At 42.5% G+C, this 122,539-nt stretch overlaps 1 protein-coding gene across 1 annotated transcript; it reads left to right on the top strand.

Annotated features, from left to right (window-relative positions):
• The first annotated feature begins 637 nt into the window (after nt 1-637).
• tmprss7 (transmembrane serine protease 7) lies at nt 638-117,628 on the top strand. Its single transcript, XM_068039982.1, has 20 exons — nt 638-872; nt 26,692-26,814; nt 30,072-30,241; nt 31,711-31,927; nt 35,434-35,564; nt 37,060-37,127; nt 43,016-43,209; nt 48,326-48,364; nt 57,471-57,699; nt 66,346-66,479; nt 69,461-69,573; nt 72,099-72,205; nt 72,892-73,028; nt 89,867-89,974; nt 99,505-99,609; nt 99,689-99,805; nt 101,372-101,543; nt 103,222-103,490; nt 114,003-114,139; nt 117,379-117,628. The coding sequence occupies exons 1-20, from the start codon at nt 638-640 to the stop codon at nt 117,565-117,567; spliced, it is 2,994 nt and encodes a 997-aa protein (XP_067896083.1). The 3' UTR covers nt 117,568-117,628.
• The last annotated feature ends 4,911 nt before the right edge of the window (nt 117,629-122,539 follow it).

Here is a 122,539-nt window from a genome sequence, read left to right on the forward strand (position 1 = left end):
CACTATTGCACTTTCCGAAGTGTCAAATTTGAAACGTTGTGAACTGTTTTGTTATGTATTTTTTGCAAATTTTTATGAATAAAGAATATTTTTAGGGAAAAAACAGACAAACTTTAACCATTTGCTCTATTCTTTTCAGAATACTGAATGATGTGGGGAAATTAGTTTCATTCTGTTGGTTGATTGCCTATAAGAGTGATATCCCTTTAAGATCTTAGTATGCAAGGAGAGCATAAATGCAAGCCGATACACCAAGTCCACAGCGAAACAGACCAGAGACAAGACTCAGAGAGAAGTAATTCTCAGTCAGAAGATGATTAGGCATTCCACATTGTGAACCTGGCACATCATGCTGATGAAGTCAAACAACTGGAAGTGTTCACCGCTATTACCATCACATGCCCAAAGACAGCTGGCAAACATACACTCAGGGTCAAGATTGACACTGGTGCTAGTGCAAATATCCTACCAGTCCAAATCCTGAAGGATATGTACCAGAGCTGTTGGAAGTCAATGATACAAGCAACAAATGCAAAGTTATCTGCATATAATGGGTCACCCATTCCTTGCAGTGGTGCACTAACAATGCAGCTATGGAAAGTTGGCATGGAAACCACAAATATTCTACCTGGTAGACATGAGCGGACCAGCAGTGGCAGGACTACCAGCATGTAAGGACTTCAGCATCATCACCATCCACGAGGTCACCAAGGCACCCACTACAGCAGAAGGGACCAATGGTACCTGCATTGAGTCACAATTCCTCCAGGATCTCAGTAGTTCTGGTTTGGAAAGCATCAGCCCCTTCTCAGAGACACCACACCAAGAGAATGAAGATCCAAATTCAGATGGTGAAAATTCTCTGTCAACAGGTAGTGTCTCTTTGCGCTCCAACGACTCAGAAGAAGGAATGTTGTCACTACTGAGAAGCAAAGGCTGGCAGTGGGGATAATTCCCAATGGGAAATCTCCAAGGACTAGAACCCGCTCGCAGAATCTGGCCAGCATCAAACAGTGCAGTCTGGAAACCCAGCAACAGCATAACTATGCCGCGCCTTCACTTCTACTCTCCAGAGAACCGCCAGCACCACAACGCGCCAGAATGGGCAGGTACCCCCACACGGCCAAGTACTCCTTCCCCAACAAGTCCTCAGCCTCAAGCCCCAGGCCTTCAGACGCAGAGGATGAGGAGAGGTGAAGGACATGCAATGTCCTGAAGAGGCAGAGGCAGAATGTTCAAGATGAGGTGCTGGAATTTTCCAAGAATGACAAGACCTCAAAAGCGGTTATCCTGAGAAAAGCAACAGAGTATGTTAGCAGGCTGAAGGCAGAGAAACAGAAACTGAATACAGAGAGGTAGAAACTTCAGAAAAAACAGCAACAGATAGACGCAGATTCCCTGAGCAAGAGTTGTCAAACCACCAAAGCGATCTATGGACTTTTAAGCCTCTGCACTTGTAAAGTTTATAGTCTTTATACCTGTGTAAATAACTTTGATGTTATCTAATGTTGTTTGTTTTTTTAATTGTAGCATATGAGACTCATCTTTGGAAAGAAGGGGGATGTTGTATGATTGCCTTTAAGAGTGATATACCTTAAGATCTTAGTATGCTAATGAGCTAAGTACCAGGACATAGTCATGTGGATTGAAGTCAGAGTCACTCTGAACCTGTTAGAGATTTTCAACCAACTGAACTCCACGCATCTCATTTATGTTGCATCAGACATCATAAAGAACTCATTGCACATTCTTTTGCAATTTTCTTACACTAAATTACTTCCTTTACTATCTTTTGCTGTTTTTTTTGTAAGAAAATAAATATACATGAATTAAAAATGCATTTGGTGTCAGCTTGCTTATTTCTTCTTCTCAGGCCATTGGTTCTTATTCCATTTTGCCAGCTCCTCTGAAGATTTTAGATCTGACATCCCTCATTGCCTCAGGTCTTTGTCTGTCTTGTGCCTTTAAATCTTCTTATGCTTCTTCCCAACATCTCATGCTAATATTCCTTTAGACATTTAGTCATTTTTTTTTCTTTTAATCAATTTAGAGGTCATCCTTCCTCTCATGTTCTTGTTTTATTCCAACCCATTCTCTTTTCCTTTTTAAAATTTTCAATTTTTTCCCATTTGGGGGATTTAGTTACAGGTGAAAATTAACCTACCTTATTTTCTAAAATGTGTAGTAACTTGGGTGTTTCCAGCATTTTCTGTTTTTATTTCAGATTTCCAGCAATTGTAGTTTTTAGCTTTTTTATTTGAAAGAGATATGGTGGAATGAAGGTAGAAAACACATACCCATAATGTTCTCACCATTTGTACTATACAATTTGATGAACATTGAAAAATGAGGGGAAAAAAGATTTTGTGCATGTTCAGGTTTTTTTAGGTTGTTAATGAGGAACTCAAATCATTTGAACTAAACAGAGAAAATTATTGGTCCTTCAGCCTGTAGGCATCATACTGTAATTCCCTCCCTAAACTCCTCCAAGGTGATAAGAGCCACATTACCACTGTGACGCTCTGGGTGAGACAAGTGGTGGAAGGTATAGCCAGGCCTGGAGGCTTCAGTTTGGGGGAAGGTGTCATGCCCCACAACCAGGTTTCTGTCAAGGCCTTGATGTCGATGCAATCATCCACAATAAGCTCATGGATTACAAGGGCATTGTTCATGAGTGAATGGACATTCTGGATGGAGGTATGGCAAGGAGCAGTTACAGCTGATCTGCTGGCAGAGTCTACAGGGTCAACATTGGGTTGGACAGGGAGGAGATTGGCAAGATTAGCCCCCAGCCAGCTCATTGGTTGCTACTTAGAAGAGGCAGTGACAAATGCCTTGATGGGCACTTCAGAGGATGCCAAGAGAGGCACAGAGGGAAGCTGTAGGCTTATCTAAGAGGGGTAGGGATGTGGGAGGGCTGAGTTTCTGAGAAATGACAGGAGTCATGACAACGGGAGAGGAGATCGAGGAGGAGTAAAGAGAAAATTAAAAACAGGGAGTAAAAAGTGTTAATGGAAGCGATGGACTTGGGTACAGAACAGGTGCCAAAATATGCACGTGAATATATATGGGGAAAGCTCAAGTTACATATGTTATACTCTTTGTAAACTTGACATCATCCAAAATTCCCCTGCTTGTGTCCTAACTCACATCAAGTCCCGTTCATCCATCACCCCTGTTCTCACTGACCTACATTGGCTCCTGGTTAAGCAACACCTCAATTTTAAATTCTCATCCATGTTTTCAAATCCCTCCATGGACTCTCCCTCCCTATTTCTAATCTGCTCCAACCCTACAAATCTCAGATGTCTGTACTCTTCTAATTCTGGCCTTTTGAGCATTCCCAATGCTAACCACTAAACCACTGATAGCCTTGCCTTCAGCTACTTGGGTCCTAAGCTCGGGAATTCCATCCCTAAACCTCTCCGCCTTTTTACCTCTCTTTCCTCCTTCAAGACACTCCTTAAAACCTACGCCTTTGACCAAGCTTTTCGCCATCTGCCCTAATATCTCCTTATGTAGCTCTGTCATTTTTTATGATGTTCCTTTGAAGGGATGGTTTATTACATTAAGGGTGCTATATAAATACAGGTTGTTAAATTATTTCATCTTTCCACCACCTTTTCCTCCTTTAAAACCAACCTCTTTGACCATGGTTTTCATCACCCTTGCTAATATCCATTTATTTATTCTCTGTGTCCAATTTATTTGATCACTCCTCTGTGAAGTGGTTTAGGACATTTTCCTACATTAAAGGTGCTATATTAATGCAAATAATTGTTGTAATGTGCACACTCGTGTTTTGTTGCTCTAGCTGTGGTGGAATCTGCCCTAAAGTATAAATCGGGGAGATCCCGCAGTACCTAAATCCTGAGGCAAGATTGCAGAAACATATCGTGAAGCAATTCTGAAATGTGAAAGCATCATCCATTACAGCTGGATGGTTACAAAAGCTCTCCCCTCTGACCTGTACATGGTCTCAAACTTAGTTTTATTTCATGGGATGTGGCATCACTGGCAAGACCAGCATTTGTTGTCCATCCCTAATTGCCCTTGAGTGGCTTGCTAGGACATTTCAGAGGGCAGTTAAAAGTCAACCACATTGGTCTGAGTCACATGTTGGCCAGACCATGTAAGGATGGCAGATTTCCTTCCCTAAAGGGTACTAGTGAACCAGATGGGTTTTTACAACAATCAATAGTTTCAAGGCTAACTTTTAATTTCACATTTTATTAATTGAATTAATTAATTGAATTTTAATTCCACCGGCTGCCTTGGTGGGGTTTGAACCCATATCCCTCATGACATTAGCATAGGCCTCTGGATTTCTAGTTCAGTGACATTACCACTACCCACCATAGCAATGGGTGAATGCAGAACTCTTTATTTTAAAAAAGTACCAGCGTGATAGATTACAAGAAAGGGAAATCTGAAAAAAATAATAACATGAACATTGGGGATATTGGGAACAAACACTGTACTCAATTATAAGCTTTTAATGGTAATTTGTAAAATAGGAATTTTTGAATTTATATGTAAAATAAGCTGATTTGGGACACATTTTTTATTATGAAATTTGGCTCCTGGGTGAATTAAACATTTCAAAATCTGCATTTCTTTGAAAGGGCAGTGATATGATTTGGTAAGGCAGAAGTAAAAATTCAAACATTTTCAGAGTGAGACCATTTCTAACTTATGTTATGCATTGCATTTTTATTCACTTATAAATGAGCTTTCATTGCATTTATTACATCTGTGAAAATTGGCTTCTTATCTATGTGCATTTGTGATTTTAACATTCAGACCATCTATGTGACCTTCGAACTACAATTCCTTTCACAGCATCCAACCAGCAATTTAAATTTTGGTCTCCAGTAACCTGCCCAGGATGTCATTTCAGGTGTTAAACATTCTGACATCAGTCTTGAACGTTTAATATTTTATGCTTGTGTTCTCTTGTCCATACATGTAAATTGACATTTTCTATTCCACTTTGTATCTTGTATACCTGTAAAAGTTCTTCTCTCATTTGTGTCATTTCCTCATAACCTTATGGTTCTTCTCTGCACTACTCCTAGAATTCAATATTTCTCTTCTGCTTCAGTGACCAAAAATGCACAGAGTATTCAAGGTGCAATGACTGGACTGATGTACAATTTTAGCTTGACTTTTGTATTCTACAGTTTTCATAGCTCCTACCTCTGGCCTTGGGAGTGTAGGATCAGTGAATTTATTCCAGATGTCTTTCATCCCCAATCACTTCAAACTCATTTATTGAGTAAATATATCTCATTTTTCATCCAGTGTATAATGCCTTGCATTTACCTCTATTAGATTCCATCTGCCATAATTTTGTCCACTTGCAATTTCCAAATAGGTCCTCCTTTGTTCCTTGGCTGCTCCACAAAATTTATTTAGATTAACTTCCTGATATATTAAATTGATATGTTGGCTATCAACCACTGAATACCACAGACTCAATTTACTGAGATTAAATACCATGTATACAATAGAGTCTGTCTCCGAGGATTCAACAGCTAATAGCTTGGATTAAAAATTCAATAACACAGAGTCTTTAAGTTGGTTTAAACATCCAGTACACCAGAGTTTGCCTGCAGAGTGAACCTTTGTTTTATAGGATGAAACACTGATCACCTCCACTTCTGTGAAATGATAATCACATAATTATTGTACACAGGAACAGCTGTAGTTTCAGGCAAGGGAACTTTAGTCCACACTATCCAGATGACTCTGGGGGAATTTTCCCCCACAATTCTGCCTGAAGGGACTGCTTGCTCTTTTCCTAACTGATGCATAAAAATGGTGACAGGCAAAGTGGATTTTCTATCTTTCCATCTGTGTTCCCTGGGCTGCTATGGGAAAATTGTTGTGGGTGGTAACTGCCCCTATGGTGGAAAAGGCCCATGTAACAATGTCCTCTCCCTGAACTCTGCCCCGAAGAGCAGAGTCCCCCTCTAATGTCCTCTGAAGTGGTGTGGCAAGCTAATCAGTCGGAATAAATAGCTACAAAATACAAAAATAGCTGTCGGTCCTATCAGAAAGAGCTGAACTCAAGAGGTGAGGTGAGAGTGACTGCCCTTGACATCAAGGCAGCATTTAATCGAGTATGGCATCAAGGAGCCCTGGCAAAACTGAGGTCAATGGGAATCAGGGGGAAAACCCTCCGCTGGCTGGAGTCATACCTAGCGCAAAGAAAGATGGTTGTAGTTGTTGGAGGTCAATCATCTGAGCTCCAGGACATCACTGCAGGAGTTCCTCAGGGTAGTGTCCTCGGCCCAACCATCTTCAGTTGCTTCATCAATGACCTTCCCTCAATCATAAGGTCAGAAGATGTTCGCTGATGATTGCACAATGTTCAGCACCATTCGTGACTCCTCAGATACTGAAGCAGTCCGTGTAGAAATGCAGCAAGACAATATCCAGGCTTGGGCTGATAAGTGGCAAGTAACATTCGCGCCACACAAGTGCCAGGCAATGACCATCTCCAACAAGAGAGAATCTAACCATCTCCCCTTGACATTCAATGGCATTACCATCGCTGAAGCCCCCACTATCAACATCCTAGGGGCTACTATTGACCAGAAATTGAACTGGAGTAGCCATATAAATACCGTGGCTACAAGAGCAGGCTAGAGGCTAGGAATCCTGAGGCGTGTAACTCACCTCCTGACTCCCCAAAGCCTGTCCACCATCTACAAGGCACAAGTCAGGAGTGTGATGGAATACTATCCACTTGCCTGGATGGGTGCAGCTCCAACAACACTCAAGAAGCTCGACACCATCCAGGACAAAGCAGCCCGCTTGATTGGCACACCATCTACAAACATTCACTCCCTCCACCACCGACGCACAGTGGCAGTAGTGTGTACCATCTACAAGATGCACTGCAGCAATGCACCAAGGCTCCTCAGACAGCACCTTCCAAACCCGCGACCTCTACCAACTAGAAGGACAAGGTCAGCAAATACATGGGAATACCACCACCTGCAAGTTCCCCTCCAAGTCACACACCATCCTGACTTGGAACTATATCACTGTTCCTTCACTGTCGCTGGGTCAAAATCCCGGAGCTAAAATTTGAAAATTCCTAACAGCACTGTGGGTTTACTTACCCCAAATGGACTGCAGTGGTTCAAGAAGGCAGCTCACCACCACCTTCTTAAGGGCAATTAGGGATGGGCAATAAATGTTGGCCTAGCCAGTGACGCCCACATCCCATGAATGAATGAAAAAAAAATTAAAACCCAATTAAACAACAGCCTTACATCGTAATTTCATATCTACTACCCAACAGCCCAGAGTCCTCCATCGTTATCACTGAGTATGTGCTGTCCCACTGCATTTCAGGTCAATGATCCTTTTGTCAGAACCTGAAATATTGACTCTGTTTCTCTCTTCACAGATGCTACCAGACCTGCTGAGCATTTCCAGCATTTTCTGTTTTTACTGGAGCTTATTTACCGTAGTTACACTGACAACGTGGTGGTGGGCCTTCCCCTTGAATTGATCCAGTCTTTGTGGTGATAGAGCTCCCATAATGGTGTTAGGTTGGGAATTCCAAAATTTTGATGCACCACCAATGAAGGAATGATGATATATGCCCATGGTAGGATGTTGTGTGACATGAAGGGGAGCACTGAGGTGGTGTTCCTGTGATGTTGCTGCTTTTGTCTTTCAGCATAGTGCTGGGAGATTCTGTCAAAATAAGCTTAGTGAGTTACTGTAATGTATTGTGTAGACAGTACCTACTGCAGCTACAGCATGCCAGTCGTAGAGAGGATGAATGTTACATCCAATACCGGGATGGCAATTAAATGGGCTTTGCTGCCCTGGATAGTGTTCAGCTTTGAGTGTTGCTACAGCTACACACATCCAGGAAGGTATTGATATTCCATCACGCTCATGACCATTTTAGATGGTGGAGTCTTTCAGCAGTTAGGAGGTGTGCCACTCTTTAGCAGAATACCCAGCTATTGTCCTGCTCTTCAAGCCCTTGAAATGGTCTTAAATATTGGTCCAGTTAAGCTTCTGGTCAGTGGTGGTCCCCAGAATATTAATGATGGAGTCTCAGAAATAGTGTTGCTATTAAAAGTCAGGGACAGATGGCAGGGCTTTCTCTTGTTCAAGATAGTCATTAGTGGTATTTATTGGTGCAAATTTTACTTGTCCAAGCCTGAGGCTGCTTCATTATCAGAAGAATAGAGCTGAACACTGTGGAGCTGTCACCAAACAGCCCCAGTCTGACTTTGTGATGGAAGGAATTATTAAAGCAGCTGTAGATGATTGGGCTCAGGATGCATCCTTGAGGACCTGCCAGATGAGTCCTGTGGCTGTGATAATTGACCTCTGACAACCAGAACCATCTTCCTTTGTACCAAGTATAACTTCGCTCACAAGAGGGCTTTCCTTTTGAGTCCCATTGATCTCAGTTTTGCTGAGGGTTCTTGGTGCCACACTCAGTCAAACACTGTCCTGATGGTTAATGTAGATACTGCCATCTGTCCTCTAGGACGGCCTCTCCCTGTCACTTAAGAGAATATAAAAACTTAAGAGCAGTAGGACAAAATAGACCAAACAAATGCATCTCATCCATTATATAAAAAAGTAAAGACAAATATTTATAATCTAGGATTTAATAGGGTATTGAAAATTTAACTATTTTGTATTATAAAATTTTGATTTTTCTTTTGGCTTGATTTTTTTTGTCCTGATGTATAGATCCTAAAATTGGAGTGTGTTTGACAATGATTAGTGTCATTCTAGCATTGGTTTCTATGCTGCTCCTGTCATGTGGTACATGGTTACTAACAAGGTAACACAATACCTCTTCTAACAGAAAGAGTCGAGCATTACTCATAGACCTCCATTCGGAAACTATTCAACAAAAGATTTCGCAGAAATTAATGATGTGTCGTAGAGTCACTAGGAGTCAGTGAACTGTAACGTGCCTTAAAAAAAGCTGTAGGTTCCATTGTCCTACACTTCTGTTTATGCAAGGAAGCAAGACAAGTTTGAAAATTTTGTGATGGCAGAAAATAACAGCCGTAAGGAATCTACTAAACTAGAGGATGATCGAGGTGTAAGTGTAAGTGCACGAGATTCTTGTTAAGTAAAGAACTTATTTTAATACTTTCCTTATTTATTTGGGTTTCAATAACTGACTATGAAATGCTAATATATTGGATACATATTTAATAAGAGTGAAAAGTAATTTTATGGGTTTAAGAGTGGCTGATTTAAGCACAGAAACCAATATTAAATATGTAATTTGGTGCATGATATTTGTGCATAAAGTCCGATATTCATTTAAAGAAGTGATTCTTGGTCAGCCTGTTTCACTGCAAAGGATATAATAGATTTAAAATTATTGAAAGACCATTTTAAAATCTTCCATTATTACAGCTATTTTTTTCCTTTATTGCTTATTTCTTTTTATTTGTTCATGGGATATGGACATTGCTGGCATGGCCAGCATCTATTGTCCATCCCTAATTAGACTGGTAAGCCACCTTCTTGAACTGCTGAAGTCCATCTGGTGCAGGTACACCCACAGTGCTGTTCGGAAAGGAGTTCCAGGATTTTGACCCAGCAGTAGTGAAGCAACACTGATGTAGTGCCCAGTCAGAATGGTGTGTGACTTGGAGGGGAACTTGCAGATTGTAGTGTTCCCATGTGTCTGCTGCCATTGTTCTTCTAGGTGGTAGAGGTCGCAGGTTTGGAAGGCAGTGGAAGAAACTTTGGTGAGTGGCTGCAGTGCATCTGGTAGATGGTACGCACTGCAGCCACAATGCATGGGTGATGGAGGGAGTGAATGTTTACAGTGGTGGATGAGGTGCCAATCAAGTGGGCTGCTTTGTTCTGGATGGTGTTGAGCTTCTTGAGTGTTGTTGGAGCTGCACCCATGCAGGCAAGTGGAGAGTATTCCATCACACTCCTGACTTATGCCTTGTAGATGGTGGACAGACTTTGGGGAGTCAGGAGGTGAGTTACTTTAGAACATTACAGCGCAGTACAGGCCCTTCGGCCCTCGATGTTGCGCCAACCTGTGAAACCATCTGACCTACACTATTCCATTTTCATCCATATGTCTATCCAATGACCACTTAAATGCCCTTAAAGTTGGCGAGTCTACTACTGCTGCAGGCAGGGAGTTCCACGCCCCTACTACTCTCTGAGTAAAGAAACTACCTCTAACATCTGTCCTATATCTATCACCCCTCAACTTAAAGCTATGTCCCCTCGTGTTTGCCATCACCATCCGAGGAAAAAGACTCTCACTATCCACCCTATCTAACCCTCTGATTATCTTATATGTCTCTATTAAGTCACCTCTCCTCCTCCTTCTCTCCAACGAAAACAACCTCAAGTCCCTCAGCCTTTCCTTGTAAGACCTTCCCTCCATACCAGGCAACATCCTAGTAAATCTCCTCTGCACCCTTTCCAAAGCTTCCACATCCTTCCTATAATGTGGTGACCAGAACTGCACGCAATACTCCAGGTGCGGTCTCACCAGAGTTTTGTGCAGTTGCAGCATGACCTCGTGGCTCCGAAACTCGATCCCCCTACTAATAAAAGCTAACACACCATATGCCTTCTTAACAGCCCTATTAACCTGGGTAGCAACCTTCAGGGATTTATGTACCTGGACACCAAGATCTCTCTGTTCATCTACACTACCAAGAATCTTCCCATTAGCCCAGTACTCTGCATTCCTGTTACTCCTTCCAAAGTGAATCACCTCGCACTTTTCCGCATTAAACTCCATTTGCCATCTCTCAGCCCAGCTCTGCAGCCTATCTATGTCCCTCTGTACCCTACAACATCCTTCGGCACTATCCACAACTCCACCGACCTTAGTGTCATCCGCAAATTTACTAACCCGCCCTTCTACACCCTCTTCCAGGTCATTTATAAAAATGACAAACAGCAGTGGCCCCAAAACAGATCCTTGCTGTACACCACTAGTAACTAAACTCCAGGATGAACATTTGCCATCAACCACCACCCTCTGTCTTCTTTCAGCTAGCCAATTTCTGATCCAAAGCTCTAAATCACCTTCAAACCCATACTTACATATTTTCTGCAATAGCCTACCGTGGGGAACCTTATCAAACGCCTTACTGAAATCCATATACACCACATCCACTGCTTTACCTTCATCCACCTGTTTGGTCACCTTCTTGAAAAACTCAATAAGGTTTGTGAGGCACGACCTACCCGTCACAAAACCGTGCTGACTATCGCTAATGAACTTATTCTTTTCAAGATGATTATAAATCCTGTCTCTTATAACCTTTTCCAACATTTTACCCACAACCAAAGTAAGGCTCACAGGTCTATAATTACCAGGGCTGTCTCTACTCCCCTTCTTGAACAAGGGGACAACATTTGCTATCCTCCAGTCTTCCGGCACTATTCCTGTCGACAATGACGACATAAAGATCAAGGACAAAGGCTCTGCAATCTCCTCCCTAGCTTCCCAGAGAATCCTAGGATAAATCCCATCTGGCCCAGGGGACTTATCTATTTTCACACTTTCCAAAATTGATACCACCTCCTCCTTGTGAACCTCAATCCCATCTAGCCTAGTAGTCTCAATCTCAGTATTCTCCTCGACAACATTTTCTTTCTCTACTGTAAATACTGATGAAAAATATTCATTTAACGCTTCCCCTATCTCCTCTGATTCCACACACAACTTCCCACTACTATCCTTGATTGGCCCTAATCTAACTCTAGTCATTCTTTTATTCCTGATATACCTATAGAAAGCCTTAGGGTTTTCCCTGATCCTATCCGCCAATGACTTCTCGTGTCTTCTCCTTGCTCTTCTTAGCTCTCCCTTTAGATCCTTCCTGGCTAGCTTGTAACTCTCAAGCGCCCTAACTGAGCCTTCACGTCTCATCCTAACATAAGCCTTCTTCTTCCTCTTGACAAATGCTTCAACTTCTTTAGTAAACCACGGCTCCCTCGCTCGACAACTTCCTCCCTACCTGACAGGTACATACTTATCAAGGACACGCAGTAGCTGCTCCTTGAATAAGCTCCACATTTCGATTGTTCCCATCCCCTGCAGTTTCCTTCCCCACCCTACGCATCCTAAATCTTGCCTAATCGCATCATAATTTCCTTTCCCCCAGCTATAATTTTTGCCCTGCGGTATATACCTGTCCCTGCCCATCGCTAAGGTAAACCTAACCGAATTGTGCCGCAGAATTCCCAGCCTCTTACCTACTCTTGCAGCCACAGTATTTATACAGCTAGTCCAGTTCAGTCTCTGGTCAGTCATGACCCCAGGATGTTAATGGTGGGGATGCAACGATGGTAATGCCATTGAATTGTCAAGAGGAGATGGTTAGATTCTCTCATGTTTGAGATGGCCATTACCTGGCACTTGTATGGCTCGAACGTTACTTGTCACTTATCCTCTCCCCTGAATGTTGTCATTGATGAAGCAGCTGAAGATGGTTGGAATAAAAACAGAAAATGCTGGAAACACTCAGCAGGCTGGCAGTTTATGTGGAGAGAGAAACAGAGTTAACGGATGGAGTTTTTCAGACTTAGTCCCTGCTGGAACGGCAGGACCATTTGTGGGTCAGGAACCCGAATGGTGAAGGAGTGGACTTTGCTGAGACTCTTTCACTGAGCCATGGCGTTTGCATCCCACCTGCGGGTTCCCCTGCCGACCAGGGAGGGTGGGCGCAGTGATTCATTCACTCTGTCAATAAAGGATGTCTAATTAAAGGGACCACGACATGGGTTACAATGGCTCACCGGTACTCGTATTTTTGAGACTGCAACAACCACAGGAATGGAGAGGAGACCTGGGGATGCTCCTCTGTGGGTTTCTCAATCTTACCTGGAGGTCCTGCTGAGGGGTCTGAGGGGCAGTAAGGTGAGCATTCCTAAAGACAGGAGGAAAAGTACAACCTCTCCAATCAAGCAGGTATGCATGGAAGTCAACAGCAGATGTGTGGTCCCTCCAACCTGGAGACAGTACACCAAGAGGATCCAGGACCTCAAGGTGGAATGACAGGTGGGTGGCATAACACTTCCAGGTGCCAAGCCCCACACTCTGACTTTCGCAACAATTTTCTGCATGGCACTTCTCCAGACAACACACCTTGCAGATCCACTCATTCCTCTCTCTCCAGGCACCTCATGTCCCCATCTGAGCAGCCAACACTCACATTCACCCTCATTCTAATGCCCTCTCACACCTATGCCTCACAGTCACCCTCCACAAATGCTGTCCCTCCCTCCTCTCCACACAAGCCATTGTGGGAACACTCACATCTCTCTGCTTTCTCTCCTTGCAGGAGCTTGCAACTAAGGGAGGAGGCCCTCCAGTGACAGGCAGCATATCACCACTGCCAATATGTACCCACTTACTCTGCTGGGAAAGTGATCTATTCCAGGAGGTTGCAGATGTCAGCAGTGACCTACCATGAGAACTGGAGCTTCCTGAGTCACTGGTGTTCAGACATGTTAGGAGAGCTGAACCTCTGCTTGTAGACCCTGTGTTGGGGGTGTTGCCTCCTTCCAGCTGGATCTTGATATCTTGATGTCCATCCCCTCAGCCCTGTGGAGCGGAAGGCAACTGGTGCTGCTGCTGGCATGGCTCCTGCTGCTGCTGCTGGTGCTGTTGGCAGTGGTGCTGCTTCTTCTCTTGTTTCTCATCAGAATTGCAAGGTGCAGCTGCATAAGCTGCTCTCCTGCCGTGATGAAGGCTGGCAGCTGGGAAATGCAGTTGAAGATGAGTGAAGTGCTAGTCAAGTAAAGTGCCTTCCAAGAAGTTGGAAATCACTTTGTCAAGCAGTGAAAACACTCTCTGAGAGAAGAAGTGCTTTGAAAAGCAGCCTCTCACCTGACCATGGCTGGAGCTCTTCAGTTTCACTGATCAAAGACTTTCCAGCTTGTCAGTTTCACTGAAGAAACTTCTTACTATGCACTCACCTTGGTGACTTTGGCAAGTTGCTGACTGATCAGCAGACAGGTGCCCTGGCTGAGAACTGCAGAATTTAGGGTAAAAACAGTTTATAATTGACTTTTTAAGTACCTTATTTGCTTATCCAGCAGCTCCAAGGGGGTTCCCTGCTCGCCTTCCATCCTGGCCCAGTGAAACCTGGAAGAGGGCGGGATGAAGTCAGGAACCCAACCCCACACCAATTTTAGAGGATTGAACTCCATTAATGCACACAAACCCACCTCCTCTGGCCTGGGAAAATTTCCCCCAATGTTTCAGGTCGATAAGCTTTCGTCAGAACATTTCTGCTGTAAGATGATCAAGCTGAAATGTTAACTCTATTTCTCTCTCCACAGATGCTGCCTGACCTGCTAAATATTTGCATAATTTCCTGTTCTTATTTCAGATTTCCAGCATCTGCATTATTTTGCTTTTGTTTGGCTGATAACGATTAGGCCTAGGACAAAACCTGAGAAGTTTCTGCAGCAATGTCCCGGGACTGAGATGATTGGCCTTCAATAACCATAACCGTCTTCCTTTGTGCTAGGTATGACTCTAACCAATGGAGAGTTTTTAACTAGAGCTCCTTGATGCCATACTTGGTCAAATGCTGCCATGATGTCAAGGGCAGTCACTCTTGCCTAACTTCTGGAGTTCAGCTCTTTAGTCCATGTTTGGACCAAGGCTGTAGTGAGCTCTTGTGCCAAGTGGCCCTGGCAGAACCAAACTGAGCATTGGTGAGCAGGTTATTAGTGAGTAAGTATCACTTGATAACACTATCAGCGACACCTTCTATCACTTTGTCGATGATTGTGAATCATCAGCATGTAAATTTACTGCTTTACCTGATAGATGCTTGGTAAGCAAGGGGGTGAAAGTTTATCGGGGATAGGTGGGAATGTGAAGTTGAGGTTACAATCAGATCAGCCATGATCTCGTTGAATGGTGGAGCAGGCTCCAGGGGCCGAGTGGCCTACTCCTACTCCTAATTCGTGTGTTCATATGTTTATGTTGTACTTATTTTAAATAAAATTAGACTTAAAATATTGACTGACTGGTGCTGTCCAGTGATTTTGTTCACAGGTAGTTTTGAGATGTAATGCATGGTTGTGATGTTTAAAATTGTTCCATTTTGAGCTTGAAAATGTAATACAGCAGATTGCAAGGAAGCTAGGAAGTGTTACACAGTGAGCTCAGAATGGTGAATAATCATGTGGGCTGGCAAGTACAGAAGGGCAAGGGGAGCAGGGAGTGGATTGTGGAGGATGGAGAATAGGGGGCAAAGAGGGATGGAGAGCAGAACACAGTATATGTTGTGTGGGATGGAGCATGTCGGGGGAGCAAAGGGAGAAGAGCATAAAATTTTAAAATTAATTCTGGTCTTCAAGAGAACTTGACTTGTCTTTTAATAATGGGAAGGGCAAGGTGAACTGCGATGGCAGCTGTTCTGAGAGAATTGTTCCCTTGGATTTGAATTTTAACCAGAAGGAGGGGGAAAAAATGGCACCAGTAGAAAGTGGAAGATTTAAGCTGAAATCCTTTGAAGGGACAGCCACATTAACAGAGCTACATCCGAGAAGCTTTATTTCACCAGTGTCATGCAGAATGACACTGGTGAATTCTGAATGTATGCTACTTTTTTTCATTCATCCAAAGCCCAGATGAAGCCAGAGAACACAATGGAACTCAATCCCAGATTTCAAAAAAGGAGAAGGGAAACCTCCTCATTTCTAACATGCCAGTTTCAAAAATAAACTGAGTAAAGCAATTGATGGAAAAAACAGAAAATACTGAAAATACACAGCAGGTCAGTAGCATCAGTAAAGAGAAAAGGCAAATCATGACATTTCGAATGTGTAGCCTTCATCATATTAATTCCTTTTACGATAGCTGTGCTATCAAACAGATACTCTAGGGAAGAAATATTGAATTATTTAATTGGCTAATTTTATGCAGGTTCCTTGTTCTCAATTGGGTAGCTTTTAATACTTGTCTTATTAATCAACATAACTAACTTTACAGATCATAGTGTTTTAAGCCTGCAAGAATTTTCTCCTGATTGTTCCTTATAACGTCAGTGGAAGATCCTTGGATACCTGGACAAATGGTGTTAGCATCATTTTTGCTGTTGCTCCAGGGTATCAGCAGCTCTTCCACAGAGATAATCAGGATAAACCAACCCACAAATAGAAATTAATGGTGATGGACTATTTTCCTTGCTGTGAATACATTTAAATTGTTACAGATTTCAAGTGGGCTGTGCATCATGCACAACACTGATTATAAAGGGACCTCCACAAGGATCTTTCCCTCTGCGACACCCTGGTCCAGTCCTCCATTACCCTCGACACCTTGTCCCCTTCCCGCAGCATCTTCCCATGCAATCGCAGGAGATGTAATACCTGCCCATTTACCTCCTCTCTCCTCACTATCCAAAGCCCCAAACACTCCTTTCAGGTGAAGCAGCAATTTACTTGTACTTCTTTCAATTTAATAGACTATGTTCACTGCTCACAATGTGGTCTCCTCTACACTGGGGAGACCAAATGCAGATTGGATGATCGCTTTGCGGAACACCTCTGCTCAGTCCGAAAACATGACACCCAGCTTCCTGTCGCTTGCCATTTCAACACCCACCCCACCCCCCCCCCCCCACTGCTCTCATGCCCACATCTCTGGCCTGGGCTTGCTGCAGTGTTCCAATGAATATCAACGCAAGCTCGAGGAACAGCACCTCATTTACCGAATAGGCATGCTACAGCCTACTGGACTGAACATTGAGTTCAATAATTTCAGAACATGACTGGCCCCTCTTTTTTATTTTTATTTTTATTTTTTGTTTTTATTTTATTTTAGTTTGTTTCATCATTCATTTTTTTAAATCACTTTTTCATGTTTATGCTTTTGGTTAGGGCTGTTCATTATTATGTCATTTAACACCCTCTCTGCACTAACGCTTTGTCTTTCACCACACTATTAACACACTCTTTGCCTTTGTCCCATGACCTCCTTGTCAGTTATTCTCTGTGACCCTCTGTCCTATCAACACCTTCCCTTTTGTTCTATTTTTCCCCACCCCCACATTATTTGCTTAAAACCTATTACATTTCTAACCTTTGCCAGTTCTGATGAAAGGTCACTGACCTGAAACATTAACTCTGCTTCTCTCTCCACAAATGCGTCCAGACTTGCTGAGTATTCACAGCACTTTTTGCTTTTATTTCTGATTATTATTAAGGTTTGGTCCCTGCCACAATATACTATAAAAACTACTGTTCTACTTAGCATCCTTTAAAAGAGGCTTATTGTGTTATATAGGATGATCGACTGTATGTGGGTGCTGGTGCAATCTTGTTAAAGGTTATGGGTGCAAAGTTATCCACTTTATATTATACACTTTTTTAAGTGCAGTAATTTTTTTGTTTAACTGAATAGCAAACAGCTTTTCTTACAATAGTGAGTCGAGTGTGAAGCATAAGAACATAAAACATGAAAAAAGACCATTGAACCAATCCATCTCAGTCCATTATTCAAGCCCTTTTCTGGGTCCATTCTAATTGTTTTTCATTTCAATGGCAGTGGAAACATAACATTCTGAAGGGAGAACAGCATGAATTTTTCTGGTGGGAACATAAAGGGGGAGAAATTTGTCATCGTTGCTTTCATTTACCAGGTGAAAAGTGGAGGCAGAAATGTTAAATTTCGCAGAGCCAAACCCTGTGTACCAAGGATACCTAAAAAAAAGTCTGAAGCCAAGTTGACCTCAGACAATTTTCAGGCATTGGGGCGGCCACCTAGAACAGTGTAGGCCCCTTGCCTTTGCTAATATTTTAGGACACCCAGAGACATTGGCTTGCTGCTGGGCTTGCTCCGCTTAGCTTGTGCTGGTCTAGATGTGGCCTAGAAAGCAGCTGTCCCCAAAATTGTTAAAAATATGAATATGGAGCCAGGAGATGCATGTGCTCCTCCTGTCTCCACAGCACTCCTGCTGGTCAGGGTTGGCTGTCCTCCCCCCACCCCATCCTCCCTTCCCCTGCCCCACCAATCCTCCCTACTCTCCCAGGACTCGCCTGAGTTGGTAAAGTTATCAGTTCAAAATTCGATCCGCCCGAAGAGCGTGCTGCCTGTGGAGGTACAACAGGGATCGGCTCCTCACTATAAAGAGCATGCTTGGTATCCTGACAGTTTTAAAGCAGGATCAGGCACATCAGCCATGAGATACTCATTCAGAATAGTAATGGCTATAATTTCCTCTGAAATTGTTATTAACATAATTATCCTCTTAAAGCTGATAATAGGGTTAAAAACACAAGATAATTTTTATGACTCAAACATACACACTATGAAGTCACTTTTTGGAACACACTCAATACATTCACAAATTATCTGAAATTCTCCCCTGTGTAATGGGCAGATGCTGGTGAACAAATGCAATGTCCAGACATGATGCGTGGATGGTTCACCACTACTTGAGTGGAGTGGTTTATACAGCATGACAGTTTTGGGAAATCTGCTTTTAATTTTCATTACTTGCCTGATGAAGGGGCTGATGTGGTCCTGAAAGGCATTGTCTGCACCTTCTAATCTAAATTAATCTTCGTACAGTGTTTTCTTTGATACCTTTTTAAAATCATATTAATGGATCCAAACATACTTTGGATTAATGGGTAATGTCAGTTCCACTGCTTCGGTCTGTGACGCTTCCTTGTGTGTGGTGTTATATTTCCTTAATAAATAATAGCATCAGGAAGGAAGGACATACTATACTATATGGTTACCTGGATAATGTGGCTCTGTTTATCTTAAATGATGGAATGATACAGCATCTATTATTTAAGGCTTTTACACTGACATATAAGACTATTAGCTGTTCAGAGTGTCGTGACCATTTGAAGATGAGATTGCATTAAGGTTTATATTCTCCTAGACTTTATCAGTTGTTTATTATACCAGAATGTAAGGGTCTGTATTACTGTAAAAGGTATAACATTATGTAGATACATTAATAAAGAAAAGTCCAATTAGCTAGGATAGTCAGTATTAAAATTATAGATATTTAGATTAAAGCCAGTTCTTAAAAGATCCCAAATATCATTTTATTCCAAGAACATATTAACATTTCCTATAATTTCTAATACCAAAGTCCCATCTATCTACAAGTAGCTTTAAATGATGATATTGACTGAGGACATTTTTTGCTTTTGCAGAGAGTGAACTATGTTGTCATTAGTTCAGTTAGTGTGCAGATGTGTGAACAGTCCTGATCACTATGAGATTTCAACTCTTTCTTCCTCCTTCTTTTACATAATTGTAATGCAATTCATGTACAAACTCAGATGGGTCAAAATCCTTATGCACTATAAATGATCAGAACTCTAACCTCCAAAATGATCTTAATTCCCACTGCAGTCTCAGGTTTGAAGGCAAGTGGATGAAATGGTAATTACAGCATTCACACCTGAATCCCACGCTTCAAATTACTGCTGCTTCCTTGACTAATTCAACTCCCTCACGTAACGGTTTCCCTTAATTGTCTGTTGTAGAGTTATTGGTTGAAAAAAATTCAAAAGGCCTTGGCTGAATAGTAGCACTCCTGCCTCTGAATCAGAAGGTTGTGGTTTCCCCACTTCAGAGACTTGAGCACATAATTGAGATTCATACTTCAGTGCAATACTGAGGGAGTGCTACACCTTCGAAGATGTTGTCTTTCACATGAGATATGAACACAAGGATTCATCTGCCTTCTCAGGTGGATGTAAAAGATCCCATGTAACAATTTGAAGATGATCAGGGGACTTATCTTGGTCTGCTGGTCATTATTTATTCTTCAGCCAACTTTTCATTATCTCATTGCTGTTTGTGGGAGCTTGTTGTGTGCAAATTGGCTGCACATTTCTTGCACTACAACAGCGACAACACTTCAGAAGTGCTTCATTGCTCAGGAAGCAGTTTGGGACATATTGAAGTCATGAAATCTGCTGTATAAATGCAAGTTTGTTCTTTCTTGCTTTATGATAATTCTGTGCATGTTTTTTTTAAAATCTCTGTATATATGGTGGGTAAAAGTTTGTTACTTAGCTCCAAATGCTTGAAAACTAGCTCACCCAAAACTCTGCAGTCTGTATCCTATCCAAGTCCAACTCACCCATCACCCTTTGTGCTGACCTACAATGGATCCCAATTTTTTTATCCTTATATACCCTTCCTAAAACTCTCTGTTCCTCAGACTCTAGCCTCTTATGTAACACCTTTTACCATCTAGGCCCTCTGCTGGGAATTCCTTGCCTAAGCCTCCCTTCCTCCCTACCTTGCTGTTCTTTAAAATATTCCTTAAAACTCACTTCTTTGACAAAGCTGATGGTCACCCCTCCTAATAAATCCTCCTTTGGCTTGGAATCCATTTCTGTTCAATTATGTCTGTGTGATTCACTTTGAAATGTAGTCATAATCAGGGATAGTATAGTTAGGGGCATAAACACTGTTCTCTGTGGCCAGGATCGAGAATCCCGAAGGCTCTGTTGTCTACCTGGTGCCAGGGAGTGAGATATCTCATCTGGGCTGCAGAGGAACTTGGAGTGGGAGGCGAAAGATCCAGTTGTCGTGGTCCACGTAGGTACCAACGATGTAGGTAGGTTAGAGGTTCTGCTGAGGGAATATGGGCAGCTAGGGGCTAAATTAAAAAGCAGAACCAAAAAGGTAATAATCTCCAGATTACTACCTGAGCCATGAGCAAATTGGCAAAGGGTAAATAAGATTAAAGAGGTAAACGTGTGGCTCAAAGATTGGTGTGGGAGAAATGGGTTAGAATTCGTGGAACATTGGCACCAGTACTGGGGAAGGAGGGAGCTGTTCCGATGGGAAGGGGTCCACCTAAATCATGCTGGGACCAGAGTCCTGGCGAATCGCATAACTAGGGCCATAGATAGGGCTTTAAACTAAATAGTGGGGAGAGGGTTCAGTTGCATGGAAAAACAAAAAGTTAAAGGAGAAGGTAGGAGTGCAGGTTAGTGGTGAGCTGATTGTAACCAAACTGCAAGAAGTATACTGGTTAAACCAGAAGAGAGAAATAATAAACAGGTGAATAAAGCATCAGTGCTGAGGGACAGGTTAGGGGGTATAGCCCAAATAAGAGTTCTATATACAAATGCATAGAGTGTAAGGAATAAACTATATGAGCTGCAGGCACAAATTCAAATGGAAGATTATGATGTGGTGGCCATTGCGGAGACGTGGCTGCAGGATGGTCGGGACTGGGAACTAAATATACCTGGTTATAAAGTTTACAGGAGGGACAGGGAAAATGGCAGAGGGGGTGGAGTAGCCTTACTGATTAGAAATAATATCACTTCATTGGTGAGGGAGGATATAATGAGGAGAAAGCATCCAGTGGAGACCTTATAGGTGAGGTTGAGGAACAGAATAGGATCTAAAACTGTAATAGGTGTTGTGAGGAGACCCCCTGGTAGCAGTTCTGAGGTTTTAGATTGTATAAATGCACAAATTAGGCAAGTGTGTAACAAAGACAGAGTAGTATTAATGGGGGATTTTAACTTGCACATAGATTGGGAGAGGCAGACTAGCACCTGTCAGAAAGGTAGTGAATTTCTGGAATGTGTCCGGGATAGTTTCCTACAGCAATATGTCCTAGATGTAACAAGGGGACAGGCAATATTAGATTTAGTTATGAGTAATGAGCCAAATTTAATTAGTAGCCTAACTGTGCGTGAACATTTATCAAATAGTGATCACAACATGATCGAATTCAAGGTAGTGTTTGAGAGTGAAAAGCACGAATCAGCTACTAGAATTTTAGACTTGGGTAAGGCTGACTTTACCGGGATGAGACAGAAACTGTCCACGGTAAACTGGGTAGATCTGTTAATGGGTCAAACGACTGAAGAACAGTGGAGAATATTTAAAGAAACATTTAACGAAATACAGAGCGAGTATATACCCCTGAGAGGAAAAAGCTCCACTTCAAAGAAAAAAACAGCCATGGACAACTAAAGAGATTAAGGATAGCATAAAACAAAAAGAAAGGACTTACAAAAATGCAAAACGAAGCACAGATCCGGCCGAATGGGATCGATACAAAGACCAGCAAAGGGTCAAAAAGCAGCTTATAAGAGCTACTAAAAGAGATTATGAAAGGAAACTTGCAAGGGACATCAAAATCAATAAGAAGAAATTTTATAGTTACATAAAGGTAAAACAGGTGGCCAAGAGCAATGTAGGCCCACTAAAAGCTGAAAATGGAGATATTGTCATTGATAATGGGGAAATGGCAGACATGTTGAACAATTACTTTGCCTCAGTATTTACAGTTGAAAAGGAGGATAACTTGCCGGAAGTCCCAAAAAAATTAATAGCCGATAGGGGACAGGGACTTAATACAATTAACGTAAGTAAAACATCAGTAACAAGGAAATTAAAGGAACTAAAGAGTGAGAAATCCCCAGGACTTGATGGTTTCCATCCAAGGGTGTTAAAGGAAGTAGGGGAGCACATTGTAGATGCCCTAACTATAGTCTTTCAGACTTCCCTAGATTCAGGAGTGGTCCCTCTGGATTGGAAAGTTGCACATGTCACTCCACTTTTTAAGGAGGGTGAAAGGGGCAACCAAGGAAATTACAGACCAGTTAGCCTGACATCTGTGGTGGGGAAGTTTCTGGAGTCTATAATCAAGGGGATAGGGTGATTGAACACCGAGAACAATTTCAGTTAATCAGGGACAGCCGGCATGGATTCATTGCGGGAAGGTCATGCCTGACAAATCTCATTGAATTTTTTGAAGAGGTGGCTAAGGTAGTGGACAGGGGAATGTCTATGGATGTTATTTATATGGACTTCCAGAAGGCATTTGATAAAGTCCCACATAAGAGACTGTTAACTAAGGTAGAAGCCCATGGAGCTGAGGGCAAATTATTGAAGTTGGTTGAGTGGTAGGAGATAGAGAGTGGGGATAATGGGTAAGTATCCCGATTGGCAGGATATGACTAGTGGTGTCCCGCAGGGATCTGTGTTGGGGCCTCAATTATTCACATTGTTCATTAACGACTTGGATGGGATCTATCCCAGGTTACTGTGGGAAGTGAGAGAGGAAATAGCTGGGGCCTTAACAGATATCTTTGCAGCATCCTTAAACACGGGTGAGGTCCCGGAGGACTGGAGAATTGCTAATGTTGTCCCCTTGTTTAAGAAGGGTAGCAGGGATAATCCAGGTAATTATAGACCGGTGAGCCTGACGTCAGTGGTAGGGAAGATGCTGGAGAAGTTACTGAGGGATAGGATCTATTCCCATTTGGAAGAAAATGGGCTTATCAGTGATAGGCAACATGGTTTTGTGCAGGGAAGGTCATGTCTTACCAACTTAATAGAATTCTTTGAGGCAGTGACAAAGTTGATTGATGAGGGAAGGGCTGTAGATGTCATATACATGGACTTCAGTAAGGTGTTTGATAAGGTTCCCCATGGTAGGCTGATGGAGAAATTGAAGGTGCATGGGGTCCAAGGTGTACTAGCTAGATGGATAAAGAACTGGCTGGGCAACAGGAGACAGAGAGTAGCAGTGGAAGGGAGTTTCTCAAAATGGAGACGTGTGACCAGTGGTGTTCCACAGGGATCCGTGCTGGGACCACTGTTGTTTGTGATATACATAAATGATTTGGAGGAAAGTATAGGTGGTCTGATTAGCAAGTTTGCAGACGACACTAAGATTGGTGGAGTAGCAGATAGTGAAGGGGACTCTCGGAGAACACAGCAGAATATAGATAGACTGGAAAGTTGGGCAGAGAAATGGCAGATGGAGTTCAATCAGGGCAAATGCGAGGTGATGCATTTTGGAAGATCCAATTCAAGAGTGAACTATACAGTAAATGGAAAAGTCCTGGGGAAAATTGATGTACAGAGAGATTTGGGTGTTCAGGTCCACTGTTCCCTGAAGGTGGCAACGCAGGTCAATAGAGTGGTCAAGAAAGCATACGGCATGCTTTCCTTCATCGGACGGGGTATTGAGTACAAGAGTTGGCAGGTCATGTTACAGTTGTATAGGACTTTGGTTCGGCCACATTTGGAATACTGCGTGCAGTTCTGGTCGCCACATTACCAAAAGGATGTGGATGCTTTGGAGAAGGTGCAGAGGAGGTTCACCAGGATGTTGCCTGGTATGGAGGGTGCTAGCTATGAAGAGAGGTTGAGTAGATTAGGATTATTTTCATTAGAAAGACGGAGGTTGAGGGGGGACCTGATTGAGGTGTGCAAAATCATGAGAGGTATAGACAGGTTGGATAGCAAGAAGCTTTTTCCCAGAGTGGGGGATTCAATTACTAGGGGTCATGAGTTCAAAGTGAAATGGGAAAAGTTTAGGGGGGATATGCGTGGAAAGTTCTTTACGCAGAGGGTGGTGGGTGCCTGGAACGCGTTGCCAGCGGAGGTGGTAGACGCGGGCACGATAGCATCTTTTAAGATGTATCTAGACAGATACATGAATGGGCAGGAAGTAAAGAGATACAGCCCCTTAGAAAATAGGCGCCATGTTTAGATAGAGGATCTGGATCGGCGCAGGTTTGGAGGGCCGAAGGGCCTATTCCTGTGCTGTAATTTTCTTCTTTGTTCTTTATAGTAAGTCATATATCCAAATTTGCTGATGATACAAAGTTAGGCAGCATTGTAGACAGTCTAGATGATAGCATAAAATTGCAAAGAGATATTGACAGACTAGGTGAGTGGGCAAAACTGTGGCAGATGGATTTCAATGTGGGCAAGTGTGAGATTATCCATTTTGGACCAAAAAAGGATAGAGCAGGGTACTTTCTAAATGGTAAGAGGTTAAGTACAGTGGATGTCCAAAGAGACTTGGGGGTTCAGGTGCATAGATCTTTAAAATGTCATGAGCAATTGCAGAAAATAATCAAAAAGGCTAATGGAATGCTAGCCTTTACATCTAGAGGATTGGAGTATAAAGACACAAAGGTTATGTTGCAGCTGTATAAAACCCTGGTTAGACCCCACTTGGTGTACTGTGAGCAGTTCTGGGCACCACACCTTAGGAAGGATATATTGGCCTTGGAGGGAGTGCAACGTAGGTTTACAAGAATGATGCCTGGACTACAGGGGTTAAGTTACGAGGAGAGATTACACAAATTAGGCCTGTTTTCGCTAGAATCTAGAAGGTTAAGGGGTGATCTGATCGAAGTCTTCAGGATATTAACAGGAAAAGACAGGCTAGATAAAGATAAACTATTTCCACTGGTTGGTGATTCTAAAACTAGGGGGCATAGTCTAAACATTAGGACCAGACCGTTCAGGAGAGATGTTAGGAAGCACCTCTTCATGCAAAGGGTGGTAGAGGTTTGGAACTCTCTCCCACAAACAGCAGTTGAAGCTAGAACAGTTGTTAATTTTAAATCTGAGATAGATACATTTTTGTTAAGCAAAGATATTCAGGGATATGGGCCAAAGGCAGGTATATGGAGTTAGGCCGCGGATCAGCCACGATCTCATTGAATGGTGGGACAGACTCGAGGGGCTGAATGGCCTACTCTTGTTCCTATCTTCCTATGTTCCTATGAAATCTTTTTCTATGTTAAAGATGTGTTATGATCCTGTAGTTTTTTTTTCTTTTCCGGGAAGTATGTGGTGTGCCTTTAAGGCTGTAACAGGATCAGTACTGCTTTAAGGCAGCAAGCTCCAGGGACTGAGTCAAAGGATGCATTCTCATTGCCGTAGGATACAGCCACTCAGGGCCAAGGACACGAGATACAATGTTGCCGATTGACGTTGGAAACTAGCTTTTGAGACACAGATAACAGTTACACACATCGAGAGCAAGCATATACTGAAGGAAAAGAGAGCTCTTTCTTGGTTTATTTAAACCCTATGTATTATACTCTCAGAATTCTGATGTCAAGCCAGATTAATTTCTTTAAAAAAAATAAATTCCTTTAACTACTGAACTGTAATTGCTGAAATTCTTCACTGGAAGAGCATCAATTCAACTTTTGAATTAGACTACAGACTGTTCTACTGTTGAAGAACCTTTTGTCCTCCCATCGGATGGCTGTGAGGACTTCAAGCAACCTTAGACTGTTCCACATTGGAACAGTCCACTTCAGCAGGAGCATAAATCTGCAAGGACACTAATTTTTTTCTATTTTATATGTTGTTTAAATCTTAGTGTTTAAGGATGTAGTTTTTCTAATTAAACAGTTAATTTGTTGATCTAAAGACTCCTGGTTTAGTTCGCCTCATTCGGGGGTTAATAGATGGTCAATTTGACTTTCTTTAATTTGGAAAGTTTAAAATGATATGTTAGGCAATTTGTGGAGGGGCTGGGAGCTCGCTCAAGATTGAATCATATTTAATTCAGTGGGCTCGCATTTGGAATCATATTAATTACTCATTTCTGGGATAGCATATTTAAATTGGAGTCAATTGGAAACTCTATTATTGGGTTCTAAATCTAATGCCAATTACAAAGAAATAAAAGAACCAGGTCTCTGGTCTAATAGGGTACAATCTATACTATTGTAATGGCATTAGTGGTTGCAACAGAGTTTTGGGAAAGCAGAATGTTTCCCTGAGTGACTTGATAACTTTAACTAAGAACAAATTAAAAGAATTGGCAGCAAAATTGGGGTTAGAATTGAAATCAGGTACCAAAAAAGCAGAGATAATTGACATAATAGCTGAACATCTGGAATTAGTAGAAGAAGATGATGATGATGATGATGGTGATGCTGATGAAGGGCAGTACGAGGAACACAAAAGTAGTAGCTCTGAGAGTGATGCAATGGTATTGGCTAGGACTCAGTTAGAAATGAAAAAACGTGAATTGGAAGACAGGGAGAAAAAGAGGGAATTTAGGCTAAAAGAGATACTAAGACAAAAGGGTAGTCTTAAATCCAGGGAAAATTCGGGTCAGGAAGAATCTGACTTTAGCACAGGACCCAGTGAAAAGTTGTTTAAATTTATACAGGCTCTTCCTAAGTTCAAGGAAAGGGACGCAGAGGCATTTTTTCATATCTTTTGAAAAAATAGCCAAACAGATGAAATGGCCAAAAGAAAGCTGGACATTGCTCATGCAGGGCAGACTGGTAGGCAGAGTTCATGAAGCTTATGTCATGCTTCCTGAAGAGGCTTCTGCAGATTATGAGATGGAAAAAAAGGCTATTGTCGCTGCGTATGAGTTAGTCCCTGAAGCTTACCATCAGAAATTTAGGAACTTACAGAGATTGGCTGGGCAGACATATTTAGAATTTGAGAGGGTGAAGCAAATTACTTTTGACCATTGGATATGGGCATTAAAGATAGAAACCACACATGAGAACCTTCGAGAATTGATTCTCTTAGAAGAGTTTAAAAACTCCATTCCTTCAGTAGTGAGAACTCATATAGATAACCCGAAAGTTTTGAAAGCTAGGCAAGCAGCAGAAATTGCTGATGATTTTGAATTTGTGAATAAGCCAACCTATTTTGTCCATCACCCCCATAAACCCGAGAAGGATAGAAAGTGGGAGAGTGAAAGGAAGGCAAGTAGCCAGGGACAAGAAGTAACAGCTGGGAATGCCCCAGGATCACATCCTCAGGTCAGAAAGGAAGGTACTGAGGGCAGAAGTGAGATTCGCAAACCAAAGTGTTATCATTGCAGCAAAACAGGTCATCATCGTTCAGAGTGCTGGAAATTGTGAGGTAAATGCAGGACTTGCTGGGTTAGTGCAAGGAAAAGACTCTGACTGAAAGTATAGCTGACCAGGCTATAGATTTAACGACAGCTGTGAATGTGAAACCAGATTGTAGAGGTTAAGAATAAAATACTTGAGAGTTATAATTAATTTTTGTCAAAGGGGAGAGTCACTCCATACCCTGTAAGTGAGGCAGGAAAACCTATCATTATACTCAGGGACACACGAACAACCTAAACACACTTGCTGGGGAAAGATATAAGGTTTCCACCAGAAAGCGCCTTGGACGCTAAAGTTTTAGTTCATGGAATTGGCGGGGAGAATATACTTGTACCTTTGTATAAAGTACGCCTAGAGAGTGAATTCATATCTGGGATAGTTACTATAGGTGTTGTCCACAATTCACCAGTAAAGGGAATTGATCTACTCCTAGGAAATCATTTGGCTGGATCAAAATATTAGTTTCTCCTGTAGTTAAAGAGGAACCAAGTGAAATTAAGGAAACGGAGCAATTACAGGATCAAGTTCCAGGAATATTTAGTCACCTGAGCAATTGCTAAACAGGATCCATTGTCAGAGGTAAAAGGAGCACCACAAATAGATAGCCAAGTATCTGAAACCTTATTTGGGGATTTAGGTAATCAAAATGAGATGTTTAACAGGTTGTCTATCATTGCATCACAGCAAGCTGAGCCAGAGATATACCAAATAGCACAGACAGCTCTGTCAGAAACTTAGGTGAAAGGAGTTCTGGAAGGCTATTATATGGCAAACGGGGTTTTGAGGAGGAAATGGAGACTGCCTCATAGGCCTGCTGATAATGACTGGGCAGTTGTTGAACAGATAGTGGTACCACTTAAATATCGACAAGGATTATTAAGGTTAGCACACGTCATTCCTTTTGCAGGACATAAGGGAATCTGGAAGACCAATCACACATAAGCCAACATTATTACTGGCCAGGTCTTACAAAGGATATGAGACAATTTTGTAGGACATGCCATACCTGTCAAATGGTGGGAAAACCACAACCTACCATAAAACCAGGGGATGAAGTATTAGTGTTGTTACCGTCACAGGGAGAACCATTAAAAGCATGGTTCAGTGGCCCATATAAAGTGATAAAAAGAGTGAATAAGGTAGATTACTTGATTGACACCCCTGATCGTGGGAAGAAGCACCGGTTGTGTCACATTAATTTGCTCAAACAATATTACTGCAGGGAGGAGGATAAGCCAGTACAGGGTATGTCAGGTAATCTGGACTGTTCAGCAGGAAAAGAATAGTGAGGAAAAGGCAGAAACAGGCCTAGGAAATTCTCAGATTAAACCTCTAACTATCCGATTAGCGAATACAGAATGGCTAGGAAAATTCAACAATAGGTTTTTACACTTAGAGGCGAAACAGCGTGAAGTCCTAACCAGGGTTTTCACAACTTTTCAAAATGTTTGTAAGGATAAGCCAAGATGTACAATCTTAGCCACACATGATGTGGGTATAGGGGAGACCATTCCTTTAAAACAACTTCTTTGCCGCTTAGATCCAGACAGACAGGCCCAAGTGGAATCAGAGGTGCAATGCATGCTGAAGGGCAGCTTAGTTGAACCTAGTCAAAGTAGCTGATGTTCGCCATTAGTTCTAGTACCTAAACCTGATGGGTCAACCCGAATTTGTATAGATTATAGAAGAGTTAATGCTGTAACCAAGGCAGACTCCTACCCAATTCCATGTTTAGAACACTGTATCGACAGAGTGGGCAGTGCTAAGTTTCTTACCAGGGTTGACTTGTTAAAGGTATACTAGCTAGTTTGACTCCTTGAGCCAAAGAGATATCAGCTTTTGTAACACCTGATAGTTGTTATCAGTGCCGGGTGATGCCATTCGGGCTAAAAAAATGCCCCAGCAACTTTTCAAAGATTAATGAATCAGGTGGTAGCCAGTGTTCCCAACTGTGTCATGTATCTTGATGATGGACTAATATATGGTAACGCTTGGCAAGAACACTTAAACCAATTAAAACTTCTGTTTAAAAAGTTACGAGCTGCAGACTTAGTGGTAAATTTGGAAAAAGTGAATTCGGAAAGGCAAGAGTAACTTACTCCGGACACATAGTGGTGCAAGGTCAGGTGTTACCAAAAACAGCAAAGGTGCAATCCTTAATGGAGTTCCCTATCCCTAAATCTAAACTGGAAATATTGAGATTTTTAGGGATGTGCGGGTTTTATTGGAAATTCGTACTAAACTTTAATACTGTGGCTGCTCCGTTAATCAACTTGCTTCAAAAAAGAACAACAACGTGGTACGGTCAGATTAATACAAGGCAGCTTTTGAAAAGCTAAAGGCAATCCTAACTAATGAACCAGTGTTGGCTGCTCTAAATTTCGCTAAACCCTTTAAATTAGCGATCGATGCTAGCGACCTGGGGGTTGGTGCAATCCTGCTGCAAGATGATGAACCTGGCACAGAGAAGCCAGTAGGGTACTTTTCTAGAAAACTAAATTGTCATCAGAAAAAGTATTCCACTATTGTAAAAGGAACCCTGGGACATTTACTGGCTCTCAAACATTTTGAGGTACATGTCCGCCAGGATTATACGGAGATATTAATATGCACTGACCATAACCCATTCACAATTGTGGAAAAGTTTAAGAACTGAAATGCTAGAATCTTTAGATGGAGTCTTTTGTTACAGCCTTATCATCTAAGGGTTGTACACATTTCGGGGAAAAATAATGTTATCACTGATGCTTTGTCACGTATTTAACCATGTTAATGTATTTGGATGGAGATGAGAATGCTGTAAATTATTAGTAGAGTATATCTGTAAATGCGTAAGCATTTTTTCAAATTGTATTTTTTACACATTGTAATGAAACGCATTTCAGGAATGGCGTTTCATTCTGCCAGGCGCGGAGGTGTTATGATCTTGTCGCTTTTTTTTCGGGAAGTATGCGGTGTGCCTTTAAAGCTGTAACAGGTTCAGTACTGCTTTAAGGTAGCAAACTCCAGGGACTGAGTCAAAGGACATATTCTCATTGCCGTAGGATACAGCCACTCAGGACCAAGGACACGAGATACAATGTTGCTGCTTGACATTTGAAACTAGCTGAAAAACTGGCTTTTGAGACACAGATAACTGATACACACACAGACTGTCTGCCAGCATATACTGAAGGAAAAAAGAGCACTCTCTCAGTTTATTTAATGCCTATTTATTATAATTATTATTATAATGAGAGTATAATTCTTCTTTTGGGCCAACTGTGCAACAGCCCCAACAAACAAATTTCTCTGCAGCACCTGTGGAAGAGCCTGTCACTCCAGAATTGGCCTTTATAGCCACTCCAGGCGCTGCTTCACAAACCACTGACCACCTCCAGGCGCGTATCCATTGTCTCTCGAGATAAGGAGGCCCAAAAGAAGAATTATACTCTCAGAATTCTGATGTCAAGCCAGATTAATTTCTTAAAAGAAAGTTACAAAATTCCTTTAACTACTGAACTGTAATTGATGAAATTCATAGCTGGAAAAGAAGAGCATCAATTCAACTGCTGAATTAGACTACAGACTGTTCTACTGTTGAAGAACCTTTCTTTCCCCCCATCGGACGGCTGTGAGGACTTCAAGCAACCTTAGACTGTTGCACAGTGGAAGAGTCCACTTCGGCAGGAATGTAAATCTGCAAAGACACAAATTGTTTTCTATTTTGTATGTTGTTTGTATCTCAGTAGTGTTTAAGAATTTAGTTTTTCTAATTAAACTGTTAATTTGTTGATCTAAAGACACCTGGTTTGGTTCGCCTCATTCGGGGGGTTAATAGATGGTCAATTTGGCTGTGGTTTTCTTTAATTTGGAAAGTTTAAAATATGTTAGGCAATCTGTGGAAGAGTGGGACTGAATCAACAGTGCGTTTCTCAATCTGAATCATATATTTTGATTGGGGTCTTTGTCTTGAGCGGTCAGTCGTAACAGGTGCAAAACAAACACATGTTGTTGCTGTGAACTATAAAACAGTTCTCCTTTCTTCTTTTTGATGTTCAGGTTTCTGAAATATCAGTCTATGTGACCAACTTGGATGGAATTGTGCCTGTGAAAAGGAAACATCCACAAAAAGGGAAGAAAAATTCCAAATTATCACAGAAATGCCAGTTTGAGGAAACATCCGAGTGGTTCAATATAAACAAAAAAATTATCCTCTTTACTCTGATGATTCTTGTTATTGTGATAATAACATGGACCTTACTATGGGTCTTTGTCTGTGAGTATTTCGCTTACCTATCCCCATAGAACAAAATTATTTAATTCTTTCTATTTATGATGGATTAATAGGTTATTCAGATATCACTTCAACTTTGATACCAAATATGTGGCATAAAACCAAGGATGAACAGTTTGACCTTGTCTCAATTTAACACAAACTAACTCCAGATTATAAAAGCAAATTGAGAGCATTAAAATTGCTTACAAACACAACAGTACAATTGAGATAAAAGCAAAATACTGCAGATGCTGGAAATCTGAAATAAAAACAAGAAATGCTGGAATCACTCAGCAGGTCTGGCAGCATCTGTGGAAAGAAAAGCAGAGTTAACGTTTCGGGTCAGTAACCCTTCTTCGGAACGATTGAGAATCTGACTCTGGCCCAAATAGTTGTCAGTTTGTGTTACGAGTTTAGGGTCTGCCATAGATATCTTCTTGGGTTCAGTGACATTAGTTGCTCCTGTAATTGACTTGAGTGTCTCACTATTATGGGCGTTGACTCGCATTGTCCTATATCTACTTGTACAATAGTATTCAGGGTGTGGGAACGGTGAGGAGGAGGGGGCGTTGGGTAGTGTAATAGTGGACCAAACTGAATATTTGTGACTTCCACACATTATAAGTACAACATAGCTTTACATAATAATATAAAATAAAAAATGTGCTACCCCATATCAGTGACTTGTCTAACTTGACTGCAGCAAGATGTCCTGCATTATTTCTAACCTCTCTGCAAAAACCCTCTCAGATATCTCTTTTAAAACCTGACTGAAGCCATGCAGGTCTTTGCTCCAGTTTCCTGTCTCCACAGGAATTTGAGGCATCATTCCCAACTTCGACCCCTGTCCCAGTGTTTGCCAGCAGAGTTACTATTAAATGTGCTATCATTTCTCCTCCCTTTAAAACAAGTTTCATGTAGTTTAAAAGGAGGGAACATTTTAATTCTCAATGATGTGAATATTTACTGGGAACCTCTGAGAAAAGATAATGATGCCCTATTGTTCCTGATCATCATGGGTAATCATGTCAATATGAGCAAAAGTCAAAATACTGCAGCTGCTGTACCAATGTCTGGATTTAATATATAATTTCCAAATGTGTACAGCCTTTTTAATCCTGTGTACCCAAGTAAAATTACTTTGTTTTAAAATTTACCACTTAAATGTAACACTTTTTCAAATGCATTCTGTAGAAAAATGGTTAAAAATGTTACAAAACATGATAGTTTGCTTTTGATTTCTTATAGAATGTGTGCTTTTGTCTTTTCAGAAATTTAACTCTGACACAAGTATTTTCAATCCATTCCACTAAACAAGAGTGTATTGGCTGTAATTTGCGCTTGACCCCAAATAAAATCCTGATAACTGAGGGCAGGGTTAACACATGAGATAATGGACTAGATTTTTCCTCCATGCGGTTTTTAAGTGGCTGGCTAATATTGCTGACAGGAACCCTGGTCATTTTGAGGAACAGGCCTCATTAGGGCCCATGGGTCACAGGCAGAAATGAGCACTCAGGGGCAGGCTACTCGCTCCGGGCTGCAGTAATGTTGGGCAGCCTGGCAGGGATGGAAGTTATGCTACAGTTGTATAAAGCTCTGGTTAGACTGTATCTGGAGTACTGTGTTCAGTTCTGGGCACTGTAACTCAAAGGATATATTGGCATTGTGCAGATTTACAAGGTTGATTCCAGGGCTAATGGGATTAAATTTATGAGGACAGCTTGCATAGATTACTCCTGCTTGCCTTTGAATATGAACTATTAATTGGTGATCTAATTGAAGTGTTTATGCTCATTATATGAATCAATAGTGTGGATAGAGAGGAACTATTGTCGTTGGTAGGGAAGTCCAGAACAAGGGGGCATAACCTTCAAATTAGAGCTAGGTCATTCAGGGGTGATGCCCAGGAAGCACTTCTTCACACAAAGGGTAGTAGAAATCTGGAACACTCTCTGTCAAAAGCTGTTGAGGCTAGGTCAATTGAAAATTTAAAAAGTGAGATAGATAGATTTTTGATAGCTAGGGGATATGGAACAAAGATGAGTAAATGGAGTTGAGGTACAGATCAGCCATGATCCAACTGAATGGCCGAACAGGTTTGATGGGCTGAATGGCCTACATCTGTTCCAATGTTCCTCTGCCTCGAGGTCTGGAAGGTAGATTGGAGGGGTCTGTTCTTGGGAGAGCAGTTCAGGTTATTTTTGTAGAGCCCAGAGGATCTCTCCTACTTCTCCTGGCCCCACAAAAATAAATACTTACCTTTGATCTTCTCTTCGGCAGGTCTGCCTGCTGATACTGGGCAGGCGCACTCTATCCAGTTGAGCCTTAAAATGGCATTGGGGTATATTGATGGCGTAGCATCCTGATTGAAATATCTAACCCAGCTGTGTGCCCGTTCCAGCTGGTTGCCTGGCCCACTTATTCCAAGGATCCCAACAAAATGGCATGGCCACATCAGTGCAGGGAACTGGACAGTAAATTGCACCCTGCATCTGCCAGGCAGGAGGCCTCAAAATCTCCCTCAATGGGCTGGATTTTACTGACACCTCCGACGTCGGGTTTTATGGTGGGGGAGGATGGAAAATGCCTCTGGGAAAGGGCTGCCACGCACCCAGATGATGGGATGGGCTGGCCCGATATTATCGGCAGCCGCGAGGCCTTGTGACGGCCCCCCTCCGCTTAGTGATGGGACCGCATTTTAAATATTTAAATACGTTTAAATAAGTGTATTAATAAATCTCACGTCGCATCCTGATGTGACGCCGCGATCATCATCTCGGCACTCCCAAGCCTTCGGATCCCTGTCCTGTGTAACAAAGCGGAAAACTTGTGGGAGGAGGGGAGGTACATTTATCAGTGCGGGAGTGGGGAGGAACAGGGTCAAATTAGCTTCACGAGTGTAGGGGATGCTGAGAAGGGCCGTAGTTGAAAGTTTGGGGGGGGAAGGTCAGATGGTAAAGGTAAATGTTTTGGGGAGAAAAGGGCAAATAATTAATTTAATTGTTATTGGGTGGGCGGGAAAGGGGGAAAAGAGATCTATTTATTTATTCTAATTCCATTTCCCTTTAAATATTAAAGTTTCCCTGTATGGCTGACAGCCCTTTAAAAATGGGATCAGCTTCTGCGCACAAGCAGCTGACGCTATTGCCGGGGACAGACAGCCCGCCCCCTCCTTGCGATCGGGGGGGGAGGGGGTGCGGGGGGCAGCCTACCCGGCTATTTAAATGAGCCGCTGCACTGAAGATTGCGGCGGTTCCATGACGTGGCCCATGTGGGCGGTTCGTCGTTTTCTTCACCTGCCACCAAAATTGGCGGCAGGCACGTAAAATTCAGCCCAACGTTTCTTTCTTCAAAGTTTTGTGAATCCATTCAGAAAGGTAGAATTAAATTGTAAATTGTGCTTGTTGCTTGCACCAAAGGAGTACATTTCTCTTTCATGTTAAAATGTAGTGTTATGTTCTAAAAATATACATTAAAAATGTTACTTTCTTTCCATTGTGCAGTGTGTACTCAAAACAGTACTGCTTTATATTTCGCTGGATTATTCCGTATAGCAAATGTTGAATTTGTTCCTGAGTATCGAAGAAAGGACTCCCCTGAATTTCTCTCCATGGCAGCTAAAGTTCAGCAAGTGGTAAGAAACCTCTATAACACTATATGATATATGTGATAAAATATGGAAAATATTCCATGATAACTCAATTACATAGTCCGCGTACAAGAAGGTTCCAGGTGGGTTATATCACATTTAGTTGAACATAATTTTTTCCATATATGACATAAGTATTGTGAAACTGGAGCTCTTTTGATACTTGTATCGTTTTTATGGTTATTGGTTGTGAGATATTCGCTTCTCTGAACAGGTATGACAAATCTTTGCTGTTACAATACTTTGTTGATCCATTGCAGCCTTCATATTGGTGGATTCAGTGGCTATCATTCAGTGGTTCACTAGACTATCGGATGGTATAAACCATATTCCAAAATGATTGTATAGATAGTTCAATCATAAACTGCAGAAATGTATATGTGACGCTGATTATATTTTTAGTTTCCATAGAATTTAACGATTGAGTGTGAGTAGATGGGTGAAAGTCGAAGATAGTAAAATAATGTGTAACTAATGGTCTAATCAGATCCTGAGAAAAAACCTGGATGATTAAGCAAGCTAGATGGGCTAATTGCCTTCCTTTGTTCCTAATTTTTGAGTTGTTCTGTTTTTTTATTCTTTCATAGCACATGGGCATCACTGGTGGCCAGCATTTGTTGCCCATACCTAATTGCCCTTTAGAACTGAGTGGCTTCCCTAAAGGACATTAGTGAACCAGATGAGTTTTCACAACAACTGAGGATAGTTTCATGGTCACTATTACTGAGACAAGCTTTCAATTCCAGATTTTTAAAAAATTAAATAGTTGAATTTATTATTTGATTGAATTTAAATTCCACCAGCTCCCATGGTGGAATTCGAGCCTGTGCCCCCAGGACATCAACCTGGGCTTCTGGATTACTAGTCCAGCGACATTACCACTGTATCACCGTCTTCCAACTGCACATGAGTTAACCTAAGTTACTATGCAAGGGAAAAATAGGATTAATATGCAAGCATGCATGCATTACCAAACGATGGATTTTCAGTGGCTGAGACTCAAGTTTAACTAATAACCTCTTTGTTATTCAGTATAACACAACGCCATGGTGTCCACACTTTCACTCATGGGTGTGCAGGAAACTAATTTTATAATCTACAGGTAAAATCTCACTGTGATCTGTGAGTTTTTATGGCCTAAAAAGGTTTTTACTGGAATTGCAGAGGTGGTATTTAGGTTGGAGTTATTTTAGTGAAGTTACTGTAATGTATTCCTTATCAAGCCAATCAACCAATTTATCTGATTGGATAGTTTTGAAATTAAATATTTATTAATTTAATATGAAAGCTTTGGGTTTTAGTTAGGATACTGTCAAATTTCACTGTCACAAAATGATATACTTGTAGATATAGCTTTGATGTTTACTGACGTTTTTCATCGTAAATATGTCAATTAACCAGTTATTGGTAGCTTCAGCAGCTGTTATTAGTATTATTTCCTCTGCTACAATTTGAGTTTTGTGCTTTCCTCTTCCTTCAGATGAAAAATGTTTATGAGAAATCGATTTTCTCCAAGTTATTCAAGCAATCAACCATTTCTGACTTGAGGTATTGTGTTTCACAAGTGCATTCACTATAAAGATCGAAAGCTGAACTCTTGGAATGCAGAATTTTTATGGAGTTGCCTGCACAGTGTTTTCTAATAAAAATGAACAACGACTCAGGGAAGGGCAGGCACTTGCTGGAAAATGGGGAGGTGATAGATAGGAAAGTGGAGACAAAGTAACAGGGAAAGAGCTTTAATCAAAACCAATTATTGTATTTTTGATCTTTTTGAGGCTGATTCGAACATAAGAACATAAGAAATAGGAGCAGGAGTAGGCCATTCGGCCCCTCGAGCCTGCTCCACTGTTCTGATTGTGGCCTTAACTCCACTTTCCTGCCTTTCACCCATAACCCTTCACTCCTTTATAGATCAAAAATCTGTATAACTCAGCCTTGAATATATTCAATGATCCAGCCTCCACTGCTCCCTGGGGAAGAGAATTCCAAAGATTAATGACCCTCTCAGGGAAAAAAAAGTCCCCTCATTTCCATCTTAAAAGGGAGACTCCTTATTTTGAAACTGTGTCCCCTAGTTCTAGATTCCCCCATGAGGTGAAACATCCTCTCAGCATCTAGCCTGTCAAGCCCCCTCAGAATCTTATAGTTTCAATAAGATCACCTCTCATTCTTCTAAACTCCAATGAGTATAGGCCCAACCTCTCAACCTTTTCTCTTCATCTCACGAATCAGCCTAGTGAACCTTCTGTTAACTACTTCCAATGCAAGTATAGCCCTCCTTAAGTAAGGCAATCAAGATTGTATGCAGTATTCTAGGTGCAGTCTTATTAATGACCTTTACAGATGTAGCAAGACTTTCCTACTTTAATAATAAAAACAATGCTGGAAATACTCAGCAGGTCTGGCAGCATCTGTGGAGAGAGAAGCAGAGTTAATGTTTCAGGTTAGTGACCCTTCATCAGAACTGGTAGCTATTAGAAATGTAAAAGGTTTTAAGCAAGTAAAGTGGGGGGTGGGGCAAGAGATAACAAAAGAGGTGCTGATAGGACAGAGGGTCACAGAGAATAACTGACCAAAAGGTCATGGAACAAAGGCAAATAGTATGTTAATGGTGTGCTGAAAGAGAGGGTGTACAGAGAGGGTGTGAATAGACTGTAAAGCACAAAGCACTCCAAGCACAAACATTAAAAACACAGAAACAGTGGGTAGGCACTGTAGAAACAAACCAAACAAACTAAAAAAAAAATAACTAAAAAAAAAAGAAAAAAAGAAAAAATAACTAAACATAAAAAGGGGGCCCCGTCATTGATTATTGAACTCAATGTTCAGTCCGGCAGGCTGTAGCGTGCCTAATCGGTAAATGAGATGCTGTTCCTCGAGCTTGTGTTGATGTTCACTGGAACACTGCAGCAGTCCCAGGACAGAGATGTGAGCATGAGAGCCGTGGGGGAGGGGGGGGCGGTGTTGAAATGGCCAGCAACCGGAAACTCGGGGTCATGCTTATGGACTGAGTGGAGGTGTTCCGCAAAGCGGTCACCCAGTCTGCATTTGGTCTCCCCAATGCAGAGAAGACCACATTGTGAGCAGCGAATACAGTATACTAAATTGAAAGAAGTACAAGTAAATCACTGCTTCACTGAAGGGAGTATATGGGGCCTTGGATAGTGAGGAGAGAGGAGGTAAATGGGCAGGTATTACACCTCCTGCGATTGCAGGGGAAGATGCCGTGGGAAGGGGACGAGGTGGTGGGGGTAATGGAAGAGTGGATAAGGGTGTCGCGGTGGGAACAATCCCTTTGGATTGCTGACGCATCTTCCCCTCCCTTCCCCTGTCAGCATTCCGAAGGGATCGTTGCCTCCGTGACACCCTCGTCCACTGACCTGAAACGTTAACTCTGCTTCTTTCTCCACAGATGCTGCCAGACCTGCTGAGTATTTCCAGCATTTCTTGTTTTTATTTCAGATTTCCAGCATCTGCAGCATTTTGATTTTATTTTCCTACTTTTATACTCCATCCCCCTTGCAATAAATGCCAACATTCCAATTGCCTTCCTAATTACTTGCTATACCTGCATGCCAACTTTTTGTGATTCACATACAAGGACACTCACATTCCTCTGTACTGCAGTATTCTGCAGTCTCTCTCCATGTAAATAATATTCTGCTTTTCTATTCTTCCTGGCAAAGTGGACAACCTCACATTTTCCCACATTATACTCCATCTGTCAAATTTTTGCCCTCTCAGTTGACCTATCTATATCTCTGCAGACACTTTGGGCTGAATTCTATGGGCCTGCTGCTGAAATCGGCGGCGGACAAAAAAAATGGCGGCCCGCACATCGGGGCTGCACACCAAAGAGCCGCCGAGATTCCAAGTGGGCAGCCTGTCCATCACTGGCAATGGCGTCAAGAAATCAGGAAACATTTATTAAATAAATTTAAACTGGTATTTATGAACCTCTCCCACTCCCGCGCCCCCAATAACCACAATATTAAATACTTGCCCTCTCCAGCCCAAAACACTTTCCTTTCTCAAATGACCTTTCTCCCCCTCAAAGTGCATCAACTATAAACTTTACCCCTTCCCACCATCCCCTCCACCGATGAGAAGACTTTATCGCTGCTCTCCGCACCCCCCGCATCCCCTGCACAGAAAGACTGACCTGTTCCCCGCTCCCAACCAGTGTGGTGCCTCGATTCCCTGGACGGGGATCAGAAGGCACGGCAGTGCCGACCACCGGGATGAAGATCACGGCGGCACTTCAGGAGGCGGCGGGAATGTCATTAATGCAGGTAAGAAAATTTATGTGAATATTTAAATTACGGTCCCGTTACCAAGCAGCGGGGGTGGGGGGGGGGTGATGGGCCGCCACGAGGCCTTGCCGCTGCTGGTGAAATCCGGAAGGGCCCTGTCGGAGTTGAACTCCGTGGTGGGCCTCATCCGGGGCAATCTTCATGGCACCCCCCCCACCCCCACCCCCCCCCACCCCACCCCGCCACAGATCTCGGCATCGAGGCCTCTATAAAATCCTGCCCTTTGTGTCCTCCTCACAACTTGCTTTCTTATCTATCTTTGTATCAACTGCAAATTTGGCTACAATACACTTGGTCCCATCATCCAAGTCATTAATTTCGATTGTAAATAGGCCACAGCACTGATCCCTGTGGCACCCCACTAATTACAGTTTGCCAACCTGAAAATGCCCATTTATTCATTAGCCAATCCTCTATCCATGCTAATATATTACCCCCAACACCATCTTGTGCAGTAACCTTTTATGTGACACCATATCAAATGCCTTTTGGAAATCCAAATACACTACATCTACTGGTTCCACTTTATCAACATTGTTTGTTACTTCCTCAAAGAACTCAGATAAATTAGTCAAACACGATTTTCCTTTCATAAAACCATGTTGACTCTACTTGATTGTATTATGATTTTCTAAATGTCCTGCTACTACTTCCTTATTAATGAGTTCTTGCAGGTTCTCAATGGCAGATTTTAGGCTAACTGGCCTATTGTTTCCCGCTTTCTGTCTCCCTCCTTTCTTGAACAGAGGTGTTACATTTGCGATTTTGCAATCTGTAGGGACCTTTTCAGAATCTAGGGAATTTTGGAAGATTACAACCAATGCATCTCCGTATCTCTGCAGCCACTTCTTTTAAGATCCTAGGATGCAGGCCATCAGGTCCAAGGGGCTTGTCAACCTTTAGTCCCATCATTTTTCCTAGTACTTTTTCTCGAATGATAGTGATTGTTTTAAGTTCCTCCCTCCCTTTTGCCTCTTGATTTTCTACTATTCTTGGGATTTTTGTGTCTTCTAATCTGAAGACAGATACAAAATACTCGTTCAAAGTCTCTGCCATTTCGTTGTTTCCCATTATTCATTCCTCAGTCTCATCTTCTAAGGGATCAACACTTACTTTAGCTATTCTCTTCCTTTTTATATATTTATAGAGGCTTTTACTGTCTTTATATTTCTTGCTAGTTTACTCTCATACTCTATTATTATTTATTATTTTAATTTTATTTTAGTTCTTTATTATTCTTTTATTTATCCTCTGCTGGTTTCTAAAATGTTCCCAATCTTCTGGCTTACCACTAATCTTTGCAACATTGCACACCTTTTCTTTCAATTTGATACCATCCCTTAACTTCCTTAGGTAGCCACGGATGGTGCATCCTTCTCAAAGAGTCATTCTTTCTCAATGGAATACATTCGGGTTAGCATTGACAGAAAATTTCTGTCAACGATGTAATTTTCTGAAAGCATGTTCCTGGTTATTCAGAAGATCAAAGACAGTTTGCAATCAGCTGTTGGACAATGGCAAGAGTACCTACTGGGCCTTGGGAAGGTTCCAGGCTTGCTTCTTGGCAGACAGGAACAAGTTTTTCAGACCTTTTTGTTCTTAATAATCACTAACACTCAGTAATTTGAGACTTGTATCATTACAGTTGCCTCTACCTCAACATTGTTTGTACCATTTTAAGTAAAGAAAGTGGACTAAAACAGAAAATGCTGGAAATGCTCAGTAGGTCATGGAGCATCTGTGAAGAGCAAAATAAAGTTAAAGTTTCAGGTCTGTGATCTTTCACCAGAACTGTCAAAAGTTAGAAATGTAATAGGTTTTGAGCAAGTGAAAGGGGTGAAGAAGAACAAAAGGGAAGGTCTGTGATAGGGTGGAGAGCAGGAGAGGTTAAATGACAAAAGGTTTTATGATACAAAGCCAAGGGGAGTGGTATTGGGATAAGTAAAAAAACAAAAATTGTGTCCGCATGAGGTGTAAATGGCAGGATAGCAGCTGTCCAAACACAAAGTAAAGGGATTAAGAAAGAAACAAGATCGGTGCAGGGGCAGGGGGGTCAGGGTGGTGGGAAGGGAGGAAATGAGCCAAATGAGAAAGGAAAAAATGGGAGCAGATGTTATGATCTAAAATTATTGAACTCAATGTTGAGTCCGGGCGGCTGTAAAGTCCCCAGTCGAAAGATGTGGTGCTGTTCCTGGAGCTTGTGTTGAGTTTCATTGGAACACTCCAGCTGGTCAAGGACAGAAAGGTCAGAGTGGGAACAAGGTGGAGAATTGAAATGACAAGCAACAGGAAGCCCGGGGTCGCGCTTGTGGCCTGAACAGATGTGTTCCACAAAGTGGTCACCCAGTCTGCGTTTAGTTTCCCAATGTAGAGGAGACATTGTGAGCAGCAAATACAGTATACTAAATTGAAAGAAGTACAAGTAAATTGCTGCCCTCTACCCTATCACAGATCTTCCCTATTGCTCTTCTGCCACCCCCCCCCTCCCCTTTCGCTTGCTCAAAATCCATTACATTTCTAACTTTTGACAGTTCTAATGAAAGGTCACAGACCTGAAACAGATCTCTGTTTCTCTCTCTACAGATGCTGTCTGATCTGCTGAGTATTTCCAGCATTTTCTGTTTTTATTTCAGAGTTCCAGCATCCACAGTATTTTGCTTTTGTAAAGAAAGTGGACATTGTGTTAATATTGTTATCTAGGGTTAATGTTGTTACTATTTTGAGGCTGTGTAATGACAGGGATGGTATTTTAAAAGTAATTTGTTTTGAGACATTTCAATGTGATAAATCGCCTTTTAATTGCAGACATTATTTAACTTGTGAGTCTATGAACACAATGCGTTTACACACAATTAAGAATGAGACTCAACCTTTGTCAGAGGATTGTTCTTTCACTTTCAGAATCAGATTTAAAAGCAACCAAACCATGAGGACAGGTAAAATATTAATCAATAACCATGCAAATTATAAAATAAATGTAAAATGTCTGAAATTAGAAAGTGGTAAAGGGATGACTTGAGTAAGTTGAATCCATGTTATTCAAATCATAATACAATGTAGACAAAAATGTTTTTTTAATGATTATGCTTGAGAATGTTACTTCTTGTGTTTCTTATACAGTAACAACAACATTGGCGGCATTCTCGTTCACTTCTGGATTGTCTTTGTAGTCCCAAATGTGAAGACTCTATTTGTGTGTGAGGACTGTGTCAGCGCTGTCTTAAAGGACTCTATCCAGACAAGTCTGGTAAATCGCACATCAGTTGGACACCTCCTTGGACTTCCTGTGGACATGGACTCAATTGTTGTTAATGGTAATCTATTTTGGCATTTTGTCTCTTGCAGTTGTTGAAAATAATATTTAGCACAATATATTATTTTGTTGCTAACTGGAATTTGATTCTGTTTGAGATTGGCTGTAAAGATCAAAGGCTGATGAAATTTAACACAGAGGTGCGAAGTGAATCACAGAATCACAGAATTGTTACAGCACAGAAAGAGGCCATTTGGTCCATCATGTCTGTACCGGCTCTCCGAATGCACAATTGACTTAGTGCCATTCCCCCACCTTCTCCCCGTACCCTGAACATTCCTCCTTTACAGGCAACAGTCTAATTCCCTTTTGAATGCCTTAATTGAACCTGCCTCCACTGCACTCTCAGGCAGTGCAATCCAGACCTTAATCCTTCGCCGCACGATAAAGATTTTCCTCATGTCACTTTTGCTTCTTTTGCCAATTACTTTAAATCTGTGTCCTTTCGTTCTTGATCCTTTCACGAGTGGGAACAGTTTCTCCCTACTTACTCTGTCCAGACCTCTTCTGATTTAGAATATCTCTATCAAATCACCTCTCAGCCTTTGCTTCTCTAAGAAAAAAGCCCCAACTTCCCCAATTTATCTTCATAACCAAAGTCCTGGAACCATTCTCGTGAATCTTTTCTGCACTCTCTCCAATGCTTTCATCTTTCCTAAAGTACAGCACCCAGAACTGGTTGCAAAACTCCAGCTGAGGCTGAACTAGTGTCTTATACAAGTTCAACATAACCTCCTTGCTCTTGTACTCTATGCCTCTATTAATAAAGCCTAGGATACTGTATGCTGTATTAACTGCTGTCTCAATCTGTCCTGTCCCCTTCAATGATTTGTGCACATATACACCCAGGTCCCTCTGCTCCTGCACCCCCTTTAGAGTTGTACCGTTTATTTTATATTGTCTCTCCATGTTCTTCCTACCAAAATGAATCACTCCACATTTCTCTGCATGAACTTCATCTGTCATTTGTCCTTTTGAAATTCTACACTATCCTCCTTATAGTTCACAATGCTTCCAAGTTTTGTATCATCCACAAATTTTGAAATTGTGCCCTGATACATTTTGGGAGGAAGAATGAGGAAAGGCAATATAAACTGAAGGGGACAATTCTAAAGGGGATGCAGGAACAGAGAAACCTGGGGGTATATGTGCACAAATCATTGCAGATGGCACGGCAGGTTGTGAAAGTGGTTATAAAGGCTTATGGGGATCCTGGGCTTTATAAAGAGAGGCAGAGAGTACAAAAGTATGGAAGTTATAATGAACTTTTGGAAACTCTGGTTTGGCTTCACCTGGAGAATTGTGTCCAACTCTGGTCAGTGCACTTTAGAAAGGATGTGAAGGCTTTACAGAGAGTGCAGAAAAGATTTACGTGAATGGTTCCAGGGATGAGGGACTTCAGTAATGTGGATAGAATGGAGAAGCTGCGTTGTTCTTCTTAGAGAAGAGAAGGTTGAAAAGAGATTTGAGAGATGTGTTCAAAATCATGAGGGATCTAGGAAGAGTAGATAGAGAGAAACTGTTCCCATTAATGGAATGGTCAAATACCAGAGGACACAGATTTAAAGGGACTGGCAAAAGAACCAAAGGTAACATGAGGAAAAACTTTTTTAAACAGTGAGTGATTAGGATTTGGAATGCACTGCCTGAAAGGGTGGTGGAAGCAGATTCAATTGTGGCTTTCAAAAGGGAATTGGATAAGCACCTGAAGGGAAAAAAAAATTGCAGCGCAACAGGGAACGAGCCAGGGAGTAGGACTAGCCAAATTGTTCTTGAAGAGAGTCAGCATGGGCTTGATGGGCCAAATGGCCTTCTTCTGTGCTGTAATCATTCTATGGGACTCTATTATTCTAGATTAATGTCACAAATTTTACCAAGTAAAATTAATATCCACAAACCATACAATGACAATATATATAATTAAACTTTCTTCTTCTTGTAAGCATGGAAGAGGTTGTATAGGATTGCATACAACAAAATTACAATCCAGAAACAGGAAATTCAGATCAACCAGTTTGTGTTTGTGTTTATCTTCCATAAAACAGTAGTCACTTCACTTCCATATCCCTTTAATCCAGCTGCCCTTCAAATACCTACCTAACCTATTCCTAAATGTTGACATGATCTCTGCTTCAATTATTAACTCTGGTAGTGCATTTCAGAACTCAACAGTCTTCTGCAAAAAAAGTTTCTCCTGATCTCTGTTCTAAGTTTCTTGCATCTAACCTTATTTCTATGTCCCCTTGTTGTAAACTCCACAACCACTAGAAACAGTTTTCTATCTGCTCTGTATCATCCCTTCATAATTTTAAACACCTCTATCAAATTACATGGTTATCCACTCTGTTCTAACAAAAACAGCCACACTTTATATTTGTAGTTCCTCATACCAGGCCACACTCTTGTGAATCTGTGTTGTACCGTCTCTATTGCTCAAAACCTTTCCTATAGTGTGGAGCCCAAATCTACATGCACTGGTCCAACTATAATCTCTCCTAAGGTTTTATCGAGACTCACCATTACATCTTGATTTTTATATTCAATACCTTGCTCTAAAACTCACTTTTCTATGGCCTTATCCATTTGACGTACTGATTTTAATGTCTTGTAAACCTGAAACACCAAATCCTTCTGCTCTTCCACATCTCCCAGCCTGTCAAATTACAAGTATTAGATATTCTTTTTAAAAAAAATTATCACCTCACATTTACTGGCAGTGTGTACCATTTAGAAGATGCACTGCAGCAACTCATCATGCCTCTGTTGACAGCACCTTCCAAACTCGCAACCTCTTCCACCTAGGACAAGGGCAGCAGACATGTGGGAACACTATCACCTGCAAGTTCCCCTCCAAGCTACACACCATCCTGACTTGGAAATATATCACCCTTCCTTCACTGTCGCTGGGTCAAATTCCTGGAACTCCCTTCCTAACAGCACTATGCCTGTACCCACACCACATAGACTGCAGCGGGTCAAGAAGGCAACTCACCACCACCTTCTCAAGGGCAATTAGGGGTTGGCCTTGCCAGTGACACTCACATCCATGAAAAGAATTTTTAAAAATCCATCTGCCACGTTTTAGCCTATTCTACCTATTTATCAATGTCATCTTTAGCAACCTTTGGCCCTCAGAATTATTTACTATGCCTCTATTTCAGTATCACTTGGAAATTTGGATACCACTCCCTCTAACTCTCGGAATACATGGAGAACAAAAGTGGTACTCGACCAGAACCCTTTGGAACACCACTATCTACTTCCAACCACCCTGAGAAACTGCCTTTAAATCCTACTCTCTATTTCCTGCATTCTAACTAGATTTTAATCCAATTTGCAATCCCTAATTCCATACCCCTTTATCTTCCTCAATAGCCTCTTGTGTCAAAGGCTTTCTGAAAGTCGATTTACATAATATTTGCTGCATTTCCCCCATCTGCAGTATCTGTCACCTCTTCAAGGAACGCTTATCAGGTTTGTCAAGCTTTGGAATTTGTCCAAAAGTGACTTTGCTTGTGAATTAAATGTTGAGGTTTATTAGCTAATATCTTTAATTGAGCCAATTCCTAAAAATAATGGATTACATTCTGCTTAGAAATATATTTTCCTTGTATCTTAGTAGAAATAAGAGCTTGACGGTATATGTGAAGAAGGTTAAAAAAAAATCCATTTGCCTTTCAATGATGCTGTAGGTTACTAGTGTACAAATGTTTGATACATTTTTCTAAATTCACATCTCCATTGTTTTAGTGAAGCTGTTAAGCTGTTTAAATTAAACACCTCAATTAAAAGGAGCTTCACATCAACATAGTGGGCTGAATTTTGTGCAGGAGGTGGGGCTCCTGGCTCTGGGCCGAAAAGGTGGGGAGAACCCCGCCTCTGCATTTTTTCTGACCCCGGAGCGATCCTCTGGTCTTTTGGGGTCAAAGTTGAAGGAGGCGGGAAACCCCTACCTTTAAACACAATAGTGGTGGGGATCTGGCCCCTAAGAGCTGCTGGCCAATCACAGGGTTGGTAGCTCAACAGTATTGGCAGCACCACTGGGAGCGGTGACCACTGCCGGTACTGCAGGAGGCCTGCAGTGGTAAAGATGGAGGTGACCCCAGGACGCAGTTAAGTGGGGTTGTGGATGCTGGGGCCAGTCCGGAAGGCAAGGGGGTGTGGGGGAAGGGGGTGGTAATGTTTGCTCCAGGGGGAAGGGGGATCCTGGAGTACAGCGGTTCTGGGGGTGGGGGAGATCCTCTGTAGGCCATGAATTGCCAATGAAGGAGGGAACCCCCCCACAAGCCCGCAGGGAGGGTGCCTCATTTTCCAAGGGCGTCCTCCCTGTGCGGCGGAGCCCACCCCCCACACCCTGCCGCTGGTAAGATCCCAATGGCAATTAATTGCCCACTGTTGTGGACTCAGTCCCTTTAAGGGACGAGATCTTGCCTCCTAGAGCTTCCGGCTAAACGGCCTGCTGTGCCGAGGATGTTGGAGATCCTGGGAGTGTTGAGTGGGGTTGGGGTCAGTGTTGCCAGGGCCAATCAGGCAGGCCCTAGCAAGGGATGTGTGATGGGATTATTGACGGTAGGGGTTCTTCATGGGGAGGGGGGTGGTGGTGATCACCACTGGGGAGATCCTCCAGGGGCCCTGGATTGTCCCCAGTGGCAGGACTCACTCCCAACTGTTCTAGGAAGCCACCAGATTTTACCTGGCGGTGTCCCTCCATGGTGGTGGGCCTCTCCATCTTCCAGTAAATTGAGTCAGAGGCAGGAAGATTAATGGCCACTTAAGGGCCTCAATTGACCTTGGGCGAGAAGACTGCCCTCTGCTTTCCCTGCCCTGGACTAAATTGGAAGGCGACAGGCATTCCGCAATCCCCGCTCCCCCCCCACCCCATCACCTTCTGATGCAATTGTATGGGCCCCTGCCTTTGTTCCCATTCCAAGGGGGTCCATAAAATTCAGCCCTTTGTGTGTGTGTGTGCCTGCACATGTGTATGTTGCATGTATGTAGAGATGAAAACTTTAAACTCTTAAATGTATATATCTAGTATACTGTATTAATACATGTGCCTAAACTGCATACCCTGAAATATGAAATAAATTTTAAACTGTTACTTTTGAAATTGATAGCTGGCCTCCGCTCAGATTACATTGCTACAGCTACAACAGGTGAGAATTTTAATTTAATCTGATCTCATGCAAGTTTTGGAATATAGGTATATTCAAGGGCTAAAGTAAAGAAAGAGCAAGCATTTATCAAGTACCTTTTACATCCTCAAGACCTCGAGGGATAGATATTGACCAGTGAAAAATTGCCCTAGTCTCCTTTGAATACCACCATGGGCTCTTTTATGTCTACCTGAGACAGCAGAATGCATCTCAGTTTAACATTTCTTCTGATGGATGGCACCACTGACATTACAGCACTCCCACAGTGCTGTACTGAAGTGCTAGCCGAGATTATGTGCTCACATCTTGGAGGGCTTGACTTGGGTGAGAGTTTTGCCACTGAGCCAAAGCTGACATATTTGTGAAGATCTACTCCTGGTGTAGTCTCACGTAGACAGATTGACGACTTGAATCTATAGTATTATAGGGCTAAAACTAGATTGCGATCCTGTCTAGCGAGGCACCATAACAGAAAAACAGTCTTGTGAAATATAGAGTTTTCTGCTTAAGCTCTTCGTGTCCATTATGGAAAGTGTTAGCATTGTTAAAGAAATATCAAATTTTAACAGAAATGTTTATAATTAATCTCTTGATTTAATAGAATTCTTTACTTTTTTCAACTGTTGTCTTTGCATATCTGTGATGCAATTTGAGCTAATATCACGTTGGCTAATTATCATTTCTCCATATCAGGATGGATTTAGGCCAAGAATTATGAGTTATAATTGTTCAGCTGGAGTTGGGTTGGGTTCCCGGTGGTTTGCAGCAGGAAGCTTTAGGAACTGCTCCACTTGTTCCCAGCACACCTCCATCATTTGCAGGATGCAAAGGAAGATGGTTGTGGTTGTTGGAGGTCAATCATCTGAGCTCCAGGACATCACAGCAGGAGTCCCTCAGGATAGTGTCCTAGGCCCAACAATCGTTCAGCTGCTTCATCAATGACCTTCCCTCAATCATAAGGTCAGAAGTGGGGATGTTCGCTGATGATTGCACAATGTTCAGCACCATTTGCAACTCCTCAGAGACTGAAGCAGTCTGTGTAGAAATGCAGCAAGACTTGGACAATATCCAGGCTTGGGCTGATAAGTGGCAAGTAACATTCGCGCCACACAAGTGCCAGGCAATGACCATCTCCAACAAGAGAGAATCTAACCATCTCCCCTTGACATTCAATGGCATTACCATCGCTGAATCCCCCACTATCAATATCCTAGTGGCTACCATTGACCAGAAACTGAACTGGAGTAGCCATATAAATACCGTGGCTACAAGAGCAGGTCAGAGGCTAGGTGTCCTGCGGCGACTAACTCACCTCCTGACTCCCCAAAGCCTCTCCACTATCTACAAGTCACAAGTCAGGAGTGTGATGGAATACTTTCCACTAGCCTGGATGGGTGCAGCTCCAACAACACTCAAGAAGTTCGACACCATCCAGAACAAAGCAGCCCGCTTCATTGGCACCCCAGCCACAAACATTCACTCCCTCCACCAACAACGCACAGTGGCAGCAGTGTGTACCATCTACAAGATGCACTGCAGCAACACACCAAGGCTCCTTAGACAGCACCTTCCAAACCCGCGACCTCTACCAACTAGAAGGACAAGAGCAGCAAATGCATGGGAACATCACCACCTGCAAGTTCCCCTCCAAGTCACACACTATCCTGACTTGGAACTATATCGCCATTCCTTCACTGTCGCTGGGTCAAAATCCTGGAACTCCCTTCCTAACAGCACTGTGGGTGTACCTACCCCACATGGATTGCAGCGGTTCAAGAAGGCAGCTCACCACCACCTTCTCAAGGGCAATTAGGGATGGCCAATAACTGCTGGCCTAGCCAGCGATGCCCACGTCCCATGAATGAATTTAAAAAAATTTAGCACTGGAATTGATATTGGATACACAATATCTTCACTTTTGTGTGGTTGAGTGCATTGTAATTGCATTCATATGAGAGATCATCCAACCTATTTCCCATCATCTGCATTCTAGTAATACTGGTTGTTAGGAACAATGGTGCCCAGGGGTATTAGAGCTGGAGTTGGAGGAGGAGGTGGGGCCATGCACATTTAAAAAGCCATTTTAGCTGATGCAGGGCTAAGGTGTGTATACTGGAGTGGTATTTTATTTAAGTTTCTTTTTGCACCTAGTGCTGCAGATCTGCAGCTACAGTAAGATCGGCATTCGAGAGCTTCCAGTACTGTTCTCTGCCTGCTCTCAGGCTGCCTCCTTGGCAGAGACCCAAGTGCCTGGCTAGTGTGTGCAAAATAGCCTGCCCTGGTAAATTAGCTGGAATCTCTCCATTTACTGCTGAATATGAGCCCAGTTTACAGAACTTATTCTCCTGTTAATGGCAACATTGTTACAGCTACTGTTTTCCCATTATGAAATATTCACAAATCCGAATCAGCCAACTCCATCTTGAGAAGCTTAGCCTTTTTTTCTTTTCAACTGAAGACATTTCAATGATAATGGTCAAGGTTTTCTGAACAGCTAGTGTTGGGGTTGAGACAGATTCAAATGGAAGTGTGCTAATTACACCCTATTTCTAAGTTTATTTGCATAATTTCAGATGCAATTTTGGGCAAGGGCACAGAGCTCACTAGTATTCTGAATAGAAGATGGCATGCAGTGACATTTAAAGGAAAGTGGAAAATTAGAGGAGTATCCATAATATGGGGACAGAAATTAAGAAAGCTTGTGAAAAGGCTTAGATGATGTCTCAATGCATTAACAGCCTTTCTAAGGGTTGAAAGGGAAGAAACTAATGTGACAAGTAAAATGATAGGAAGGGAAATGCAAGGTAAAGAATGAAATCTGCAGGAAAGTTGGGGAGAACCCAGTGCCCATTTCTTGCTTTATGGTTGCTTAACTGGGAGAGGTGTTGCAAGAGGTGGTGTGAGGATGGTGATCCATTGTGCCTTTCCAGGCATTGTAGCATATCTGCAAGGAGGTGAAGCCAAATTTCAGACCACAGCTAGCCATTACTGGATGTACAAGCCCAATGCTGCAGGAGATGTCACAGCTCTGCATTTGGCTACCATGCATAAGAACATAAATAGCAGCAGGAGTAGGCCATATGGCCTCTCCAGCTACTCCACCATTCAATAAGATCATGGCTAAACTTGTACCTAAACACCACTTTCCCAACCTCTCCCCATCCCTTGATTACCTCAGGCCACAGCCCTCTGGAGGAGAATTTCAAAGATTCTCAACCCTCTGAGTGAAGAAATTACTCTTCATGTCAGTCCTATGTGGCTGACCCCTTATCCTGAAAATTGACCCCTATTTCTTGACTCTCCAGCGAAGGAAACAGCCTCTCAGCCTCTATCCTGTCAAGCCTTTTCAGAATCTTATATGTTTCAATGAGCATATAAGTGCATTCTATACAATCTCTCCTCATAGGACAACTCTGTCATCCCAGGAATCAATCTAGTGAACCTTTTCTGTACCATCTCTAAGGCATGTATATCCTTCCTTAGTTAGGAGGCCAAACTGTGCACAATATTCCAGGTGTGGTCTCACCAAAGCCCTATATAATTACAGTAAAATTTATTTAATCTTATACTCCATCCCTTTTGCAATAAAGACTAACATACCTTTTGCCTTCCTAATTGCTTGCTGTACCTGCATGTTAACTTTCTGCCATTCGTGTACAAGCTCACCAAATCCCTCTGAACACCAACATTTACTAGTTACTAGACCTTCTGAAGTTTGTCACTACCAGTTTGGTGTGCCTGCAGATGCGATTGGTACAATCTTGGCAGTAATGGTCAATCAGGAGGTGCAACCTGTTTTGACTCTGGCATGCTTTCTTTCATACAGTGCTATTGAAAACAAACAGTGAATAGAGTGCTTCTGAGGAAGCATCTACAATTATGGTTAATTTAGCATTTGTATCTTTGTGTTACCTGTTTCCTTTGTGAAAGAAATCTTTGCATGCTCTAATCATCTGTCAAAGCAAGGTCCAGCAACCTCCATCTAGAGATGTGAGTGTTTGGATCCTGGGGAGTAGGCAGAGGGTAGCATCTCTGTTTAAGTCTACCTCCTCTTCAAACTCCTCAGATACAGGAATTCCATTGGGAAACACAGATTTGCCAGTATTGGTGAGGGAGGTTGGGCAATTGAACAATTAAAACACAGACTCATGAGAACTTAAGTGCAGCATAGGTACAGTCTAGGAAAAGCAATTCAAAATTGACCAAAATATTGCATGTCCCAGATACTTAGTAGTGCCTTTAATTTAACCACCACTGCAGCTGATTCTCTAGTAATGTGAAATTGGTATCCTTAGAAATTATCCCCTGCATGTCTGAAAATTAGGAAATGGTGTGCAGGATGTCTTCACCCCTGAGTTAATACTTTAATGGACTGTCTACTTGTTTGGGGTTGTTGCTTCCTATGCTGCTTGTTTTCAGCCCCCAAAATTATGCAGTGCAAAGTGGAGTTCCCATGAAACAGAATGTCCCCTGAGTTCCTGCTACCAGCCACTCAATTTATCCAGCTATATTGGAGAGCAGCAGCAGAAAACCTAGGCTAATATATCCATCTGCTTTTGTGTTTTGCTCAAGTCAAACTTGCTAAGGCATTTGGTTTTACCAACCTTCAAATTTTGCTTGTACTTCAATAAAACATTTTCTTCTTCTCACCAGTTATCAAAATAAGGACTGCAGTCCAAATCTAAAATGTAGCACAGGCAGTTTCAGTCAGAGCAAGAGAGAGATAAAGCACAAGAAGATATTGTTTGCAATCATGGAAGTGATAACTCTAAATAAACCCAGGATTGCTATCACTTCAGATACAGGAATTCCATTTTAATTCATTTCCCTCGAGAAAAAAGATTACACATATAATTCTTCTGAACACACTGCACAGTTTGCACGATATCTATCCTCGAGCATATTGGGGTAGTTGACATATTGTGCACATGTTGGGAACAAAGTGCTATTAGGGGTCAAAATGATTGAGAGTGGTCCACAGTGTTTAGATGGGACAGGGGACAAGAGTTTGACAAGTATGGGATGGGCCTCGTAGGGTTGAGACATTGTCTTTTGTGGAGCACTCATAAGGGGCTGTTATCATGCAACTCCACTCTGACCTTTTTTTTTGAGGGGAAGTTTGGGGGGTGGTTGTGGTCAGAATTTGTGTGAGAGGTGCCTGGCTATGTGGGCTTCCAGAAACAAATTCTATTTGCCTGTTATATTCCAAGTTCCAGATGGCATGTGCCCAACACACATATATTACTCAAACGGTTGCTGTGAGGAGGGTTGTGCTCTGCCAGAGTGAGAGTTATACCATCTTGCAGTTACCAGTGGCATTTGTGCAAGCCTGAAAGTTTCTGAGAGGTTGGGTTGTTTATTAATGTGTGCACCCAACAGGCACAGACGTAGACCTGTTGGGATGGTGAGTCCTGCCATGCTTTTCGCAGCTTTCTGGATTGCTACCCACAGCAGCTACAAGAGGTGAAGAACTAGAATATATGCATACCAGTGTTTCCTTTTGGCTGCAGCCTCTCCAGGATTCAGCCTTCAGGGAGGAATGGGACTGAACTACTTTTATTATGACACATTTGAAATCAACCTGTAGCAGATGCATCATAATATTCTCAATTGTCTTTAATTGGAGGAAGATTGGTGGGCCATGCAGAATTTTAAGGAGATGCAGACCTTATTTATTACTACAGTACTCTCTTGTTTTATTTTTCATTTATACAGATTGTAATTGTGTAATATTATACAGTAGCAGTGTAATTAGGAAGTCATTTACTTGCAGAAAATTTAGTCTTTTAATGTCCGTATGAAGCTGCATTCTTAGTCACCATGGATGATGGTCCTGGAGCAGTCCAGGCATTTGGGTGCTGAGTAATTAAGCAGAGGTCCATATTGCGGGATCTCTGTGTGAGATATTGTAATAGTCAAATGAAGCACATGCTGGTTTTTTGTGACAGGATCACACTCTGATTTCCATTCACTCATTTGCAGTGGGCCTGAGGGAAACTCTAAGTATAATGGAGATGTTAAAGGGGCGGAGAATTTTCAGATTTCTTTTTTTTATTCATCTGAGGGATGTGAGTGCTGCTGGCAAGGCTAGGATTTATTACCCATCCCTAATCGTCCATGAGTAGGTGGGTGTTAGCTGCCTTCTTGAACCACTGCAGTCCTTGGGGTAAGGGAGGGAGTTAGGGAGGGAGTTCCAGGATCTTGACCCAGTGACAGTGAAGGAACAGTGATATAGTTCCAAGTCAGGATGGTGCGTGACTTAGAGGGGAACTTACAGGTGGTGGTGTTCTCATGCCTCTGCTGCCCTTGTCCTTCTAGGTGGCAGAAGTCATGGAAGGTGCTGTCTAAGGAGCCTTGGTGTATTGCTGCAGTGCATTTAGTAGATGCTACACACTGCTGCCACTGTGCATCGGTGCTGGAGGGAGTGAATGTTTGTGAATAGGGTGACAATCAAGCGGGCTGCTTTGTCCTGGATGGTATCAAGCTTCTTGAGTGTTGTTGGAGTTGTACTCATCCAAGCAAGTGGAGAATATTCCATCACTCTCCTGACTTGTGCCTTGTCGATGGTGGACAGGCTTTGGAGGAGTCAGGAGATGAGTTACTCACTGCAGAATTCCCAGCCTCTGAGCTGCTCTTGTAGCCACAGTATTTTTATAGCTGGTTCCAGTTAGGTTTCTGGTCAATGGTAACCTCCAGGATGTTGATGGTGGGGGATTCAGCGATGGTAATGCCGTTGAATGTCAAGCGGAGATGGTTAGATTCTCTCTTGTTGGAGATGGTCATTGCCTGGCTTTTTTGTAGTACACACATTACTTGCTACTTATCAGCACAAGCCTGAATGTTGTCCAGGTCTTGCTGCTTGCGAGTACGGACTGCTTCAGTATCTGAGAAGTTGCGAATGGTACTGAACACTGCAATCATCAGCAAACACCCCCATTTCTTACCTTATGATGGAAGGAAGTTCATTTGGGCCTAGGACACTACCCTGAGGAATTCCTGCAGCACTGTCCTGGGGTTGAGATGATTGGCCTCCAGCAAGCACAACCATCTTCCTTTGTGCTAAGTATGACTCCAACCAGTGGACTGTCCCATTGACTTCAATTTTGCTAAGGCTCCTTGATGCCACACTCATTCAAATGACCTTTGGGCAGTCACTCTCATCTCACTTCTAGAATTCAGCTCTTTTGTTTATGTTTGGACCAAGCTGTAATGAGATCTGGAGCCAAGTGGCCTTGGCAGAACCCAAACTAAGCATCAGTGAGCAGGTTATTGCTGAGTAAGTGCAGCTTGATGGCACTGTTGACGACACCTTCCATCACTTTGCTGATGATTGAGAGTAGACTAATGGGGCAGTAATTGGCCGGATTGGATTTGTCCTGCTTTTTGTGGATAGGACATACCTGGGCAATTTTCACATCGTCTGGTAATTGCCAGTGCTGTAGTTGTACTGGAACAGCTTGGCTATGGGCATGGCTGGTTCTGCAGCACAAGTCTTCAGTGCTATAGCTGTGATGCTGTCAGGGCCCAAGGCTTTTGATGTATCCGGTGCCTTCAGTAGATTCTTGGTATCACGTAGAATGAATTGAATTGGCTGAAGACTGGCTTCTGTGATGCTGGGGACCTCAGGAGGAGACCGAGATGAGTCATCCACTTGGTACTTCTGGCTGAAAATGGTTGCAAATGCTTCAGCCTTGTCTTTGCACTAAAGAGCTGGGCTTCCCCATCATTGAGGATGGGGATATTTGTAGAGCCTCCTCCTCTACTTTTGTTATTTAATGGTCCACTATTCATGACTACGTGGCAGATCTGCAAAGATTTGATCTGATCCATTGGTTGTGGGATTGCACAGCATGCTACTTCTGCTGTTTAGAATGCATGTAGTTCTGTGTTGTAGCTTTCCCAGGTTAGCAACTCATTTTTAGGTATACCTGCTGCTCCTGGCATGCCCTCCTGCACTCTTCATTGAATCAGGGTTGGTCCCCTGGCTTGATAGTAATGGTAGAGAGAGGGATCTGCTGGCCCATGAGGTTACAGATTGTGGTTCATGGCCCACAGCACCTAATGGATGCCCAGTTTAGAGCTGCTAGATCTGTTCAAAATCTATCCCATTTAGCATGGTGTTAGTGCTACACAACACAATGGAACATGTTCTCAGTGTGAAGACAGGACTTTGTCTCCACAAGGACTGTGCAGTGGTCACGCCTATCAATACTGTCATGGATAGATGCACTTGCCACAAGTAGATTGGTCAGGACAAGGTCAAGTAGATTTTTCCCTTGTGTTGGTTCTCTCTCCATCTGCCGCAGGCCCAGTCTTGCAGATAGTTCCTTCAGGACTTGGCCAGCTCAGTTAATAGTGGTGCTACCGAGCTACTTTTGGTGATGGACATTGAAGCATTTTTTCCAAGTAACGTTCAACGTGGAGGTGCACTTATTCAAGTGGTAACCAGAAGGAGGTTTCCTTTTCCATGTTTGACCTGATGCCATGAGACTTCATGGGATCTGGAGTCAATGTTGAGGACTCCCAGGGCAACTCCCTTCCAACCATGTATCATTTTGCCATCACCTCTGTCAGTTGGCACAAGTCCCCAGATGTGAGTGAGGAGGACTTTGAAACATTGACTGGACAGAGGGTGCCTAGCTCAATGCTGATTGGTTTTATTATTATTAAATATTTTTGGGGCAGTTTGATACAACTAAGTGACTTGCCAGGCCATTTCAGAGGACCGTTAAGAATCAACCATGTTACTGTGGGTCTGGAGTCACATGTAGGCCACACCAATATAGGTCAGGACAGCAATTTCCTTCCCTGTAGGACATTAGAGAACCAAATAGGTTTTTATGACAATCTGGTAGTTTCAGGATATTCATTACTGAGACAAGCTTTTTATTCCAGATTTTACTCATTAATTGAATTTAAATTTCCCCAGCTGCCTATGGTGGGATTTGAACTCTTGTCCCTGATGCAGTATTTCATCACTGAATTGATTGATAAGATGTGTGTATAAAAAGGACATGTAGGGGAAGATTGGGGAATGATAGGGAAAAACATACAATAAAATTAATTTTAAGTCAAGCTATCTATAATGATATTTTGCTTTTTCAAGGTTCTAAATATGTTATGGATAAGTCGGCTGAGCAGGCTGGTATTCCTGTTCCTCTAAACTTCTTTGCTGCCTCTGGACCAGTAAGCTGCCACTTCAAACTCACTTCGCCACCAGGACATGTCATTCGCCTCTCTCTCAGCTCCCTGCAGATTGAACCTGACAGTTGTGTCACAGATTCACTCAGCATTTATGACTCTCTCATGCCTATCAGGAGTAGGAATTTGTACCGGTATGTATTCCAATGTCAGTGCTTCAAATATTTTTGGATAACTGAGTCTGTTAATTGATCAATTTCACATTTCTGTTGATTTTACATTATAATCTACACTAACTAGCTATGCATAATGTTTAAGGATTATCTTTCATCTTGCATGTTATGAGGATAAACCAAGCATTTGAATAATATTGTAATCCTGCATCACAACATTACAAATATGTTAATTAAAGAAAAATATCTAACACAATTGTATTGTATCTGCACATTCCTGTGCAAAATAGAAACATAAGACTAAAAACTACTGTTGCAGATTAGCAGATGAATGCTTAATATATCTAAATGACATTCCTTTTCCCCCTATTAACCTAGTTGTTTTAAATTGGTTAATACATAGTGGTTGACTCTTAAATGCCTTCTAAAATGGCATAACAAGCTACTCAGCTAAGGACAATTAGGGATGGGCAATAAATGCTGGCCTTGCCAGTGACATCCTGTGAATGAATAAGGAAAACACATCTGCTAAATGAGCAGACAAAGTAACATCTTATGAATGTATCAACCATTGATATCACTATCACTAAGGCTGTTTGAACACATTTGGCACTTAGCAAAAACTTAGAAATAAGTTGGAAACAAAAGATAAAATAAAGAAAAAGTGGACAATTGTTGTAAATATTTTGCAAATAAAATGATACCAGGAGCCAACAATATGAATCACAGGCCTGTGAGAAGAACCAGCCTTTAATAATGGACAGTGATGAAGGGTGAAATGGGAAAATTGAATGAGGTTCTATTTTACCAGAATCCAACTCAATTTATGCTGCAACTCTTGCAACCTTCTGTGTAAGAAAGTCATTACAATATGTACATTGCTTTAATTACACCTCCTGTGATTTTCCACTGTTTACAATGGAGTCACATTGTACACTTAGTAGCTGAAAGAAGACAGAGGGTGGTGGTTGATGGCAAATGTTCATCCTGGAGTTTAGTTACTAGTGGTGTACCGCAAGGATCTGTTTTGGGGCCACTGCTGTTTGTCATTTTTATAAATGACCTGGAAGAGGGTGTAGAAGGGTGGGTTAGTAAATTTGCGGATGACACTAAGGTCGGTGGAGTTGTGGATAGTGCCCGAAGGATGTTGTAGATTACAGAGGGACATAGATAGGCTGCAGAGCTGGGCTGAGAGATGGCAAATGGAGTTTAATGCGGAAAAGTGCGAGGTGATTCACTTTGGAAGGAGTAACAGGAATGCAGAGTACTGGGCTAATGGGAAGATTCTTGGTAGTGTAGATGAACAGAGAGATCTTGGTGTCCAGGTACATAAATCCCTGAAAGTTGCTACCCAGGTTAATAGGGCTGTTAAGAAGGCATATGGTGTGTTAGCTTTTATTAGTAGGGGGATCGAGTTTCGGAGCCACGAGGTCATGCTGCAGCTGTACAAAACTCTGGTGAGACCGCACCTGGAGTATTGCGTGCAGTTCTGGTCACCGCATTATAGGAAGGATGTGGAAGCTTTGGAAAGGGTGCAGAGGAGATTTACTAGGATGTTGCCTGGTATGGAGGGAAGGTCTTACGAGGAAAGGCTGAGGGACTTGAGGTTGTTTTCGTTGGAGAGAAGGAGGAGGAGAGGTGACTTAATAGAGACATATAAGATAATCAGAGGGTTAGATAGGGTGGATAGTGAGAGTCTTTTTCCTCGGATGGTGATGGCAAACACGAGGGGACATAGCTTTAAGTTGAGGGGTGATAGATATAGGACAGATGTTAGAGGTAGTTTCTTTAGTCAGAGTAGTATGGGCGTGGAACGCCCTGCCTGCAACAGTAGTAGACTCGCCAACTTTAAGGGCATTTAAGTGGTCATTGGATAGACATATGGATGAAAATGGAATAGTGTAGGTCAGATGGTTTCACAGGTCGGCGCAACATCGAGGGCCGAAGGGCCTGTACTGCGCTGTAATGTTCTAATCTAATTCTAATCTAATTAGTCTGACTATTTGTAGTCACCATGGGGCTGAATCTTTAGGCCCCAATAGGGATTAACACGGAGGCAGATGGGCATGTAAATCTGTGCTGCCAACTAGCGAGCCAGTTTGCCAGATCCATCCTGCCCCCAGACCATTTACCTGGAGGTGGGATGCGGCAGACCTACCTGCCTGCAAGTGGCAGATAGCCAATTGAGCCAGTTAAAGGCCTGTAGTCAGAGACTGACTGGAATTTTCCAGTCAGCCTCCAGCTCCCCTGAGGAGTCAGGAACAGTGTAGCTACCTGGAGGCAGCCTCCAGCGGCTGACTGGGGTCCAGTACTCCTGTAAGGCTTAGAGGCCCTCCCTGGCTGCAGCTGCAAGTCACCCTGTGGAGGGTTTTCCCCACCACAACGGTGGCCCAAATACTAAGAGCATTTTTATTTTAAAGTTGGAGAGAGGGTGCCTCCATCTTGGGGTGCCTGCTGTGAATGGTAGGTTAGCTATGTAGCTAAAGATACACAGGTGAAGGGCATTGTTTAATTAAGGATTTGGAGTGGCTATAAAGAGGGCCTGCTGGGACAAGGGGTGAAAGTAGGAGGTGGAGATATGTAATGCTGCATTCTGTGAATAAGCTAACTATCAAGAAAAGGATCTGTGTCAAGCTTCATTCTTCACTATTTGGCTTGGAACTGTGTAACACCTGACCCCTCTCTCTTCCCTGAAAAGGCAGCCTGCTGCTTCTTTAGTGCTGGAGGGCCTCCTATTGGTCTTAAAAGCAAAATACTGCGGATACTGGAAATCTGAAATAAAAACGTTCCGAAGAAGGGTCACTGACCTGAAACATTAACTCTGCTTCTCTCTCCACAGATGCTGCCAGACCTGCTGAGTATTTCCAGCATTTCTTATTTTTATCTCCTATTGGTCTTCTAGCTTTGAGATCCCACCTGCTGCCCTTAATTTGACAGCAAGCCTGCGTCTGGCCATTGATTGGCCAATTTGGGGGCAATCACAGCTGGGTGACAGTTCCCCACACTTCTGACCCCCATTTGACCCTGACGGCAGGGTCCCGAAACCTACAGGGAAAATCCTGCACCAAAAAGGGAATTTCTATGTGTACATAGATCTTTTTCACTTTTTATTCAATGTCCTTTTAGTGATGCTTTTACTTTATTGAGCAGTGCTAGCCTTGACCTGGAGATGCCTAAACATTCACCAAGCTGTATACTCTTATAAGCAAGGGCATCTAGACTAACCTCATAGGAAGTCAAATGTTTGTCATTGTTGAGCTGTCCTTCACTTCCAGTCCTTTGATTTGTCTGTGAGTTTGTCCTGCAAACAGAAAGTTTGCTGTGAGATATCTTAAGTTGTTGGAGTGCATATAGTGACACATACGTTCCCAATCCCCAGCCTATTCTATGTATTACAAAGTGACCATGTATCAAGCAGCTGGGTTATATGTAAATGATTTTCTTTTTGGAGCTTTTATAAGATGTCAGGGTTTCAGCTGTAACTTGTAACTTGAATGTGTAGCTTTAAGAGTTGTAACAGCAAGGGATAATATGCTTCTCCTCCTTCTGTGAGTTCTCAGCAAGAGACCCAATCCAGGCCAGGACAAGCAGATTAAATTATAGCTATCCCCACAAGAATTGCAGGGAGGGTGATATGCAGTATCCTCAGGGACCGAATCAACGGTGTAGAGTTTGGGCTGAAGAGGCACTGATCTTACAAAATCTACTCTTTTAAGTAACCATCTATCAGCTGGTTGCAGGAAAACGTAACTCTGAAGTATTAGTTATTCATTCCTTGTAGTTCAGGGGTGTATGGGGTATTCAGATAAAGGCAGTACCCATGTATTTTCAGTCAGCTGCATCCAATTCGTAGGATGGACTGGAATTACGGGTCCTCATCTACACCCAGCTCTCACTGCTGGCTCCAAGCGTCACACCCCGGTACACTGTCTCAGCTGATGGGCGAAACATAGTGAGGGGAGAAATGATGAACATGACGCCACCTGGGCGGATGTCTTTCTAGATGAAGTTAACAGCCAGGGCGGAAGGATTTCAAGCGCTCAAGTGACCATCATGTACTGGACCAAAGGCGTACTACAGCATATGGTGTGGACTACGATTGTTGGTATACCAACTATCGATAAATAGCAAGGGAAGGGGGGGTCTCTTCAAGCCTTAGTCGGCAACCCACCTAGGAGAGGGAAACTCTGAATCCAAACCTACAGCTTGGAGACCTTGCTACTGCTGTCCCAGTTTACTGGGCCATGACAGATGAGCTCCAGGCTTAAAGGGTGGGGTCAGTCAGTGCAATCTGTACTCCACCTTAAAGCACCACTGTGCAGGCAGGAAGGAAATCCATCCACCCCAACAATAACTCAAAAAGTAAGTCCTGTAGTGACGGGACAGGGGTGAAAACAGCAGGTGCAAGATGGCACTGGCAGCCACAGTTCCAATTCTGCATTCAGGTGGCTCAGGATATTATTCGTTTTGATGATGACCAACAGATGACATCACCCGGTCGCACCCTGAGTGACAAAGCAGCCTTTTTGAAGGACAGCACTACTTGCTCCGAAAATGGAGAGGGGCCTGGAAAAGGTGGCCTAAACAAATGCTCATCTCCCAACCACCCAGTTGGCTTGCCACGGTCAATGGGCATCTCTTAATGTGGTCAAACTACGACAGAGAAGGAAACGCAGACTCCTAACTCTTAATTCAAATTTCAAGCCCATCTGGCTAGCTCATTGCTTATATCATAGTATATTTACCTTTTAGGGATAGGTAAGTCAAGACAGCTTGCTGTAGATATAGCTCATAGTTGTTTGCAGCGTGTTATTTGACAGCCAGCCAAATGATGTAATAAGAAAGAACCTATAACCTAAACCCTTTTGTGAATTATCTCAGTAAGATAGTAATATTTTGGGAATGAAAAGGCCATTGGTCTATTGAGCTTACTCTTCCAAACTTCCCATCATCAACAATATGAATTTACATAGTGCCTTTAACATTGTAAAACATCCCAAGGCACTTCACAGAGCATTATCAAATAAAGTTTGACACCAAGCCATATAAGGAGATATTAGCTTGGTCAAATAGGTAGGTTTTAAGGAGAGTCTTAAGGGAGGAAAGAAAGGTAGAGAGGCAGAGAGGTTTAGGGAGGGAATTCCAGAGCGTAGGACCTTGGCAGCTGAAGACATGGCTGCCAATGGTGCAGCAATTCAAATCAGGGATGCCTAAGAGGTCAGAAGCGGACGAACGCAGATATCTTGGAAGGTTGCAGGACTGGCAGAGATTGCAGTGATAGGGAGGAGTGAGGCCATGTAGGGATTTGAAAACAAGGATGAAAACTTTAAAAATCGAGGCTTTACTTAACAGGGAGCCAATGTAGGTGGTCAGTGAGTGCAGAAGTGATGGGTGAATGGGACTTTGGACAATCAATTTCCTAACTGTGATTCTTAAAGTACAAGCCCTGCTTCCTGTTTCCTAATAAGAATTAATTTGGTCCTTTTTGAACACCTGCCGTGGTTTCCTGTTCTGTTTCCCTAACTGGTAATCGGTTCCACAATTCTTATCACCCTCTTAACTGTAGCCTTAGTACTTGAATCCCTTTTTCATGTATTTCCTCCCATGCAGACTGCACCACTCACCTATGAATATGGTGTCCTGCAATGCCAAACAGGGTGACTCTCCTGCCCACTTCCTGAGCAGCAATTACACAGCTGTGTCTGTGAAGTAGGTAATTGATGGCTACCACTGCTGCATTATTTTAGCAATAAGATTTTCATGCTCATTTTAATGTTCCTGTTTCACAGAGATCACTGCCTCTTTAAAAGGCAGCTGCAGCCTTCTAAAAGCTGTAGCTGCACCAGATATTCTATCTCACATTGAGCGAACTCCCAGCAGAAATCCTCATCCAGCGAAGGAGCTTTCTGATGATGCTTAAGTTGGGCTAAGATTGGAAGATCTGATGGGGTCAGCTATGTTCTGTTATGTGGATACAATAACAACTTATAGCAATTTATATATTGTTATTAATCCAGAAAAATATCCCACAGTAATTCACAAAGAAAGTGATGGGCGATGCATCTTAGGGAGAAAGTTAAGAGAGATGACTGAAGGCTTTGCCAAAGGAATCTGATTTTCAGAGGCATTTAAAGAGAGGTACAGAGGAGTAGAAATTTAAGGAGGGCGTTCCAGAAAGTAGGGCTGCAGCAGGCGAAGGCTTTACCAGCAATAGTAGAGTGAATGGAGAGAGAGGGAATGCAAAGATGGTCAAAGTCAAGGGCCTGAATTTATTCGCACGCTGCGTCCATGGCAGCGCACTTTGAACTCGGCGGCGACCTGCATTCAGCGGCCACCGCCAAGCGCAGCGATATTACATGGGGAGAGGCGAGACATTCGGCGCAGTGAGGAACCTTTTGACAATTGTGTAGCAGGAGCTGCTGCCCTATTTTAAGCGCCCCAGCACTGCTTCCAGACAGCTGTCAAAAAAATACTTACCTCACTGCTGAAGAGTGGGGCTGCTGTCAACCTGGCAGCAAAGCAGAAAGTGCTGCAGAAATCCAGCAGGTCAGGCAGCATCTGTGGAGAGAGAAGCAGAGATAACTTGTCCAAGTTCACAGACCTGAAAGTTTATTCTGCTTCTCTCTCCACAGATGCTGCCTGACCTGTTGAGTTTCCCCAGCACTTTCCGCTTTGCTGCCACATACTTACCCTGCTGTGTCCCAGTGTTCTGTGAAGTTGTGATCCTTTTCTTCCACTCAAGTGTAACATTCCTTTTGTAGGCGTGTGCACCTGGGTGAATAATCTTAATTTTGCACGTTCCAGGACATGAGACTTAAATGTACCATAAAAGGCAAATACACAACAAAAATAAAACCATAATTGAAGAATATCTACATACTATGGGCTTCTAATCATCTGACTATGAAAAGCCGTAGACTAATATGCATTCGGAATCTGTATTAATTTCTCTGCTAACTGTTATATGAAAATACATGTAAAGGTAATTAAACGATCTTTGTAAAAAAAACAGGAAAATATGTTCATATTCTAGCTGCATTGTGAACTAGAAATGTTACACCAATAATTATGATCAGCTGCTGCAGAAGCAAAATGTTTGTGAGCATGTGTCAATGTGTAATAGATGAAAAACCATGATAGCAGCACAGATTTCCTCACTAGTCCTGCATTGGTTTTCAGACATGTGCAAGACAAATCTTGCAGCCAGAAGTTAGAGCAGTTACACAGTGAAGTCACCTTTGCATCTAAAGGACCACACCAAAAACCGAAGATGGCGGAGGGGTACTCTAGGGTGGCCCCACAGTTCAGCGAAGCATCCCTGCTGATTCTCCTCCAGGCTGTGCGGGCAAGGGGGGAGGTCCTTTTCCCCAGCGATGGTAAGCAGAGGCCCCCCCCCGCCTGAACAAGGCTGGAGATGGCAGAGGAGCTGAGTAACCATGGGGCCATCCACCAGAAGAGGATGAACGAGCAATCCCCCAGCCAGCCGGGGCCCTCTAGGCCTCGTGCGCATAGGGTATGACTGCCAAAGTCATCCACAGTCAATCAGATCAGCAGCCTTCATCCAGTTAGGCTGCTAGCACCGAGGTTGCACCGAGAAGGGGCACTCGCAAGCATTTACAGAGAACACAATGTCATGACCAGGTGAGAAAGGTGTCTAGGCGTCCCTTTTAGCCTTCATCTGGTCTTATTGTAACAGGGTTTAATTTTAAACATGCTGTGTTTTTAGCTCCCCCTTGGTGAATCCTTGTTCATCACTTTCCAATTATAAGGCAACGAAACCAGCACAAACAGGCTTTCTTAGGTTTGAAGAAAAAAAGTTGAAATTTATTAAACCTTAAACTTAAACTCTAATTCGGTTAATGCCTACGGATACATGACGCGCCCACACTAGCATGCATACGTGATACACACATGCAAATAGAGACAGAAAAGAGCAGAAGAAAAATAAAGTGGAAAAGGTTGAGGCAATATCTGAAGAGATTTTGTTACAGTTCTTCAAGCTCACTGTGGAGTCCTTGATTGTAGGTAGATCTTGTTTTTTGTTGGGGCCCAGTTTTCTTGTTAAACCTTGTTCGCTGTAGGAGACTTTTCCCTCTTAGGATTCATGTGTCTTCAGTGGATTCAGAGGCTTGTGAGAAAGAGATGGGAGCAGACAGGAGAGATCTTCTCAGTCCAGGAGCAAACAGCCTTTCTCAGTTCAAACTGTTTGTACAATTCAGAAAACCCCAGGTTGCTGAGTAGGTTAGTCATGTGACTAACTGGTCTGACAAATGAATTGTATCACCTTAGCAGTCTCTGGAATGCTCCTGTTACACACAATACCTGGTGATCATGGTCCATTGTAGGTTGAATGTGTCAGGGAATGGTCCTTTGAGCTTCCAATCACCATCTGTTAATATGCAAATATCTTTTCCAGCCATGGCTGATCTGTTTAACAAGTCCTTTCTTCACTCCAGTAACAGTTTAAAATCAATTTTCATGACAAAATTAATGTGCCTCTTTCTTGGCAGGTGGGGGCCTAGCATGACATTACAATCATAGATAATAGAAGTCCTCCAATCTGGTAGGGCTTTCTAAAATAGGAACTATGACCAATGCTATGGTGTCTTAATCAAGTATTTAATATATTTAAATTTGTTTTCTGTCATTTATATCTGTTAATTTCAGAGTCTGCGAACCCATTGCTTCTTTCCCAGTTTCCTTTGTATCTACTGGCAATGGCATGTTTCTGTCATTCAAGTCCCTCAGAGTGCATGGAATAAAAGAAATAAATGGATACTTTGAAGCAATTCTCAAAGAAAGTAAGTTGTAAAACAGCTTTTGTCACATGTCTGCATTGTAGCTGTCAAAATTTTATTGAGCTCTGAAAGCTGTTAATTGGCGCCTTCTTAGACTAGTTCACAGTGAAATGAATCAACAACATAAAACTAACCATAATTTAATACTAATACAATAATTTCATCCATGGTGCATCACTACCAAGACCCATACAATCATTTGAAACAAGTTCTATCATACAACTGGCTGTCTTGCTGCCAAATCTGTTTGCCTGACAGGGTTGCCTGCACTTTTAGTTATTTGTGCTGGAAGGTTGTGACAATTCTATGAGGTAAACTGAGTATTAATGTACAAGCCCTGCTTTACCTAATCTGACCTGAACAGCTTATTATATTAATTGTACTATTTGAAACCAAATTGACATTTGTGCAAATGTGCCCAATATTGTGTGCTGATGCATGTACAGATATTTTCAATTGCACTTTTAAATTTTTAATATACTAATAGGAATAGTAGAAGAGGGAAAGGACAGGAGGACAGGGATGCAGGAATTCATGTTTATTAATAATGGGCTTGTATCTATTCCTGAAAGGTGTGCCTGGTTTAAATCAGTGCCAATTCAGCTCTGAAAGCCGGGGCAGCCAATTGGAGCAAACAAAGTAAAGACTATAAATCCAATCATTTGTCAGAAAGTTAAATTGGGAAATTGAAATGTGATACTGATGAACTCTAAAGTTCTCAGTAAGCCACATTATTTAGTCTAGAGGAAAGCACTTAATGCAAATTCGTATGTCTTGAAGTTAACATCAGAATTGACTGCATAGTTCTTGTTTATTGGGCACTAAGCAGTTCCCACTGCGTGATTGGTTTGCTGTGAGGCAATTGGTGCCACTGCACTCAGGCCACATGTAATCCTGGTTTTCCTAATGGGTTTCCTGCTATTTCCCCACTAATCCTAGCATCAATTTGTGAGAGAATGATGGAGGAAAACTAGGTCTATGAGTACAAAATCCTACTTATCCATTTTATTACTGGTCATTACATTGACTAGGCTTATATATACTATGGAAATATTTATGTAACATATCAGAATACATACCAGTCGATCTTCTTAACCTTCCTCTGTCTGCAGTCTAATGGCTTCCAGAAAGAGTGTCTGTTTCAAATAAAGCTATTTTTCTCTCCAAACATGATAAAACCTGTTTGTGTTTATACCTATCAGCTTGATTCATTGTCAGTTTGGCTGAGTGGCAGCAATCTAATCTGAGTCAGAAGGTTGTGAGTTCAAGCCGAACGCCAGGACTTGAACACACAAGCTATGTTACACTTCAGTGAAGTACTGTGGGAGGTGGGGAGGTGGGGGATGGGTATCAGGGAAGTGTTGTATCATTGGAGATATCAGATGTGAAATTGGTCTCTGCCAGCATTGTGAAACGGCCTCATAGCTAATTAGCAGCCAATTCTACACTGCTCCAGTTTTTATTTTGCATTTGGAAAATATTGCCAAGATTCTTAACTTCAAATCAAGTAAAAGCAACTGCGAGACTTGGAAATTCATCTCCAAAAAGAGATTGAACGACCATTCTGTGAACTGCAGTGGAACGAAGATTGGGCGCCATGAAAAACTGGCTGCCAATTTGCTCTGAGGCCATTTCACACTGCAGGTGTAGACCCATTTCACCCCTCTCCTCCCCCCCACCCCCTCCCCACACCCATCATCTTTCTGGTAAGTCATTAAACTGAGGCTCTCTCTGCCTGTTCAGGTGGACATAAAAGATCCATAGTACTAAATAAAAAAGGGAGTTCTCTCATGCCCTGGCCAACATTCTTCTGTCTGTGAACATTGCCAAAAAATACAGATGAACTATGTTATTCATTATATTTGCTTGTGGGACCATGCTTTGTGCAACTAGCTGCTATATTTGCCTACATAACAACAGCGAGAATACTACAGAAAAGAAAATGGGTATGAAGCATCTTGGGAGGCCCTGAGGATGTGATAAAATGTAAAATAAAAGTCTGTTGTTTTTCTTTAACTGGGAAATCAGTAGAATTCTGTAGACGTTCAACCCCTAAATGTCAAACCTCTGTTAATATAACCCTTAAATTGTGTACTGCACTTGACACCACTTGTCAATATTCTGAAATCTTTTAGTAGGCCACTAAACCTGACAGGTGCCACTTTGTTAAAGTAGTTATTACATTTAAGTTACTACAATTACACTTTTGACCCTTATCTGTCATTCTCCCTTTCCCTTTTTGTTTTCTTGGGCATGTTCTGACTTCTTCCTTGTAGTACTAAAGGTTTCTCTAGCATACGTGCATCAGTTCTGTCAAAGAGTCAGACCTAAAGGGATTGCTTTCTTATCTTTCAGATGTGATTAACCCACTGTGCATTTCCAGTATTTTCTGTTAAGGCAATTCATTTCCCTTTGCGTCACACAGTTGCATTATCTGGCTCTCTCAGATGGAAATGCCAGGTCTTTGCATCCACCTCAAGCAGCAGCAAACCATTTTGCCAGCAATCAGTTAGGTGCTTTGTTGCTCAGTTATATACTCAGAGACTGCATTTCATGTCTCCACACTGGATTTCCTTTCAGTACATTTCTACCTAACACTTCTTCCCTTCCAGCATTCACAAAGGTTGATGAATATTTAAAGTAAAGCTTCGTGAAAGATACAGCAAGCTTTGTGGACTGCAAATTTGTTTCCATATGCAGACATTTACATTTAAGAACATATATCCTTTTAAATTTGAGCTATTAACCTGATGCTGTGCACATAAGGGTAACCTTCAGGACAATGTCAAAGCCGCACAGACAGCTACGAAATATCCTTCAAATAAACTGATCCTACAAAGTTGTTTCAGCAATCTTGGTCTGAAACCAAATTGCTTGGCCACCAAGTTGAAACATTCTATGGGGAGCACAAGTTATGTGGAAGCAGGTAATGTTAAAAAAAAGTTTAAGCAAAACAATTGATAGTTTTATTTATGTCTGCTCAGAATTTGAAAGCACCATAATTTCAATAGATGGGACGAGATTGGAAGGAAACATCACCAGTCCTTATTATCCAAGCTATTACCCTCTAAAATGTAGTCGTATCTGGACATTTAAGGTAATAGTTGACTTTGTATTTGGAAAATTTGGCTATGTTTCCATGAATTAACTGTTGCTGGAATATTAATACATGTAAATATGCTGCTTAATTTGGGACAAAGTACCCTCTACAATCACATTATTGATTAATATTCTCTTCAAACTTTGATTAATGTAGGTAGCCAACCTGTAGAAGTACAGTACTACATTAAAATAATTGTTACTGCATTTTTGTTCATCCTTTAACTGTAACAGCAATTTTGAAATATTTGTCTTGCAGCTAAAGGGAATGTTTCAAGGGAAGTGCAGCATTCCACCTTAGAAGTCCATGCTTAAATAGAAATCATAACAGAATATTAATGGTAGCCATAGAGAAAGCCATAATTTGCAGCAACGTACCTAATGCAGAAGGTTGTATATGTGTAGAAGGGACCTCAAGTGAGTTTCTTCGACACAATGGCACAGAAACAGGCCCTAACATAGGAGTAATAAACCTACCCAGGTGTTAGGAGTTATCCTATACAGCTAGAATAAACACTTAAAAAAGGAACTATTTTAGATTTTAGATGTTCAGTTCACCGTTTACCTATACTACTTATTTTTTCATCTTTCTCATTCACTGTCCTCAATTTTCTATTATCTTAATATCACTTTTGAGTATTTCTCATGTAATGTTCTTTATATATTAAGCATCAATTTTCCTTTTTAAAAAGAAAATTCCAAATTCATTCTTTATTTTTCATTCATAGTTTCCCAGATCCTACTGACCACAGAAGAGAATTATTAGGATGTTACAAGACATTGAGAGGCTTTAGTTATGTGTAAAGACTAGAGAAACTGAGACTTTTTTCATTTGTAGAGAGCAAATTAAGAAGGGATCTGATACAGAAACTCAAAATTGTAAGAGGTTTTGAAAAAAAAAAGACTTGCATTTATATAGTGTATTTCATGACCTCAGGACGTCCCAAGTACTTTTCAGCCAATGAACTACTTTTGAAGTGTAGCTACTGTTGTAGGTAAATGCAGGAAAACCATCTCCATTGGTCTTTGAATTGGTAATTAGAGGGCATAGAGTTAAGCTCATCATCAAAAGAGTGAAGGGAGAATTTAGAAGGTTATTTTACACAGAAGCTTGTTCTGACATGGAATGCTCGATGTGAAATAGTGGTGGAAACAGAATCCATAATTGGCCTGGAATTTGTGCTTGTAATAATGGCGAAATTGTCAGTGCTCAGCATCATTACTGCGTAAAACTGACAGCAGCTTCTGGCATCCACAGATGTGCAGCTAAATGTAGAAATCCAGAAGTTGCTATCCATAATACCTTGCACCTCCAGAGGGTGCGTTGTTGCAGTCTTCACAGATACAATCACCACAAAATTAGACATTTGACTTGAATCTCAATCAATGCACTATTATATCGCTAAAAAACATTAAAAATATTACTCCTTGTTGAATGAGGTGTAATAGTGTCTAATGAAATACTAAGTCATAATTATTGCCGAACAACCTCTCTGGCCCTGACAAACTAATTTTACAAGTGTGGCATGTCACTCTCTCAGACAGCTGCACAGGCATGATGGGCCGAATGGCTTTCTTCTCTGTTGTAAAATTCTGTGATTCTATTTGGCAATGGAATCCAAATGAAAACACTGGCCTCTTATTTGCTGAAAGACAACTCCAAAGGAAAATGCTGTCTAGAACTGTGAAAATTGACAACGTTGTTTACCAAATGTGACCATGCCATCGCGTTGCTCTCCTGAGAGGCTATGCTGCTGGGAAGGTGGAAGGTGGAAATTTGCTTGAATAGTAGTTGCTGAAATTTTGCCGCAGGAATTTTTTTTCATCATTCAGGGCTTCAACTTACCTGGAATCTGACTTGGCATGTAAAATGAAGAATCAAAATTGCTGTGAGGGCATGTGGAGGCAAGAATTTCCCACATCATTTATGAAGCACTTACAGAAATAACATGGGAATCTTTTTCAGTGAGGAAATTCATGGAATCCATTTCCACTTGCTTTTCGTTTTCAAGCAGTTTACCCCATTTACATGTGTTTCTGGAGCCCTCCCATGTTATGCCTGTTGAGTGACCATTGACTTAATTTGTATATGTCAAAGTGATAGCCAGTGGAGACGCAGCTCTGGGTTTCCTTGGTTTGGAATGCTGCTGCACTGAAGGTAAGTTACAGTGAGTTATATGAGGTGCAGTGAGGTATCTGGACAGATCTGGCTGTCACTGTAATTAACTGTAATATCTGGAAGAAGTATGTTACGGCTGGATCATTAAATGGACTATTCACCTCACTGAGATAGAATTCTACATGGGTGTGTGGCATGAGGACGGAGGTGGAGAGGGGAAATATTCCAGTGTAAGCTTGATAAATAATGATGGTTATACATTTGAGTAATCTATGACCCACTATGTACCGAACTTACAGTTGGAGGATTATAATGGAAAGAAAGGATAAGGAAAGTATAAATTAAAAAGGGGGTCTAGTATCTCAAAAATTACTTTGACCAACATTGTGTTGTATGTTTATCAGACTTCTACGCCTTCTTTTGGATTAGCATTGAAATTTCATAATTACACCGTGAAGGAAAAGGGACTTGAAAGATGTAATCATGGCTGGTGGAAAATAAATGAAAAAATGTAAGTGTTGGGGTTTTTAAATCTATATTGAATCTTTGTAAAAGAGTTATCATTGAATGTGTTTTTTTTGTCCTTTTCCATTGCCATTTATTATGTAGTGATAACTCGCCAGTATAAAGTGTTAGCTTGTTATAAGAAATATATTATGAAGCCACTCTTGACAGCAGGACATTTGTAGACCTTTTGATGATATAAATGTCCTGAATGCTGGCTAAGAGATTATAGCAGACCTGTAATCATTGGCGGCAGACAAAATCTACTGCATGTAGAACCAGAATAAGACAAAATCATCTCAGATGCATCCACATAGTGATGGTGGGATATGGGGATGGGGGAATGTGAATGGCATAACAAGGCATATGTTGTGGGCCTGTTGAATGGAAAAAACCTTTCCTGTTTCAAAAGCAAAAATTGTGTACATTGATGTGGATGAAGCCATTTTCCTCAGGTTGTCTAAACTAGCTCCAATTATTTAGGATTGCTCAGTTAAAGTGGCAGCAGACCTTCTCATTCACAAAGCCCTAACAAAGTACTGAAAAAAAATACTTATTATTTTGAGGAAATGATTAATACTCGAATAATCAAAACATGTTTCTCAGTCTGAGATCCAGCTCCAATATTAATCAGAATATTAAAAAATATTGTTCTGTTCAATGTTTTAATTATAAGGTATGCTTTTCATACAGATACTGCGGTTATCAAATAGATCACAAGACAGTCTTCCACATTGCTAATTTCCTGGTTAATATCATGTTCCAATGCAGTGGAAAACGATCAGACAAGGCATTTCTAGCAGAGTACAGCAGTTATAACATCAGCCAGCGTAAGGATCTTTTTATTCATTATTTTAAATATGTTTATACCCTTATTGCAACTGTAGAATAGATAAATGGTTGCTTACTGTATCCAATTGAGCAAAGCTAAGAATGTCAGAAACTGCAAATATGACAGCATGGTAGAACAAAAATTAGACTCTTTAACCAGATGGCCATGTGTAACAGTGATTGGGCAATGTGTCATTTGAATCCATCTACTTCATTTGGAAGTGTTTTTGTTTAACCAGTTTCTGTTTAGATTTCCAGATAGAGTGTTTCTTGATATCAGTGTGGAGAGGAAGCTAAGATGGGACATAGTTAGCCTTGTATCCTGCTGAACAATCGTAGAATGAAATTATAATGGGTTGTATAATTATCTCTTGCACCATTGTGGCTACTGTGAAAGAAAGAAAGAAGCCAGAGATTTTAAAAATGCTGTGAATTATATCCCTATAAAATGTGTGTCTAATAGCAGTTGTCAAGGGACTCCATGAGAGGCAGCACCTTACAATGTCGAAGGAAGGGACTCTGCAGCAACGTGGGCCACAGGAAAGCCCCTGCACGTTTTGCATTTTTGATTATTGAGGGGGTGCAGAATGGTACAGGACTCCAAGAAGTCTGGCTCAATAGCCAGGACAATCTTCTGTAGAAACACCAAGGGTTAGTGAAAAAGAATTGCTCCAAGATCAATAACAAAATTTAAGGAATTGCAAAGATCTAAGATTGTAAATGATCTTTTAGAGAAACACCAGAATGATCAGAGATGGACTGTGCAGACCAGGAATAAGAAAAGTAAACATTGAGCACATCTGCTCCCTTTTCACCCCTCAATGAATACCCACCAGGGTGTCAGAAAGCCAGCAGAGCTCGACTGCCTGGCAGCAGTTGAAGCGCTACAGTGTGCAGCCAGCCCCTTACAGGCTCAAGCTTGCAGAGGTCGATGGCCACAAGCATCTCAAGGGTCCAAATATTAGCAACAACAGCCTTCCACTAGATTTTCTGAAGCCATCGGGGCAGCTCCTTGTAGGAGTAGCCAAGTTCGTAAACCATCTTTTAAGAGAGGCACTATGGGTTGGCATGTGGCTGAAAAATGTATTCAAGGCAATTACAGTTTGGTATTTGGCACTCTGGTCTGCAAAGTCTTTTCATTGCAGCTTCTGAGTCTGTATGTCATTCATCTGACAGTTGGCTGAATGGTTTCAATGTTCTTTAATGCAGATTAAGGGAATGGTGAAGGATGTAAGGAGGATTGTTAACGCAGAGTGGGTTTGTGTAATTTTTCAAGAGAGGGGAATGAATAGGCCACCTGAAGCTATTAACCCATTATTGACATCTCTGGCTTCAAGGCACTGTGGTGGCCCTTCATCTTTGGCTTCTTTCCCACCTTTCCTCGACAAATGATGACTATTCCTGTGCTCTCCCTCCTCCAAATGCAATCTCTGAAGGTTGAAAAAGATGCAGCACAATGAAATGATGCAGCAGACTTGCTCTGGGTGTAATGCAGAGAGCCCCTAGGCATACAAGCACATAAATCAAGAGCCCTATAAGCCTCAAATTTCTTCAGGCAGGTTTTCAGATGCCAAATAGACACAGGGAATGATTTCTGTGCACGAAGACAGAGGCCCAAGGATTGTGAGAAATTGGTCCTGTGGCCTCAGACAAGCTGCAAATACTGGCCTCCACAGGCAGCTCGCCAGACTGAAGAAGTGAATTTTGGGGTGCCTGCCAGTCCGCACTCCGCTCTCTCAGGTTTAATACTGACATTGTCATCAAACCTGCAGACAAGGGTGGTGCTGTTGTTGTCTGGCGTACCGACCTCTACCTTGCAGAGGCTCAGCGCCAACTCTCAGACACTTCTTCCGACCTCCCCTGGACCATGACCCCACCACCGAACATCAAGCTACTATCCACAGAACTGTCACTGACCTCATCTCCTGTGGAGATCTTCCCTCTACAGCTGCCAACCTCATAGACCCGCAACCCCGGACAGCCTGCTTCTACCTCCTTCCCAAAATCCACAAACAGGACTGTCCTGGCAGACCCATTGTTTCAGCCTGTTCCTGCCCCACTGAACTGATTTCTTCCTATCTTGACTCTATCTTTTCTCCCCTGGTCCAGTCTCTTCCCACCTACATCCGTGACTCTTCTGACACCCTACGTCATTTTGACAATTTCCAGTTTCCTGGCCCTAACCGCCTCCTGTTCACTATGGACGTCCAATCTCTCTACACCTCCGTCCCCAAAAAGGACAGTTTGAGGGCTCGCCGCTTCTTCCTTGAACAGAGGCCCAACCAGTCCCCATCCACTATCATCCTCCTCCGCCTGGTTGAACTTGTTCTCATATTGAACAACTTCTCCTTCAACTCCACTCACTTCCTCCAAGTAAAAGGTGTTGCTATGGGCACCCACATGGGTCCTAGTTATGCCTGTCTTTTTGTGGGATATGTCGAACATTCCTTGTTCCAGTCTTACTCAGGCCCCCTCCTCCAAAACTTTTTCCAGTACATTGATGAATTATCGGTGCCGTTTCCTGCTCCCGCCCGGAACTAGAAAACTTTATTAATTTTGCTTATAATTTCCACCCTTCTCTCACCTTCACATGGTCCATCTCCGACATTTCCCTTTTCTTCCTCGACTTCTCTGTCTCCATTTCTGGGGATAGGCTGTCTACGAATATTCATTATAAGCCCACCGACTCCCACAGCTACCTTGACTACACTTCTTCACACCCTGCCTCCTGTAAGGACTCCATTCCATTCTCCCCATTTCTCTGTCTCCGACGCATCTGCTCTGATGATGCTACCTTCCTCGACAGTGCTTCCGATATGTCTTCCTTTTTCCTCAATTGAGGATTCCCCCCACAGTGATTGACAGGACCTTCAACCATGTCCGGCCCATTTCCCACACCTCTACCCTCACCCCTTTCCCTCCCTCCCAGAACCCCGACAGGGTTCCCCTTGTCCTCACTTTCCACCCACCAGCCTCCAGATCCAAAGGATCATCCTCCGCCACATCCGCCACATCCAGCGTGATCCCACTACCAAATGCATCTTCCCCTCCCTTCCCCTGTCAGCATTCTGAAGAGATTGTTCCCTCCGCGACACCCTCATCCACTCCTCCATTACCCCCACCACCTCGTCCCCTTCCCACGGCACCTTCCCCTGCAATCGCAGGAGATGTAATACCTGCCCATTTACCTCCTTCCTCCTCACTATTCAAGGCCCCAAACACTCCTTTCAGGTGAAGCAGCGAGATACTTGTACTTCTTTCAATGTAGTATACTGTATTCGCTGCTCACAATGTGGTCTCCTCTACATTGGGGAGACCAAACACAGATTGGGTGATCGCTTTGTGGAACACCTCTGCTCAGTCCGTAATCATGATACCGAGCTTCCTGTTGCTGGCCATTTCAACCCTGCTCTCATGCTCACATCGCTGTCCTGGGATTGCTGCAGTGTTCCAACGAACATCAATGCAAGCTCGAGGAACAGCATCTCATTTACTGATTAGGCACACTACAGCCTGCCAGACTGAACATTGAGTTCAATAATTTCAGAGCATGACGGGTCCCCCTTTTTATGCTTCGTTACTTTTTCTTTTTTTCTTTTTCCTTTTTTATTTGGTTATTTTATTTTCAGTTTTTCAGTTTGTTCAGTTTGTTTCCATTGTGCTTACCCACTGTTTTGTTTTTTTAAATGTATTTTTTTGATGTTGTGCTTGGAGTGCTCTGTGCTTTACAGTCATTCACACCCTCTCTGTACTAACACTTTGTCTTTCAGCACACCATTAACATACCATTCGCCTTTGTTCCATGACCTTCTGGTCCCTTATTCTCTGTGACCCTGTCCTAGCAACTCCTTCACCTTTGTTATCTCTTGCCACACCCCCACTTTACTTATTTAAAACCTTTTACATTTCTGATATTTGTCAGTTCTGAAGAAGGGTCTCTGACCTGAAATGTTAACTCTGCTTCTCTCTGCACAGATGCTGCCAGACCTGCTGAGTATTTCCAGTGTTTCTTGTTTTTGTGCCAGCTCAATTATAGGTGGGTCAAGGAATGTGGGAGGGAGGTGAATTATGGCCGCCATTAGCTGCCTGAAACAGACATCTGTCCCCTTGTATATGCTACTCATGGACCGAAAACCTGTTTTTGGACCCCTTGGGGAAACTGGATTGCCCTGAGTGGAGCAGGCAGGGGCCTTCTCGACAGGTTTTCTAGTCGTGGAATGGTAAGTATTTTAAATTTAAAATGGGAGATGTTGGAAATCTCCCCTGTTGCATCCTGGAACAAGTCTGAGGTAAAGAATTTAAGAAAGGTGGTGACTCGTACAGCCATTGGCAAGCATTTTCCACCTGGTAGCATGCCTGGTGAAGTGCAGCCTCCTCACGTGCTGCTCCTCAGACAAATCCTGGAAAATTGCTCAGCCTGTAGAACCAGTGAGGCTGGGGAAGTTTTCTACGGGCAGCCTCCCTCATAGACCTAATCGCAACTCCTCCTGGTTGTTCAGCTTGCTGCTGCTGCTTCTGATGTTCTTGGGACTAAACAGTTATATTCAGTCAGTGTTAGTAAGATACAGAACTGCTGCATGCTGTTAAAACATGGATTCCTTTATTCTCTTACCGACACCCTCTGCTGGTATATGTGTGTATGATAGCCTTAAGTGGACAAAATGCACAATGCAATTTTCAAAACACTGCATCCCACTCTTTCTTAGTAAATGAGAGGCGTAGCATGTTTCAATGGTTTGTTTCCAAAAATGTAAACAATAAACTTAAACATAACTTGAACATTCACCTTTGCCAGTAACATTATTATGTATCCTAACTTTTGTATTAATTTAACAATGCACTCAGTCAAATACAATGCGATGAAAGATGAAAAAGCATAGTGAACATTTTCTCTTACGAGTCAGATATCATCTGACATCAGGTGTAGCTTCATTTAATGTAGGTACTTCATCTAAGGTGTCGAAGTTAGAATCGGATTCAATGCTTATGAATCGTGTTTTTAGTGCTTTGAAGAATGGTGTGTTTCTTCTGATGATTTGAGAACCGCGCTTAGCAGTGATCCTTTTGTGTTGGTTGCTTGACATGGCAAACACTAATTGATTTTGTCCTCTACCATGCAGTCAATTCTTGGGAACCATACCTTTTCCCTAAGGAGTTGTTTGGTTTTGACAATTTCTTAGTGACCTTTGTGTGCTATATTAACAACAAGTTCCCTCAATGAGTGAGGAATGACAATACAGTTGTAACAGGAGATCAGATGTAGTTGTAACCGTGAGCTCATTTCAAATATTGTGAAGACCTTGTAGTGTGTGAACCATTTTGTTTGTAGATGCTCTCTCGATCATGTCTTTCCAGTTTTATCATTCCATATCTGTCATATATAATTGCAACGCCTCATATTGTTTTGGTGCCGCTTTGATGTCAGCTAGTTTTAACGACTTTGGAACCACATTTTGGCTTAAGTAGTTAAGACATTGTTAGGCAACCTTTTCTTCATGACTAGTAGGACTGACTGTTGGCAACAGATGTCGCGAAAGATAGTCCACTGGGTTGAGCTTGCTTTTCTAATACTCAATATGGAACTTGTACTCTTGTTTGAGTATCTAACGCTCTATTCGAGTGGATGGTTTGCTATGTGGACTGTTGAACAAGCTCACTGGTGGTCTATGATTGGTTATTACTTCAAACTCACTTCCATACAAGTAGAGATTAAAGTGTAAGATACCCCAAGTGATTGAGAGTGCTTCTCTCTCTCAACATTTGTGAATAACGTTGTTCTATGGGAGTTTGTGATCTGCTTGCCTGTGCAACAATTGATGGGTTACCTGTCTTATCTTTCTGCAGAAGAACTGCACCTAATCCAATCTGGCTTAAATCCACGACTCAGGGTCAAAATTAGCATTTGTACAACTTGCTGAAAATAATCTTTCGATCTGGCATACCACCAGTTTGTGTGATTTAGTCCACTCCCACTTGGTGGTCTCTTTATCAGATTGCTTGGGGGAGGGGGTGGGGGGTGCAGATAATGCTGCGAGGTCAGGAATGAAGCGACTACAGTACGTGATGAGTCATAGCAGACTCCAGATTTCCTGCACTTTGTAGAAACTGCAGCATTTGCAATGGCTTCAACCTTCTGTGAATAGGTGATACTCCTTCATCAGTGAACACATGACCAAAGAATTCAATTCTGCTTTAATTGAACAAGCACTTGTCTTTGTTCAAGGTGAGGTTACATTCTCTGAGACGTAGGCATCATGTAGGTGTGTCTCGAATTCACTTTCAGTGAACAACACTGATGTTCAGCGTGCCTTCAAGTCCTCAAAGTGCAGACTGAATCGTGTGCTGAAATGCCTTAGGTGCTGAGTTGACTCCAAAGTTGAGCTTCTTGTATCGAAAACGTCCGATGTGTATGAAGAATATAGTAAGATATCTCAGTTCTTCTGCAAGATCGATTCAATGCATTGAGGTAAAGTTTAGTGAAGTGTTTAGCACCATTCATTTTCTCTATGATATCATCTATTGTTGGTGTCCAGTGTCTTTCTCATCGTATGCCGTGGTTTGGTGATCACATATCAATGCAGATTTTAATCTGTTTCTCTCTCTTGGGTTTCTTGATGACTTGTATGGGTGAGACCCAAGGGGTAGGCTCATCCCCAACTTCTCAATAATGTCAAAGCCAAGTAGGCACCGAAGTTCCTTCTCTGTCTGCTTTCTTATGTGAAATGCTATTTGTCACCGTTGATGCGCCACTGGAGACCCATTCGGATCTACATGCAGCATGCATGTAACACCTTTCAGTTTGCCGATACCAGTGAAGAAGTCAGCATACTGTTCGAGAATGTTGTTGTCATGCATATGAATCATGTATATGACTGCAATCATGTACAGATATTTTGCTGTGTGGAAACTGATAAGCGTGTCACATTCTTCAGATATGACATAGAATACAGCATTTGTTCTAGTGTGTTTGAATGAGACTGGCATTTCAAAAGTCCTGAGAACTTTCAGCGGTTTGCCACTGGTGTAAGGGAAAATTTTCGTATTCCCTGTTTTGCAGAGAATGGTGCAATCTTGAAGTTTATTGAACATTTTGTCTCCCATGACATTGACAGATGCTCCTGTATCTATGAGAGCATCTACGTCCGATCAGCCAATGGTCACTGTCACACGTAGTTGTTTGCTGTCTCTGAAAGAGAGCACAGAAGTATGTTCAGGGTCATCCGCCTCTACATTGGCTACATTCTCTTCCCTTCTGCGTTTGGGGGTCTCCCCAATGTCGAGGAGACTACTACATTGGGGAGACCATGTGTCTACCCACTGCTTTTTTTTGTCATGTTTGTGCTTTGGGCCAGGTTGTTCTATTTTTCAGTCAATTAACACCCTCTCTGCACTAACACTTTGTCTTTCAGCACGCCATTAACATGCGGCGCAGTGGTTAGCACAGCAGCCTCATAGCTCCAGCGACCTGGGTTCAGTTCTGGGTGCTGCCTGTGTGGAGTTATCAAGTTCTCCCTCTGACTGTGTGGCTTTTCTCCCACATGCCAAAGACTTGCAGGTTGATAGGTAAATTGTCCCTAGTGTAAGTAGGTGATAGGAGAATTGAGGGAAGGTGGGGATGGGAGAGGGAAATGGGATTAATGTAGGGTTAGTATAAATGGGTGGTTGCTGGTTGGCATGGACTCGATGGGCCAAAGGGCCTGTTTCGGTGCTGTATGACTCTATGCCTTTGCTCCATGACCTTTTGGTCAGTTATTCTCTGTGACCTTGTCCTATCAACACCTTCTCTTTGGTTATCTGTTGCCCCACCCCTGCTTTACTTGCTTAAAACCTGTTACATTTCTAGCCTCTGCTAGTTCTGATGAAGGGTCACTGACCTGAAACGTTAAATCTGCTTCTGTCTCCACAGATGCTGCCAGACCTGCTAAGTATTTCCAGCATTTCTTGTTTTTATTGGGGATAAGGATGATGGCTCTGAATGTACATGAAAAGATGGTATAAAAACAAGAAACAAGAACGTTTCTTCAGAACTAGCAAATATTAGAAATGTAAAAGGTTATAAGCAAATAAAGCAGGGGTGGGGCAAGAGATAACAAAAGAGAAGGTGTAAATAGGACAAGGTCACAGAATAGCTGACCAGAAGGTCGTGGAGCAAAGGCAAACAATATGTTAATGGTGTGTTGAATGAAAAGATGGTAGATTGGGCAAAGACAATGCCATATTGATCAGCAACACATGATCAAGGATCCAGAATTGCATTCCTGTCAGAGAAAACTTCTCTGGAATGATTCCAGTTTTTTTTGAATGGATGGTTATTTTGGAGAGGTCAGTGTGTGTGTATACACTATGCAAGCTTCCTGTTTGTGTCTAACGCAGCGTTAATGTGTTATGTAAGTCTCCAAATTAAAATTCTGCCTGCAGAAAGGAAACGCCTCCCAAGAGTTTCATACCAGAAAGCAATGTCTCCTATTTTTCACCATCTATTTCCTATTTTTTCACCATCCTCATCACCATTCTGATGTTCTTGGGACTGAACAGTAATATTCAGTCAAAGTTAGTAAGACACAGAACTGCTGCATGCTGTTAAAAACATGGATTATTTTATTCCCCTACAGATACCCTCTTCTGGTATATGTGTGTATGGTCGCCTTCAGTCGACAAAATGCACATGTATACAGGGCATTGGTGAGACCAATCTGGAGTACTGTGTACAGTATTGGTCTCCTTATTTAAGGAAGGATGTAAATGCATTGGAAGCAGTTCAGAGAAGGTTTACAAGACTAATACCTAGAATGGGGGCGGGTTGTCTTATGGGGAAAAGTTGAACAGGGTAGGCTTGTATCCACTGGAGTTTAGAAGAGTAAGAGGCAACTTTATTGAAACATATAAGATCCTGAGGGGTGAACAGGGTGGATGTGGAAAGGATGTTTCCCCTTGTGGGAGAATCTAGAACTAGGGATTACTGTTTAAAAATAAGGGATCACCCATTTAAGACAGAAATGAAAATTTTTTCTCTGAGAGTTGTGAGTCTTTGGAACTCTCTTCCTCAAAAGGCGATGGAAGCAGAGTTTTTGAATATTTTTATGGCAGAGGTAGCTGTCGAAGAAACTGTAGTAAAATAATCAGACTTGGCACGGGGAATACTCGCAACCGACTTTTATTAACTTGTGCACAAGGAGAACAAACACAGTAGAGCTCACATTGAGACTCAGTGCGATGTTCTAAAGAATTACAGTAAAACAGTGGCAATTATACTATTCTGCAACCAATAATCTTACAACAATATTTCAATCCTTAATTTGCATTCCAAAGCACCAATAATATTAGAATTAAATTTTTGCTCTAAACGAATAAGATACAGTAATTTTCAATCCTTCGTTTACATATCTATCTCACCATTGGCCTTGCAGCTGGTACAGCGCAACAACAGAAAGAGACATCAGGCTTCAACAACACTCTTCTTATCTCATCATCCAGACATGGCACATTCCTAAGGAACAGTCAGTGTGAGAAATATACTGACCAGGCAAACCCACACCCCTTGTCCGAGGGTGGCTCACCTCAGGTTCCACACTTCCCCCCTTTTGTCCTGAAAGGACAACTTCCAGTCCTCACTCAAGTTCTATTTTTGCTAGCCGATGGGCTTCATCCTTAGTGGGGTCATGGTTCTTGAGGAGAGGGAGGAGATGGGTTGTTGGACTGCCCCAGGACCCTGGAGATTCTGTAGAGCGGCAAACGGAGTGGATGCAACAGAGGAAGAGTCGGATGACAACGTACAGGATGAGCTGCACAGACCCCACCTTGTGCCGCCAGCAAGAAGTCAAGGGCCATTGTCGCTAGACATGATTTCAGGGATTCCTAACCTAGGCACATATTCACGTCACAGTAACTTGTCTACAGTAATAGCAGCACATAGTTGTATCCCATACATTTAGGCATTTGTATCTTCACCATTACATAATCAATTGTGCAAATATAATACAGTCACAATTTCATTCTTAGAGCATGTTGATCATTCATTAATTCCTTTTCTTCTTCTTCTTTGGCCTCCTTATCTCAAGAGACAATGGATAAGCACCTGGAGGTGGTCAGTGGTTTGTTGAAGCAGCGCCTGGAGTGGCTATAAAGGCCAAGTCTAGAGTGACAGGCTCTTTCACAGGTGCTGCAGAGAAATTTGTTTGTCGGGGCTGTTACACAGTTGGCTCTCCCGTTGCGCCTCTGTCATTTTTCCTGCCAACTACTAAATCTCTTCGACTCGCCACACTTTAACCACGTCTTTATGGCTGCCCGCCAGCTCTGGCGAATGCTGGCAACTGACTCCCACGACTTGTGATCAATGTCACAGGATTTCATGTCGCATTTGCAGACGTCTTTAAAGCGAAGACATGGACGGCCGGTGGGTCTGATACTAGTGGCGAGCTCGCTGTACAATGTGTCTTTGGGGATCCTGCCATCTTCCATGCGGCTCACATGGCCAAGGCATCTCAAGCGCCGCTGACTCAGTAGTGTGTATAAGCTGGGGATGTTGGCCGCCTCGAGGACTTCTGCGTTGGAGATACGGTCCTGCCACCTGATGCCAAGTATTCTCCGGAGGCAGCGAAGATGGAATGAATTGAGACATCGCTCTTGGCTGACATACGTTGTCCAGGCCTCGCTGCCATAGAGCAAGGTACTGAGGACACAGGCCTGATAAAATTCATTTTAAGTATATACGAATAGGTTATACAATCACCCTTGTGTGGCATAACTAATTGTCTATCTTTTATAGAGCAAGTTTGAACACTGATTGTCTTTAAGGTAGCTGTCCATCCTGTATTCATACATCCTCTCACATTAATTTCTTAAGTTTCCAAATTATGTATGTCAGATATAACACCATGATACCCAAAACCACTATCAGGACATGGGAGATAATTCTAAGCCAGGGGTGCATCTGCACGTTTGACCCCCGGTTCCATAAGTCCTCCCACCAGGTTGAATCGTTTATCTCATCAATCTCATCTTGTAGCTTCTTCAACTGTTGTTCCAAATTGTAGTACACTACACCAATGGCTTCTAGCTGTTGTCTCTCTTTACCAAAGCGTGTGGGCAATTGCGCAATAGTATATTTATATTCCCGGAGGTAATTTGTCAAACCCTCCTTAATACTTTCTGTCTTTCGTTTTTGTATGTCTACCAACTCCATCTTCCCCACCCTGGTTGGTATTTGTGGGTTGAAACAAAACGTACTGTTGTTCACCGGACAAGTCCGGTTATGTCCATACTGGTACTCCTTCGTTGTGGTGGTTAAGCAATTTCTCCCCTTTCCCATATAGGCCACATGGGTTAGCCTTGACAATGCTTTCCTAGTCTGCATGGTGCAATTTACAGTGGCATTAAACCCACATTTTGATTCTACCGTTTTATGTATAGGATGAGGACATATGACCACCTGGTTTTCCAGACTACACTCAGACAATGTTGTTCCAACTACCTCTTTTCCAATTTCCATAACTTAGGGTAAAATATCATGGTATTTTATGTAATCTTTTCCCCTTATCACCCCTATATTTTCTACTTCATGTAATTGCATCCCTAACTTATCTCTCAGAATTACAGGTATTCCAACACTACTCCAATACTCATAGATCTTGTATTTACACATTCCCGACCTTTCCATACCTTAAGTTTTCTGAGTTGGCACCTGGTAATTTTATCATTTGTGTGACTAACTAAGTATTCCAACTGGGTGTCATTGATCCAAACTGGTACCTGTCCTGCATCAATTTGCCTCCAATTTTCCTTCGTTTGTTCTAACATCCACGGACCATATGTACTACAAACACTTTCATTATTTGAAATGTCGTGGACCTCCTTTACCTTTTCTATTATATCATTAATAGTATGAGCATAACCTTCCAGTACTCTCACCAGTCCTGTCACTGTTTTTGTCAGATCCTGTCCTACTTTAGCCACACCACTTCTGAGCCTTTTGTTCCTTTTTTAAAATATCCTTTACTAGCTGACTGAGAGTTCTAACCTTCTGGTCCACATTTTCCAAATCTATAGTATTGACAATTGAAGTTCCCGTATTAAGGACTGTGGTTGCGTCATTCACTAAGCTGCGTTTATGTCTCTTTCCCTTTATTATTTTCTCATTACCAAATTCCTGTCTCAACAATTGTTGCAGTAATACCTTGTACAACTCTCGGGTCTTCTCAGGGCACCAGTCAGGTAGCTGGATATCTGTGATATTCAATATTACCGGTACCAACTCAAGCTTTATATTATCATATACAATTTTATTACTTTTTATTATTGCAAGTCCATTTTCTGGTCCTGTAGTCAAGGCTGGGCAAAGGAGATCAGTCACTTGTGGCTGTTGGGTCGTAACCTTACTCGTTAGTAATTCGGATGTGGGGTTAACTGCGGTGACTGGTGCTTGTTGTCGGTTTAATAAATTTTGAGTGCTGGTTTGATTGCTGGCTCCTTCCCTTGTACACCCCCCAATGATTTTGACACAAAAGGTCCCTGGAGGGCCTTTGCTGTCAAAATCTGACACACTTGGTAGATTAAATTGTCCACTAAAATAAAAGCAAAATACTGCAGATGCTGAAAATCCGAAACAAAAACAAGAAATGCTGGAAATACTCAGCAGATTAAATTGTCCGCCAGGCACATAGTTGTTCTTTGCAGGATATTATATAAAGGGGCTGGCTTTAAGTCAAATCCATCAGTAAGGTTCCTGCAATACCCAACAAGGCCCAAAAATGATCTCAGAGCCTTAGTATCTTGTGGTAGGGGGAGTTGGAAGTTTGAGGATTGTCTGTACTTGCATATGCTTATTCTCATGCTTTCCCTGTGTTCTCACTATTCTCAAATAATAAACCTTTTCTTTCAATATCTGTGCCTTTTCCGGGTTAACTTTCTCTCCAACCTTCCAAATGAGTTGAAGGAGCTCCTCCAGTAGGTCAATTGTCTCATTGATAAAGATGCTGTGACATTTGATGTCTGCAATTAAGTTTTTAAATTCTTAAAGCTGCTGGATCTCTTGCTGTGCCTTCAGTTCTCATGTGGCCTTGGAACCTGCCGTCACCTGCTTAAAAAAACACAAAGAATCCATTGTGGCTCTGCCCCTGAGCCCAATGGGTTAATTTGTCCAATTCTATCTGTCAATTTAGAAATTTAAGGTTTAATAATGTCCATTATATATACATTTTACTCTCAGCAATGCAAAATTGTGTGGTGGATTAAATGGAAAAACAGTAGCTGCAGCGGGGGGGATTTTTTTGTCTCCAAGGGGGCGGAGCAAAATCTTCTCAGCTGCGTCACTTTACAAAACCTTTTCTTCTCTGATCGAAAAGAACTACATTCCATTTTAATCTATTTTTTTTTCTCAATCCTTTTGGTATCCTTAGGGTTGGAAAGCAACAAAATCATTTGTAACATTTTCAACTTCAAAGGAAAGCATCTCCATCAGGAAAGACAGCATTTTAGATTAAACTCCAATTGTTTCCAAATTTTATTTTGCATCTTTTGTAAGAGGTTTCTAATCCAAGGATTTTTTATATAACAAAGATGATTCCAAATTCCAATTCACTGCAATAAATATTTAAAAATCAAAACTGCCAAAGTAATATGAGTGAGTCTTCTGTCCGGAATTTAAGACTTCCCCAAAACTTGACATGCTAAACTTGAAAGTTCATTGTGGTCATAAATGAAATTTCCAGTTTTTTTTTCAACTTAACAGGTCAATTAACCTTAATCGTATAAACTTAACTCAGACTTATTAACTTATAATACTTATTAACTACATACAGAACAGAATAGCACGTGCTCTTTAAAAAAAAAGATATATAAATTACATCATTTTTCTTGTTCATTCTTCAGGCGCCTTTTCAAGTGCCTGTAATAAAACCAAAAACTAAAGAAAAAGTTATTTAACATTCTTAACACAAAAGATTTAACACCAACTCCTTACACAAACTTTAAACAGACAATCTTTCCTATATCTCCTTTGTTTATCCTTCTCTCCCTTAAACCAATATCCAATTCCTGACATTTGCTACTTAAAACAGTCAGTAAAACATGTCTTTAATTTAAACTCCAAAAAAAAACTAGAACAGATTTTAAATTGGAACTCCAATTAAAGCAGTGTTTTAAACTTCAAATTGGATTTCTGCCAAACCTCTTCAGACCTTCAAGGCTGAAGCTTATCTCTTACAAAATTGTTCAATGCCTTTTCACAGTTGCAAAACCAACTTTTAAAATCAAAATAAAATTTTAACTTAAAATATAATTCAATTTTATATCCCATTCCTGGGTGCACAATCTTAAATTGAAATTAATACACGCAACAATCACTTTTCACACCCATTCAATTCCAAACAACTTAGAAAATTGATTTCTGTAATGGGTTATGAATTCAAAATACCAAAATCTCTGTCAAATTCCCTGTCCCGATGTCAAGTTTCAACTAATTCACAACCAAAATAGGTTCCCACAAAATATACACGTGTAAAAATAGAAAAAGTAACAGACTCATTCCTTCATAATTAAGGCCAGACAACAAAGAGTTAACGACAGTCGGTTCCACAGAACACAAGTTGTACATCCCAGGGACATTCAATTCATGGAAGCTTCCAACATTCACACATTTGAATCAAAAGACACAGTAACTTGTTTTTACTCACTTGAAATTTCCTCCTCCTGCTCAACAGGAGGTTCAGACTTCTTAGGAGCCGGCCCCTTTTGTGTTTGCGCGACCAGGATCCTGGCTTTGGGTGCCTGTCTCACTTCCTCAGACCTTCGTGCACTTTCCTGACTCTTCTTCCGTGACTCATCTAAGCGCTTCTGCATTCTGTCCTTATTAAAGGTACCGTCGGGCGGGAACATCTTTTCCCTACCCTGCGTCCACTTCACCCATCTCGGGACATATAGAATGCTTTCAGGCCCATAATGTATCTACATATATGCATTAGGTGTTCCCTTGGGGCAGGGGGGGGGGGGACCCCAGTCCCCTTTGTTAACGAATTTCCCATAATTACAACAAAAGCTAATCAGACTTTACCTTGCCAGCCGACTTCCGAATTACCTACCAATCTCGTCGACCTGGTTCTAAAGGGGCCTCTAACCCCGAGGGGGACTCGAACCACCCTCAAACTCCTCCGGATCCGGACGGGGACTCTAACCCCGAGGGGGACTCAAACCACCCTCTGAGGGGAATTCTAACCTCCCTCAACCTTTGACGTCAGACCGGGGCCTCGAACCCCGAGGGGGACTCGGACCTCCCTCAAACTCTTCTGACTTACCCCGGTAGTGCTACACAGGTGAGCGTGTGCGTTTCCTCGGTCAAAACCTCGTATTGCCGAAATCAGGCAGCCGCGGTCATAAAGCTGTTGACCCGCGAGGCACCATGCTATTCTCCCGTGCTAGCACTCCGGGGGTTCGTCATCTCGGTGGAACCTCCGAGAAACTGTCGAAGAAACTGTAGTAAAATAATCAGACTTGGCACGGGGAATACTCGCAACCGACTTTTATTAGCTTGTGCACAAGGAGAACAAACACATTGAGACTCAGTGCGATGTTCTAAAGAATTACAGTAAAACAGTGGCAATTATACTATTCTGCAACCAATAATCTTACAACGATATTTCAATCCTTAATTTGCATTCTAAAGCACCAATAATATTAGAATTTAATTTTTGCTCTAAACGAATAAGATACAGTAATTTTCAATCCTTCGTTTACATATCTATCTCACCATTGGCCTTGCAGCTGGTACAGCGCAACAACAGAAAGAGACATCAGGCTTCAACAACACTCTCCTTATCTCATCATCCAGACATGGCACATTCCTAAGGAACAGTCAGTGTGAGAAATATACTGACCAGGCAAACCCACACCCCTTGTCCGAGGGTGGCTCACCTCAGGTTCCACATAGCAAGATTCTTGATAAAGCAATGGAGTGAAAGGTTATTGGGGGTAGGCGGGAATGTGGACTTGAGGTTACAATCAGATCAGCCACAATTTTGTTGAATGGCGGAGCAGGTTCAAGGGGCCGAGTGGCCTACTCCTCCTCCTAATTCATATGTTCATGTGTACATATGTATGAAGTTTCTGCTATTTGATGATAATATTACATTGCAGTCCAAATAACCCTGATTTGCACATATTCACTTGCATCAGGTGTCTAAAATAAAAAAATGCATGGTTCATATGGTGGTGAGCAGGAATTGCGTGGGAATATGGCAGTAAATATTCCAAGAATATTTTAATTATACAACCTCTCCATTCCTGTCGGGAAGGGGGTGGGTGTGTGGAGGGGGTTGAAATCTCCCCTTTAAAGTCTCCATATTGAATGACATGCCTGTAATTGATAGCTTATTTGTATTTTGGAGACTGAATGGACACCATTATATGTTTCTTCTCCAGAGAAATGCTCAAGAATTGCCTTGGCATCACTGTTGAGGGAAAATATGTGGTTTTTAACACTTATTATACCTTTTTGTGCATTTATATTTGCAGAATAAATGAATTAGTAAACTGAAAGAAATGATTGCAACAGAACTTTCTGTTTACTGATACAAAAGTTAGCTGGGAAATGTCTTATGCACGGTTCATAAGAAAGAAGGTATGACCTCTTGCTCCTGGTCCAAATACCACAGAGAATTACATGCAGTTTCTGACATGAACAATTTTGCTCAGTTGGACACATACAAAATCTGACTTCGATGTTGTTACTTTAGATGTATGGTGGAGTTGTTCTATTAATGACTTTGTCCTGGAGGAAGTAAATGGAAGAAACAATGTTAACATTGTGCAGATTAAATGAGCTCAATTCCCATTTTTTTCCCTAAAGCTTGTCCTAATGGATATTATGTCTGCTCCACTGGTCTGTGCATCCGACAGTCTCAACGTTGTGATGGATCAGATGACTGCTTTGATGAAAGTGATGAAGTATTTTGTTGTAGGTACCACCAAAGAATGTTTTGCCTTAAAGGTGCATTGACTTCATGAAAAGATAGCTAGAGAACTTTATTGGCAAAAGATGTAATGGATAGAAAATTGTGCAGGCTGCAAACTACGCATGCTGATGACTGTGCACACATTTTTGCTGTGTACTGCCGTCACATAAAGTTCTCCACTAGAAGCTCTGAATTGTAAAACATATTGCAGTATGCCATTTTTTCATGATGAAATAAAATATCCATGTTGGGATAGATTTTGCTATCAAAATAATGGTGAGGTTAATGGTGCTTGCCTTTATTTATGCAGAAACGGTACAGCAAATTCAGGTGTGGAACAGATGCACATTTAAATGCCAATATCTGAAGGTTGCTGTCCTGGTTGTGCCATTCGACTGTTAGCTTTGTGAAAATGGCATTCGCTGTCCACCTCACCATTGAAATGCATTGAATGTCATAAAGTTGCTGTAAATGCATGGTAGATACGAACTAAATGCACCACAAATAATTAAGTTGTGTCATTTCAAGTATAAGTACACTTTAACAACGTGATAACTGTTAATTACCGCCAATCAACCTCTCTGGCACTGAAAATTAACCATTACAAGTTTTTGAGTCTCATCCCTTCAGGTTTTAATTGTTGAAAATTTAAAATGTTTTTTTAAAATTACATTTCCTTTCTGTCCCTTTTTTTTTTCTCTCTCTCTTATCCAATCTTTCCCTCTCTTATTTCTCTTTCTATTCCTGATTTCATATTGAATTCACACTACCTTCTCCATACTTTTGCTATTAATTCCACCATTCTTCAGTCTGGTTGCTTAAGGAGATGCACAGTTGCTTGTCCTGTTTGTTCTATTCTCTCAGGTCCCAGATGCCCCGTTTCTCTCACTGTGACACTGTAAGCTCGCACTTTCAGCAACTTCCCATGCAAAAAATGTTAAAACCAAAGCACGCAGGGGCAAGCCTAACTAACAGCAGATGCCATTAGATGCCCTGCTACAGCATGATCTGAGCCAATGATCGGCTGTCATCTTGGCTATTGGAAGGATGTAAATGGGTACAGTTCCTTAAAGGACATACCACTCTGAACCTGTACCATGCAAAATTTGGCTAAAGTTTGTATTTGCTCAAAAAAACTCCTTTTGGTTAAGTTTTAGTTATTCCTATACTAAAATATTAATGTATTAGACAACTTTTAATGCAGATTAGATACACTCAAATACAAAAGAATAAATATAATGAAAAGCAAAGCTTATGGGGTAGAAATTCATCTGGGGCTGTTGAACTACCCAAGATATCCCCATTACCTGTGCCCTGAACCATTATTTTAATCTGCTGTTGCCAGTGCTCTACAATCTCTGGCCTCTACTGGCAGGCTTAGAATGGAAGCAAGCTAAACAGCAGAACTATATACCACAGTTTACCTGGGAGCAATAGTACAGAAGATCAGGTAATATCTATAAAACACATGCAACTCTAATGAAAAGGAATATTGAGTTATATTAGCAATAGTAACATTGTCTCAAGAGCAAACACTTCCCCCATTGTGTTGTAAAAATCTGTCTTCAATAGATGATGTTCTTAAATGTCAAACGTCAGAAGTGATCTCTGAAAATATAATGCTCCCTCCTGTGCTGAAAATGTAGCAAAAATTTTGAAGATAATGAGACCAACAAGAAAAGAGCTTTCTTTCAGAAATAACTTGATATTACATAAGCAGTTTTCTTTTTTTTTGTAATGGCACTTTTCAAATAGCCATATGGGTTCTGACAAGTGAGCTCGATACAGCTTTCCTTTGTTTAAATGTCATGTTTGGCAGAAACACAAGAACAAACATCAGTTATGATATTACAGAGGTCTTTTTGAGCATTGACCTAGAAATCTCTGCTCTGATGAATGTTGAAAATGCAATTGTGAAGTTTTATTTTTACTTATATAAAGCTCACTTATAACAGTAGTGAGATAAAGAAAGGTTATAGTAGAGTGTTCAAATTTATAGCACAGGCTGGTTTATGTGCAGGCGTCGAGGGCAGGAATGGTGGCGGGGGGTCCGGAGAATCGCAATGCAGCCGTCTGCCTGGAAATCTGGCTTTGTGATGTCAGTCCCAGATTTTGTCAGTGGCAGGAAAGCACCATGGCGGCACATTAGACGCAACGCAACGGGAACCTATTTAAAATTGCTGAGTTGCTGATTTAAATATATTTAAATATCATTATAAGCAATTTAATGATCAATGACTGATTCTGTGAACGGCGGGTGGGCAGCGAAACCTGGCGGCACAAAGGCAAGAGGGCACATTGGTGCGACAGGTAGGCAGACTTGAGCACTGTAGCCTAGGGGAAGAGGGGCATGGTGATTTGGAGGCCATTGTGAGAGTGTGTTGTTGCAGGCTCTGCAAAGGGGTCTGGGGTAGCGGGGGCTCTGCAAAGGAGTCTGGGGTTCAGGGGCTCTGCAAAAGGTTTGGGGTAGCGGGGCCTCTGCAAAGGGGTCTGGGGTTTCAGGGGCTCTGCAAGGGGTGAAATGTGCATTTTGGGGGCTGGGGGTAGGGGGTCAGTATGGGGTAGGCAAACTGCTGTGTGATGGGTCTGTGTGATCACACTGCTGCACAAAAGGCTGGGCCATCATCAAGGTTGGGATCTGAGGTCCAGGAGTGACTATGCCGACAGAATTGGCACATTCTCAGGTAGCAAGGCAGGAGGTCAGACAGGTAGAACATGGTCGAAGGAGGCAAAAGACAACCTTACAATGACTCGTTTGCAGCCATCCTGGTGTCCATTCACAGAGAATGAAATTAGCGGATGAACAATGTGCACTAGTGCCGATGGGAGATAAGTTGGTAATGAAGGCTCTCATCACATTGGCATGTTAATGAGGACTGTGTTCACATTGGCATAGCCCTAAGGGGGAAGGGTGAGGTCTACATCTCACAATTAAGGTATAAAGGCACATGGCTTTCAAAGAATGAAACCTAAAGATTTGAACAAAGGATATTTTAATTATTTAACACAAAACGTATATTCTATACCTGTGAAACCCAAAGTGTTCCTATGTGCTCTTTTAATCCATTTGTGGGTACTCCTACATGCTGTATTCCCGGCGACAGCAGCTGAGGTGGAGGCAGGTTGCTGATCAGGCTGTCCCTTAGTTTGTGATGACTTTGGTGGGTGTCCTCTGGCTGCGTGAGGCCTGGAAGGCCCCGGCTGCCTGGGGGTGTCCTGGATTGGTGCACGGCTGGAGCTGGGCTTACTGGCAGAGGAGTCGAGGAGCCAGGAGTCACATTTGGAGCTCCCTGAGAGGATCCCCCAGATGCGGCTGTCAGCCTCTCCTCCTCCCTCTGAAGGCTCTCTTGAGCCTCCCTGCTCAGCAGAGAAGGACCAGGAGTAGCAGAATCATCTGGGCTCCTGTTCCTTCTGTCACCTTGCCACTGCTGCATCAAGCTCATGGCCAAGGCGATGGTGTGCAGATCAGTGCAGGTCTGTGGGATTTGGCTCTCCATGAGGGTGCCAACCTCTCGATGGAGGAAGCCATGTGCTCATAGGCCTGAGACATGGCTATTTTCATGGAATGGGTGGACTCCTCCATCGTCCACCAGCTTTTGTCCTATTCCTCTTTGCAACTCCAGCATGCCCTGTGCTGTCAACACCAGAGGCTTGTCATCATCCTGGGGCTCAGCATGGGCCTGGCCACCCACAGTCCTCTGACTGTTGGAGGCGTTGGCTATCTCAGCCTCCACCAAATGCTCGCATGAATGTGTGGCCCTGATTCTCAAACCGAGCGATTACTCACAGAGGTGAAAGTATCTCTGCTGGTGGAGGGTGCAAGAGAGTCGTACGGACGGTGCATCCAGAGACGACTTCCTCCTCAGAGTTGGACAGCATGAGAGGACACAAACATATGTGGGTTAGGCTGTGCAGTTCTTCTGATGCCTACTAAGCATTACATGGGTCTCCAACATTGATGTGCATGTCAACGTGAGACAATCCTCACTTTGTTGTGCAGGGACTCCAATCTCCCCGTCACCTACTGGTCGGCTGCCCTAGGTGCCCACCAGCTCCAAGGCTTCTTCCTCGGCAGAGGTTAGTTGATGTACATCTGGGATTCCTCCGCCTGTCCGGGTCATCTTCCTCCTATTATGGGCCTTCATGTCCTGCAAGCGGAAGAATAGAGATGGTAGAGATTGGCACACAGATGAACATGATAGTTCAGCTCTTTTTAGCCCCTCAACCCCTACTGGGGACTCTGATATCTCTCAGGCTGATACTCGCTGTCATGGGAGTTAAGGGGGATGAGCTAGGAAGGAAGATGGCCTGTGGCCAAAAGACACCCATGGATCTTTCAGGAAGAGACAGAACCATAGCCACTCAGCCAATGTCGCAGGTGAAAGCAGGATTGGACTCATCTGTGATAGCCTCCATAGTGAATCAGCCTTTCAGCTATCACTGCCTAAGCTCACACATAAAGAATGGCCATGTTGATCAAGTGTGCAGTGTACCTGTAGAATCAAACAACTTCAAGGAGAGCAAGGGAGAAAATGGCAGGGCTGGAGACGAGAATTATAAGCAAAGGTTTTCTAAATATGTTGTAGGTCATGATGTTATGACAAGAGATTGAGCCAGGATATTGTAACCAAAAAGAATATAACTTGTTTTTGTGAAGAGAGATTTTTTTGAGTGCAAGTTAAAGGAGCGTGCACTTTCTAGCTGCCACTCTTTCCATTTTAGAATGACGCTATTAAGAGATCTAGGGTGAGAAATTGGGCTTGGTAGTGCCTGTTTTTTTGGGGGCTATGAGTGCCCTTAGATTCCCTAACTGGCATCCGTGGCACATGCACACATTTCTGGGGCTGAATTTTCTAAGCTCACGGTGGCGAGTTTCAAAAATGGTGGACCGCCCATGCAGGCTGCACGCCAAAGAGCCACTGTGATCTCAAGCGGGAGGTTCATTTAAATAGCTGGGATGGGCCCCCTAATCACGTGGAGGGGACGGGTTGTTCGTCCCCGGCAATGGCGTCAGCTGCCTGTGCGCAGGTACTGGCACCACTTTTAAAGGGCTGTCAGCCCTACAGGCTTATTTAAATATTTAAAGATGTATGGAATAAAATTAAATGAATACATTTATTTTGCCTTCTCCCACCCCCTCTCAATAACAATTAAATTATTTGCCACCCCCCAAAACACTTACCTTTAACATCTGACCTTTAACCCCACAAACTGCACAAAGTTTAAACTACAATCCTTCCCACCATCCCCTACCCCCATGACATTAATTTTATTCCATCTCTCCCCTCCCCCACAATGATAAACTTACCTCCTACCCCCTCCCCACCAGAGTTGCGTCTTTTTTCCCGGACGGAGATCCGAAGGGTGCTGAAGTGCCGACCACCAGGCCGAAGATCATATGGGCCCATAAGATCCCAGGTAAGTGATTGCTAATTTATCAGTTTTATTCATTTGCATATGTTAATTCAGGTCCTGCCGCCGAGCAGCGGGAGACCGCCATAGTGCCTCGACCTGGCCGGGAGGTCCGTGGCGGGCCTCATCCAGGGCCTTCTTCAGGCCTCCCCTGCCATGGATACGGACATCGAGAGGTCCTTAAAATCCAGCTCCTGATGTGAAGCGTACCGCTTGGCATCCTGGTAAAGGCGTATCACGCACCTGTTATGTCTGCTGGAAGTATGTAGAGCAAACAGATCATGACGTTAATCAGCAGGCAGTGCTGATTTGACACCAGTGTTGTGATTTTGCAGCTCAATGATCCTGCTGATGCCCTTGGCACAGCTGGCACAGCTAAACATGAGTTAAACAGCAGGACAGCCCCTCCACCAGCGCTGTTTAAGGAGATCATCAATTACTTGGTTACTGGTTGATTTCTTCTGGCTATTGCTATAATTCTACACCCTTTTGGTGCTTTCCATAGTTGCTTCAAGTTTCAAAAGTCTACAGAGTGTCATGGCAGGTGCTGACATACTTTTTTCTGAATTCAAGGCTTTTGCACAAAAACAGTTGCTCCCAGATATGGGTGCTTTCCTCTTGGATTAGAGCATGACAGTGAGAATGAGCAAAGACCAGGCAGAGCAGGACAAGCTGCTGGAAAAGGAAGGAGAGGGAGAAGGGCTGTCAGCAGGAGACCATATCCACGCAGAGTGTTCATGGAGCAATTCTCTTTCCTGAACCTCCATGAGGAACAATGTATGAGACGTCTGTGTTTCACTAAGGAGCTCCTCACTGAAATCTCCACTGTTACAACCACAACTCCAACACCAGAGGAGGGCAATGACCACATTGCCAGTGGCTGTGAAGGTCACCATGGCAAAGAACTTTTATGTGTCTGGCTCCTTCCAGGATCGAGATATTAGCAACATCTTGTCATCTGAAGTACATTTTTCCTAAGGGAGGTCACTGAGGCTCTCTATTCAAAGAGAGATAATTTCATTTCATTCCCCGTTGCTAGAGAGAAGCAAGTGGTGTGAGCACAAGGGTTTGCAGGTGCAGACTTCCTCATTGTGCGGGGTGCCGTTGACTGCACGCACATTGCTTTGAGGGCACTGTATGTTTTCTCTGCCATGTACCAGAATCAAAAAGGGTTCCACTCCCTCAACAGTCTGCTATGTGTGACCATTGGCATCACGTCACGCAGATCAATGCCCAGTATCCTGGTGCAGTCATGATGCCATCATTCTGTGGCAATCCGTGTGCCAGCTGTATTTCAGTCACCTTGGCAAACCAAAGGATAGCTACTGAGCAACAAGGGCTATCCACTGACGATATGGCTCATGACTTTTGTTTGCAGCATGCATACAATGAGAGTCATGTTGCCACCAGAAAAGTGATAGAGCAGACCATTGGCACCATGAAGCAATGACTCCACTACATGGACCATTCTGGAGGAGTCCTGCAGTACTCAGCTGAGTAGGTGTCAATTTCTGTGGTGGTATGCTGCACAATCTTGCTGTCTTGAGGGGACAGCCCTTGCCACAACCTATCTGGTGAAAAGCTGAGGAAGAGGAAGAGGAAAGGAGACAGCAATCTAGACAGTTCCTTTCTGTCCTGGGTGTACATGAAGAGCCAATTCAAGTGCAATACCAGCAACTTCCGCCCCAATTCCCCGTTCATCAACAGTCCCACACTCCTTACCTTCCCTCTGTCATTGACTATCATTCTTTTGGCCACAAAGCAAAAATAAAAGCCAACAGAAAATAAATATTCCAAACCAAATTTATAAATGCAATTATACCCTTATTGCATACAAATGTAATCATCCTTGTGCATTACCATAGTGCCTTCCATGTGCCTTTGCTTTCCTAGTGCTCCTACACAGTGCTAGCCCAGTAGGTGCAGCATGTCTGGTGGAAGGCTGATGACTTTCAGCAGACGAGAATGCAGATGGCCTTGAAGAACAACCTTAAGCTGCTGTCAGCCTAGAAGGCCTGATTTCAGACTGCGCCATCTCAGCATGGGCGCAGCAGTCTGGGCTGGCTGGCTGATAGGCAACAGCAAGGGGACTGGCAGTGGTGGGAGCATGAATACTGACATCCCGAGAGAGGACGGCAGGTTCATGCTCCATGAAGCCACTGTCACTCACTTGTGGCAGTGCCTCAGCAATCCTAGTAATCTGTTGGAGGACAGATTGCTGTGAAACCTTGAAAACCCCTTTGAATGCTGGTATCCACAGCCATGATGGCAGCAGTCTGAGCTTGCATGACTTCAGTCTGAGCTTCCACTGCAGCACTTAGACTTTTGCTGGAAGCAGTTCCTGCTGCAGTGGAAGTGAGACATTGGCCATCAGACATTGCACAAGTGTGTTGTTGGCCACAAGTGTGTTGTTGGCCACAACTTCCATGCTGGAAAGGATGGGCTCCAAGCTCTGTGCAAAGTCCTGTTCCAAGTTGGTGCCAGACACCTCCATGCTCCTTGGCATTGCATGCAATCTTTCTGGCATGCTTCCCAATGGGCCAAGCATTTAGTTGTGTACATCAATCAGCCTCTCCTGTAGCCTGGCATACTGACATCTTCTCTGAATCCTCTGCTGCAGAACTCATGTGGAACATCGACATCCAGCGAGCTGGCACCTGCACTATCCTTGGCCCCTGCCCTGGCTGCACAGTATTTGTGTCCGGTGTCTCACCACTTGCAGATCCTCTAATGTATCCTCTAAGATAGACTCAGTGTCAGTACCTGAGCTGGTGGGTGAAAATGTGAAATGAAGTGCCAATGTGTCTTCTTCATTACTGTCTTCTTGGTCTTCCTCCACCGCCTGCAAGGTTGCTTGGTATCAGAAAGGGAAAAGACAATGGTAAGGTTGTGGTGAGGGAAGGGGAAAAGTAAGAGGTGCACCATTTGCAGCTTGTAAGTTGGAAGAGATTTTGCAATATGTAGGAAATGAGATGTGAGGAGGAGGATTAGGGATAGGGATACTGTCATCTTCAATGGATTCAGCCCAATTGCTGGCCACAACCTCAACAATGGTCCTTCCAATAATGGACAGTACTCAATGGGGGTAGATAATGGAGGCGTGCCTCTCCCCCTCTGGTTAGTTTCTGCTGCCTTCAGTTGTGTGTCACCTTCTCTTGCAAGAGAGAGTGAGGTATGTCAGTGAGTGCCATGCAATATGTTTGGATGTAGTTGTTGTGGTTGAATAGCTGCCCATGTGTGCAAGTTGTGAGATGTGGGTGTGAGACTTGCAGCAGTGCTCAGTGTGTGAGGGTGAGGTGAAACATGCATATTCGATATGAGTCCTGATTAATAGAGAGTGCTGGAAGGCGAGTGAAGCGGGTGCAGTGGTTTGAGCAGTGTTTGAGACTAGTGAATCAGTGGTAGTATATGGAATTTGACGACACATTCACTGACCTTGTGTGAGGTCATTAACCTACTCGCAACACTGCATCTAGGTCCTTGGGGTTAGACTCCTAGTTTTGACCTCCGTGGCTATCTGCTCCTACTGCCATCTCACTTTGTATCTGGAGGGCCTCCTGGCCCTCTATGGATACAGGATATCTCTCCTCATTTCCATCTCCTTTCCCAAGTATTTCAATTTTTACAGAAACTTAATTTTAGTTAGCATAGTATAATTAATATAATTCATAAACACTATTGCTGAGGCAAGCTAACAGTTGACAAATCAAATAAGGGGAATTTACAATGCAAGATATAAAGGCAAATTCCATTATCCTTTATTTTTATGACTGGGAGAATACATTTACTTTAAATTGCTTGGTGTCTCAATTAAAATCATGGACAAAGCAAATTCATACAAATAAGCATCCATATGATAATCGCCACGCCGTGTAGTTTCAAGGCATATTTGTATATCTGTATGTAGATAGGGGCATATTTGTCATCATATTTATTTAAACTTATGTCTTACATAAGTTACAGACAAGTGTCAATGAAAACTCAGTATCAACAGATTTTGCTCAAAAAGAAAAATATAATGGAAGTCTCATATTCATTCTTACTAATGTCTCCCAAATAAAGAGGCTGTATTTATTATATAATGTGCTATTACTTTTACTTATGGCTGGTGTTAATTTAGCTTTACCACAGAAAGAGTGCAACACCAGTTCTCCACAGCACTACTTCATCTGTAATGGAGTCAATGACTGTGAGAATGGCACCGATGAACTCAATTGCACAGACTGTGAGTATTTAAATAACAAGTAAAATATACAGATTGATTCATATTTTCAAAATTCCATAATGTCAATTATCATTTTCAGCTGTGCCCTGCACCAACATCACTTATAAATGTAAGAATAATCTATGTATTCGGAAAAGGAATGCTAAATGTGATAGAACTGTGGATTGCTTGGATGGAAGTGATGAAATGAGTTGTGGTAAGTACTATCGCTGTTATAGTGGGGGAATTCACTATTGAAGATTAATTTGGCCTACTTATATAACTGGAGAAATTGAAAAGTCACATCATTGCACAGTGGAGTTTACTTAAAATCTGTTTTCATTTTAAGGGTTTATTTTTTAAAATAAAAGCTGATCTTAAGCAATTCAGGGCCATTAAGGCACCTTTGATGGTTAATTGCCTTCAAGTTGGAAATTCTGCATATTCTGATATATAATACCCACTTGCCCCTAGTGGTAAGTTAATATTCCCAGTTGTGTTATTTTAAACTATTCAGATTGATTGTCTGAATGAGCAGGAAGAAAATGCTTGATCAATGGTAATAATGTGACTGCATGTGGATCAAAACTCAAACATTGACCATGCTCTACCCTCACCCCTTCCCCTCCCTCCCAGAACCACGCCACGATTCCCCTTGTCCTCATTTTCCATCCCATCAGCCTCCATATCCAAAGGATCATCCTCCGCCATTTCCGCCACCTCCAGCGTGATGCCACTACCAAACGCATCTTCCCCTCCCTTCCACTGTCAGCATTCTGAAGGGATTGTTCGCTCACGACACCCTGGTCCATTCCTCCATTACCCCCACCACCTCATCCCCTTCCCACGGCACCTTCCCCTGCAATCGCAGGAGGTGTAATACCTGCCCATTTACCTCCTCTCTCCTCACTATCCCAGGCCAAAATACTCCTTTCAGGTGAAGCAGCGATTTACTTGTACTTCTTTCAATGTAGTATACTATATTCGCTGCTCACAATGTGGTCTCCTCTATACTGGGGAGACCAAACGCAGACTGGGTGACTGCTTTGCGGAACACCTCTGCTCAGTCCGAAAGCATGACCCCGAGCTTCCGGTTGCTGGCCATTTCAACACTCCCCCCTGCTCTCATGCTCACATCTCTGTCCTGGGATTGCCGCAGTGTTCCAGTGAACATCAACTCAAGCTCAAGGAACAGCATCTCTTTTACCATTTAGGAACACTACAGCCTGCCGGACTGAACATTGGAGTTCAATAATTTCAGAGCATGACGGGGGTCCCCCATTTTATTTTTATTTTTAGTTATTTTTTTTAAATTTTTTTTTGTGTTTGTTTTATTTTATTTCATTTCATCTTAGTTTGTTCAGTTTGCTTACCCACTTTTTTTTTCATGTTTGTACTTGCAGCTGTTCAAATTTCATTCCGTTAACACCCTATCTGTACTAATGCTTTGTCTTTCAAAACACCATTAACATATTGTTTGTCTTTGCTCCATGACCTTCTGGTCAGCTATTCTGTGACCTTGTCCTATCTACACCTTCTCCTTTGTTATCTCTTGCCCCACCCCCATTTTACTTGCTAATAACCTTTCACATTTCTAATATTTGCCAGTTCTGAAGAAGGGTCACTGACCCGAAACGTTAACTCTGCTTCTCTCTCCACAGATGCTGCCAGACCTGCTGAGTATTTCCAGCATTTCTTGTTTTTATTTCAGATCTCCAGCATCCGCAGTATTTTGCTTTTATTGACCATGGTTTCCTGTTTTGCAATAATTTCATTTCTGCAGATTGTGGTAATAAGAAGCAGAAGGACAGTCGAATAGTAGGAGGATCCAATGCTCGCGATGGAGAGTGGCCTTGGCAAGTCAGCCTTCACTTTTCTGGGTCACCATATTGTGGGGCTTCAGTAATAACAAAGGAATGGCTCTTATCTGCAGCACATTGCTTTCAAGGGGAAAAGTAAGCAATTAAATTATTATACCTGAAATTCTGAATGTTTTTGGTGCAAAAGTGGTATAGTTCTGGTGTGGAGGATTGGAATATTGGATGCAAGTCAGATACATCAGAATTACATCTATTCTAGTTTAATAGAATCATAGAAATATACAGCACAGAAGGAGACTATTAGGTCCATTGTGCCAGTGCTGGCTCTTTGAAAGAGAAATTATGCTTAGTTCCAAATCCCATATTTTGCTCATAACCCTGTAATTTCCTTGTCCTCAATTACCTGTCCCAACTCCCTTTTAAAATTAGTTATGGCAACAGATTCTGCTGCCTTTTCAGGTAGAGCATTCCAGATTACAACAACTTGCTTGAGTCAATAAAAAAATCACATCATCTCTCCACTTAGATCTTTTACCAATGATATTAAACCTATGACCTTTGGTTATTGACCGACTTGCCAGAGGGAACAATTTTTCTTTACTCTATCAAAGCCTCTCACCATCTCAAAAACCTCTATTCGGTCACCTCTTCACCTTCTCTGTTCTAAGGAGAACAATCCTAACCATTCCAGCGTAATCTCATAACTCAAGTCCCTCAACCCTGATAACAACCTAGTAAATCTCCTTCTTACCTTTCCTCAGGCCTTTACATCTTTCCTGAAGTGTGGTGCCCAGAATGGACCACAATATTCCAGTCTAATGAGTGATTTATGAAGTTCTAGCATTACCCTTTTGCTTTTAACCCTTTATTTATAAACCCAAGTAACCCATATGCTTTTTTTTAACCACCTTATCAACCTGGTTTGATACCTTGAAGGATTTGTGTTTATAGATGTCAAGGTCTCTCTGCTCATCTAAATTTTTCAAGTTTGTGCCATTTATAGTATATTGTCTTTCCATATTCATCCACACACTTCTCCACATTGAACTCTATTTTTCATGCTTCTACCCATTTAACCATTATATATCATCCTGAAGTTTATAATGATCCTCATTACTATATATTACTCTGCCAAGTTTTATATCATCTGCAAACTTTATAATGCTGCTCCGTACGTCCGAGTCTAGATTGTTATTAAAAATTGAAAAAATGTAATGGACTCAAAACTGGTCCTTGGCAAAGCCCCTCCCAGTCTGCAAAACATTCATCCACCTCCACTCTCTGCTCTCTGCTTCCTGTCACTGAGCCAATTCCATATCCATGCCATCACTTTCCCCTGAATTTCATGGGCTTCTATCCTCATAACATGCTTTTAGTATTTTCGGCATAAAAGGCTTATCAAGGAAAATTGAACCTTTAAAGATAGAAATGGGGTCTGTTGAGAATAAGCTAAAATTGTTTAACAAACTAAATATAACTATTTCCTTAAAGTATTCAATAAAGGAGACAGTAGCAGCATGTCACCTGTTATACGAGTGTAATAACAACAATGCCTACACTTCTATTAATTAATTGAATTTAAGTTCCACCAGCTGCTGTGGTGGGATTTGAACCTGTGCCCCTGGGTCATTAGCCTGGGCCTCTGGATTACTAGTCCAGTGACATTACCACTAAGCTGTGGTCTTATGCAAATGAGAATTGGTTTCCTGTGGAATATTATAAATAGTATTCTAATTCATTATTTTGCATAGCGTAAAGTATCTTGTTATGAAATTGTATTCCTGAAATAAACGTTATCCTTTTCTTTTTTAAGGATGTCTGATCCCAGGCCATGGGTAGCTCATTTAGGAATGCATACTCAAGGAAATACAAGGTTTGCAAGTGAACTCAAAAGAATCCTTGTCCATGAATACTATAATGGTCGAAACTTTGACTATGATATTTCGCTCCTACAACTGAAGACAGCATGGCCAGATACACTAGCATCAGCAATCCAACCAATTTGTGTCCCTTCTCTGACTCAAGTAGTGCCCAATGGAGCAAAGTGCTGGGTGACTGGCTGGGGGCAAAAACAGGAAGCAGGTAAGAATAGCATGAAGATGCAATATTTTACCCAAAATAAAGGTTTGTATTAACATAAATACATCATGCACAGTAGACATTATTCAAACTTTATGACAGGTTTATACTGGTGAAAAGATTCACTGTTAATTGTCAAAAGGCACATACACTTTTCTCTACTTGAACCTGGGAACCATTCCGTCGCTGGTAACTGTTTTAATCTGAGCAAGATCTTGTCATTGTGTTTGAAGCTGAGATGAGTTTCTGACCACAGAGCCACACCATTATTAAGGCTGCTTATTTCCACCTCGGTGACATTGCTCAACTCCAACCCCTGCCTCAGCGCATCTGCTGCTGAAACCTTCATCCATGCCTTTTGTTACTTCTAGACCTGACTATTCTAATGCTTTTCTGGTGGGCCTCCAATCTTTCACCCTACTTAAACTTGTGCTCATGCAAAACTTTGCTGTCCATATCTTCATTCACTCCAGATCTCATTCACCCATCAGCCCTGTGCTTGCTGACTTTACTGACTCCCCATTTGACAACGCATCCATTGTAAAATCCTCAAACTTGTTTACAAGTACCTCCAAGACCTCACCCCTCCCTATTTGTGAAACCTCCTCAAGTCTTAAAAGCCTTTGCGATCACTTCTCTCCTCCAGTTTTTCCCTCTTGTGCATCCCTGATTTTAATTTGCTCCACCATTGGCAGCCATGCCTACAGCTGCCTTGGCCCTAAACTCTGGAATTTCCTCCCTAAACCTCTCTGCCTCTCTACCTCTCTCTCCTCTTTCATGATGCTCCTTAAAACCTACCTTTTTCATCAAGCTTTTGTCGTCTATCCTGACTTCTCCTTCTGTTTCTCAGTGTCAAAAATGTATTTATTGATATCACTGTTGTTAAGTGCCTTGGGACATTTTACGATGTTTAATGCACTATATAAATGTAAGTTGTTGTTGAACAATGATTAACAATCAATAGTCAGAAATTAAAGTTGTCCTTGAAGTATATTGATTCTTGGAAATAATGTGATGAGGAAATAATAAAAGCTTACAAATTTCTGCAATATTAGCATAAAAACAACACATTCACTGCACTTTTCGGTCTGCTGCTTTAATGGTGACTTTAAATCATTTAAAATAATAGGATAATGACTCTGTTAAAACAATAGATAGAGAATTGTTATACAAATGAGTTAAGCAGAAATACTCTAATGTTGCATGTTCCAGGCTGAAAGATAATAAAGGCACTAAATTATTAAATAGTGAAGGCCACAGAAATCCCAGTGTCATTATCTTGGATATGCACTGGATGTAATTCCAAGCCGACTACAATATAAGTGTTCTATACGATAAAATGTTACAGCTATGTGCACTATCTATGCCAGCTTTTCCTGTTATAAGTTCCTAGGTCCATATCTATAATGGAGGCTGCCTTTGTTACTCTGTAATTGTGGTTGTCCTGTGTATCACCTCAATTTTGCATCTCCCAGCTCCTCAGCCTGTACTGTGGAGAAAATTGCACGCTCTAACCAACTCTACTGTTTCCCAAACAGCTGTAAGTTTTATAATTTAACTATAAATAGTAACATAAAACCAAAGTATTATATCACAATAATGTGCTGTAAATTCTATATAAAAATAAAAACAGGCTGACTTTAAAATGGGGACTGAATTACACCTGTCCAATTATCCCTCACTCTCTAACTTGCTGCACCTGAAGACTGCACTTATAGGTGGATTTCTCTCTTTGCATTGAGCATTATCTGGGCAGACCATAGAAAGAAAATTCATGGCCAGGATACCAGGGGAAGTTCCCTATGGTTCTTCAAACAGTGTCATGGGATCTTTTACATCCACCCGAGAGGACAGATGGTACCTTGATTTAATGTCTCATTCAAAAAACAATACCTACAACAATGCAACACTCCTTCAGTAATGCACTAATGTGTCAGCCTAGATCAAGGGTCTGCAACATTTTTAGCTTTACAAAAAAAATTGCCTAAAATAAGAACTATTGGGAGCTGCAAGACGAAAAAAAATGAAGAATGGGGTAAAGGCATAAGCATACCTTAAGAGAAGAGAATTGTTTATCGAGAACCTGAAGAATATTATGCACTTATTTGATACTGTAAAAAGTCATTTGTTTAACTTCTCTCTGATGCTTATAAGAATGACTGCAGTTACTAATGAATTTCATGTAATTTCAATCTTGTATATAGGTTGGTCAAAAATCCAGTTTCTACATCCTAGGAATAGGTAAAAATCATTATTTTAGTCTTCAGAACTGAATCTTGATACTACCCAAATCTCAAACTTGCCTTCGGCTTTATCAACCTTTTCCTGGAGAATCATAACTAGGCCCCTACCAAATTCACCACCGTGAAAAATGCATCACGGACCATGAAATCTCGGGTCCTCCATGAAATTGGCCATTTAGTGAACTTCATGCATTTAATTCATTGACACAAGGCTCACTCGCTGATTGCTATACATGTTGGCTCACCTGGCTGATTGGTAGATGAGGGAGGGCTTCCTGTGCAGTTTTGAGAGAAGCAGTCTCAAGTATTAGTAGATAAGTGAGAATGCCAGAATAAGCAACTCAAAAAATGGCCACAACCATTACTGCATCACATCGAGTGAAAGAATTTGGAAGCCAAATTCTGCATGCCAATGGTGGTATACAGTTTTATATAAGCTGCAATGTTTTGTTGGATCACACACGGTGGGCAACGGTTCCGATCCATTTAGGCTGGAATTTGTATGTTGGGCAGGAGGCACCGCCAACCAGCCAAAAAGTCAGGGCCAAGCCTGCCTTCACCAGGCATGGGAGCTACACTACGATTTTACATGGCCCAGGCCCCTAATTAGACTTAGGCAGGACTTCCACCTCTCAGAGGCAGGAAGTCCAGCTTAATGGAGCTGCCAGCCAATCAGCAGGAGTGGTGGCCACTGCTGGGACTGCAGCAGCCAACAGCAGGATCGTGGGCGTCGGCCTGGAAGAGAGGTAAGTTTTGGAGCCTCGCCGGGGACAATTGGCCTGGGGTGGGCAGGCCATTTCTTGCCGCTGCCGGCCCTGGTAAAATTGCAGCAGGGTTGGGAAGGTTTTGGGAATGACAGTCTCTCTTCCTACTCAATTTTACGGCCCAACCCCGCACCACCAGTCGGCTCCTGTGGGGGCTGTAAAATTTCGGCCTTCGAGTCAGAAAGCCATTGCAGCAGAAAGAGGGCACCCGACATTGCACAGATGGAAAATTAACACACAAAAGAACAAGCAACAATTTCATCTCTTTTTAAGAAGTTGACAGAGAGCTCAGAAAATTGTTAGTTGGTTACAGTGGAACTTGTGGATGCTTTTGCAAGCGCCAACATAGCATTGGAAAAGCATGATCACCCAAAGCTGTGGCTATTCATTCAATGTAATGTGCAAAATGGTGGTCGCTTGCCAAGTGCAAATAAACTATGACAGGACAACCTATGTTTTTGCTACACATTGTGGGGAAATTAAGTCTCAGATTAATGCATGCGAGTTGTCTGACAATTCCAAAAAACACTGTGGACATGGCGAGAGTTGTGTCTAAACACGGACAGGTGTTCACAATGCAGAGACAGGGAATGAAGAAAGACACAGTTGCAGGTTGCTCCAAGCTCACATTCCAGTACTGATTTCAGTGAGTTTATAGTCAGCTTTTTACAATAGTTCTTTGAGTATAAAATAAATGCCATTTGAAACCAGAAACCCCCCTTGTCGTCTTTTTGTTTTAAATAGATCATTTTCATGATTTGATTTAACACCATGAAATTTATAATTTAAATATGTGAAATCATGAAATTTACAATTCATAAATTGCCTTGACCGTAAAATTTGACCGTGAATTTGGTAGGGCCCTAATCAGAACTGCATGTATTTATAGAGTCATTTATAGAGTCATAGGGCTGGATTTTACCAAGCCCCTATCATTGTGATCTGTTGTTTTGGGGGGGACGGGGTGGTGGTGCCTGAAGATGGGTCCGGAAGAGGCCTGCCACGGACCTCGATGCTAGGAGGGCCTGGCCCGATCTTCCCGGCAGTGGTGAGGCTCCATGGCGGCCCCCGCCACTCGGTGATTGACTGGGATTTGAATATTTAAGTAGCTGCTTACCATGCATTACAATGCATGCTGCTGCAATTCAGCCATCAGGTAACGATTATCAGCCAGACGTTCAGCACTCCCGTGCCTTCAATTTCACCTCCAAGGAAAGCCAGCGGCACCGAGGCATCAGTCCATGGAGTCTGTGAAGGTGGGTGGGTGCATTGTGAAAGGGGTCTCAACTCTGCATTCATGAAGGGAGGTGGGTGGGTGCGTGTGTGTTGTGAAGGGGGTCTCAACTCTGCATTCATAAAGGGAGAAATCCCATACCCTTCTTCTGGCCCCATAAATGTTTGGGGGTGAGGGAGGAGCATGACCCTACATTTGGCCAACGATGTTTGGGGGAAGCGGGGAACAATGGCAGTCCATGACTCCTTTATGTGTGATGGGGGCCACAAATGGTAGCCGGTTTAAGGTTATGTTGCTGGTGGTCCAATCCAGGCAACTCCAATAATATGACTGTGGTCATGCTGCTCTGCTCTTATTTAAAGCCAGGACTGGCAATGTCGTGCCATACCATATAGGTGATGCCGGAATGCAGCTGAAGCACCAATTAACATCACTCTCTGCCCTAATATGTGCCATTGACCTACTGAAGGAACTGAGTTCACCTCCAGCATACAGATGGGGATGGTCCACCCTGTCTTTCTTGATCCATGTGCCGTGCCCAAGAGGCAGGCGCAGCCCACATGGAAGCTCCCAGGTGCGAGTAGCAAGAGCCACAAAGGCTCATTCAAGCTCAGAGAAGACAGTGGGTCTACAGGCCCCGCATGACATATCTGTCGGAGTACCAGTGTCAGAGGCGACTGCGGATGTCCAGAGAGGTGGTGACACATCTCTGTGCAATGCTGAATGATGATCTGCATCTAATGGGCTTTGCTGGACATCCTATGCCTGTGGCCCTCAAAGGGACCACGGCTCTTAACTTCTACGCCACCACATCATTCCAGGGATCCACTGGTGGCATGTGTGGTGTTTCGCAGCCAGCAGAGCGCCGCTGTATCAGGGAGGTCACTGATGCCTTGTACCAGAGGGCCGGTGACTATGTTCATTTCAGGATAGACCCTGAAAGTCAGAACCAGAGGGCCCTCAGATTTGGGGCCATCGCAGGATTCCCACAGGTGCAAGGGGTCATTGACTGCACGCATGTGGCCATCAAGGCTCTAGCCAGACAACCAGCTGCTTGGCTCAATAGAAAGGGCTTCTACTCGCTCAATGTTCAGCTAGTATGTGACCACAGGAAGCATTTCATGCAATCGTGTGCCTGCTTTCCAGGCAGCTGCCATAACCTGTTCATCCTGCGCCATTCTCAGGTGCCACTGCTCTTCACTGCACTGGCTCAGATTCTCGGGGACAAGGGCTACCCCTTGCAGACAGGCTTCTGACGCCAGTGAGAAACCCCATCAGTGATGCAGAGGAGAGATACAACGCCTGTCATGGCTTGACAGGAGCTACCATCGAGCAGGCCATCGGCATGCTGAAGATGCACTTCCCCTGCCTCGATGGATCAGGTGGGGCCCTGTAGTACACATCAGAAAGGGTTGTGTGTACTGTTGCTGTCGGCTGTGCCTTGTACAACTTTGCAACACAGAGGGGGGAGGCCTTGCAGGATGATGAGAGACTGGAGCAGGAGACATCCTTGTACAATGAAGACACATTGCAGCAGCATACGTGCATGGGAGGACGGAGATCATCGATGCAGCACAGACATGGTGAGCAGCGAGCAAGGGATGCATGACAACACCTTATTGCTGAGCGCTTCCACAATCCCTGATGTGCATTATTTGCTCCCCATGTCACACATCACCGTGTTTCATCTGGTAGGCATTCTTGTGTATCTGTGACATCTGTGTCTCCACCATTACTGGCAGCAGATGACTGAACCATTGCCAATGTGACTGCACCTGTGCAATGCGTACTGGCATGGCAATGATGTTCCATACATTGGCAGTTCTGTCAGGCCAATGATGTAATTGAAGGACACATAATCAGCACATGCTGGCATGCATCATTCACACGGTAAAAAGGAGACACGTGTTAGTAAAGCACATTTAGTGAGAAGGAATTAAAACATAGCTGTGTCACCTGTGATAACCCATTTGTGTCATGGTGTCTTTTTAAAACATTTGCGGGTGCTCCTTCACCGTGCTACTTCTGTGCTAGCAGCTTGACTGGAGGCAGGCTGCTGATCAGGATGCCCATTGGCTTTATATGACTTGGGCAGTTGTCCTCTGGGTGCCTGAGGCCTGGAGGGCGCCGGCTGCCTGAGGACCTCCTGCACCAGTGCAGGACTGTCCTCAGACGTCGTAGCTGCTGGAGCTGGACTCACCGGTGGAGGGGCTGAAGAGCCAGGATCCATATTGGAATCACCCTGAAGAGGGACCCCAGATGTGGCGCGCAGGCTCGTCTCCTCCCTCTCAAGGCTGGTAGGAACCTCACTGCTCTTCTGAGAAGGACCAGTAACAGAGACATTCTCCAGGCCCCTCGTCCCTCTCTTGCCTAGCCACTGCTGTGTCCAGCTCATGGCTGAGGTGAGGGTTTGCAGGTCTGCGCGCATCTGTAGGATGTGGCTCTCCATGAGGGATGCCACCCTCTCCATGGAGGAAACCCTGTGTTCATATGCCTGGGACATGGCAGCTGTTGTGGCACGGATGGACTCCCCCATCATCTGCTCAAGGTTGCGCAGGGCCTTTGGAATCTCTGCCAGATGTTGCCTTATCTCTCCCTGCAACTCCAGCATCCCCTATGCCGTCTACACTAGAGGATCAACATCAGCCTGGGGCTCAGCATGGGCCTAGCCACCCACAGTCTTCCAACTGTCAAAGGCCTTGCCTTTCTCCGCCTCAGCCAGCTGTTTGGGCATGTGTGTGGTGCTCTCACCAGCTTGCGAGCCAGATTCTAAAGCCGAATGGATTCCCACCTAGGTGAGTGTATCTGCGCTGGTGGAAAGTGCAGGAGTGTCCTCTGAGGTTATCTCTTCCTCAGAGGTGCTGGAACTCTCCAGGGCCTCCAATGCTGACTCAGAGTGTCACCCTGCAAGACACAATATGGAGAGCACAGTTTTAGGTTCACTGGTGTACATATCACTAACATGACAGCATTGTGTCCAAAAATGAAAAGTTTTCAGTAACCATCGTGTTTGTCAAAGAGCTGCACATTCACCTGAGACCCCAAGTTCCACGTCCTCCCTGGCTGCCAGCTAGCTCCAGGGCCTCCTCCTCAGCCTGTGTTAGTGGTCTAATGTCTGACACCCCTTCACCGGTCCTGGAGGCCTCCTCGCTTTGTGCGCCCTCTTCGCCTGGAAGAGCAAGGATGCAGATATTGAACATTGCCAAACAACAACATGACACGTGTCACAAGAGGGACGCCGAAACAAAAGGTGGGGGAAGCTCAGTCTGTAATACGGATTCAGCCTGTTATGTAGGTGTCATGCTCTGATTAGCAAACGAGGGAGAGTTCTTTCTCACATGCAGCCACTCATGTGGCATCAATCCTTCCCGCCCGACCTCCCTGTCTTTGACATGCAGTGGTAGCCATGTGCCACTCTGTGTGGGGTCACCCAGGTCAAACTGACCCATACAACAAAGTGCCACTTACCTTTGCCGAGCGCATGAGATCGTTCATCCTCTTGCGGTACTCGACCCAGTCTTGGTGGATGATCCCACGGCAGCTTACCTCCTCTGCAATCTCTGTCCAGGCTTGTTTGGTCAGGCAGGAGGGCCTCTTCCTACCATCGACGGGGAAAAGGACCTCCTGCCTTTCCCGTGCAGCCTGGAGGAGAGTGAGCAGGTAGGCACCACTGAACCATGGGCCACCCTTTCACGCACCTCAGATATCTCTGGTGCCTTGCAGGGGTAGTTGTTTGGCAGCTGGGGCTCTTCACACTTCACTGCTGACTGGTCTGCTCCAGCAGCAAAGGTTTAAAAGTGAAAGAGGCTGTATGCAGGGCTGGTTGCCATTTAAATATGGTGTTAGCACCTGCTGACTTGTCAGCTGATGCCGTTCACAGCATCGTACAGCCCGCCCATTTGATTGGGGAGTGGGGGGAGGTCAACCCGAGCATGTTAATAACCCACCACGCAAAATATCGCAGTGGCTCCGCAGTCTCGGGCTGCCATTATTTTTGCCCACCGCTGAGATTGGCAGCGGGCTCTTAAAATCCAGCTCATAGAGTCATTTACGTGTAGAATTCAGACAATATTTTCAGCTATTGATTCTTGATAAAAGAGTATCTTCTAATAGCACATTTGGAATAATTTATCGTCTGAGCTATTTTAGAAACAATAACAGTCACAACCATAAAATCTTTTCCTTGAACCAAAGGCATTATCTATAACCATTGTTATGTATGGAAGGAATTGTGATGAATTAAACAATGAAATGGAAGAATTATGAATTAAAAAATTCAACTGCTAAACAAAATCACAAGAACATGGACACCTATACACAGTCAAAATGGAGTAGCGGCCCTATGACCCGTCCTGTACTGGAAATCCACAAATTCATCTGCAAAGATTCATCAGCTTGTTAACATCGCCTGAAATAGTTCTGGGGAGAATGCCTTTGGAATTGAAAGGCGTTATTGCATATTAATGTCTCTGATCAACATGAATGCACTAACAAAGGATGCTGGAGACAATCTTACTCATAGTGAAACCAAGATGAATAAGGTGTGAAGCAGCAACATCACAACAGAATGATTTCCATTTATACATCAAACGATGGCCATGATTATCATCCTGGCCCATTTCATAGTCACAACAGAGGAGAGGGCCATACATCTCCTAACAGGAACTTCAATGTGATAGATTTTGATCTTAAAAAGGTAGCTGTCTGCAGAGAGAGGGGAGATCAAGCCAACATCACAGAAAGCCTGTGAGAAGGATCCAGCAGGCAAGAGAAGAACCCTGCTGACCAAGAATAGCCACCACAGCAGAGACATCACAAAGTGATTTTGAGACTAACCATCTGTGAAGGTAACAAACTACAGACCACCAGCTTTGGGCTGTCTTATAATTACCAGATCTCTACAACACCTCCGCAAGTCCAAGACTGCGAATAATCAGGCCTGCAACTTTTTAAAAGAAGACTTTTCCTCCAGAGAAGACTCAATAATCTTCTGTAAACCACTAACAGTTACCTCACTTGGGACTTTAAACTATCTCTTACTCTTTTCTCTCTATCTATCTATTCTTGTGTATGTATGTGTGGGTGAATGGTGTGAATGAGGTTGTGATCATTTCAGAATTTGTTTAAAAAGTTAATTTTTTAGCCCACGAGAAAACCCGTCATTTGTCTTTTTATTTGACCCTAAAATACAGGGGCATTTTAACAAAACACAATTGCAGTCAGTTGGGAGGTGAACAGTGGGAACCACCCACACCGCTTACCACCTGTCCATAACACCATGCTATACCATTCAAACTGGTTTATTTGGAGCATAATGATGTTTTACGGTAAAATAATCATTCGAAACCATAAAAGTGCAGCATAATGATTAGCCTTTTATCCCCACAGTAAGAACACGGTTCTTCAGTAAGTGAGACAGATCCCCTGTGTGTGATATATCTCTGAATATCATTCATATAATTTAGTAAATTCTAGTATCAAATAATTGTGAATGCTAAATTCCTTAACATTTATGAATTGAATCATTAGATAAACTGTCAACAACTAGGAGGCCACACTGTTAAGGGCATTTTGAACTTTAACTTACCTTAACAAGATCACATTTTCTGAAATAATTACTAAAAATGTTAGTTTGAAACATGACAGTGTAGAAACTAAATTTTTGATTAAGCAAGCCCACGGTGGGCTGAAGGGCCTGTTTCTGTGCTGTATAACTCTAAGGAAAGTTGCATTGCTGTCTAATTTTTGATTTGTCATTTTCTTGACTTAACTTTTTTAGGCTTTTCTCGTGATAATGCAATCCAACTGGAAAAGGTTGGTAATGAGATGTTAAAGAGCCCTGAGTTGTCGACCCCTGGCATAGGTTATGTGCTCAAGTCTCTGCAGTCGCGTTTGAACCCACAACTTGATTCAGAGACAAGAGTACCACCAATGAGCTAAGGCTGAGACTGGGTTACAGCTCTCAGGGTCATTTTTGTCTGTGTTCTTTCTCAATGCATAAATGTTCAAGTATTATTTTTAAAATAATCTTACTGACAGTTATACAGGATGCAAGTAATACCTTTGCAGTGCATCCAGTTCTTTTTTTGACTTGTTTGCCAATCATTTCCTGCTGACTTGATACACAAATGGTCAAGAATCACCTCTAATTCTTTTCAAGCATTTACTCAGATACTGAATGAAGAGTTAAAATTCTACTGAACGTAATAACATAATAAAACTGATTGACATTAAGTAATGCACGAGTAACTTTATTTTTTCTGCCTGACTGAAGACAACAGTGATCCTACAGTTCTTCAACAAGCAGAAGTTGAAATCATAAATCAATCACTCTGTCGTTCCACCTATGGACTCATCACTCCCCGTATGCTGTGTGCAGGATTACTGTCAGGGAAAAGAGATGCTTGTCGTGTAAGTATAAAAGCAAATACCTTTACGAAAAGTTAAAATTGAACGTAATTGTTAAGCATTTTACTGTACTCAGAAGTCGATGAATATTCAGATTTTCTATTTCTAGCATTACATACTCTCCCTTTAAAGGGTGAAAATACACAGCCAGCAAGAAAAATAGTAAGGAATTGTTAGCAATATTGTATTTTGCACAATGATTATTCGAAAAACATTTTCTTTTTCATTACAGGTGCAGTGGTTTAATACATAACAGCTTATGATCTTTGTAACTAATACTCCAGCAGTTAATTAAAAAATGCAATGTCAGTCACACTCTGCAGCTTATATCGGTCAGGCAAATTGTGTTTTCTTGTGTCCTTGAAAAATTGAAGCAGCCGTGCACCATGGAGGCATATCTGCAGAAACATGCAAACATGCTCCATGTATATGCATGCAAATTTTAGAGGAAGTTGTAATACCTTGCGTTTGTGGCCAATATAACCTGGTTGGGTGCACATATCTATCTACTGATGCAAGGTATCCCAATCTGATGGGTCAGACTTGTGGCAGTAGTATAATTGTCAACTTCATTGAACATCTTTATGACATGATGCACATTGAATTTATCAGCATTTATCTAACTCCATGTTAGGCAGCAGCTAACATAATGTTACATCATCACTGGACAGTTTTGTCTTAGTAGTGTCAACATAGTTGGAGCATATTTGATGGTGGATTTATACTGGGATTTTTGCACCATATTGTCGCCATTGAAAGTATAAATGCTGTATATGGATCCTAATGTGGTAATTTCATAAAGTAACTGTAGCTTTCTGTGACCCAGAATAATGAAAGTTGTCATGAAAAATGAGGGAAGATAATTTTTGTTATTTTCTGTTAAAGATACTAAAAGACAAGAGAACATATAAGACAGGTCTTTCTGCTATTATGGAATCTCAAGAGTACTTTTGGTGGGGTAGGAATTCTATCCGTTACCAGGATATGCCCCTGACCTGGCTGCTTCTGTGCAGTCAGGATCATTTCCATTTTTGGATGGGTTCCCTGGTCTATGCAGGGGACTCAACTTGCAGAAGGGACACAGAGATCTTATGAGCATGGTCAGTGACTCAAAAGCACCAACGCCTGTGCAATGAATCAACTTGTCCTTAATTGCATAAGCTATCTACAACGTTAAAATTTAAGTGGCATCTAGTGTGCCCAATATTCCTATGGTCCAAATAATAGAAAATATGTCATACCATTACAATAACACCTGCCATATATGGGCCGACATAGTGCCTGCTCTCCTGTCATTTCCTGAGGGAAATCCCAGAAGTGGTGTGGTGCAGTGGGGAACCAACAGAATGGCACCTGAACAATTTCCTGCCCAAATCTGCTCAAGGGTTGCCTCGAATCCAGCAGAACTCAGACTGAGAATCCAGGCCTTATTAACAATTAATGATTACATTTGCATCAAATCATCATATAGCCTTGGATCCCTTCTCTTCCTCTCCTCAGCATGTGCAATAGAAACAGCATCTCGCTTGTGCCAGCAGTTCAGATATAATATCGGCACAAGCTGTTGTCTATTATATGACCAGATTTTTTAGGCCCAATTTTAAAATGGGGTAGGCCAAAGTTCCCACTGAGGCCTGGGCGATTTTAACTCCATAATGCAGCTGTGTACTACAGATTGGAGATGTGACTGATGTTCCCTGTAGCAGGCTGAGAGCAGCCAGTGTCAAAGAAGTTGAGGACTATGGTGATCACCACCCAACTGTCCCCAACCCCACTCCCCCAAGTCCAGCAGGTAGCATGTCCGATTTCAGGAGGCTGCAGAGGCCCCGCCTAGTTTTACTGGTGTGTCGAGCACGGGATGGGACTTTTAGTAAAATGGCATTGGAGTCCTAATTGCATTATAGGGCATCTGGGACCTCAGTGAACAATGGAATAAACAGTGTATCTCCTTAAGCAATTAAATGAAAGGATTGAGAACTAAACAGTGTAATGACTGAGAAGGAGGATGAATTAAGAATTGGTGAATTCAATTTCAAATCAGGTACAGGAAAAGAAATAGAGGGAAAGGGAGATTTGATTAAGAGAGAGAGAAAAAATATATAAAATATTAAAATTTGACAGTTTTAAAATCTCTTACTGCAAGTCACAATCTGAAGGAATGAAACTCCATGGCCGGAATTTTATTTTGTGGTGGTGGCCCTGTCCACTGGCTGAAAAGTCAGGGGAGAGCCCACCTCCGCTGGGCCTGGAAGGTGAGCTGCAATTCTGTGTTCTCAGGCCCTGAATTGGTGTCAGTCAGGACTTCTGCCCCTCTGAGACAGGACGCCCCCAACTCCAAGAGCTGCCAGCCAATCAGAGGGGTGGTAGCTCTTCAGTCCCAGCAGTGCCACTGTGAATGGTGGCCACTGCTGGAACTGCAGCCAGCAAGGACGATGGATGTCGCCCTTCAAAAAGGTATGTGGAGTTCAGGCCTCACTGGGAACAATCGGCTGGGCCCCGGCGATGAGGGTAGGAGTTGGAGAGCAGGGCAGGGGGGGTATTTTTAGCGGGAAATGTCTGTGCTGCTTGGGGAGCCCTCTGTGGGGCACAGGATGCCCAATCAGGAAGGCCCCCCCTAGCCACAAGGAGGCCACCAGGTTTTACTGGGCAGCCTCCTCAGCTGCTGAAGTGCCTGTCTGCCGCTGGTAAAATACCAGCGTTGGTGGGAGGAGGCCATTAAGTAGCAATTAATTGGCCACTTCAGGGCCTCAATGGGCCTGGGCGGGCTGTTTGCCACCTCCCCACAGCTGGTAAAATAGCAGTGGGGGCAGGTAGGTGACGAGCACAGTGCAATCTGCCTCCCACTCCCACTCCTTCTGGGAGGGGACATAAAATTTCAGCCCATCCTTATGTTTATTTTCTGAGCAATAGACATTGATTGGCAGTCATTAACAACTATCATGCTGTTAAAAGGGTACTTATATGCTGATAATTACTAGACTTAACTTTGTGACTAGTCACGAACAAATGCAGTACCCTCATGAAAATTGCAGGGCATTTATGCGTGAGATGCCGTTTTCAAAAAGCTAATGGTGGAGCTGCAGAAATGAGCCATCACCTTGTGGCAATTTGCAATTTACTGACCAATTTGTGCGTGACACTATGCACTTTTTCCTGGCAAAATCCGGCACTATGTAAAGTTTTTACTTTGTAATATTTATTTGTAATATTTGGTATTTTCAGGACTTTGATTAATATTACAGGGTGACTCTGGGGGACCATTATCCTGTCAGGAAAAAATTGGTGGAAGATGGTTTCTGACTGGCATTGTTAGCTGGGGTCATGGATGTGGAAGACAAAACTTTCCTGGAGTCTACACAAGAGTGTCGAAGTTTGCCACATGGATCCATCAGCATGTGTCATCTTTGCCAATAATTGATGATTTTACATAGTTACAAATTTGGATGATATAATGGAACTTTTTGAGTGTTTGCATTATGAAGGATTACATATTTAAGTGATAAGGTAAACCTATTTGGTTAATTATGCTATTTATATAAGAACATAATTTCCCAAATCATAAAAGATTGTGAAAATTATATATATATGACCTTGTTTTTATTTATGTAACAGATATAAGATGCAAAAAACAGCAGCAAAGCCAGTTTACCTTAATACTTTTGTTTAGAACACAGCTCTGTGTTATATCTGAGGTTATTGCTATAAAATGAATCAATATTGTTTTATGGGAACTTAGAAATAATATGTCAGCACAAGATCCAGAAACTGATTGATTCACCTTCTTTTGACTATCATTATAAAACTCTAGATATGATAGTAGCCAACTTGCACAAAGTTTACAGTGCCTGTTGGAGACAATTTCTAGCCACAGGTATTTACTCCTTGTCAGGAAGGATAAATGTAATACAGTTCATAGTATTTACCTTGACTTCAAAAAAAAAACCCTTGAAATGCAAACAGAAAATGCTGGGCATACTCAGCAGGTGTGGCAGCATCTGTGGAGGGAGAAACAGAGTTAACCTTTCAAGTTGATGAAGGGTCATTGTCCTGAAAAGTTAACTCTTGTTTCTCCCTCCCCAGATGCTCCCGTACCTCCTGAGTATTTCCAGCATTTTCTGTTCTTATTTCAAATTTCCAGCATCCGCAGCATTTTGCTTAAGTCCTCAGAAATGCAGTTTGGAGTCTGAGGTACGGTTTATTATATTTGAAGAAATCTCATTTTTATTAGACAATAGAAAGCAGAGGGGTGACTAGAAATTTACATTCTCATGTTGGAGAGTATAATGATTAGTGGAGTCTTCAAAGATCAAATCGTAGTCTTTACATAATCTTCGTCACTGACCCAAGTGAACATATTGCAATCACATTACATATCATATTGGTGTACAGAGATCATGCCAGGTCAACAGTACAAAATAGTCATATCTTTACAAGTGAAATTAAACAGAACTGGTTAAGTTGCAAAAGAAATGTGGGTAGTTTCACAGTGGAGAATTTGTCACAGCTCTGTGCTGGGTATAATGTAGTATGTTTACAGCATATTTTTATATCATGTCAAAAAGCATAGTCATTTATCCATGGTATTGCTCATGGATACAATTAATAAAATGAGCACATTAGTAAATAGTAGCAGTTTGATGCAATAACTTACATTTCTGTAGTGCCCATCATGCATCTCATAGCATTTTCCTAGGTGGTAGATAATGAATGGACATGATGCAGAAGGAAGAGACGCAAAAGAGGCATTGGGAGGATGTGAATGGAGGAAAGCGTCTTTGAGGCTTTTGAAAACGGGGAAGGCAGTAACACGGTGGAGATCTTTAGGGAAGGAGTTCCAGAGGGTTGGGCATAATGGTTGAAGCAGGTGATACTGATTGTGGAGCACCTCTGCTTCTCATAGCAAGGAACAGGAAATGGCTAAAGGAGCAGCCACCAATGGTGACGCAGGAGTTGGAAGGAGCACTATGCTAATGGTACAGGAACAGAAGGCATCTGAAGAGACATATTATTGGCCAACAGCACAGGTGTTGGGATAAAGAGATGATTTATATGAAGGTGATCTTGAAGTCACATTAAAATAACTTAAAGATTGAAAATGAAGAAATAAATGTGGCATTCATGTCACATTTGCATATTAAATTTAAAAACTTGGGTGAGAGTGACTGCCCTGACATCCAGACAGCAAAGGCATGGCCCAAGAAGTCCTAGAAAAACTGAAGTCAATGGGGATCAGAGGGAAAGCTCTCCAGTGGCTGGAGTCACACCTGGCACAAAGGAAGATGGTTGTGATCATTGGAGGCCAATTATCACAGGCAAAGGACATTACTGCAGGAGCTCGTCAGGGCTGCGTCCTCAGCCCAACTATTCTCACCTCTTTAATAAGGTCAGATTTGAAGCTGTTTGCTGATGTTTGCACAGTGTTCAACTCCATTTGTAATTCCTCAGATACTGAAGCAGTCCATATCTGCATGCAGCAAGATGGGGGGGGGGGGGCTGAATTTTCTGGAGACAGCAGACGTCCCACTGCCACGTCCGAAAGTGGGAGGCGACCCCACTTCAGCGGGTGGCAGGACCTGAGGTGGCATATTGCCCGTGATAGCCAATTAAGAGGCCACCGCTGGGGCTCCCATCCAGTTGAGGATGGCAGTCCGCCCCCAAGAGCTGCCGGCCCAATCAGCAGCTCAGCAGCGCCACTGCTAGCGGTGGCCATTGCTGAGGCTGCAGCTGCAAGGAAAGGGCACCTCAATGGCAAGTTGGCTTGGGGGCAGGCCCCAACGATCGGGGGTGGGGGGGTGCTGGGAGGGATCATGAAGCACTAGCAGCGCCGTTGCTGCGAGGGCAGCCATAGCTGTGGAGTTCCTCTAAAGCAGGGCCCCATTCCCCTGGATCCCACCAGATTTCACTGGGCAGTCTCCCCACACGGTGGGCAGGCCCCCCCAAAGCAGGCAAAATGCTCATGGAGAAATGGCCCTTAATTGGCCACTTAAGTGGCTCTATTGGCCTCCAAGCAGGCATCCGAGCTGCCAAATTTTCCAACTTTGGCAGCGGGAAGGCATTGGGCAGCCCCTCAATGCATTCCCAGACAATTTTGCCAGCCTTCTCATCTCCCTGCCCATCCCAAAGGGCCCAAAAAATTCTAGCTGGGCTCAACATTCAGGCAACATACGTGCTATACAAGTGCCAGGCAATGACCATCTCCAACAAGAGCTGGCCTAAGCACTTCCCCTGAATACTCATTGCCATTACTATCTTGGTTATATGAATTATTTGTGACAGAACTTTTTGACTTATTCCAATGATATTGTTTAGTAGATGTGAAGATGGTGGATTAAACCTGAATAGTAATGAGAATTCATTCTCTACCTTAATTGTGCTCCATAAAATATGAAGTCGCTATTTGAAATTTTGAAACTTTCCATTTTGGCTTAGTTCAAGTGATTTGAATTTTGATATACTCTTTCCTTTGATGTATCACCAAAATGTGCACCATCAAACATTTGAGCACCTCCATATTTTGTGGGCTGAAATAACAGTCAAATTAATGGTGCTTTTGTTGATGGATAGATGTTATTTTGATGTGCCAGCTTGATCCAACCAATTTCTCTGTTCACCTAATGGCTGTATCTGAAGTTTGAGTGGTGATTTGATAAGCTTATATGCTCCATTTGCATTAGAAATTACTTTCACGCCAGTTATTCATTTGTAGGTGGGTGCAAGAATTAAATGTGTTTGCCCATGTATTAGGAAGAGATACAAGTTTGCGTAGTTCTGGGAGAGGTAAGTGCCATTCTCAAGTAATGCTCAAGATGTTCTCCCCAGTACTGATGGTTGTAATAACATCTATTAAGGTAACCAATACAGCATAAAAGTTGGATTCTGTCCTTATTGACAAATTATTTCCTTCAGTGCCATTGAAATTAGGAATCCAGGCATTACACTGGAGTCCTTTCCGTACACATATGAAAGCAGAAACAAAGTAATTATTTGTGCACCAATTTATTTCAGCATCACCCTGGTAGATGTGGGTACATTGAAGGAATCCGAATCCGAATCATCATACTGCTGATGCCATGTTTGTCATGTCGATCCAGAGCAATGTATCGCAGTCACCACAAGGTCTGTGCTTGATTGTGAAGGTTGCTAGCCCAAAGGGAGAGACAGAAGCTACTAGTGTATGCACAAACCTCAAATTACTAGTTACACTCTGCTCCCCTTTCCATTTCTTGCTTTTTTTTGAACAAGTTGTTTTAGCCCATATAAAATTGCTGCTGTTTTTTCAGTATATTATTTCATTGGAACCACCTCCCAGAATTAACTAGTTATTTTTGAACGAGCACTCAGCATCTGACTCTTCATTTGAGCTACTCTCACAGTGCTCCCCGGGGTAGAATTCCCCATGGTGACACAATAGGGAAATTATACCTATTCGGTCACCCATTTTGTTGATGTCTATTTACATCCAAATTTACTGCAATCTCATTGCACATCTCATATGCACAGAAATGTACATATGGGCATAAATAAGTGGAAATCGGTGTAAGCAGTTGGGGCTCAAGGAAAGCAGCAAATTCACACTATATATTCTTTTTTAAGAATGAAGATTTAAGTTTCAAGCCATCAAACCATCATTCATGCACATTAGGCATAGTATGTTTGAGAACAGGCAATCATGTTAACGTTTTTATTTTTAACGTGACATACTGATACCATTAGCTGCATTCGAAGAAAAAAAATTGCAGTTCTCAATGAGGGTCGATTAGAATTTAACTCAAAAATCGCACTAAAACACCAGGAAATGGTTTGTTCCCTGATGCACTTAGAATTCTGCGCTTATTTTTACACCTGCTTTGAACTAGCTTCCAATAGCAGGAAAATCATATGTACTACACTTTAGCCTGGAGGCCGAGGCATTTTGACGAGTCCGGAGCATTAAAGTGGCGGCACAGTGGCGCAGTGGTTAGTACCGCAGCCTCACAGCTCCAGTGACCCGGGTTCAATTCTGGGTACTGCCTGTGTGGAGTTTGCAAGTTCTCCCTGTGTCTGCGTGGGTTTTCTCCGGGTGCTCCGGTTTCCTCCCACATGCCAAAGACTTGCAGGTTGATGGGTAAATTGGCCGTTATAAATTGCCCCTAGTATAGGTAGGTGGTAGGGAAATATAGGGACAGGTGGGGATGTGGTAGGAATATGGGATTAGTGTAGGATTAGTATAAATGGGTGGTTGATGGTCGGCACAGACTCGGTGGGCCGAAGGGCCTGTTTCAGTGCTGTATCTCTAAACTAAAAAAAACTAAAGGGCAAGGAAACTGGGGCGAGCGTCATTACGTGCGCAACCCACAGGCATCCAAATTTCCTCGATCCTGTATTTGTTTTACGCTTGCCTCTCGGCACAAATACACAGGAAAT

Source organism: Heterodontus francisci, chromosome 10 (genome assembly GCF_036365525.1).
Source record: "Heterodontus francisci isolate sHetFra1 chromosome 10, sHetFra1.hap1, whole genome shotgun sequence".
NCBI lineage: Eukaryota > Metazoa > Chordata > Chondrichthyes > Heterodontiformes > Heterodontidae > Heterodontus > Heterodontus francisci.

What these genes read in the sequence shown, in the direction of transcription:
- tmprss7 (XM_068039982.1), top strand. Translation starts at nt 638, where the DNA reads ATGAGCGGACCAGCAGTGGCAGGACTACCAGCATGTAAGGACTTCAGC. An exon ending in TGGAAAATAAATGAAAAAAT is followed by an intron (nt 72,206 to 72,891) that starts GTAAGTGTTGGG and finishes CTTTTCATACAG; the next exon opens with ATACTGCGGTTATCAAATAG. An exon ending in AAGTGATGAAATGAGTTGTG is followed by an intron (nt 99,806 to 101,371) that starts GTAAGTACTATC and finishes TCATTTCTGCAG; the next exon opens with ATTGTGGTAATAAGAAGCAG.